The 129,838-nt window shown below is 38.4% G+C and overlaps 1 protein-coding gene across 1 annotated transcript; it reads left to right on the forward strand.

Annotated features, from left to right (window-relative positions):
- Positions 1-728: 728 nt before the first annotated feature.
- LOC128867193 (protein gooseberry-neuro) lies at positions 729-114,901 on the forward strand. The gene is made up of 5 exons (XM_054108295.1): positions 729-1,393; positions 10,053-10,366; positions 53,141-53,252; positions 113,859-114,458; positions 114,546-114,901. The coding sequence occupies exons 1-5, from the start codon at positions 1,330-1,332 to the stop codon at positions 114,899-114,901; spliced, it is 1,446 nt and encodes a 481-aa protein (XP_053964270.1). The 5' UTR covers positions 729-1,329.
- Positions 114,902-129,838: the final 14,937 nt, after the last annotated feature.

Here is a 129,838-nt window from a genome sequence, read left to right on the forward strand (position 1 = left end):
CACTCACACCACAATCGCTGCCGTCAATACATATGTTTGTTAATTTTCTCTCACCATGCTTTGATATCAAACCGGTTACTTGCTACCACCCAGACCCTTTCGCGTATGATTAGTTTACATTGCGCGCAGCAACAAACACATGGGCATATCAGCAATGCCCGCCTCCTGCTATGAACATGAAAACACACACATGCAAACACATATTTTGGAGCAAATGTGTGTTGTTGCTTTCATAGTTGTTGGTAAGTGAGCGCCAGGCGTTTCTCCATAGCCACCACCATTTAGTTTACATGCATAGCTATTATAACAACACAAACAAACACATTTCCAACCACAATTGAATACAATCCAATCGCGACGCGGCAATTCGCTATCGCCACGTTGTTGTTGTTGCACTCAATACTTTTATTTTTGGTATGTTGATTTTCATTTGTTATTTGTTGTTGTTTGCTTACTTTTGTCGTGTTTTATTTGTATTGGTATTGATTTTTTTTATTGTTGTTGTTGTTTTAGCTTGCTGGGAGCAAACCAGTTCCGGAGTGTGGAGTCGATCGCGCGCCTTTTTGCCTTAGCGCGATGCGTCACAACGCGGCTTCGCTAATTTATGCTCGCGCGCTCTTTTAGTTGTGCACCGAATGCCGTGCGGCTTGATCGCCAGATTGCGGCGCGAGTACCTCCATCCCAACGTAAGTACCATTGGCGTATTTTTTTGTGCAACGGCAAGCGAATTAGACCACAAAGCGGGCGACAAACACGAACTCGTCGTTCGAACCAAAGCAAAGAATCGACTTCCGTCGGATGTTGGATGCCCATACGTACAAACGCGCGCGGCTGCACCAACAAAACGACTTTTGTGTGAGGCATCGTCGGTACAGTGAAAAGAATACAAAGAGTAGGTGGCGCGCATTTTGGAACCTTTTGAACTTATTTACCCCACTCATGAACAACCGGTTGCTGGCGCGGCAGGCGCAACTTTCGATTCGTTGGGACTCTAAGCGGTGCAATGTTTACTGATTTCGGATAGAAGACGAAACTATCGCATAAAATCGTTAATTTTTTGAAATGTTTTTCAAATAAGAAAAACTTCGTGTGTTACCAGAGTTTGCGGGATTACTGCGCTGCAATATGAATACTAAACAAAGTGCAATCAAATGAAAAATATTAAGTTTTTCAATAAGCCGAAAGTGTAAATTTTAATAAAAAAGTGAGCTATGAAGTTAATTCATATTTAATATACGAATACACATACAAATACATAAAAAAGTGAACATATATTTTAAAAAAAAGTTCCTGTTAAGACACAACGCAAAGCTTCATAAAATTCACAAAATGGATATGACCAGCGCGAATTCCTTAAATATGCGTCCTTTCTTCTCCGGCTATCCATTTCAAGGTAAAAGAAAAGTTATTTTTTCACTTTATTTAAATCAGACAACTTCCGCCGGCTGCCTTAGCTGCATAGGTTTGCGCGTAATCCTTCTTTCATGTGGCCGCCAAATTTGAGAAAAACTACATGAAAAGTTTTTCTGCTGTATGACCTCCTAGCGCGTAAAGTGTTGCTGCCATGAAAGATGTCTGCTGAATACAAATTATCATTTGGAGGTGCAGTGAAACTGTGGGCCTTTCAATTTTGGGAGGAAAAAGTATGCACCTGACCAGTACACATATCACTTTCAGTCTACTCAGATGTGGCTAGTAACGCTAGAATTCAGAATAGTTAAATATTTTTCGAAAACAGAAATAGCCGCCGCATTTTCACAGTCATAAATTTCCAAAAGTAGCAGGCTAATCACCCACCCTGTCAGAAACCAAAACAGATTAACGAAACCAACGCAAGACTCTTGTCGAGACCCTATGCTCCCGAGGGAGTGAACAAGGAAAAAAAAATTCTAAAGTAACAAATGCTCGAGTCTCATTGTTAGCATTTATTTCCATATCGTAAATTCTCCAACTACTCGGTAGTGATCACTTGCTGGCCTTACTTTATTTGAAAATTTCGGAAATTTGGAATCTTAAACATCCAAATTTTTTTAGTGCACATGGAAATTTTTCCTTCTCGATTTTTATCCATTTAAGAAATAGTTAATTGGACGCTTATACAGGCTATCTGCCTATTAAAAGTGGCATCACTATCTTATATTTCATGTCTAGAGTAGATTTTGAGCCCGGAGCCTATCGAATGACAGTCACAGGGGTACTCCACTTGATTACGGCGGCAGAAAAAAAAATTGCCAAAAATAAGTTTTGTACCTGTGAGGTGATTAAACTTCAAACCACTGAAAAACTTGAAAATTTAATGATTTTTCGGGGTTTTCGAGCTTTCTTTTCAAAATTAAAACTTCCGTTGCTATTGCACAACTGTGACCGCAAAAACTTTCTAACATGGAAATGCAGCATCAAACTGAAGAAAGTGTTTGACAACATCAATGGTTTGAGGTCTTGCGGCTAAACTGTGCAACAAACGTGATCTTTAAACTCATTTTGCTTTGAACATATTTTTGTTTGCCGCCATAGTACCCGAAAAGTAGGGATCAATTCAAATGTTCATCAATTTCAGAAACTATTTTAAGTATTGTTCTAATCATCCTCTAAATAATGCTAGAGGAGGAAGTGCCATTTTGGTAAACAAATCTTGAGAACATTATGAGGAAGAAAAGATTAGTACTGCTGAATGCCAAGCAGCAACAACCAACAAGCCATATATAGACCACCAAGACTTAATATTAAATGTGATCAATACAAAATTTTTTTAAATAAACATAAAGGAAGATTTGTGATTGGAGGAGACTTCAACGCAAAACATGTAAACTGGGGCTCCCGTTTAACAACTAGTAAAGGCTGCGCGTTATTGAATGCCTCCCAACAACTAGACTGTGATATTATCTCTACGGGTAATCCGACATATTGGCCAACACAACCGCCTAAAACACCCGATTTAATCGATTTCTTTGTTGCAAAATATATTCCGAGAAACCTAATGTTTATTGAAGATGGAGTCGAACTAAACTCAGAGCATTCGCCTATTTTTCTCACCATTGGAGGAGAATTACAAAAAATTGCACACAATATCTCCCTTTCAAACTGGGACTACTTCAGAAATATCATCGATGAAAAAATAGACGTAAAAAGCATAATAAAGAGTTCTGAAGACATTGATAATGAACTTGAAGGCTTTTCGACGCAAATTCAAAATGCTTCATGGATGAGCACACCAGTAATTCAAAAGAAATACTGCCGCCAATCGTATCCAGCTGAGATTTTAAAAATCTTACACGAGAAAAGAAAAATAAGGAAAAAGTGGCAAATATTACGGTTTCCCGAATACACAACTAAGCACAAAACTTCTTAATAACAAGGTTATAGAGTTCAAGAATACAAAATTAAATGATAAAATTGAAAGATTATCGGCAGACAAAACAACGGATTACTTCCTATGGAAAATGACAGCTCATATGAAACGACCTATCTGCCACAATCCACCTATAAGGTTGTGTAATGGTATTTGGGCAAAAAATGATTTTGAGAAGCCAGAGGCGTTTGCCTTGCACTTAGAAAAAATGTTTCAGCCAATTGAAGGTACTAACACTTTTAATGATCTTTCTAATGAAATAAAAAAATTAGAGCTTAAGAAATCGCCTGGCTTTGATCTTATCACATCTGAAGTTTTAAAAAACCTCTCACCAAAAGCTTTAAAAAAATAGCTACGTATAATGAACGCTTGCTTAAAACTAAAGTACTTCCCTTCGCAATGGAAAGTATCAGAGATAATAATGATTCCTAAGCCCGGAAAAGATACTAATGAATTAAGCTCGTACAGACCTATTTCATCGTTACCCATAATGGGAAAGCTTTTTGAAAAATTTTTTTTTTACAAGACTAAAACATATTATATTATTAAAGGAACTTATCCCCTCACATCAGTTTGGCCTTCGTGAAAAGCACTCAACCATAGATCAAGTTCATCGGATTGCATCTGTTATAGAAGAAGCGCTAGAGAAGAAGAAAGTCTGCGCAGCCATATTCTTAGATGTCGCACAGGCGTTCGATAAAGTTTGGCACGAGCGATTAATTTACAAATTAAAGACCTGGCTTCCACCACAATTTACCAAGATGATGGAGTCATATATTAATAATCGTTACTACAGAGTTAAAATTGGTCAAGAATATGTTTCAATGGAAAAAATTTGTGCCGGAGTACCCCAAGGGAGTGTACTTGGTCCAACTTTGTCCTTGTTGTATACAGCGGATATACCCATACCAGCAAACTGCACACTAGCTACATTTGCAGATGATACCTGTATTTTAGCAACTGGTGAAGATGAAACAGAATCAACCGCGAAACTGCAATTGTCGGTAAATGCAATTGTTGAGTAGACCAACAAATGGCGAATTAAACTCAATGAAAGTAAATCAACACACATACATTTTACAAATAAAACCGTTAACTATACACCTCTAGAAATTTTCGGCAAATTAGTACCATATGCAAACACTGCAAAATATTTGGGAATGACACTTGACACAAAGCTGAAATGGAAAGAACACATAAAAATAAAAGCAAAAGAGTTAAATATAAAATACCAAAAAATTAAATGGCTTATTGGAAAACATTCCAAATTTTCAACAAGCAACAAACTGCTTATTTATAACCAAATATTAAAGCCGGTTTGAACATATGGCATCCAACTTTGAGGGGGTGCAATCAAAAACCATATCAATGTAGTTCAACTAATACAAAATAAAATTTTAAGAAATATTGTTAATGCATCCTGGTATGTGAAATATCGACCTACACAGGGACCTTAAAATATCAACTATGTCTGACGCAATAACCATCATGGCAGCGAAACATGCAACACGGCTGCTAAATCACCTCAACCCCGCAGCTTCTATTTTAAATGATGAAGAGCTATACACAAGACGTCTAAAAAGGGGGAAAAACCACAGGATTTAGTGGTTAACAACATAAAGTTAAAATTTCTAAATTTATCGTTAAAAAAATATTACTTGTTAGTTTTTAAGACTAGGTGTACTGATATGAAATGTAAATGCATAATTATTAAATACGTTTCAATAAAAAAAAAAAAAAAAAAATGTAGAGATATCGGATTTAAAATTGAAATAAAGCAACGAAATTTCAAATTAATTGCACAATCTCCATAATTTTTGTGTGGAACATTTCATCACTTTTATTTTTTTTAAATAATCCCTTCCAAATATTCGCCGCAACTGCGCTGTAATTCGGTCATCCGTAAACACCAAATTCTGAATGACTCTCTACTACGATCGGTATGTGAATAACTTTAGTGATGTGAGATCGATTGCTCACCGAAACGACGACACAGTAAATGCATTGTTTCACGAGCTGTATGGCAAGTAGCGATATCTTATGGGAACCAAATGTTCTAGAAATCACAGGCTTTAATTTCCCCAAAAAGTCGTTTATCACAGCGTGATAGCGTTCGCCACTCACTGTTACCTTTGAGGTAGCCTCGTATTTGAAGAAATATGGGCCAATAATTGCTCCAGCCCATAGGTCGCAACGCACAGCTGTCTTCAATGCATGTAATGCGCGCTCTTGCATGGCTTCGGGTTGCTCTTCAGCCCAAATATGGCAGTTTTCTTTATTGACCAAAAATGGGCCTCATCCCTGAACATCGCTAAAATGGTCTGTGCGCGCGATGAAGAATTCTCACAGAGCCTTGATTTTCGTAATAAAATTGTACGATTTGTAAACGTTGTTGAGGCGTAAGTCTTTCCATGACGGAATATCAATGAATACTGAAAAAATTTACGTTTTTATTTTGCCAGTAGTTACATGTGATCGGTCAAAAAACCCTATTAGAAAAAGTACCTGCTATCTCATCACCTTTTATTTCTTTACATATTTGTTTAAATTTAATCATTTTGTGGATAACTCACCTAGTAATTTTGCAACTGTAGTGTGTCCAACGACCGACACTTCAGCCTAACAGATCTTTTGTGTTCTACTACATGTTTCCGAAGTAACTAATACCAGTCCTATTGACTGGCACTTCTGCCGTTGAATGTATTTTAACCTAGGCTATTCCCTGTCTCAGGCCGGGAATTGGTTGGAAGCCAAATTTTTACAGTAAATTTTCCGATTTGTGCTGAAATTTCGGAATATATTTGCAACAGGAAAATTATAGATTTCATTCGGACCCATTTTAACTCGATGCAAGTTGTGCGGTCTTGTCTTTGCCAAGGCAATACAATTGCACAAGATATTTATAAATATTGGCTTGCACACCCTTTTTGAGTATTTGACCGAGTTCCTTCTCCTATCTGTGGCGTCTGTCTTGTTGTTGTTCCACAAATGGACAAGCTTTGCTCTCTGGTTTCATCATCTTCCGTCATGTCATGACTCGTTCCCTTTTGCCTTTTTTGGCATTTCACAAAATCGAAACAGTGTTGTTCGACGGTGCCAACTAATGTTTTTTATAATAGTAAATATGCAAATTCTGCCCATTTATTTTCTGACTTTTTATGCTCTAATTTTAAGCCCGACTTGGACTTTGATTCTAGTTTGTCCTCTAATAGTTCGCCATTTCTTAATTTTGGCTTTCTGCGCCTATTTGTTAGTGAGTCCACATCGAAAACTGACTTGGTTGGCTTCTGGGTTATCTTGCTGAAGAACTGCTTGTGCCTTGTTGAGCCGCCTACAATTAAATATATTTAATAAATCGTTGTGCGCTGGTATCTTCATTGATGACTGGAAGTTGACGTTGCCTACCTCTATATTTAAGAGCGGAATAAAAACGATGTTAACAATTAAAGTCCGATTACGAAGCTCTCGTCTATGCCAAAAGCTTTTGAGATAACTGTGAATGATAATTTAGATATTTTGCTGTCAAAGACCGAATATCTACCAACCAGCATAGTTTGATTGCGAGCTGTTCTACGGTCACTAATTTGTCTATTTTCAATGATTACTGCATTTCTGCTTTCCAGTGCAGATCTCAAGTTGATAGAACTTTTTTAAAGACTTGGGTGTTAATTTTGGCTCTAAGTTGAATTTCACTAGCCACATTTTTGTTTTCTTGTTCACTCTTCTCGGGAGCAAAGGACCTCAACAAGACTTGTCTTGCGTTGGTTTCGTTAATCTATGTGATTTCTGGCAGGGTAGGTGATTAGCCTGCCACGTCATAGGAAGGCGATATTCGTTGCTCTGCATTTACTAATCCACACACTCTCAAAACAATGTGCTGTAATTTTGTTAGTTAGAGATTAGGGTATGCCGCAGTTATTTGGAGGCCGGTCCAAATAAATATCTCTAATCGGGCTGATAGAGTTCACACAGTTTTTTTTCGACCCTTAAACTTTTCTGAACCTTTACAACGACCCGCTCTTGATGTTTATGGATTGACTTAAAAACACTTGATAGCAGACGATATATTCTATGGTGCACATCTATTATTCAGACCATCACTGGAACTATTGATTGTTCTTCCCTTTTGAATAAAATTCAATTTAATGTTCCTGATAAGAAACTTCGACAGAACGAAACCTTGAAAATTGGCTTCTCGAGAACCAATTACAGGATGAATGCTTCGATTTCTAGGGCATATTTTGGCATTCCTTATAGCTTGAAGCCTTTTGACTTGACGGAATTCTTGTGAGACTTTCCAATTGGTAATTCTTTAAGTATTTTCTCAACTATTTACACTGAATTTAGTTTAACTCCCTTAGTCTTATAGCTATCCTGTTAAACTTTGCACAGGACTTATTTTATTTATTTTTTTAATATGTTCACATACCCTGATGACTTGGTCCTAATGGTATCGGTACCGTCTCCTTCAGCCGGGCTGTACTCAGTCGCTGGGCTACCACTTGCGGCCTCCGAGTCAACTCTGACAAAACGGAACTGGTGCTATTTACCAGAAAATATAAACCACCACCCTTTCGACTTCCCAAATTAAACAACCACGTTCTCCCGCTTCCATCGGAAGTTAGGTATCTTGGAGTGGTACTTGACTCCAAACTCCATTGGAAGCCACACATTGAAAATCGGGTAAAGAAGGCCATTATAGCTTTCTATCCCTGCAAATCTATGTTCGTTAAAAAATGGGGACTCAAGCCACAAGTCGTGCTGTGGATGAACAACGTAGTGGTTTTGCCAATTTAAACGTATGAATACCTGGTTTGGTGGGAAGCTCTTCAGAAGGAACATCACTAAATTGGGAAGGGTGCAAAGGACTGCGTGCATTGGCATCACCGGAGCATATAAAACTTGAACCAGTGTTGCCCTGAATTTCGTTTTGCACTTACTTCCCATCCACTTTTTCATTATTTCCATCGCAGCTCAGTGCAAACAGATTAAAGGAGGTAGGCCTCAGGGGGCAATCTCTCAAGGGACATGGTAGCCTTTCCGGGCAGTTAACAACGTATTGTTCCGAACTTCGAACATATCCCTCTATCCGCAAACTAGAGTTTTAGGGTCGTGCTGGGCAATCTTTCCAAATAGGCAGGATTGTATCGTGGGCAAAATCTGCACCGAAGCTTGTACCTCTGCCTTCACTGACGGTTCCAATATGGAATCGGGAGTCGGAGCAGGGTTTTCTTCAAATCAGCTAACTTATCTATCTCCCTTAAACTGCATAATACTGCTAGTGTTTTTCCAGCAGAAGTCTTTTCGAACCTGCAAGCATGCAAAATGCTTAGGGAACGCGGGAGCGAAGAAGATATTAACACTTTCTCCGATAGTCAAGCCGCGATTAAGGCTCTGACGACGCCACGGTGCAGAACGAAACTAGTAACCCCTGTAAGGATGAGATTAAATCTCTTGGGTGTGCACATAACATTTCTCTGATCTGGGTTCCAGGACATAGGAACATAGAGGGGAAATGAAATTGCTCATGAGTTTGCCAGGAAGAGACTGAATTTACCTCAGAGACCCCTTACCCGATCATCGGCATCCGCCTGACAGTTGTTAAAGGGCAACTGCACGAATTATTTCTCAGGAAAGCGCAGAAATGATGGAGCTCCATTTCTTCATGTGCTATATCGAAAACCCTTTGGTCCCAGTACAATATACGAAGGACTCAGAAAGTTCTTTGGGCTCCTCACCCTTTAATTTTCAAACCCATAGTTGTTTTACCGGTCACTGGACGATCGGCACACACGCGGGAAAGCTTGGGTTACCAATTAACCCCATTGCAGAAGCTTCCTTCAGAGAAGGAGGCTGTTGAGCACTTTCTCTGTAAATGTTCGTGTGTGGCAGCTAGACGATTAAGGTCACTCGGTGCTCCTTTCGCCGACAGCCTGGGGTGGTGCGCCGACCTAAATCAACAGCTCTGGCTGACTGCAGATATCTGCCTGTGGGATGTCTCAAAATGGTATCAAAGCGGCGCTTTAGTGCTACTTGAGGAGTGCCAGACTGGAACTTCAACCAGTTCACCTACCTACCTACCTATGGCCCCAGTAACTTCTGAAAATGTTTTGTTGTTATTGCAGCATTATAAGCATTCCCCATACATGTACGGGGAGTGCTGTTTTGCTGAAATGTTAGTGCAGGTCGTTTCGGTAATGAAGAACCGTCTGCCGGGTCACTTTAATATATGACACAAGGTTGTTTGAGCCTTCAGCGGCTCAAGGTCTATTTTCCAATGCCATTATCTTTGAGTCTGGAGCCAATGTGACAAAACGGAGGAAGCCACTGATTTAAGGAGACTTGAATGAAATGAATTATTTATATGCAAAAACTTTTACGCAGAAAAAAGTGGAAAATCCGCACACGAAAAATGTAATTTTGCTGTCTTTTGTTCCCCGTTATAAAATTGGTGGTTCTGCTTAAAAGGTTCGCGCTCCACTAAACTCGCACTCGAGCGAACACATGGTATTTATTCTGTATAGAGACTTCGGAAGTAATCGACTTTTTCCATTGTGGAAGTAAGCTCTTTCCCATTCATCTCCCTTCACAAGTTGTACACATTTTAAGTGCCATTTTAGAAATTTACTTTAATAAAATTGCATTCATAGTTTTTACACTTAACCAACCGAACAAATGTAATGAAAAATTCTCCCCCCTACAGGTCAGGGTCGCGTCAATCAACTCGGCGGCGTATTCATTAACGGAAGACCGCTACCGAATCATATTCGCTTGAAAATCGTCGAAATGGCCGCCAACGGCATAAGACCCTGTGTGATCTCTCGTCAGCTACGCGTTTCGCATGGTTGTGTGTCGAAAATATTAAATCGTTACCAGGAAACCGGTTCAATACGGCCGGGTGTAATAGGCGGTTCTAAACCGAAGGTTACATCGCCGGAAATTGAAACGCGCATCGAGGAGTTGCGCAAAGCGAATCCAGGTATATTCAGTTGGGAGATACGCGAGAAACTGATCAAGGTGAGTAAGAAATTATTTTTATATTAATTGAGGTAGTTAAATGTTGGGGTTGGGAGGCTAAATACTTATGTATTTACTTTATTATGGGCGTGAGTTGGATATGAATGTAACTAAACTCGGGTCTCAGAGCTCTACTCAAAAGTCTCCGAGCTCGAAATAAATAAAATAAAATAAATGAAATAAAATAAATAAATAAATATTAATATTGATTGAACGACTGTTAATAACTTATTTTTAATTGTTTTTCCCTTAAAAAATATGAGCTTTGAACTAGAAATCTAAAACAGTGCCTGTATTCCTAAAAATACAACCCAAACCCTATGAGGTATGGCAATTAAGTTCCAGAAATTTAGTTATAACTCGGGAGCAGTTTATATTGAAAGCACTTGTGGGCATTTCCCTGAAAATATAATATCTTCCTTTAGTTCCACTCGAAGCTTGAAGTTGTTAGCAATTTTGGTTTGCGTTCCACGTGTCTTTTTCGGAAGTGCATTTTTTGTGGCGTCATGGAAATGAAGGACTTACATGTAAGAATCGATCTACAAAGGCTGCTTGTCCGGCATTCAGAGCGGCAGCAACGATTGAATGAGTCGGGTAGTCAATGGAGAGGAGACTTGGATATCTAGGAATGACTCTAAGGCACGCAAAAATACTCAACAGTTTTTGGAAAAGGGTGAGAAGCGCCAGGAAAAGCTAGGACGTCTAAGCCGTAGCTAGAAATCAGAGTTGGATATTTAAGAATGATTACGAAACCCTTAAAAAAAGCCAGAAGCCAGCAGTGGGTGGAAAAGCGTGCGAAGCGTTAACAAAACCGAGTACTCCAAGCCGTTGCTGACGGCAGTTTTTATTTATTTATTTATGTCCGCTACGTCATTTATCGTGAATGAGTTCTTACAGGACAGAATGTGATTCGATTGCTCTCTATTGATATTCCGAAGCGATGCACAGTGGAGATTTGCTGACGCATTTTATTCGAAAATGGATAAAGTATTAATTTTTTTTTTAATAATTTTTTTTAATGCTCGTTAATGATTTTGGAAGAGATTGTCTAGGCCCAAAATTTCTTTTTTTATTATATCAAAACATACGCTTGAGTTCGGATATTTTTCTGATATTTCAGTAAAACTTAAAAAAACTGTATGTATAGTATGCTAATTTGGCGATGAGCACGCATTTTTCGTGGGCGGTCTGAACTCGCTGAGGTAGGCTGGATCTTACCCAAGACGATAGGTCGGCCCATCCATCGTTCATTGGGCAAACGTTACCGCGATACCACACCCTAGGACGTTTTGTTATTTCTCAAGACGACATCGCACTTCTAGGATGACATCCTCCTCATGGCATCATTCAGGTGGCCAAGAAAGCTATAACATCAATGCACATCTAAATGTGCACTTCCAAACATAAGACCAACAGTGGAGTCGTTCTGTAAAGCTAGAGGCAGACTACTTTGAACCTCGACAGCGAATTTTTTCTTAATTTAATTTTCATGGGTACTATTGAATTTAATTGCCACATCACACAACGAATAAGGGCTAGCTGCTCCAATGGCTAGGTCATGCCATATCCTACAAATGTACCAGTTTTGAAAGCACTCGATGCTTTCACTCTTTCTCTGAATTACGCCAACAACTATCTAGAAAGGATGATTTCATTTGCAGAAATTCACTTGAGTGAGAAAGGCTCAGCCACTCAGTGAATCTCTAAGCAAAGTTTCTTGAAAAGCTAGCCAAATCTATTTAGAAGAGAGATATGGCACGGACGTTGGTAGGGATTAGTAGTAGCCATTTAAAATATTCCGCTTAGATAAAAAATTCAAAAATTCTAAAATATAAAAACTGGTATTATTATTGTTCAGATGTTCATGAGGGAATGTAAAGGGTTATAGAAATCTGGAGAAGCAGCTATCAGCGTTCTATATCCTCAATTGCTACTCTCACGTCCACGTGGCATAGCCTGGTGACATGAGCAATCATAGCTGAAGACGAGGTATGCAATCCACGAGAGAGTCATGGCCAGAGCTAACCAGAGGGAAAGCTTTGTGGAAGTTATATTGGCATTTACAATTTAAAGGCCTTCCGCAGTTTGTACATCTGTCTCGGAGTGAGCGGATGCAGAAAGCGTCTCTTGTTCAGGCTAGAAGCGGCCTCATGCTATTAAGTACCTGGCCATCTTACCCATGGAGTTCACCTACCTCAAGCTTGTAACTTATGGTGGTATTCCACGATTTTCGAAGAACAGATATAAAATGAAGGGCAACAGCGGAATATGTGGACATTAGGGCGGGCCGATTTAAAAATCGCCCATTGCTCTGTGAAAATCATATTCTAGGGATCAAAATAAGAAACTTTGTCGAAGGAACTATACCTCTAAAACGAATTCTGATGTCCCCCAATTTGGGTCGAACGAAAAATACCACTTTGACCCATTTAGAGTGCTCCAATCGAGTCCAAATGTATGACCGACCCCACCTACTTTGGACGGCCGATCCACCCATGCCAGTGGCACATCTCCTGGAACTCCCCTGGGGGGTTCCCCGTACAATCATTTCAAAATATCACCATTTTTGGTCTTTACATGGAAAAGAAACTAAAAAGTTCGACCCAAATTTGGTGACATCAGAATTCGTTTTAGAGGTATGGTTCCTTCGGCAAAGTTTCTTATTTTGATCCCTAGAATATGATTTTCACAGAGCAATGGGCGATTTTTTTGCCTCCCCACAAATCGACCCGGCCTAGTGGACATCCTTTGCTTTAGAAAGACTAAATGGAGACTTGGTGATGACCATGTAAATGTGCAAAATCCACTTGCTATGGCCACATATCCGTCGGATTTGGTGGTGCAGAATTTATGTTTATATCGAAATAGTTCTACAACTGAAACGTCGAGGTCCTATGTTCGCTTTGGGGCGAAAGGAATCGACGATGATGACATTTACCTTTACAATCCCCAAATAGGCAGTTGCTTGCTAGAGCCAGCACGAATATTTAGAGAATACACCACATATTAAACTAAAACTTCAATGAAGCGGTTCTAGACGCTGTGGCCTTCAGATCTTTATTCAGTTGACAAATTTTATGGCTGAATAGACTAGTGTCGACGATGTTTAGTGAAAGTCCCTTACCCCTCTCTTCCCGAGATGGAAAGAGAGTGGCAAAGTTCCTATTGAATGTTACCGCTGGGACGATGTAATCATAATAGAGAAGTATTGACTAATTATTTATTAATGTTTTAATTTAAATTATTTTTTTATAAAAGTATAGTTCATTCTGTGATAGAGACAATATTAATCCATGTTTCAAACTTTGTACAAAATTTGTAAGAATTTGACAAATTTTCATGGAAATTTAAATTATTTAATCAGAATTCAGACAAAAAAAATTGGGATCGCAGCTTTAAAGTCTATTCAATTCTAGTATAACAAAAAGTATTGTAAGTTTAAGTTGCTTCAAAATTGTTGGTGATTTTTGTTAATTTTTTTTTGTCTGCCGGTGTTGCCTATTTTCGCCATATAAAAAAGTGTGCGGAAAATTTATAAAAATCAACGGGATGCCCTGGCGACTTAAAGTTTGAACTTCATTAAAATTTAAAAAATTTTAATCTGAATTCAGACCAAAAAAAAAATGCGATCGCAGCTTTAAAGTCCATTCAATTCTAGTATAACAAAAAGCAAGTTTGAGTTGGTTCAAAATTGTTGCTGATTTTTGTCAATTTTTTTTGTCTGACAGTGTTGCCTATTTTCTCCATATAAAAAGTTTGTGGACTTATAAAAAATCAAGGGGATGCTCTAGCAACTTGAAGTTTGAACTTTATTTAAATTTAAAATTTTTTAAATGAAGAAAATTTATATAATTAATCGGGATGCTCTAGTCACTTAAAATTTGAACTTTATTAAAACTTAAAAATTTTTAATTAGAATTCAGACAAAAAAAAAATTTGGTATCTCAGCTTTAAAGTTCATTAAATTCTAGTATAACAAAAAGTAAGTTTGAGTTGGTTCAAAATTGTTGCTGATTTTTGTCAATTTTTTTTGTCTGACAGTGTTGCCTATTTTCTCCATATAAAAAGTTTGTGGACTTATAAAAAATCAAGGGGATGCTCAGCAACTTGAAGTTTGAACTTTATTAAAATTTAAAATTTTTTAAATGAAGAAAATTTATATAATTAATCGGGATGCTCTAGTCACTTAAAATTTGAACTTTATTAAAACTTAAACATTTTTAATTAGAATTCAGACAAAAAAAAAAAATTGGTATCTCAGCTTTAAAGTTCATTAAATTCTAGTATAACAAAAAGTAAGTTTGAGTTGGTTCAAAATTGTTGCTGATTTTCATAAATTTAGTTTGTCAGACACTGTTGCCTATTTTCTCCATATAAAAAAATTGTGGATTTGTTATATGGAGAAAATTTATACAATATTTATTTACAACTTAAAGTTTGAAGTTAACTAACTAAAATTTAATGGGGTGTAAAACAGCGTTCTCAAATTTTTTGATTTTTTGTTTTTGTAATTTTGTAATTAGAAATATAAAATTCTGATGAAATGTTTTCCCAATTTTTCCAATTTCTGCATAAAGTGTGAAATTTGCATTCGTATGGTCTTTGCTAGAAAATGAGCTATACTTTTATAATACAAAAATAATAATGAACATTAAAAAGAAGAAAAATAATAAAATCTGTTCCTAATATTAAGGTTCTATTTTGTTTTTACGACCTGTAGTTAAAATGGTTATGTGTCCAACTCACTCCCACGAAGGAATGATGGGAAACTGCAAAGATTTGGGGGAGGCGTAGAGTGCAAAAACAAAAGGAAACTGAAATTGAAATACTCCCATGCAAGAGCATTTGCCCTAAGGGCGTCGCATGCTGTGGTGTTTATTCAAAATCTTGCGAAAAAGTAGACCGGAAGTGCTGGCCATACGCGGCACACAAACACACACATACAAAGTTATAGAAGAACATTTATTCTTATATACATATACAAATGTAAGTATGCGTGTGTGTGTGTGTGCGTGTTTCAATATTAGCGAATGTAGTTTGCACCTTGCCACCACTGTTGCCGACTTTGAGCTCGACGTCAACGTCGTTGTCGTAGGACGCGTTTCGGTGTATAATCGATTTATCAACGCTCTGAATGCCTTGCGGCAGCAGTCTTGCAGCACATACGAATGTATGTATGTATGCGTTTATGTGGTACGTGCGTTTTTAATGTCGATCTCTTTTTTTACATTTGTCGTATTATATTCATTTTTTTTTTTTTTTTTTTTTTGTTTTCGTTTTTTGCCATCGCTGACGCCTTGCCTCGTTTTTCTTCTGCGCTCTTAACAGTTTTGTCGTACAATTTTGTCAATGAGTCTCGTTTCGTTCCATTTCTTTGGATTTCGTTACATTCACCGTCGGCAAGGTGGCCAAGGCACGCAATGTTCAATCGATGCGACTGTTGTGTCACCAGCAACGTGCCAACAAACAAAGGCAGCGGGTGGTAGGCAATGAATGGTAGGCGGCTATCTTCAAGGACACGACGCATGTGCACTCTAGCACACACAGAGGAGCATGTGCACGGACATACTACTTATAAGGAGGACTCATTGACAACACCGATTGCCACGTGACTTTCTGGAATTTCGGAAGTCAGCACTTTCATTTTGCGTCGTCCTTTGCATATTAGTGTATGTGTCTGTGTATAGGTGTGTACCTCAAAGTTGATACTTTATGCGGTTACTTGCCACCGCTGATCTTTTGTGCAATATTTAACTGCTATCATTGTTCTATGGTTATGCCATTTTTGCATGTCCTTGCATATTTTTTTTTGCAGCCGTGCTCCATTGAAGTTTTGCACACATACACATACATACATGCATACAGACTTTTTAACCCCACCACATGCAGTTTCTTTGTATTTGCTTGCAAATTAACTATTTGTCCTTCGTAGCTTCTGTTGGTCATTGGATTTTATGTGCGGATATATTTTCTGAATCAAATTTTATTGCTTCCGGCCCACCTGAGCATTTGCGCTTTAGAAAATGTCCTCATGGTGGCGGTGTATCAAAAGGAATTTTAAAAATGTTTTCTTTATTTTTTTGAAGCGACTGTTTTGCATTTTTAGGCATTTATCTAAATTGAATAACCTCTTGTTGTCACAACTACAGAGCACGAGCTATGTCGAAAATATTAAAATACGAGTACATTGGCTCGAACACGAATGGTGTATATATGTGTGTCAATACAGACATACCCACATATACATTAAGGGTGAATTTCTCCTCAAACTAAAAAAATCTGCATTTTTCCCATTCATTTGTAAAATTTATTATAAAGGGTGGTTAAGTTTCAAGGGCCGGTGTTGTTTTTAAATAAAATACAATTATTTTAAGAAATTATTGTAATTTCTCTTTATTATGATAATATTGGTATGGCTCAATTATGTATGGACTAAAATGTTTACCAAATGGCCGCTGCGGCCTCGGCGGCACTCCTCCATCCGATGGTCCAAATTTTCGATGACGCTGAGGCATAATTGAGGTTCTATGCCGTTAATGTGCCGAATTATCTGATCCTTTAGCTCTTGAATTGTTGCTGGCTTATCGACGTACACCTTTTCTTTCAAATAACCCCAAAGAAAGAAGTGTCGTTGCCGTTTGCCCGTAAGTGTGGTTCACATTCAACATCAGCCCTTGAAATTTAACCACCCTTTATTTTAAGACTTTCACCAAAATATTGCGGAACTGCTCCGATTTGAAAGCAGCTCCCAAAATCTCTTTATAATAATTCTGTTGACAAAATATTTAAATATTTTTATGTAAACCATTAAAACTTCAACCTCTCTATCATCTGAGGTGGTTTTTTGGGAAAAATATTTTGAAAAACCATACACGAGAATCCGCTTTTTATTGCTACTATAGAGCAAATTTTTTCAATAGCGCCTTTGCATCTATACAAGACGACTGTTGCTTTCATTATTCTCATCTCAATGTTGGGCTTCCACGTTCGCTTTCTGTCAAGAATTAGGCCCAAATATTTCACCTTGCCTGAAAGCACCAACGAAGCGCCCCCCATTTAGGGGAGAAGAGCTCTGGGTATTTTATATTTCTCCATAAATAAGACGCCTTTCATCTTGAGAGGATTTGCCGATAGGCCGCAGTCCACTGCCCAACTAACAACTGCGTTTAAATATCCTTGCATGAAATCGTACAAAGTTTCTAGAAACTTTCCGCTATCTATTGGGTAGTCGAAAAAGTCTTTTCGTATTTTGTCCATAGATGTCGTTGGAGTCATCTATCTCCAGTGCTACCAATCACTTTGTGTCACATCATATGGTGTTAGAAAGGTGACATTTTAAGCTTCATTTAACCAAAAAAAACAATTAAATTCGGAGAAGTTGAAAAAAAGTTATGGCCAAAATGAGTGAAAATAATGAAGAAATTCGCTATATTTTGAAATTTTTGTATAAAAAAGGGAAGAATGCCACGGAAGCCACCAATGAAATTTGTGAAGTTTACGGAGACGATGCTGTACGAGTATCAGTTTGTGTAGCACAACAATGATTCGATCGCTTCCGTTCTGGAAATTTCGATGTGAAAGATGCACCTCGCTCCGGTCGACCTATCGTTGAAAAAGTCAATAAAATTATGGAAAAGATTGACCAGGACCATCACATAAGCTGCCATGACATCGCCAAGGCACTAAACATTCATCATCAAACGGTTTTGAACCATTTAAAAAATGCTGGTTACAATTACTGGTGCTCAATGTTTGGGTACCACATGAATTGTCTGTGAACAATTTAATGGACCGAATTAGCATCTGCGATTCTTTGCTGAAACGAAATGAAATCGAACCATTTCTGAAGCGAATGGTAACAGGAGACGAAAAGTGGATCAAATACGACAATAATGTGCGAAAAAGATCATGGTGCAAGGGTGGTGAAGCTCAACAAATGGTCGCAAAGCCAGGATTGACGCCTCGAAAGGTTATGCTGTGTGTTTGGTGAGATTGGAAAGGAATCATCCACTATGAGCTGCTCCAGCCTGCTCGAACGATTGATTCTACACTTTATTGTCAACAACTGATGAGATTGAAGCAAGCAATCGAAAAAACGGCCAGAACTGATCAGCAGAAAGGGCGTCGTCTTCCATCACACATCTTTATTGATTCTAGGCCACACACATCTTTATTGATTCGGCAAATACTGGGAGAGCCTGGCTGAGAAGTTTCGATGCATCCACCATATAGCCCTGGCCTTCCACCATCGGACTACCATTTGGTTCGGTCAATGCAGAACTCCCTTAATGGAGTAAAGTTGGCTTCAAGAGAAGCCTGTGAAAATTACTTGTCGCAGTTTTTCGCCGAGAAACCACAAAAGTTTTACACTGATGGAGTAATGTCTCTAGAAGAAAAATGGCAAAAGGTGGTCGACCAAAATGGTACATATTTGGTTTAATAAAGTTTTTTATAAATATCAAAAAAAAAATGAGTTGAAATCTGATTATAAATACGAAAAGACTTTTTCGACTACCCAATATTAGTGTCACAGCGTCCGCGTAAGCAATCACTCTGCAGGCCCCTCTCACTAGATTCCCTAGCTATTCATTGACAACGATGGCCCAGAAAAATGATGAGAGGCCATCACCTTGCGGAGTACAGCTACCCAATTGCCAGTGAGGTGAGACGGCACCCCACCCTGCCACGATCACTCTGCCGCTAAGCGTTTTGTAGATAAACCTGATAAGGTCGGCTCCATTCCCCAGTTCATCCAAACACTTAATTATTGCCTCCGACAAGACATTATTAAAAGCCCCTCAATGCCGCCGCAGCCGAAAGAGTTCGTGCGTGACTAGCATTCAGAACTCAGTGAGAACGTAGGTTCGAATCTCGGTGAAACACCAAAATTAAGGAAAACATTTTTCTAACAGCGGTCGCCCCTTGGCAGGCAATGGCAAACCTTTGAGTGTATTTCTGCCATAAAAAAGCTCCTCACAAAAATATCTGCCGTTCTGAGTCGGCTTGAAACTGTAGTCCACTCCATTTGTGGAACAACATCAAGACGCACGCCACAAATAGGAGGAGGAGGTCGGCCAAACACCCAAAAAGGGCGTACGCGCCAATTATATATATATATATATAATATATAAGGACTACTCTATAGCTTTAATAATTGTATGCAGGGCAGATTCTACTGATCTGTCTTTGCAGTAATCATAAGGAGTACACGATAAGCGCCTCCGAGGAATTTCGTTCCTTATGTGTAGGTCAATCAGTCCTAAAGGGGTTTTAGCAAGAAAGATGAAAGACTGATTGGCCTGAAATCCTTAAGGGATACATGCGAGCTTTTGCCTCAGTCAACGCTCACGGCCCTCCTCAATCTTGGTATATAGCCCATGGCTATACAGTTCACAAATATAGGGGTTAACCAACGGCTTGAAACCTACGCAGATTTCTACAATTGGGCAGGTATGACCAGCCATGGTTACGAGCAGAGAAACGCCAAATGAAACGAACTTTATTTATTAAAAAACAAAAAAAAAATAGAATTACGTTCTGCTCAGCTCATTTTTTATTTTTTATTTTTAGATTTGGAAAAATTACTCTTTTGTTAATTGTTAATGAAAGTATTCTTCATATTTTACCGAAACGATCAAAGTCATAGTGCAAAAATTTTAAAAAGTTTATTCATTTCATACAAATTTCAAAAAAAAAAAAAATATCACATTTTTTATAATATCTTTAGGTGAGTAGTTTTTGAGCAAAAAAGGCGTTTAGTTTGAAAAGCTACGCATTTGAAGTGGGTACTATGAACAGTTCAAAAATTATACGGGTTTACATTGATATTCTTGCGCATTTTCTTCATCGAAAAAAAATCACATCACGAAATGCACTTCTTTGAATGACATAACTTTTTGTGAAGCATAAGAAAATTGAAAAATAAAGCGTCTTTATAAACTGACGCCTAGATGTCGGTAGAAAATAATTCCTAGACGGTACTTTTTTGTATGTCATCATCTTTCACATTTGTGAAGGAAACAGATGCACAATTTTGCACGATCGAACAAAGGTTTAAAATCATTGAAATTTATTATGGAAATGGTCGATCGTTAAGAACCACATATCACGAAGTTCGTGATTTTTTTGGTGGCATTAATCGTCCAAATGCGTCGACAATGCAAAGGTTGGTGTAAAAATTTTAAGAAACTGGTTCTGTCGAGCATAGAAAAAGGTACATAGACTGGCAGTCCAGAAATTGGACGTCGAGTTGGTGTTGCTGAACATCCTTGATCTTCGATATCGCGACGTTCTCAACAATTAGGCACTCATGAATCGATTGTTTGGCATTTTTTCCTGTAGAAGTGTAGCTCATGGCGGACATTTAAATGATGCAACTTTTTATATATAATTGTTAAGAGCCGTATTTTAAATACAAATAAGCTGAAATAATCTAAATTTGTACATGGCTTATTTTAAAACAACATTCAACATTTAGGCGCATATTTTGAAAGAACCTTTATAATAAACTCGGAAGAGTTACTATTATTTTTTTCTTCAAGACGAGCTCCAAGGTAAAACTTTTAATTAACCCCTGTAGATCCAAGCAAACCTTTGTGTGAAAATATGGACTGTTTTTTATAAATCCTTCAAAAGTAAACTTAGTTAAAAGGGAAACACAAAAGGAAAGTAATTTATTTTATTTTATTGAAAAAAAAAAGATAACATCTCAATCGGGTATACTGAGTTCAAAAAGTATGAAAATTTTCAAAACAAAATGTTTTGATGCAGAAAAAAATTAAATTTTATTTAGTAAAATATTAGTTTGGGGAAAAATAAATCACTCATTTTCTCGGTAGCTGGCTGTAGTGATCGATAGCTGGCAAAGCATCGATCAAAAAATTTAAAGTAGATACCTATGAAATGAGACTTTCAGCTATTAGTCCATAGATATCGATAGGAGTATTTTTAAACCTTCCCAAATATCTTGTTTTTTTCGCCTGTCATCTGTCAACAATATTCAATTCATTGTTTGTTACGTTTCATACAACAATGCATTTTTGTCGCTCTTAAAAATGTCGAATTTCGTGCCTTCAAACTACGATTTGCGGACATCGTTGATTTTCTGTTATCAATTGAAGAAAAACGCTTCTCAAGCTCATAAGATTCAGGTAGTTTGAAAAATTCCGAATTGGTGATTTTAGCGTGGAGAACGACGACCGTGGCCGGCCACCGAAAAAGTTTGAGGACGCCGAATTGCAAGCATTGTGGGATAAGATGATGGTCAAACGCAAGAAATGATGGCAGAGCAGGTGGGAGTGACCCAAAAAACCAGTTTCAAACGTTTGAAAGATATTGGCATGATTTTAAAGGTCGGAAGATGGGTGCCGCATGAACTGTCAATGTGACAATGCACCGCCACATCGAACAAGAGCGACCCGGGAATTGGTGGAGACATACGATTGAACATCGCTGGTGCATGCGGCTTACTCACCACACTTGGCGCCTTCCGATTATCAATTGTTTGCATCGATGGGCTTCGCAATTTCTGAGCAGTGCTTCAATTCTCACGAAGAAGCTAAAAAATGACTCGATGAATGGTTTGCGGCCAATTTTTTTGGCGCGGCATCCACAAATTGCCTGAAAGATGGGAAAAATGTGTCGCTAGCGATGGCTACTATTTTGAAGATTAAATTTGAAACCATTTTTTGTTAATAAACTTTCGAAATTGAAAAAAAGTCCCATTTCATAGGTATCTACCGTCAAGGTGACATTTCACACTAAAAAAATGCTTCTGCTGTTTTTTGTTTGTTTGTTCTCTTCTGTTTTGAGTTACCGGGTGTTAACAATGGAAGTCAACAACGTGAAAATCCGGTACATTGTACAGTTTTTCTTTGATAAAGACGAAAATGCATGCCAAACAGCTGAACTTGTGAATGATGTTTACGGTACCGTTACTGTAACAGCAATTTGCATGCAATTTTAGTTTCATCGATACCGTTCAGGTATTTTTAGTTTTGATTTAGACGTTAAAGCAAATTTCGATAATGTATAAAATGTCGATAAAATCACAGAAATAATCGAAGTTGACCGGCATGTCAGTAGCCGTAGCATCGCTCAGATACAAAGAACAGCGTGTATCTTGACTACAGGAGCGCTTAGCACCAGTCCTCCTGAAGCGCTCAATGTAGTACATACATACTCATCTGTCATAGGAAGCTGGACAACAAGGTAGTACGGTGACAGTAAGATCCTCCTACAGGGACCCTCGCTGCTCAAAAATAGATCAGACTACACAGTCCCCGACCTTAACTTCAAGAAAGGCTTTACGGTACGTTTTCCACCGAGAGCCGAATGGAGCAAAGGGAAGGTGTTTGGAAGATACGATATCGAAATCTATACCGACGGTTCTAAGATGGACTGTGGTGTGGGAGCTGGCTTCCATTCGGAGCCGCTCAACTTATCTCAGTCAATTCGACTTCCTGACTATGCCAGCGTGTTCCAGACAGAACTTTTAGCGATCAGAGAAGCATGCAAATCACTAAAACTCTAGAAGGAAATTGGTGCAAGAGTAGCTATCTTCTCAGACAGTCAAGAAGCGGTCAAGGCCATAGAATCCTTTTCCACCTCATCCAAACTAGTCTTACAGTGTAGAGAGGAGCTGGAAATGCTTAGTCATTGGCTTGAAATCACTCTGATATGGGTTCCCGGTCACAGGAACATACGGGGTAATGAGATAGCGGATGAGCTAGCAAGGAAAGGTTCGATACTAGAAATAGCAGAGGCGGTGGCAGTCTCCACCCCACTCAGCATATTAAAAGCATCTATTCCTTCACACTATCATGCTTTAGCCGAAAGAAGGTGGAAGCACTTAACTATATGCACTACAACAAAAAACACATGGCCGTCATACAAAATCCAAAGGACGAATGATCTGTTAGGATGCTCTCGGCCAAACATCTCACGCATCGCTGCAACCCTTACAGGCCATTGGAAAGTAGGGGATCATGCAGCTAGACTCAATCTACCCTTCAATCCTATCTGCAGAAGTTATCAAGCAGAAGGAGCGAAGGAAAGTCTTCTCCACTACTTATGTGAATGTCCAGGGCTAGCTATGACACGACTCCGCTGCTTTGGTAAGCCTTTCTTGCAGCAAATGAATGAGATCGAGATAAAGAATTTGCTGCTATACTTGGACCTCACTAAATGGATTTGACTTAGAACAAAAAAACAAAGAAACATCATTATACGAGGACGGTGGTAGTAAAACGGTGTCACTAATTGGGATTATTTCAGTGGTACCACTCAACCACTTCAACAACAACAACAACAACAAAAGATCGACCTTAAAGTAGTTTTGAACCATTTGCGTAAAGGTTTTAAGCAAAAATAATGAATTTCTTTTTCTCCAAACAAATATATTCATGCATTTAATACAAGAAGAAGATCACACCATGTGGAAAAGGTTGAAAAAAAAATAAATTTCTGTTTCCACCATGATTCAATTATAAAAGGTTAAGTAAAGTTTGACAACTGATTTCGGATGCTACTTAATCCATTGATGCAATTTGGAAGCAAGGGAAAAAGGGCATAAGTTTATCCCCTTTCTGAAAATGTAGTAAAAAATTGAAAAAGGTCGTTGTAAGCCATAGAATAATTTTATGTTATTTTATAAGTGGTACTTAATTATTTATATTTTTAACTTAACTATTCCCATGGATTTGTGTCATATATATATGTATTTTGACCATGCATCGGATTGGAATCTATAGGTGCCATTTGTAAACCTACACTCAAGTAAATAAAACAACTTGAGAATAGTGGAAACTCTTAACGCGGAAAACCACTTTTATTTCGTCACGTCCGCTAATCATACATTTGATTTTTTAACGAGATTACCTGCAAAGTTACAAGTATAAAATATGTGTTAAAAAAAGATAAATTTATATATACGCAGAAACACAAGTAGACGCCCAAAGCATTGCATACTTTACTTACAATTATCTTATCGAATGCTCATTGTTCTCTTCTTTTGTTTATTGCACCGGTTAAGATGCTTTATTCGAAAGTGCATCCGGCATTAAAAAAAAAAATCGTTTAACATCATCGCGTAAACTCACGTTTTCCCTTAATCTGAACAATTTTTGTAAAAATGATATCCCACCGTAAAGCACCCTGCCGTTGAACTGGTTAAACGCAGATTCCAACATTTTAATTTTGTCCAAGAACTCGGTGCTTCGTTTAACTAATCCGCCTTTAGATAAAGTGTCAACCCAAGTAAATGTAGGCTCATTGCATGAACAATCGGTCAACTTTAATTTGCGTATTATGTAACCGGCAATATATTCAAGGGCATCTTCGTGTAAGCTATCAAAGTCAGCGTACTCATTTAATGAATCGTTGGCGAAGAGAGAGTCGTCTGAAACTATCTCGTCTTCTGTTAGCAAACTTTGTAAAGTTTCTAAAGAAGTATCATTGAGACGGAGCCAGTTAGTTTCGTCGGCCTCAACATTGCCACGATCAACTAATATTGAAGTATTTCGTGCTGTTAATACAATAGAAATCGTTAAGTTATTCAGAAATGAGTAATATATGCATTGATTCACCTAATAAATATCTTCGTAATCTATATTTCAATTCCATATGACTAGGATTGTCATACAACCCGCCTTTGGCACGCATCGCCCCGAAAAAAATGCTCCAGTACATCCTGATTTAATCGATAAGTCAGAATGTACTGAAAGCAGTACTTTTCCTGAACATAACGATATAAGTCCCTGAGGGACTTGTTGCTTAGTTGTATGCAGAATGCAAGGATATAGCCTGTGCCATATTGTCCCAAGCCTGGATGAATTGTTTTGGTCGGGTCTTCTAACCTTTTAATTTGCCCCTCAGAAAGTATTTGACTGACGTTTGATTTGAATTCATCCAATTTCACTAGTCATTCCTTAAGATGGGCCAATTCTTTTTCCAGTTGAGACACACGAGAATCGGTAAATGATCTAAATCAAAATTCGTTTAAATAAAACTACACTTTTCAAATAAAAAAAGAATTTACTCTGTTTGCGTAGAAGCGTCAACTAAATGAGGGGGTGTCTCAGGCTCAATCCAACAATGCAAAATTTCGATAGGCATCGGAAGAGCATCACTTTACAATTTAGCCCTTTTCCGATCTGGTCCGATCTCGAAATCCTTTGCCGAAAAGTTATACATGCAACCTTTTTCGCCTGGCTTAACGAAGTGCTGCATGATTTTACCCAATTTTTTCTTTTCACTTCGTCTTTGGGAACATGAACAAACTTAACTTTCTCTTTTGTCCACGTTTTGTGGAACAAAACACAGCTTGGTTTTGGCATATTTCGTCTGTTAAAAGATTCAATCCAAAAATTAATAGTAAAGAAAACACAGACATTTTTGATAAAATCTTCTCCGATGTAGTGTTTTGAGTGTTTTCCTTCATTGTACTTTAAATATAAACAAAGTATTCTAAAAATCTCAATTTTATTAATTTACTTAAAATGTTATTTCACGAAAAATCTTAAGCTATTAAAAATAAAGCACTTCAAGAAATCTTTTTTTCCGTTTATTTTCTTATTCTTTGGCATTTTTTTCTTATAATTTACTTAAGGGGGTAGTATGGTATTTTTTTTTTTTCACTTTTTTTTTTTTTTTTTTTTAATTATTCTATAACATCTTAAGATTATTGTGTGAAAGTTTGAAGTGCATTCGAGTAAAATTGACAAAGACACAAAGGATTAAGTATCTACCTCTCCAACCGGATTTCACGCTGCCGAAAATCTTAAAACCTTTTCTCACACTTGCCTTTTTTACGGTCGGTGTCCACTGTAGATTCATATCTACTGCACCGATTCTTTTCAAATTTGGTTTTTTTGTTTCTTTACTTTATTCACGAGATAATGACGTCGAGTTTTTTTTTTTTTTAAATTTTGTCATATTTTAAAACAACAAAGTTTTCAAGTTTTTTTTATGAAAAATCGGTGTTTTGACTTCAAAGCGCTTTAAAAACTTAAAAAAAAAAAAAAAAAAAAAAATTCGACGTTGTTACCTGCGAAACTTTATTAGCTGATGAAATCAATTTGGTTTTTTGATTTTAGTTGATCCAGTAATGAGTTCTGAGGGACACCGCAATAAAACTTTTTTATGAGACGTCCGCGAAGATTCGCTGCCACCAACTCATTTCTTCATAAAAATCAATGAAAATTTCACACAATATTCTTTAAATATGACTTTATAATGAAGTAATTATAAAATTTTGAATAAATCAACTGTGTCGACAAAAAAAATTTCGAAAAATATGCTTGTTTTACACCGAATTAACCATACTACCCCCTTAAATGATTACTAAATATATTAAGCCGATAAAGCAATTTTTTTTTTTTGAAATGTCAAACTGCTAAAAACTGTGTAGACTAGAAATTTTAATAGCAACCCTCGTAAGTTTCTGTGGTCAAAAGATGCTAAGTGTCAGTGTTATTTTTTGTCACAGAAATCATGCTTACGTGGATAAATGCCTGTTATTTAACACCGGGTTCTTTTTTTTTGGTGAAACGCAAAGTATTGGTGGCAGCAACGGGCTCTAATCACACCTGTGTATATAAATTTTAAGCAGTTATTAACAAAAAATCAGATTGATAATCTGCAACAAAAGACTTACCTAAATGTGGCTATGTGGCAGCTATTTATCAATGTAATTTTTAGAATAATTTTCACAGAACTTTCAATAGAATTGAAAGATGCGAAAGTTTAACCAAAATGGAATAGGCAAAACAGTATTGCCTGCTAACTTTTTCAGCAAAAGTTTTAATTTCAACGCTTTTGAGTACTTTTTCTTTAGAATTTGCTCTGAAATAAAAAGTAGCTTTTCCAAGAGGACAACACGGATTTATTAAGTAGCTTCAAGATGGCTAACACAGGGTGAAAATTAGGATACTTACATCACCTTTAATTATTGCTTCATGGTTTCCATTACCCATAAAAATGCTGCACAAACGACTCAAATTTAAATTATTTATCAAAATCTTCTTTCTCATATTTCAATTTAAATCAATCACAAGTAAAACATACATTTTTAGTGCAGTTGGGCCACCCTGTATTTACTCTAGGTATATAAGTATTAAAAGCTGTATTTTTTGTTCTTGTAATCCGACAACTGAGCTACCTTTAACTGCACTCAGCCGGCAAAGTTCGAGATGCAAAATCTAATGGCGGCACACCAAAGTACCGACTCAAGAAATATAGATGTTTTTATGTATTTGTATGTGTATTTATGTGCGTGTGCACAATGTCAAATCCTGCATGTTTGCATTCACTAGTTTCTCGTTTCATTATTTTATTGCTATGTGTCTGAGTTGGAGTTAAGAGAGAGTTTGCCTCACTTACAACCGCAATTAGTTACAGTTTATATGTGTCGATAACGTGGTGACGATGCCAATCCATCCATCCAACTAAGCATCCATCCATGCATGCACTACTTCTGCGAGCAGCCGCATCTCTCTGCCGCTGCCCTAACCCGTACGGCATGCATCCCTTAAAGCGTTCATGCATTCAAGCATCGATGCGCGCAATGGTGAGCAGAAAAAAAAAAACAAGAATCAACTGGAAGCAAGCAGGCTGGACAGGGCAAATGTGCAGATATATCTAAGATTACTTTTATACATATATGCATGTGTATGTATGTATATATATGTAGATATGTATGTATGTGTACGTTATATCGATCGTGTGTGATCGCACTGATACTTTTGATCGGCTCTACGAGCATCTACAGATGTGCGCATCGATCGTCATGCGTTTTGTGGTTGCTATTGTTTTTATAGTTACTGTTGTTTTTGTTGTTGTTGTTGTTGTGAGTCAGTTGGGCGCGTAGTGGTGGCACAAAAGCGCCTCCAGGTGCGCTTCACGCTTAATTAGAATATGATGCCGCAATAGCATTGCCACACGCACACACATACACACACTCTCGCACACTGACAGTTGCTTACATCTGATGCTTACAGATTCAAGAAGCGTATGGCGGTAAGCGTTTATCCTTTAGCAGTTGTTGTTACTTCTTCTTTTTTCTGGGTACTTTTATCTATTGGGTTGCCACATGTTCTGTTTCTTTTTGTTGTTGTTATTTGTACTAACTTACTGTATTTGTTTTTTTCTTTCTTTATTTATTATATTTACTCATCCCTGTGTGTGTGTGTTTTTTCTATTTTTTTGCTTTTGTCTTGTTTGGTGGCGCATAAAGTGTCAAGGGTTCACATTTGCTCTTTCGTAGCTTTTTTTTAACACATTTGGTGGCGGCATTGGTGGACAAACAGTTGAACAATTTTGCTTACATACATTTGCCGCCTTGATCGAAAAGTTCCCGGAACATATCCAGAAAATTCAAAATGCAAGTTTATGCCTAAAAAGTGATATTATCGCCGTCAAAGTGCTACCCATCACCTGCAACGCACATAGGCCAGCGTTTGATCCAGAGCCCTAGAAGCATTTGTGGAACTCTATTTTTGGTCAAGCCATCAGAACGCCGCCTTCGATTTTTCCATTACCTCCTTTCGGCTGTTAAAACGCTGAAGTGGTTTCCCGTAGTGGTTTTTTGACTCGATCAAACAGAAAAAACTCGAAGGGAGCAATAACTGAGCAGGAATTCAATGGCTGTTGGATGGTATTGGCTTCGTTCTTGGTAAAAAATTAACGGATCATAATGGAACTGTACGACGGCACGTCGTCGTAGTACAAAACAAACCAGTTTTTTTCTCACAAAAATTCTGTTTTTTAACGAAAGCGTATCTTTTTCTTCACGTTAACGTCTCATAACGCCCAAATAATAGTCCTTATTAACTGTCTGACCTTTTGGCCAAAAATTGTGGTGTACAACATCGTTGCAACCCATGAAAATCGGAGACATCGCTTCTTATTTTTATTTTTATTTTTTACTGAAACCGACGCCGTTTCTTGCTCTTGGTTCATCATCATTCGGAGTTCGCCACTCACTCGCCCGATGTCTGGATTATCTGTCGTACTCATAAGCACACCTCTCGTCTCCAATAATGATGCATTTGGAGAATGTTGGGTCGGTTTGAGCCTTGAGAGTCATGCATTTGGCGATAGCAACGCGATCCATTTTTTGTATGAAATTCAGATGCTTTGGGACAAACGCCGCAAATCCACATCATTAATAACTACTTCCAGTCTCTGCTAGCTCTCCGATGATTAATTTGTGATTATTGATCAACTTTTTTTCAACTTTATTAAGGTTTTCACCAGTATTCGATGTTATCGGCCTGCCACTACTTTCGTCATCCTCCATGGGATCACAATCTCTATTGAAGCGTTCATGTCACTGCTAAATGGCTGTTTTTTTAGGGTATCATTACCAAGACTGTTTCTTAACATTTATAAGGTGTTCATAATTAGAAGCACAAAGGCGTAGGCTACATGAATTCTATAGGTTAGTCAAAGTTGCTGACAATGAGTGCTGTTGGAAGGAATACAAGGATCTACTAAAAGTATACAAGAAGGAGATAAGCAAAGCCAAGAGAGAATCTTGGAAAGACTTCTGTAGCAGTATGGAAGACACTAACGATGTGGCTAGACTAAGGAAACTGTTATCCAAGAATCCGTCTATGCCAAGAATAATACGAAAAATTAACGGGAAGTGGGCTGACAGCTGTGAGGACTCTTTAGAAGACCTAGTCAGCACACATTTTCCAGGGTGTGCGGACACTGCACGACATCCCGACGAATGTAATTACGACCAACAAGATAGAATGGGCTAGACAAAGTTTCGACCCATATAAATCGCCAGGACTGGATGGAATCTTCCCAGTCATGCTCCAAAAGGTAAGCCATTTTGTGGTACCATGGTTAAGAACGATATTCAGGGGATGCTTGAGGTTCAGCTACGTTCCTGTATTGTGGAGAGAAGCGAGAGTTGTGTATATTCCAAAAGCGGGAAAAAGCAACTCTCTCTACTCAAAGGAATACAGGCCCATTAGTCTGACCTCATTTCTCCTGAAAACGTTAGAGAAGATTCTATACACATACATTAGAGACACAATTGCGCTGGATGAATTATCCAAGGTGCAGCATGCTTACACTAAAGGCAGATCTACTGAAACTGCACTTCACTCACTTGTACTAAGCATAGAAAAGGCGTTAGAATATAAGGAGATTGCTCTAGGAGTATTTCTAGATATATCAGGGGCCTTTAACAACGTGACAAGGGATTGCTAACACGGGCAAATGCAGGAAATGCAGAGAGGATGTTGAGGAAACTTTAGAACACCTTCTGTGCGTTTGTCCAGCATTATTAAAAACGCGACTAAGATGCCTGGGAACCCCATTGTTTGAGGGTCTGGAGGACGTCTCAAAAGCGGATCTTCCAGCTCTGCTTAGATTCGCCAAAAGCCCTGACATCCTACATGATGTCTACTTTAGGTAATCATAGAGGTCGGTCTCCATCTGGTATGGCTAGGGACCAAAAGGTCTATGCGTGGCTTATTGCCAACCAGTCTAACCTAACCTAACCTAAGGTCTTCACGCAATTGAATTTATTTTTAACGCAAAATATTTATTCAAATCTATTTTTAAAACTAAAAAAAAAAATTGAAAACACGTGCAGAGGTAGATTTACTCACGACTTTTGCAAATGTCAAGCAATGGCAATGCAATTCTGGTAGGAATGTTAACTCAAATCGGTCGACTCAGTGCGTCACCTGATGGTTGTTCCGTCATATTTCACACACACACTCAAGCGCATAGTTTTACGCTGTCTAGACGTTTTACTGATAGCGTGCGGGAAATCTGCTCTAGAATTTATTTACATTTTTCGACTGAGTTTTCGCGTCTGTCATGACTTTTTATTATAACATTGCGAAGTTCGAAGATGCGATTGCATCATCAAAGATGAAATACTAAGTAAGGCACTTTACTTTTCAACACCCTTGGATTTTCAATCTCAAATCTTACTGCGCTTTTTTTACAATAAAACTATTCCCCATATGCAATTTGAGTTTTGTAATTACACTTCGTTACAAAGACGAACTTTTTTTCTGTCCTATGAACCAAATATACTTTTTCGGAAAGGGGAGAAAAAATAAAAATATACGTGTATCGGCGATTTTCATGTACAGGTCAGAATTTTTTTTTATGTATAAAATATAGAGCTCGTAGTCCGCCTGTGTGAAAAACTTTGGATCAATTTCTAACCCCTTTTCCGTGATCCAATCGCGCTGAATTTCTGCAGGCAGACTCGTGGAAATGTTTTTATTATGTAAAATTAAAAAAAAAAAATTTTTATCAATTCTCAGATTTTCTTAAATTTTTTTTTTCTAAATTTTCGGCATAACTTGAAGGAACTCCAAATTTTTAAACAACTTATTAACCTTTAATTTATTGTTTCATACAACACACTCTGTGCCGTTTGTGTGTTTGTTCCAGTTCCGGACAATTGTTTTAAGTTCTGTTGCGCGAAAACGTCTTTCTGTATATTTCATCTTACGAAAAATGCAGTGCCCGACTCGAAATAACTTTAGTTACGTTTGTGGCTTATTCGCACCAAGTAAAAATTTTAAAAATATTACGAAAACAGTGGTTAATTCGTTTCAGAAAATATTCAAGACTGCTTATGTTCCTTACTTGTGGTATACTCCGGAAGTCGTGTGCGACTATTGCTATGGAAATTTATGCAAGTTTACTGATGGAAGGTCAACAATAAAGTGCTCTGTACCAACAATTTGGCTACCACGTACGGAGCACTGCAGTGAACTGTGCTACTTTTGCGTAACTTTTACTCAAACTAAAGGGTACCAATACTTCCGCCGCAACAAAATTCGCTACGCTAATGTAGAATCGGTTATTCCAGCGGTTCTGTACTCACCAGAAGAACGTATAGCGGCTTCAATGGAGATTTTTGATGATGTTTCCGAATTAAGGGATGGAGAACCAACAGTAGCACCAACAATGCTATCAACATTTCTTGCATCGAATGCGAGATGCGGGGAACCAGAAGTATCGGAATTTGTACCAACATCCAGTGAACTTGGGACTGCAGTGCCGCATTTAGTAACGCAAGCCGACTTCAATGACCTTGTACGAGAAGGAAATTTGTCAAAGAGAACAGCCGAACTCTTTGCATCACGCTTTAAGCAATGGAATATAGTGGCGGCTGATTTTAAAATAACAGCCGCTCGATCTCGTTTCACAGTACTGAGAACCGCCAAATTATTGAAAAAAATATCTGCCTAAAATGGTAAATCTACGCTTGGATAGAGCAGGAAAATCGCACAGCAAGTGCGAGATCGTCTCTTCCCCTTCCTCTGCAGAAGTAATGTTTTTGCACGCCCTAATCGAGCTATATTTTCTTTTAGTGCTGGGTTCAATTCATGGACTTCACTTTTGGGAAACTCCCGCATAAAAAAGCCCATAGTGGTAAGATCGGGCGACCCGTGTGGCCAGGATGTGTCAGAGAAACGGCTCATTAGTTAGTTAGGGAAGAAATCTCGCAGTATCTCCGTGGTCTCTTTGGCCGTGTGCGGCGTGGCGTTGTCTCTCTCATTTTTGGCAGAAAATAATATTTCTATATGCGCCGATAAATGGCATCGTCCACAGAAATTGCTTGGCAATGCACACCAAACCGTGACTTTGGAATTGTGGAGTGGTTGTTGATGTTTTAATAGTGAGTTCTGTCCTTAAGGTGACGAATAACGTCAATTTTGCTTATTTACACTTCCTTTTAAATGAAAATGCGTTACCTCCTTCCAAGATAGTGTTTGCCGTACAGCGAGCTCGCATTGTCTGGCAGACATTTTTATTTTTATCTTGAATTGTAATCATTAAGCTTAAGCGCTTGCACGATTCGAGTTTTGGTAGACTGAAGTCCTTAAATCCTTCCTCAATATGTCATAAGCAATACATTTTTGGACGTCCCAAGGCAGACACTCTCTTATGCACGGACTAACGCGGATCATCATACAAACTTGTAGCAACGAATTCAGTAGCTTCGTTTGTTCGCGACGCTCGTTGGGGCCCGGCCGTGGGCTGTTTGCCACCGCACTTGTTGCACGGAATCTTCGTAGCCATGAACGTATCAAATATTTTCTCGCGACTTCACGTAAGCGTCGAATATTATAATGTGAACAAAGCAGTTCGTGAACACTGCAATACGACGAGCAGTTGCACATTAATCTTTGGCCTTGAAATCCGCTTCGATTGCGAACGCTCGTTGTTTCCCCGTGCCGTGAATTACGAAGCTAACGCGGTTAGGGAGAAACTTTCAATTTGAAACCTTATTTTGCCATCTGATGTCCTGCATTAGTTAGAACCCGAATGAAATGTTTAGGAGCTCTACAATATAAGAGGTTAAAATGTCTCTCGGGGTTAGAGTTTCAGAGCTTACTTAGATTCGCAAAAGACGCAGGCTTGTTACAAGAAGCCTACTACAAGAAAACGTAAGGGTCAAGCTCCATCTGGTACCACCAAGCACCAATAGGTCTACGTGATGGCTTTCAGTCAGCCAGGTCAACCTAACCTAACCTTATTTTGCCATCGGACATCCTGTAAATACATATGCTAGACCGATAGAATACTCCTAAACACATTACCATGTTTCGCGACTGTTTCGCTGGTCGACTCAGCCGCTATCGAGGCCTTAATTTTCATTCCACCGGAACAGATATTCCTTCATTGGTTATTTCTATATTAAAATTGGCTGGTAATAATTTAAATAATATCGCGCCGGAAGAGTATTCATTAGGGCGGGTCGATTTAAAAATCGCTCATTGCTCTGTGAAAATCGTATGCTAGGGATCAAAATAGGAAACCGAAGGAACCACACCTCTAAAACGAACTCTGATGTCCCCCAATTTGGGTCGAACGAAAAATCCCACTTTGACCCATTTAGAGTGATCCAATCGAGTCCAAATGTATGAGCGACCCCCACTAACTTTGGACGGCCGATCCATCCATGCCAGTGGCACACCCCCTGGAACTCCCCTGGAGGGTTCCCCATACAATCGTTTCAAAATATCACCATTTTTGGCCTTTACATGAGAAAATAAACTAAAAAGTTCGACCCAAATTGGGGGACATCAGAATTCGTTTTAGAGGTATGGTTCCTTCGGCAAAGTTTCTTATTTTGATCCCTAGAATATGATTTTCACAGAGCAATGGGCGATTTTTTTGCCTCCCCACAAATCGACCCGGCCTGGTATTCATAGTTATATCCTGTCGATCAGCCTCCATTTTGATAGTTTTTGTTGGAGTTCCTTACTACTGTGCCACCTTATCTTACTTGTCTCCAAAGTCAAGAACCAAGAAATAAATATCAAACCGTATCAATCCTCGTGAATGCGACCTCAGAGCCTATGGTTGAGTTATACAGCTTTAGTAGATGCCGCAATGTTAGTGGAGTTTTGTTCTTGCCCCATTCGCAGTCTTGCCGGGGATTTCAGTCACCTAATCAGTGCCTCGCTATTCTTTGGCATACCCAATATTCAAGACCCCAAGCTTTAAATAACATGCCTTATATCGACTGCCGTATTCTGTCAACAAAACTACTCGTTTTTATGGGGAAAACTTCTTTACTAGACTAACTAGCCGAACTGCGCACAAAGTAAAGACAACACATCACAGCGCGTAAAACTGAATTTCCTAGCAAACATTCTTAGACACACAGAAGTGTGCCCTTTATTCAAAGTACACCATCACAGCCATGGAGCACAGGCTTTTTGTTTCAAAGGCAACCGCAAGTACTAGAATCCTATGCTTTACTGGACACGAGGCAGGCCCAATATGCAGAGGCGAACCCTGCTCGTGTGGCGATATCGTGATTGGCAACGCCTTTAACGCCTCTAAATAAAACAAACCAAAAAGAGGCATGCGAGCGTTGACTAAGCTCCGAGGCAACGAAGCAACACAGAGACAACAGGCAGACGACCAAACACACAGCAGCCACATAAGCTACGGAACATGTCAGCAACATATTAAGTTGAAGTATTTAACCTCAGGTGATTTACTACGAATATTATGAATACTAGCGCCCAGATATTGGCGCGGAGAAGCTGCCACTAAGTGGGGCAGACGGCGTTAAGAGTCTATGGCCAAATGTTGCAGAAGGCGAGAAGAGTAGTAGAGCACTCCAGTAGGTAGTTGTGTTTGCCTGGGGGAGTGAAACAATTGTAAATGACAGAATGAACGATGAGTTCATTGTTTGTGGAAGCAATAAAGCTGTTCAGTTTTTGCCCCAGTTTGGGAGTAGTTAAATTTTGTGGCATTCGTGGCACTTGAATGGCATTGTTGCATTGTGGTGTTGTGGCATTAGGCTTGTTAGGCATCAACTGACATTTTCTTCAAACGCCAACGTAACACATCCATTGATTGATCGTTTACATTGAATGGACAAAGCATTTTATTGAAAATGTTTAATTAAAAAATAAAAATAAAAAAATGAAATAAAATAAAATAAAAAATTGTATGTGTATGTATGTATGTATGTCACACACGCACACACACACATTTTCAAATCAATTTGAAGCTGCACAATCGAGCCACACCTGCTTTGGACAGACATGTACATGATTTGTTCAGAAACAAGGTAACTTCATATTTTTTCGAAAAATATTTTGTTATATATGAACATTTGTTTTGTCCCCTCTAAAGTAATATACAGATATCGAGCACTAAACGCCAAAAGTCAGGACGGGCGATTTTCTTTTTCTTGATAGAAATCGATAACTTGCCACCACAGACACAAACTCTCAAAATGTCAAAACCTTATAAAGTACCAACGTCTACCGTAGCAGAATCGGTTGGTCCGTGACTACCATTCAGAAGTGCACAGATTCGAAACTCCGGGCACGAAACACCAATTAACAGGAAATAGTTTTTTCTAATAGAGGTCGCCCCTCGGCAGGCATTGCTAAACCCATGAGTGTATTTCTGCCATGAAAAGGTTTCTCATAAAAATCATCTACCGTTCGTAGGCGGCATTAAACTGTAGGTCCCTCTATTTTTGGAACAACATCAAGACGCACAACACAAATAGGAGGAGGAGCTCGGCCAAACACCCGCAATTATCTATAGAGTGCGTACGGTATTTGAGGATAACTAATTCGATCTTATTTTGAACAAAATTTAAACAAGCGCCACGGATTTTTTATAAATTATTAACTTATTATGTATCTATAAAATTATTCCATAAAATTTTCGTTAGCTGCAATAACCACTTCAATCCGAGCCCGAAAACGATTGCATGATTCTAAGTCATATTGGCCATAACGGTATAAATGAAACCTTCAGAGAAGAAATGGTGTTATGAGGATGCCTATTGGTTTCACACTCAACTACGTCTTATACTTATTAGTCCAGAGGACTAAGGCCTGGGGAGTTAGGCGCCCATAAGTTCGGCGTTATGTGGCCCTGGAAATTTTCAGGCATCTAATCTTGTGTCGCCATCGTTTTGTGTGAAGGAGCAAAGTCTTGCTGAAAGATGCTGCCACCGCGTACACTATCAATTCATGGTTTGACTACTGCCTCTAGAGCCTCGATATATGAATTCATCCTTGAGTAAAGAAGTGTAGTGACATGGCACGTCTTGTTTCCTCACAACTATAACTGTGGCTGGAAACTTCGTGTGCAACACCATCTGTCATTCTGGTCATTTCTGCGGTGGGTCTTTTGGTCTTAGTCTTTTCGTCAGAAAAATACCATAACATCTGAGGCGTTTCAGAGTATTTAATTTTGTTTAGAAGGCGATTTGATTGGATAACTCCCACATTGATTTGGAAGGATCCTCATCAACGATCGCTTGCACTTGTTGAATAAATTCTGCAGATCGGACAGTGCCAAAACATTCCCCGTGTTTTTTGCGTTTTTCAACAGATTATGCATCACCGCCTAATGCTTCCAATTCACGGCAAATCTTATAAGCGCATATACAGGGGCACTTAAGAAAATTTGAGAATTCTAAATCGAAGACATTTGCACAAATAGCGATAATGACTGTAAGTCTTTTCATTTCTTGAGTTAAGTTTTAGTTCTCCATGTCTTACCTAAAAAAGAGCAAAAATAACAGTTTCGGGAAGTTATGTCGTGAACTACCGCATGCATCCTATATATACATTCTGTCAAAAAAGTACCGGCCGTACAAAAAACCGAAGCGGTCCTTGTAACTGCGCGAAGAAAAAAACACAGTTCATGAAATTGCGGATAGGTGACCATGAAATACTACCACAAGAGGCAATAAAGTATCTAGGCGTAATGATTGACGCACGGCTCTGCTTTAAGCAACATTTAGCAACTGTTAGTTCCAAAGCAATGGCAGTCAACGGTGCTCTTACAAGAATTCTTCCAAACATAGGCGGACCGCAAGGCGCCAGAAGGCACCTGCTGGCAAGCGTGGTGGATTCAGTCATCTTATATGCTGCACCTATATGGTCGCTCCAATGAAGAACGCCGAACGCTTGAGTTAGTCTTGCGTGAACAGCTGAGCCCAAACAGCTCAATCAATAACTTGTGTGCATCGCATGACTGTAGGAACGCAGTTAAAAGTTAGGCAAAGAGGATAATGCTGCACCTGCAACGCGCGGGGCGGCAGCACAAAACGCAGAGAAAAACGATAGGAGGTGGACTGTCTACGAACTGACGACAAATCACAGACGCTCGGGTCATGTGCTCACGACGGCATAAGACGGTATAATATTACCGCAACATCTTCTTTGCTGTAGATGCAAAAGAAACCTCGATAGCGTATAACATCTACTCACCCATGTGAAAGGAACCTAAGAGCATTCCACACATACCACTGGTATGACGGCACAGAGACATTAGAAGTCGAGCCTATAGCATGAAGCTGGCTACAAATATAGTGGACCCAGACGTGGGTGAATAGTATTGGTTCATTTAATGGACACCGTTCTGGGCCTTCCCGAAGTAATGCAAGGTAGTGCCGGGAAGGGAGTCTCCCCAGGAGAGGAGGAAGGATTGTTTTAGTGGCTGCACCATTCGACGCAGTTGACGACGGTCGCTATAAATGCAAAGGCATTTTCAACCCTCCTCACCCACCACACAAAAAAAAACAAAAAAAAAACAGTGCCGGGAATTGTTCAATAAAACGCAAAATAAGGTTTTTCCAGTCAAGGATTAGTCCAGTCACGCGCTTAAAGAGATCTTCTTCAGCTCCTTCAGCGAATTCTCCTTAATGGACTCTATCGACTCAAAGCGGCGTCCGCGGAGTGGCAATTTAAGTTTTGGGAAAAGGAAAAGTCACAGAGGGCTAAATCCGATGAATAAGGGGTTGTACGAAGATATTTGTCGAGTTTTTGGTGAAAAAAGTGTTCACAATATGAGCCTTGTGCGGCGGTGCGTTATCATGGTGCAAGATCCATGAGTTATCTTTCGACAAATCGGGCCGTTTCCTACGCATATTCTCTCTCAATCGTCGCACAACTTCCAAATAATATTCTCTATTTACTGTACAACCATTTGGATTGAATTCCGAGTGCACAACATCAGGATAGTCAAAGAAAACAAGTAGTATGACCTTCACTTTTGACCGACTTTGACGTGGCTTTTGGCATTCGGCTCATGTGGATAGCGCCGTTCAGCCGCCTGTTGACTGGTTTGCATGTCGAACTCATATACCGACGTCTCATCACCTTTTATGATGCGCTGGATAAGCATTGGATCCGAATTTACTTGCTCAAGCATGTCTTCAGCCACATTCTTCCCATGAATTTTTTGAAAGAAACTCAACTCTCTAGGAACGAGGCGGGTAGCCACGCGCCTCATGTCCAATTGATGGTGCAACATGTTGCGAATTGATTCGTGAGACACGCTTAGGTCACGAGATACCTCCCTCAAACTTAAATGATTGTTTTCCAGCATCATTTCCTTGACTTTGTCAACGTTTTCATCCGTTGAAGAAGTTGATGGACGACCAGATCGGGGCAAATCTTCCACGACTTCTCGGTCCTCTGCAAAAGCCTTATACCACTCGTAAAACCGTGTTTTTGATAAAGCACACTAGCCATACGCTTTGTGCACCATTTTCAACGATTCGGCACATGAAATCCCGTTCCAAACATAAAATTTAAGACAAATTCTTTCTCCGATATTTCTAACCATAGTGAAAATCGCAGAGCACACCAGCACCTAGCCCGCGTAATTTGAAAAGCCACCTTTTTTGTCCACAAACCTTCTATGAAGCTTATGCCCCCAGCTGTAAGTGCGGTCCCGTCTTCCCCTCAAAATTCTTAGAAAAATCGCGCTGTGCACAAGTGTCAGTCCAACTGTCAACTAATTAATTAAATTTCAATTGAATTTATTAGCCCAAGTCAAGTCAAGTTGAGCAAACAACGTGTTGTCCAAAAACAACAGCCACGGCTACAAAAACAAACTCAAACAAAAAACCTAAACTTCAGCAAAGAGAATAGCCCAAGTAGCCTAGGCAACAGCTCAGCTCGACAAAACGACAATCTCGCCGGCGGCAAAGCAAATGTTAGAAAAAAAAACAAAACAATGAAGGAACAAAAAAGTTTTGAAACAGGCTTGTCAGTGGCAACAAGATAAGCTGTCACACATTACACCAAAAACAACTAAGAGCGCATAGCGCAATAACACCATCACCGTACCATTAAAAAAAACAACAACAACACGCTGAACGTAAAAAATGCCAACATTAAAAATGCCAACAAAATGCGCTATCAACTACTGTATTTGCCACCGTCAAAATAGATAGCAGCAGCGACAGTGGCAACAACAACAATAGCTGGCAATAAGAGAACATGCACAAAAACTTGGCGTTAGCGACAAGCAACAAGGGATTCAAATCTTTGGCAGCACAGTGTTTTGGAGGTTGAGGAAAAACAGTGAAAATTCTTTTAGTTTTTGGGTACTTTTTAATATGCAATTAAAATATTGGCTCGAAATCAGGTTCAAGGTAATATAGAACTACTGGGATTATTTGTCTTACTGCGGCGAACAATTTTTCTCACAGATTATCAAGTCAGCTGCAAAAGACTGGTTCTAGGCGAACCTAAAGTTTTAATATATGTATCTACAGGTGGTTAGTACAATTTCTTCATCTATATTGAGCGATAGATATCCAGGGCGTGCCATTAGAGTTACTACGCATGGGAATCCCATGCGCTAACATTCCCGCTGCGATAAGAAAAGTGGGATATGATATCACGTCTGCCTCTCAAAGCCACTCTGGCTCGAAATCAATGCTCCTCAGCTGACCTATTCGTCATTCCACTGACTTGATCTTAAAACAGCACTGCCTTGTTGGCCGCGTCGGAGAATATATATAATTTTCTTTAATTCCAGCCGGAAAAAAAGTTCATTGTAATTTCACGTTCATGAAATCATTCCGATTGTGAGCAAATTGTTTTAAAGAATTCCAGGTTTTATTTGTGTTGATAAGTCCGCATTCCCGCTTGCGTCGCTAAGAGGTTTTTGGCCTTCCATGGTTTCTAACTCTTTGCGGATTCCACCATCGAGTAGCCCTGGATACTTCGCCGGCATCTTTGCGCAAAGCATGGACTATCCAGCCAAATCGTCTTCCTTTGATGCTAAGCTCGATTGGGAGTTCGTCGGTCGAATAAGAGGCTCTTGATTTGAAATTACGAGAGACCACCAGATTTCAAAAATTTTGCGCAAGCAGGCATTGATGAATGTGTTTGCAGCCTTCGAATAAGCACACGGGCGTAAGCGACAAAGATGCACAGCCATACAGCAACAGCGATTTTACATTGAAATTAAAAAATCGTTGCTTAGTTTTGATCGACATGGAATTGGAAACCAACATTTTTTACAGTTGCGAAAACTCTGCAGGGCTTAGTTGATACGATTTGCGATATATTCAATAGATCCGCCTGTTGGTGTTCTTTTATTTCCGAGGTAGCAAAATTCTGTTCTACGACTGATCTCTTTTCCTCGTTTTGCACACAATTCTAGATGAGTTCGGTCTTGCTAGCATTTCATTTGCGTCCAACTTCGCTTGCGACTGCACTGAGCTAGTCCAAATTTATTTGCAAATCTGACCTTTTGACGGACATCTGCATAAGTTAACTCTTCTAAGCGTTCGTGGGAGTTCCAGTGCACATTTGCTTGATAGTGCTTTGCTCAACACATCGCCGTGGACTGTGAGAAATAATGATGGCGACATGAAGCAACCTTCCTTTGCACCGCATTTTGGATGTATCGCATTTGAGAGTTGTTTTTTGTGTAAAACTGTATACTCAAAACCCTCATAATGTGCTTATGAATCTGTCTATGTATCTATCTAAACCTAACAAAGATGGTAAACCTAGAAAAGTAAACGACCCAAGGTCGGTAGGTCAAAGTTTCAGGCAACGATTTCCGTACTTATAAGTCGCATAAAAATCGTTTTAATGGGCTCTAAGGCCAACTTCCTTGGCCCTAAGCCCGTTCTGCCACTCCCTTCTGCAGCCATCAAAGCCACGGTTAGCAAACGGGTTACTCTAACCTACAAGTGAGCTTGGCAGGCTGAGAGAGGCTGCAGATGAACAAAATTGATGCTATCTGTCACGTCCGACCGACTGTCGCAGATCTTCCTATCATTAAGCAGAGGGGACTGCAGGCAGCTGGTTAGACTGATGACCGGCCACTTTCTATGGGCGAAGCACAGATTTCTGCGGAGGTCGAGTAGATTTAAAGAAAATTAAAAAGGGAACCCGAGTGCAATACAATAAACTCAATTGTGTTTGAGTTCTTTGCTACCGGCTAGCCTGTCCAGACAAAAAAAAATCGTTAAATGATTCATTTGGTGAAAAATTTCTAAAGATTTTAATATTTTGGCCAAATAGTTACTAACATTTGATTCAATCAATATCTACTATATATAAATATAATAATATATTATTTGCTCAGAGTTTTATAAAACTTTCTTGTCAAAATATTGAAAACTGAGCGAGTCAGAGTGAATCTCCAAAGTGAATCTTTACAAAAAAATTTTTTTGGATTCTTATCAAAACTCGCAACAGAACCATTTGAAAAAGAAAAAATTAAAATGAATTTATTAAAGGAGCTGTTACTCGAGGGATCTCTAACACAATTTTTCCCCCATTTTTTAATTTTTCTTTGCGCTTAGAGCCAGTAATAAGATTAATAATTCTTCAGAACCAAAAAATCTCAATGGTATATCTGGCGAATTGTAAGAAAAATTACGAAGCAAAATTTCAAATTATTCAATTATAGCGCACATGGATTTCAAAAATAAGAAATAAAACGTTTCAGAAAACGGCAGAAAGTCGAGGCGGCATAGAAATCCAACCTGGAGCAACGGCCGCTTAAAAATAAAACGTTTCAGAAAACGGCTGAAATCCGAGGAGGCATAGAAATCCAGCCTGGAGCAACGGGCGCTCAAAAATAAAAAGCTTCAGAAAACGGCTGAAAGTCGAGGAGGCATAGAAATCTAGCCTGGAGCAACGGCCGCTCAAATATGCATAACTTCGTCAATTTTGATCCGATGGACTTGAAAATTTTACAGAATACTCTGAAACATTTTTCATTCCTTTAGAAAAATAAAAAAATAAAACCTTGACTGATATTCTTTATAAAAATCTGAACGGAACTGAAAAGTTTAATTACTATTATTATTATTATTAGGATAGTGCAACCAAAATGTAGGTATATATTGTGCAAAGCCTCATATTTTAAGGTAATTTATATGAATGGACGTCAATACCGCCAAGGCGGTGCAGCCTTTTCCTGACTAGTGCAGGACATTCACAAAGAATGTCTTCTGAATTTTCAGTGTCCAATTCACAAAAGTGATAGGTGATGGTCTTAGAGGGACATTTCAAGAAATTGACAGATGACAGTCTCTGAGACACCAATTTTGTTTAAGTGATATCTCAGACTGCAGTTGCCTGTAAAGTAACCAGTTAAAAGTCGTAAGTCTACTCTGCTTAGCAAAAGTATGGGTTTTCCAAACAGAGGTGTTATTTTGATATTCAAAGACAAAAGTTATTTTTGAATATAAATGATCGGATGTTTATTTCATTATAAAGACGATGATATGTCGTTAATAGTGGAAAAATAACATCAGGCAAATGACCACCACGACCACGCATACAGGACAATATCCTTTTCATGAAATTTTCCATAACCGAATTACAAAGTGGCTCGATATAGCCTCACGAATGTCCTCGATAGCCTCACGAACTCCATTTTTGAGGTCTTGAACCGATCCTGGGCTGTTGGCGTAGGCCGTCTCTTTCACGTGGCCCCAAAGAAAAAAGTCACAAGGTGTTAAATCACAAGATCTCGGTGGCCAATTGTGAGACAGCTCGAAGACATGTCTTGCATCATGTATTGTGCGTTAAAATTTCATAATCTAGCTTAATTTGTAGAAAAAATGAATTTCTGAGTATAAAAGACAGTTCGAAGACATGTCTTGCATCATGTCTTGTACGTTAAAATTGCAAATTTTTGCTAAAGAAACAGAAAAAGGATTCCTTCAAGTATACAAGACAGTTCCACGACATGTCTTGCATCATGTCTTGATCGAGAGATAACACGGTCCGGAAACCTGGCACATAGCGCCGTCTTGTTGAAAATAAACGATGTCCAGATCAATACCATCCAATACCATCTACCGTTCGAACGCTATTTTTATCAACATTTACACCAAAATTGGAACACTATCCCACAGGCGCAGCTCTGAGGCAAAATGGAGCCCCCAACAAATAAACGTGGGTATTTACACACTTAAATCCACATAGCTGATTCGCGTTCAAGTGGAAATAAATAAATCCAAATCATAGCATTTCAATAAATGAAATTCAATAAAACCAAAGCTAAGGCTCCAATTGTGCTCACCTACATACGCACATACAAAGCTACAAGGCAAATAGAACAGAGAAACAATTATGAAATACCAGTGATAATATTCTTGACAGTGGTCAAAATCAGTTGGCACGGCCAGCGTGAACATAAACAGATGAGAATACACATACCTATACACTCACACATATATGTTTTATTTTTTTATATGTGTATGTGTGCATATGTTATTTTCTGTAGAGCAAAGTGCAGTCTCCACCGAGGCGTTGCGCTTGCGCTGTGTTGAGGTGCCAGTTCTGCCACCTAATATTGGCTTGAAGCGAAAAAAGTGTCGGAATTAAAAGGAATCAGCAGCAAACAACATTAATCACTGGGAGGCAATGGCAATGCTAGCAAACATACCGACATTTATTTATATACATATGCCACATGCAACAACAACAACTATCTGTTATGTGTATGTGTATGTGCGTATGATGGCAGCGCATGCGCACACGCCACTCACTTTAGATTAGAAACGATCAGCTGACGTGTGGGGACCCCAACCAGCTGCGCATCCGTCCAGTGCTACTCTTTCCCCTTAACACATTGGGTTCTTGTTTTTGTTTTTGCTCGAAAGCGCAGGCGTTCAAATAATGCAACTGTGGTAGTTAACTCCAAATGATTGACTTTCCGTGTGTCTGTCTGTCTGTTTGTTTGTTTGCTGAACTATTCGCTCGCATTACTTTGTTGTTCTTGTTTTGGTGCAACTCTTAATAAGAACTGACACAGGACGGAATAGACCGAGATTTATAAACAGTATTTTGTTAGTGGAATAGTTGTGTGACACACAGCATTGGGGCAGAGATGTGTGCAATGTGCGGTTAGAAACTTTGACGAGTTAAAAATGACAATTGTCTGGGATCTTCTTAGAAGGCTGGCTGGTGAGCAGGGTGCAACGACTTGAGGTTTTTTTTTTTATAAATTAATTTTGTTTTGGGAAATCAGGTCGAAGACGTGTTTAACCTCTGAAGGAGATGGATTTGGAAATAACTTTTTGGTTATACAAATGTGCAGAAGATAAATTTGAGGTGCCCATTTTGGGCTGAGGTTTTATCTCTGCAATGACTAGCATATTTTTGGGCGGGTTGCATAAAAGGTGTAAGAAGGTTTGTCCTACGCCGGATGTGGGTATTCCGCTGGAATACACTAGTAAATCTAGGACTAATTAGGAGATCAGCCTGGAGATCAAACAGAGAATAACTCTTGCCAACAGGAGTTATATTGGGCTCAGGAAGCAACTGAGAAGTAGAGCGCTCTCTCGAAGGACTAAACTGGCACTCTACAAAACTCTCATTATTACCATCCTAATATATGTAAGGCGCAGAAGCATGGACGATGTCCCAGCGAATGAAACAGTTTTGAGGGCCTCCGAGAGAAAAATTCTACGTAAGATCTTTGGCTTCCTCCGTGAGGAAGTGAGAAGTACCGCATACGATGGAACAGTGAGTTGTATGAACTATGTGTATAGGGACATGGACATAGTTAAGCGTGTAAAAATACAGCGGCTACGCTGGCTTGGCCATGTTACCCGTATGAAAGAAGACGGTACAACAAGGTGACACGGTACCCCAAAAAGGAAGGCGTGTAAGAGGAAGACCACATCTACGTTGGAAAGACCAAGTGCTGGAGGACCTCCAACTGGCATCAACAAGCGTAGGAGAGAAACAGCTGACACGCCATTTTGGATTCGGCCAAAACCGACACACAGTTGTAGCGCCACATTAGTGAGTAAATGACTAATTAGGTAATTGAGTGGCAGATTATTCTTTCTTAGTCACTCTTTCTTAGCGTTTTATCATTCCCATGTACGAAGCAGAAGCTTGGACAATGACAAAACTCGATGATATGATTCTTAGAGTATTTGAGAGAAAGATCCTGCGGACAATTTTAAAATCTTTGTTTGTTGAAGGCGACATAAGTCGCAGATGATGTAACAAGGAGCTGTCTGAGCCGATATAAAAAAGTGCAGCGAATAAAGATCCAGCGGTTTCGCGGATTATAACATGTCGTCCGAATCGACACAAGCTCCAGCTGTGAAAGTATTCGAGGCGGTACCCATTAGAGGTAACAGAGGAAAAAAGGCCCCTATACGTTGGACGAAAAAAAAGAAGTAGGAGAAGGACTTGAACTCATTTCACGAGTCGAAAAGATGCCGGCTACCATGGGAAACAATCGACGGGCCTCCCCAACCGCTTTAAGCGATGCCGTAAGGATGGTCTAAAGAAGCGTAAGAGAGGAGTTATGAAAGTATTTATTTCAGTCTCACAAAGTGAAAGTGGAATTATCGACCGCAAGGGAGCAGAGATCACGGTCGATCAAAAATCACTTGGAGAAGATCGATATTGCGCGAACTAGCAGATGCCGAAATCATGGGACGGTGCAAAAACAACAGCACAAAACCGTGTACGATGTCGAGGCCCTATGCTCTCGAGAGTAGTGAACAAGAAAAAAAAATATTTGAGCAGTCCCATACGGGAGGGTTTCGCCGCCTTTTACTTTGAGTTGTTGGTTTTACTTTATTACTATTTACGTTTTCTTCCCATACTTCCCTACCAAATACCTGTACAAATCTGTTACTCTCCTTTCTCTGGAAGTGTTCGTTATTCAAAAAGGTACATCTCTTATATCAAAGATATTTCAACACAGAGAGTTGCATATAGTCGCAGTTGAAATGCAGTTGGAAACTCTGTGACGAGCTTTCAACCTGCAAATGGTAAGGAGTAAACAAATATTTGCGGTGGCGGAAATAGGAGGAAGTTGAGCTCATAATCGGGATAGGTCACATCGACGGGCTGCACTACCATCGAGTCGTTCCGCTTCATACCGGATGATCAATGATAGCTCAAAAACGTTGTGATCGGAATTTCTGTATGCGAGTTTAACTGCATGCTAGACTTTGTTACTAAGTAAAAACCAAAAAATAAATCCATTAATCTTTATTACCATTTTTTCTCAAATTAGCCAAAGGCATTAATCCAATGAATTTCGCCTTCATTTCAATATTTTATTAATGCTATATATCTGTGGTAATTTATTCTTCAAACATCTCAACTGTTCCACCCGGGTTACACCCAGCTACCCAGCCCACAGCAAACACTGCTAATGAACAAAATAAATACGACGACTATCAAAGTCGTATTTTTTTTTTCATATCGCAATAAAAAAGTACAAGTTAGAGAAAAACCATTTCAGAGTAAGGGTAAGAGGGCGGCAAAATGTATTGCGCAGAATCCACACGATTTCAGCCACAACGGCGCTCTACGGCAGCGGTGCGGACTTAAATCCGAACGTGAGCGTGAGTTGAGCGCACGCGCGCACCTGTGACTCGGCTAGCCGTTGGTCGTTCAGTGTAAACGTCAAAATTAAGCGCGTGTTTGACATGTCTTTGCGGCTGCGCAGTGCGTCCAAGCAAGCGATAAACCGGCTAGTAGACAGGCATGCGCACATATGCATACATATTTATGTATGTATGCGTGTGCAAAGTCAGCCGAAGCGGTTGAGGCACCGGGCGATTATGCATTTCGATTTCTTTTTCAAAGATTTGGTGTGTTTTGTTTTTACTTTTATTTTATTGTGGCATTCGTGGCTTAAGTGTGCTGATGAATGTTTGTGTGTGCGTGCAAATGTACTTTTTAATTGGATTAATCCATCCATCAAAATTGTATGCATTTAAAAGTGACTGCATTAGTGTCATTTTTTTCGCGTTGGATGAGGATTGAAAACAAAAATTAGTAAAGTGGGTGAAGTGAAGTTCATATAACTTGTAGGCAAGAAATAAAACAAAATAAAATGAAATAAAATAAAATGAAATGAATTAAAAAAATATTATTTTTACTAAAATTAATTTTTATTATTATTATTATTATTAATTAAATAATTAATAAGAAAAAATTATGAAATAAAATTGAAACATAAAAATGTAATATAATAAAATAATATAAAATAAAATAAAATAAAATAAAATAAAATAAAGATCAGCTTATTATAGACACTGTAATCATCGGAGTAGCTCTGAGAAGGGAATAAATAAAAGTCTTCGGTATTAAATGTTAGCAATTAAATGGCAATTAATAAAGTGTAACTAAAACAACAACAACAAAAATTATAAACAACTAAAAGATGCACGATTGCAGTAAAATCTCAAAAGCTAGCAATTAAAGCCACTATAAAAACCTCAACCTTTGCAAGTAATCGTCAATATCAAGGACCATAACGAAACTCCCAATTTTCTTCGCAATTTTCTCAAATTGCTACACCTACAGTTATTTAACTACATTGCACACACACACACTTATATGAACTCATACAGAAACTCCTATACTTAAGCAAATGTAATTAGGAAAATATTCATAAGTTCAAAAGCTTTTGGAAATACTGGTGGTGAAATGGCCAGCCAAAAGGTGTTCAAATCGATTTACGCTGCAATTAATGCCGATTATTTGTCGACAAAAAATTTGTAATATGCCATGAAAGTATTAAAAAGCTGCTGAATATTTGACCAATGTTCATGAGAATTTGTAATTTTTGATATTTATAATATACAATTTTATGTTGAAGATGGTAATCAGTAGATGTCTATGGAATCAAAGAGAGAACAAAAATGCTTCACAGCGTCAGCCGCAGCTCGTATGAACTATTTATGCCTTATTTTCTGATGCCTTATTCGCTGTAGAAGTGACCAAATGTATGTATGTAAATTCACGCTAGTACTATCCCATAAATCATTTTGAATTGAATCAAATATTTATTCAGTCTAATTTAAATTTGACTCGTGGCTTCTCTAAAGCCTTTTGTATCCCTCTCTTTGATAATCCTCTAATATTTTATACTAAATAATAGGCTTGTTGATTTGGAATGGCATAAATCATGACATAATAGGTAAATTCTTCTATTTGTGCGTGTTATTGGACTTAAATACACATATATAAATAAACATATTTGTAGAAAATTTCTATTAATATATATTAGTTGAACAGAACTGCGCGCCTTTTCTAAGTAAATTAAGTAAATTTTTTGTTTTTTTATATTATTAGCTTTGACATTCAGGGAAGCTAAGTTCTAATGTTTAATATGCAGAGTTCTATTAATTAATATAAAATTGAAACAAAGAAAAGAAGACTAAAAAAATTAACCAAACGTTTATATATATTTGTATACATATAAAAAAAATAATTCAAATTCAAATACGAAAAACATATAAAGAAAAAAATATTAAAAAAAAATACAAAAAATGAAATATATAAAAAAGAATGAAAAATAGCAAAAAAGAAATAATATATAATAAAAGGAAAAATATTAATAAAAAATAAAATAAAATAAATAAGAAAAAACTTTAAAGAAAATTAAAAAAAAAATTAAAATAAAAAAAGTAAAACAAAATCCAAATAAGAAATTTGAGATATAAAATAAAACGTAAAGGCAAATAAAAAATACTATAAAAGAAAATATATTATATTGAAAAACATCAAATAAAATAAATGAAAGATGAGTACATAAAAATTCATCAACAAATGCCCCCGCATCATCTGCAGAATATTCTGGCCAAACACCATCAGTAACGACGCACTGTGGAGGTTAACGAACGAGGAACCCATTTTTAGGTAAATCAAACGCAGAATGTAGCGATGGATAGTTCACACGTTGAGAAAACCACCAGACAGCATCACGTGCCATCAGTGCCATCCTGGACTGGAACCCGCAAGGGTGCAGAGGTAGCAGATGCCGACATCTCATGGGACGGTGCAAAAACAACAGCACAGAACCGTGCACCATGAATCTTCTCGAGGCCCTATGCTCCCGCGAGGAGTGAACAAGGAAAAAAAACGTACAAAATATAAAATAAAATAAAAAAATTAATAAAAAATAAAATAAATTAAAATAAAGCAAAATAAAGAAAATACAATAATTTAAAAGAAAATCTATAATATAGTATTCAGAAAAATAAAAAGTTAAAAAATAAAAATCACACAAAAAAACAAAAAAAAGAAAAATACGAAAATATATGAGATATGAAATATAAAATAGAATGAAAAAAGGCAGTAGAAAATAAAATGAAGCAATTTCAAATAAAATACAAAAAACTAAGGAAAAATAAAATAAAATAAAACAAAAAAGCAAAAATAAAATAAAGGAAAATATTGAAAAAATTAAAAAACACAAAAAATAAAATAAAATAATATAAAACAATTATATTAAGCAAAAAATGAAAGGAAAACGTAGCACTACAAAGAAATTTAAATAAAAATCTGCAAATTAAATTTTCACTCTATGCAACATTTGCAAATGTTTTTTTTTTCTTTCTCGGTGCGCAGGACCTTAAGGGGAGCCTGCTTTAGAGGCTTGAAAAAATCGATTTTTTCGTGGATTTTTTTGGGAAGGAAAGAAATATTCGATTGAAACGAAACTATCAGGTTTTATTGTTATATATTTCACAGTCTTCTCAAATTTTTTAATTAAAATATATGTCATATTATGTCTGGTACATGCATTTTGCCCGAGGCGTCTCGAGTGTGCATGTTCGTGCGGCGGGAAAGATGTCAAAAAAAAATTATTTTAGTATAGTATAGCTTCTAGTTAAACCAAGAAAATTAAACAAAAAGTGAAAAATTGAAGAATTTTTCGCTAATTAAAAAAGAAATTCATTTTTTTGGAAGAACAAATTCACTTTGATTGTTTAAAAAGTGGGTTAATTATAACTTTCTTAAGGTTTTTTAGGTTCAACTAGAAAAGAATTTAATTCCGAATACAATCAATGTTATCTCGTTTCGATAGGACGTTTAACTTTTTCCCTATCTTTCCAGCCAATTAGGAAAAATCTTAAAAATAAAAAACCGAGAAATCACGCGTCAAAGTTATCCGGCCGCTCGTATCCCTGCTCGACGCTTGCTCACAATTTCTTCTGTAACTCCGGAAATATTTTGAATTTGATTCTGAAATTTTGAGGACGCATTCTTGGATAGCTTGGGAAGACATTTATGTAAAAAAAAAAAAAATCGATTTTTTGAAGCCTCTAACGCAGGCTCCCCCCTCAAAGCACCGTTCTGGTCTGGAGACGGTAAAATTGAAAGTTGAAAATTGAAGAAAAACAATCGGTATCAATTGAAAATCGTTTTTATTCATAAGATCAATTCTTTATAAAAATAACAAAAAATATTTTTTTTTTTTAATGACAATTATAAAAAAAATTGCTCCCTCTGACGTAACACATGCCACTGGCCTAACTGATTGGGCTGCTGAAGTACGTCTGAAAAAAAAAATAGGTCGATTATTCATCAGGAGATAGTACGTCGCTATGGTGGGTAGTAGATTTACAAAAAAAAAAGGTTTCTAGATATTTCATCTATTTATTGGAAAAATAAAGAATAAAGGATTTTTTCACGTTCTTGCTCTTAAAAAAAAAAGAAAAATTTATTATAAAATTATAATACTGCTACCTGTGAGAGCCACAAGACCACTCAAAAACATATTAAAAATTAAAATCAATCGGTTAGTACTTTTCGAGAAATTACCAACGCCAACTCGGAAAAAATAGTTTCGAGAAAAATACGAGTAACGCGCTTATACCTGGGCATCGTACTCCAAACCGGACTCGTTTTAAAAGACTGTAACGTCTAAACTACAACGAATTTCAATATAAAAATTTGCAAGTTTATTTTTGAAAGTATTATAAAGGGTGGTTAAATTTCAAGGGCCGATGTTGAATGTGAACCACACCTAAATGTTAGGCTTTTTTCTGCATTTGATTTGATATTTTTCAATCTCAGACTAACTCAATTTGAATCTTGGAAAGATACACAATCCAGTCAATGGTCAGAATGGTGGCAGGAAATGGCAACAGTGAATGACCAATTTTCGAAGAAAATAATCTTCAGTGATGAGGCACATTTTCACGTCAGTGGATTCGTCAATAAGAAGAATTGCCGCATTTGGGCGAATGATAATCCAAGAGTGATTGCCAAAAAACCAATGCACCCACAAAGAGTGACTGTTTGGTGCGGTTTATGGGCCGGTGGCATCATTGGGCCGTATTTTTTCCAAAATGTGGCCGGTCAGGCAGTCACGTGAATAGTTTGCGCTATCGTGAGATGATAACGAACTTTTTATGGCCCCAATTGGAAGATATGGATGTGGACGATATGTGGTTTCAACAGGACGGTGCCACTTGTCACACAGCTAACAAAACAGTGGCTCTTTTGCGCGAAAAATTTAATGGCCGAATAATCTCACGTCGCGGCGAAGTCAATTGGCCGCCAAGATCATGTGATTTGACACCGTTGGACTTCTTTCTTTGAGGTTATTTGAAAGAAAAGGTGTACGTGGATAAGCCAACAACAGTTCAAGACTTAAAGGATGAGATAATTCGGCTCATTAACGGCATAGAACCTGAATTATGCCTCAGCGTCATCGAAAATTTGGACCATCGGATGAAAGTGTGCCACCGAAGCTGCGGCGGCCATTTGGCCAATATTTTGTTCCATACATAAATGAGCCATCCCAGTATTATCATAATAAAGAGAAATGACAATAATTTCCTAAAAACGTTGTATTTTATTCAAAATCAACACCGGCCCTTGAAACATAACCACCCTTTATAAATAATCATAACACGAAAAAAAATAAAAAATCGATTTTTTCGAAATTCTAGATCAGAAAGGTGCCTACACTGCAAGATAGACAATTAAGCCCCGCTCATGAGAATTAAGTAGTTACCTGCTCAGTTTCAAAAAATGATTCATTATTTACCTTCAGGAATGTCTCGTTTGGATTAGAGCTGTCCAACTACAGAAAACTCATACGCCTTATATTTAGTAGTCCTTATTTTTTCGTATATTTTTAATCCCATTAAATTATTATACTTATGCCTATTTTATGATAATTATAAGCTTTTTTTTACTTTTTCTATTTATTTTTGTTTCTTTTATTTTTCTGTTGCAGGAGGGCTTCACCGATCCACCATCCACATCGTCCATCAGTCGCCTATTGCGCGGTAATGATCGTACCAGTGAAGATGGGCGCACGGATTATAGCATACACGGCATATTACGTGGTAAGTCGTAGCGGAAAGGAATGTGTGGTCAAATTGAAAGCAAGAGAATTGACATAACAAAACTCCAAGTAGCCATATCAAATGAAAACTCACAAAACAAAAAATGCGTGTATCTATTAATTTGGACATCACAAAGAAGAAAGCGCCAAGCGCCGTCTTTCTGTCCATCATACAATTTTGACCCAATTAACGAAAGTTGATGAACAAATTTCACTCTGCATTTAGTGCGACATTAGCGACAAATTAGTTGCTACTAAGTAGTCACAGACCTTTCGACGAGTCTGCATACTTAGAAGCGATGGAAACATATTTGTAAAATCAATCTAAAAGAAATGCCGCCGCCATTAAGGCTATCAAATAAACAGTTGACAGTTAGTCACCCCGCCGGGCACCCAACCATGCACGTAGTCTACTATGCATCTACTACGAGGTCAGTTAGTTAACGCCGAAAAACACTTGCTACTCGCTTATTGCTCCGTCGACTTTTCGTCCACTCATCTACCATACAAACACAAGTAAGATTTGCCGCTGCGAACATCGATCGGCTTTCGATTTTTGCCTTTGGTTGTACAGGTTGAAAAGATTACCGAAAATTACAGATCATTTATTTGATAATTTGAAAATCATCATCAAATCATTTGTCGAACTCAAATCAACAGCCCGATTTTATTTAGCGGCATTTTCCCTTTGATCGTCTTAGTGAGTGAGTGAGCGAGTGAGCGCGCGAGTGCGTGAGTGAGTGAGTGCGTGAACGATCTAACCAACTATGCCAATGACTGCTTGATCGTTCTGTTTGTCGATCGATTGATCGGTGCAGCATTAGAACGTGTAAGAGTTCACAACTCACAGCAAATACTTAATTGTAGATCAAAGTTACTTACAAATACAAATATGTATTACAAAAGATCGTCGCTGTGATAACGATCTGGATATTAAGCTTGTTGGGCGACAGCGAAAGAACAGTGAGAAGAAGCAGAGCTGTTGAAATGTTCAAGTTGCAGGAAATTGTATGCGGGAAAATGTGTTGATGATGACACCTGAAAATAAAAATCATTGCTAGTGATCAGCACAAACGATCTGTGATCTTTTCGGTGGGTTTTTAATTGTAATTTTTTTTTCTATCGAGATTCTGTTTCAGCCTGCACTAAAAGTAATAGCTAATAAGTTGGATTTTTCATTTCTATTACCGGTTTCTATGAGCACAAAGGGTGTTTCGCGGCATTCCTATAGAGTCAAAATGAAAAGTTTTTATTATTCTATTATTTTTTGTTTTATTTTATTATTGTAAGAACGTTAAGTGCTATGTAGCTGATCTAGGGGCGCTATAAGTAAAGGGGTCTCCCATAAAAGGTGTTGTTTTGATAAAAGATCTATGGTTTCGTTGCTTGTGTGACACGTAGCGCCGTCTTGTTAAAAATAAACGTTGTCCAAATCAATACCATCCAATTCCGGCCATAAAAAATCGTTAATCATCTCTCGATAGCGCAATCCATTCACCGTAACTGTTCATTTCACTTCATTTTCGAAAGAGTTAGGTCCAATGACTCCGCCGGACCATAAACCGCACCAAACAGTTACACGATGAGGATAGAGAGGCTTTGCAACAATATCGATTGGATTTTCTGAGCCCCAGATCCGACAATTTTGCTTGTTGACGAAGCCACCGAGGTGCCCATTTCCGTCCATCACTCAAGATGATTTTTCGATGGAATTCCGGATAATTTTCATGCATTTCAACGACCCAATCAGCAAAGACATGACGTTGTTGATGATCGGCCGGCTTGAATTATTGTGTTAACTGGACTTTGTAAGCCTTAAGACCCAAATCTTTATGCAAAATACGATGTTCTGACGTTTGTGGAATGCCGAATTCCAAAGAACGACGAGGAAGGGACAAACCTGGGTTTTCTTCAACACTTTCGCCTACAACAGCAATTGTTTCGGCTGTTCTTGAGCGACATGCATTATTCTTCATATCACTAACTTCTTCCAATAGCTCAAATTCTTTCACCAATTTCTGTATTGCAGTCCGCGAAGGTGCTTTACGAAGGCCCAAAAATATTCGAGTTTTATGAACCGTCTCTGCCAAATTTTCACCATTTTTATAGTGAATTTTAATAGTTTCAATGCGTTGCTTAAGCGTGCCTCGTTACATTTGTATTAATGGCATAGTTTCTGCTTGTCAGATATAAAAAAATGACAGCTTCAAAAATGACATCTACCGAAATAGTGGGCTATTCATAATAACACCTGTTATTGGAAAACCTTGTAGTTATTAAAATAAGGAAAATCATCATACAATTTTAATGAAATTTTGCATATTGTGCTGATGTGCTACATTTATCAAGATGGAAATAAGATGCCACTGTGATCGGGCACCCAAATGAACCTGATATCGAAGTATTCGAATCCAGTCAAGAGCGAAGTCAGCGATTTCACGATTAATTTCGAACACACAAGCAACGAGCCCAAAGTCCTAATTGCCGCTGGAATACATTTTTTCAATTTTTTATTTTTTACTGTGTTATTTTTGCTTGATTTAATTTTAATTTTTTTTGTTTTTGAAATTAGAGAGCAAACATTTTATACCACTTCTGAGTTTTGCGGTTAAAAAACTCAACAAGACTCTACAAGAAAAATCAACAGAAAATACTCGAATGGAGTGTCAGTCAACGCTCTTAAATTAAAATTTATTTTCTGGAGAAGGTAAAGGATTAGACATGCACATTATTATGAAAACTATGTAAATTAAACCAATGCTCTTTTTAAAACACCCTTTATATACTTTTTTATGTAACACGTACACTTAGAAAAGTCTCGTGAGTTGAGCTCCACCACAATGATGAGCATCAGAATACACAGGCTAATCACTAAATATGCAAAGTCATGCGATAAACGATCCAATAAAAGGCATCTATACATGCATACGCACGAGGGCGGTTCAATAAGTACCCGGGTTTGATGATAGAGGGCGTTACTGAGGGAAATTGGTGTCGGCATCGTGTGTTGCCATCTATCAAACGACGGCAATACAAAAAATTTCAGACTGTTTTATGGGTTAGTTTGGATTTGGCAGCAATTCGAGTAAGACCTCTTTCGTGATTTTCGTAAAGATGGAAACAGATCATCATGGATCGGTAATTCGCTTTCTATTTTTGGATGGTAAAAATGTAAGGAGATACATGGAAAATCGGTTGCTGTCTATTGGGATGCTGTGCCATCTACGACCACAGTTAGTTATTGGTTCAACGAATTTAAATGAGGAGCGTCCAACGAACGAAAGTGCGGGAAGTAATGGAGACAATAGGTGTGTCAACCGGAACGGCAATTAATATTTTACATGATAAGTTGGCGTTGAAAAAATTGGCGGCCCGATGGTTACCGCGATTACTCACAAGCAATAACAAGCGGATGCGCCTGTTAATTTTGAAGCAATGTTTCGAGTAATTTAAGCGAGATCGGAAGGAATTTTTGCGTTGAGTTGTTACCGTTGATGAAACTTGGGTTCATCATTCCGCACCAGAAATTAAGCAACAATCAAAACAAGGGATTTCTCTAGCCAAATCGGCTCAAAAAAGGCGTCATCTTCGTGGATTTTTTTAGAAAAAGAAAGAACTAGACAATAGTTTGAAAAATTTAAGAAGACACGCCCGCATTTAGCAAAAAATAAGGTGCTGTTTCACCACGATAACGCACCAGCACATTCATCCCGAGCTGTCGCCGCCAAACTGCGTGAATTGTATTATGAATTGCTGCCACACCCTCTTTATCCACCCGATCTGACTCTCTACGCCTCTTTCTTGTTGCCCAACATGAAGAAATGGCTCGCGGGAAAAAATTTAGTTTAAACGAGGAAGTCATCGCTGAGACAGATGCGTATTTTGGAGAGTTAGAGAAATCCTATTTTTTCGAGCGTTTAAAAAAACAGGCCTGGGCGTTGGGAAAAGTGTATCTTTCTGAAAGGAAACTGTTGAAATGTTGAAAAATAAGAAAGCATTTTTTCGAAAAAAAGGTGTCTTCATTTCTAACAAGGGTACTTATTGAGCAGCCCTTGTACATAGCTGAATCAACCCAACACTGCATGAAAAACATAATGTTTATGTTGTAGCGTAGAGGGCAAGACGGTGATTTGAAGTTGAGTAGAAAATTGTGTTTGAACTGAAAATCAGATCGTTTAAATAATTGTTAAAAATTATACAAATAAGTATTGGCAATAAAATTAATTATTTTACTTGTTTTAGGTAGTTCAAAAAATTCAAAATATTTCCTGTAGTACATTAGAATGTGGTAGCTTTTATTTTGTGAATAATAAAAATAAAGACGATTGTATGGGAAAGTGTTTTTTCTCTATAAAACCAGCACAATCTTTGATCTTATATGAGGCGTTTTTTTTAAAGCTTGGGAACTTAAAATGATAATACCAGAGAGATATATTGTTGGAATGCATTTTTTGTATTTTTCTTCTAATCTGTTAGATGGTTGGTTAGAGTGGTGATTCATCCAGAATCCTACTAGCGCTTCGCACCACATTTTGTTGCCACAACCTCGCTACCAACTTGTTTAACAGTTATTTACGGCATGACTATATCCAGTCTGTGTGGTTTAAGAACCTTATTAGGTTGTTGACATCTAAGCCAGACAGTTGTTCGAGACTCTCGAGCAGCGGTTTGCTCAGGGTTAACATTCTGTCCTTTCATAGGGCAGGGCATTCACAGAGGAAGTGGAAGATTGTTTCCTTTTTCTCCGGTTATTTACAACTGTGACAGTATGTGTTGTGAGAGATGCCCATTTTGGCTGTTTGTTCTCCGACAGACCAAAAGCCAGTTATGACTGCCGTTAGTCTCCAGGCGGCCCTCGTTTCATTCTTATTAATGCCGACGATTGCTTGAGGTTGTAGGTGGGCCATAACGTTCTGTTGATTTTGCATTTCGTCTGGACTCTCCATCTACAATCCGCGATTCGAAGGTATTTTAGGGAAATTGTACTTTGACTGCACCTAATGGTGTGAATACCGATACTGCAAGAGCGTTACTCATGGCGGATCGCCCTCTTGCCAGTTCATCCGCTTTTTCGTTACCTTCAATATTCCGATGTCCCGGCATCCAGATTAAGGTAACTTTATGGTTTACACTTAAGGTGGTGAGGCTATTCCTACTTTGTTCAACCACCATAGAGGTTGTTGGCTATCCGAAAGAATAGCGATATTGCCCTTAAAAGAGAAATCTGCAGGCATTGGGGAGACGCACAGATTTTTCAATTTTAAGTCTATTAGAATGTATACCAGCTCCAACACCACAATCCTGTCTGCATAGACTGTAGTGTCGAAGTTGTTTATTATTATTCCATTCCTCCTTAGATGGAGAGAGAGTGGCAAAATTCCTACGGAATGTTACCATCAGGACGATGTAGTCAGTCCTCACCGAGGTTAACTGAGTTTGTCGCAATAGTAGACTGGCTTGACCATACGTTTTCCAGCGGCCCGCTTCGTTTAACCTAAATGCATTCATGCTTGGCGTTTTCTTGATGTGTAGGTCCATTGGAATAACGTGTGTCAGTGCGTTGAGAGCCTCCCTAGGACATGATCTGATTGCACCGACCGTTCTTGCACAGGCTGATCTTTGTATTCTGCCGAGTAGTTTGGTATTGTACTCTCTCTCTAGAGCCTTCCACCAAACTACCGAACCATACGATAGAATAGGTCGTATAACCGCCTTATACAGCCATAATGTATGCTTAGGTTGAAGACCCCATCTTCTTCCAAGCATACGTTTACAGGCATATAAAGCAATTTCTGTTTTCCTTACCCGTTCTTCGATGTTTAATTTCCAGCTAAGCTTGGAGTCCAGAATAACCCCTAAGTACTTTGCACTGGGTGAAAGTGAAAGAGTTTGTCCGTTGATATTTGGTAGGGTAAAAGTTGGTATCTTGTATCTGGTGGTAAAAAGCATAAGTTCTGTTTTACTGGGGCTTAAACTTAAGCCACATCCTGTGGCCCAAGAGTTAAGCTCGCCTAACGCCCTTTGGATGATCCCACTGATCGTGTTGGGACACAGTCCTGACACCATTAGCACCACATCATCAGCGTATGCCACCACTTTTGACCCACCTCTATTAAGTTTTATCAAGATTTTGCTGATCACACATAGCCAAAGAAGTGGAGATAATACTCCCCCCTGTGGAGTGCCCCTGTGGACCTCCTTAGTTATGCTATTCTGATAGATACTTTGCTGACATTTATTTTTTGAATATGATATCCGGCGTATGTCCGCCGCAGCTACGAGTTACATAGCCTATTCGATCAGTCCAATATTGGAGTATTTTTCCCAATATTCTTCCGCCTTGCGTCAATGGTCGCTTGAATATTGCAAAAAATCGATTGCTAAGCGCACTTTATGACAGCTTGCGCCATCTTATTAGAACCAAATTACGTTAATATTTAGCCCCATAGCTGTTGCCATTCACTTTAACGGCAGCTCCTTCTCATTTTGAAAGAAATAAGGTTCGATGATGCCGTAAGTGCTCTATGAATTTCTCGAACAGATTTATTTATTTCTTTTTCCAAAGCGAATTTCCACAATTTGGAAGCGGTGCTCTGGTGTTGAACGATTCACAACGACTTGCCAAAACTTTCTGGACAGAAATATCAACACAGTTTGCCATTCTCAGGTATCAAACTTTCATTAGCGATATCGATAGTTCTCATGCAGCTAAACAAATGCAATGATACATTCTTGCTTCGCCTGACGGTCTTCCCACCGCTATAAACACAGCTGACCATCATTATTATATTTTCATATGTGTCCAAAATTATATAAAAAAGTTTCAATCGGCATAAGTAGTTTTACTTTTTAATTTATTTTATAAGCACGCACGTACCCACCGCTACTGAACCAGCTGATGGTTGGTTTCGTCATCCATTGGATGGCGTCTGCCTTCAGTATTAAAATCAGTCGGCATGAAATGATGAGGTCAAAATGACCCCTGGCTCCCGACTATATATATACACAAATGAACATGAAAATAGCAGTAGACCTAAAAAATGATTTTGAAATCATTTATTTTTTTTCATATAAATCATACAAAAGAAAATTTCAATACGAAAAATTCAAAATATCTAAGAAGAGTTAAGGTGTTTGTGATGTGTGGAATCAGGATAAGTCTGGCAATTACTTAAATAACGGCTCTTTCTTGGCGGAGTTACTTTGTAATAGCAGTGCCTTCGGTTTTTTAGGGTTATACAAGGAATATTAATCAAATTTTGCAAAGATTAACACCAAAGTACGATTTTTGTTATGTTTTGTATTTGTTTTTTTTTTTTTTTGGTGAGTGTCATGCAGATATTTCTTATGTTTTGGCTATAGTAAATCGAGAGAAACCCTGCCCCCACAGAAAGCAGATTCTGAAATTGAGAGCAGATGGAAGATATTGAATAGAAATATAAAATATTATTTGATGTTCAGTTAAAATGATTTCAAATGCAATCGCATTTGTGGAAAAGTCGGAAGAAAGAGGAGTAAAACGAAGAACTTCCCCGCAAAGCGACCACAGAATTGTAAGGTGCTCAAGAGAGTATCACATGAAGTTAGCCATACAAATTAAAAAAGGGGTGAAGTTTGATGGTTTTGAAATAACCGTACGTAGAAGACCACGGAAAACTGGACTAGCAGCTCATGGCTCAGGAAAAAAGTCACGCTTGACACCAAAACATAGGGCAAAACGATTGGAATTTGCAAAAAACATGCGAGCTGGGCAGCTGACATGTGACGCAATATTTTATGGACAGGCGAGTGTAAAATAGTTGTATATGGGGGTCTGGATTCGCGACAATATGTTGGACATCCACTTGGCACCGAACATCAGCTATAGTACACTCTAAAAACCATTAAGGGGGAGCCTGGTGTATAAGGTCAAAAAAACCATTTTTTTTCGTTTTAAGCGATTCCTAATATATTTCAGAATATTCACACAAAGTTACAGAGCCTAATTCTCAATATTTCCGTAGATACAAAGCCAAAGGCAGGCGAGCGTTAGGTAGTTTCGCTGTGACCGGACAGCTATAGTACAAACTTTATCTTCTTTTCTCGACCTTTCATTTTTATGATTTCTTTGAATTGGCGTACATGAATGAAAAAAACTAATAAACTTTTTGAAATGAATCATAGCTTGTTCCCTTCAGAATTAAATTCTCTTCTATTTGAACTAACAAAATAGATAAAAAAAAATTTTCAAGATTTTTATACCAAGTTGAAGTGAATTTTTTTTTTATAGAAAGGCATTTTTTTCTTTAAAACCGCCAAAAAGAATAAAAAATCATGATAATTAGAAATCCATTTGAATTTTTTGCTTTAGATAATAATTACGAGCTGTATCCTGTACGCCAGTTTTTCAACTTATTTTAACCAGTACAACAAATTTGTATACTTTTTAAATGTTCATTGAAAGATAGAAAAAACTTTGCAGTGCTAAATTAATTTTTTCCTTAAAAAAAAAATCGCAAAGAGATGCAATTTTTAGAAATCATAAACCAGGCTCCCCCTTAAACAAAAGGGCTCAAATATAAGGGTATGGAGATGTTTCTTGTGCTATGGCGGAGGCACCATACGCAAGATTGATGGCATAATGGACACAGCAAGGAAATGCCACTGAAATGGGTATATCAGCAGGATAATGATCCTAAACACAATAGTCAGATGGTCAAGCGTTGCCGTCGTCCTAATAAAATTGAGGTTACGAAAGGTCAGCTCACTCCCCCTACCTCAATCCCATAGAAAATCTGTGTGAGGGACTTAAAAAAAGCTGTGCACAAGACCAAACCGAGTAACAAACAACAACTTTGTGAAATTGTTAATGATACGTGGCTGAAGATTCCGAAACAGCGATGTGAGCAATTGGTGAACTCAATGCCCCGCCGTTGTACTGCCGTAATAAAACAATTGGGAAAATTCAACTAAATATTATTTACAACTTTGTACTTCCAAACTTTTTCAATGCATTTTTCCTTTGATTTTTTTTTTTTTGATCACTGTTATTTTAATGTTAACCCTGAATATCTATCTTTTGTCATAAAAAGTTTTGTTTTTCGTTAAAGAATATAGTAATTTTTCAAAGTAATAATAAAAACTTTGCAATCACATAGTAGATCTAAAATTTGTTTAATAAAAATATAATATTCTTTTGTACTGATATTTTCCTTTTCGCAACTGTACATGCTTGCCTTCGGTTATAATTTAAAGGCTCACATACTAAGGTAGATAAATGCCTTTACTCATTGTCTTTGCAAATCAAACGAACCGCAATGCATATAAACAAATAAACAAGTGAATTTTTTTTTTTTTTTTTGTGCACAAGAAACAACAGAAAATTACAAACCAAAAGTGTCACAAATGGGCAGAAATGGCCACAAATGGCAGCCGAGAACCAGCGCTTGGTTTGAGTGTATGGGTAATGTGGGCATGAACTGAAAATTATGCCGACAAATACTCCTGAAAAAGAAAGTTGATTTCAGAGCCGATGTTGTTTATTCCTTACAGTCTTTGTTTTTGTTTTCCTGTTTTGACACACAAACAGGATAATGCGCAGCCGCTCGCTGACACTTTGTGACAATGAGGCACACAAAGTCAATGAGGGCACAACGTCAAATGAGGGTACTAAAGTGCGCAAAATATAATTGAAATTGCAACCGCTTAAACATCCACACAACACATCGGTCTGTTTATGACTTCGCATCAATGAATTGTACTTTTGTTTAGTTTGGGATTGCGGATTTGTATGGCTTGGCATGACATTTGCGTCAAAATCTGAATGATTTTGATGATTTCTGATGTTGTTGTAGTCAAGTGTATTACTATAAAACCGATGATTGATGACTATTTAGGCCACTCAACTGAGCTGATAATAGATTTGAGGCAAGTATTTTTAGGCAAAAAGTACTTTTCAATTTTGTTAAGCGCAATGTGACAATGTAGCCGGCATCCTTTGATGCATCGATTTTAGTTTCATGTAAGATTAGATACCTCTGGTTGATATTAATTGAATGTAACATAAAAAATATCCTTGCCATGCCTCTGCTTATCACTGAAAAAACCTGATTTTTTTGTACAGTAAAGTACACTCAACGTATGGCGCCGAAGCATGGGCGATGAAGCGAAGCTTGGAGTGTTTGAGAGAAAGATTCTGCGTAAGATTTTTGGACCTTTGCACGTTGACCACAGCGAATATCGCAGGCGATGGAACGATGAGCTGTATGAGCTCTACAACGATATATACATAGCACAGCGAATAAAGATCCAGCGGCTACGTTGGCTGGGTCATGTCGTCCGAATGGATACAAACACTCCGTTATTCAAAGTGGTCGATGCGGTACCAGCTGGTGGTAGCAGAGGAAGTGGAAGGCCTCACATGCGTTGGAATGATCAGGTGATCAAGGACTTAGCTTCACTTAATGTGTCCAACTGAAGCCGGTTAGCACGAGAAAGAAACGACTGGCGTGCTTTGTTAAACTCGGCCGAAATCACGTAAGCGGTTATCGCGCCAATTAAGAAGAAGAAGAAAGTAGACTCAGAGTATGCAGATTCACAGATGCGATAGGCCAGGTAATAGCGATCATAGGTTAGGTTAGGTTAGCCGGGTTACTTGTCTAAGACAAGATACTCGGTGGCCCTAAGGCCCATTGTGATAACTGCATTTGTTTTCCATCCCTTTTTATTTTTTTTTTATTTTTAACTAAGTTGCTTAAACAGTTTAGATCTTCGTAAGCAGGTAACTAGCTAGTCCATCCAGTGAGACATTTTGCAAATTTCTCTGGTATTCAAAGAAATAAGTGCATGGCATTCACAGAAGAGGTGTTGCTCCGACTCAATTTCTTCATCATATCCAGAACTCCTGCAGAAGTCATTGTGAGGTACGAACATTGCACTGCTAATAGTACAGTGACCCATTATAACACCCGTGAGGACGCTGGTAGTTAAATCCAAGCAGTAATTTTGTTCTTTTAAGATTCAGTTTTGGCCAGAGCGTTTTGGATACCCTGCAGTTGGTAGTCAAAGACCACCTTCTATTGGTTTCCGTGATTACGCTCAAGTCGATCGCGTTGTATAACTCATTTAGAGGGTTGCTTGTGTCCTCTACCACTCGCTGAAGGTCAGCTCAGAGCCTTTCCTTGCACACTCATCCACTCTTTCGTTTCCCTACACTTCAGAACAACCCGGGACCCTACAAATTGTGGTGCTGTGTAGTTGGAAAAGCGAAAGCAACCTCCTGCATTCTTTAACACTTCTTGAATTGATGTGCGCTGAGGCCAGTGCTTTTATCGCTGCTTGACTATCAAGAAAATTGGTTTGCCGGAGGTAAATCCATTAGTCTTATCGTTTTTGCTGCTTTATCTACAGCGTAGATCTCAGCTTGGAAGACGCCACACCGGCCTGGAAATCTAAAGGAGCAATATAAGGATAATTGCTCCAAGTAAACTCCCGATCCCGAGCCATCGTACATCTTTCAGCCGTCAGTAAAAATACGGTGGCCACTATCATTTGAGATGACTCTGGTCTGTTAATCCTTTCTGTCGGGTATTCTCATTTTATAGTCTTTGTTTAGGTCTGTCTTGGGAACCAGATAGTCTGTTTTCGATCCGTAGTGCAAGTGTTCAACAGATAGTAGAACTGATGCGTGACCGTGCGTGTTTTCTTTAAGCATGCCAGCTGCTTTAATCCTGGAAGCAGATTTGACCGTTAGCGCTTTAACATATATGTATATGAATGGGTGGAATATGTAGCACTACTTTCATAGCCGCCTAAGGCGTCGATAGAAGCACACCTGTTACTCCTACACAGGCTATTCATTGGACTTTCATAAGATTTTTTAGGTAGGACTGTGTCTGCATCGCCTGGCATTACACGAAAGCTCCATAGGTTCAAATGGGTTTGATGATAGTATTCTCCGCCCGGTAGTTTATATAAGGCCTCGGACCCCATTTTCGACATATTAAGGGGGCATTAGAGCTTTGAGTCAACAACTATGCCAAGATACTTGGCTTCGTTCGATAAGGTTAATGCTACTCCATTTAAGGGCGATAACTGAAAACTCAGTATCTTACATTTTATAGTGAACAGAACTCGCTCGGTCTTGGCTGCGTTAACCATTGACCGTTTGAGGTCGCCCTCTAAGAGACGTCCTTTAACGCTGGGTGCATGAACGGGCTGATAGTCGAGATAAACTTCCCTGATGCTTTCCATTTCAATTCAACCGGGCTATTCGGGTCATGTTCTTCGATTTCGATGTAACTCAAATATGTTGCTCTCTGGTCAAAATAATGAGACACGTATTTTTTTTGTTCGCCCGAAAAAAAATTTTTTCAAGAGTTATCGGCAATTTTGTTTTTCGGCTCAAAATCGGTTTTTCTGATTATATAAGAACATTTTTTTTTAAATGCCCATAACTTAGTCAAAAATGAACCGATTTTAATAATTCTGGGTTCAAAATGATCGTCATTACTTACACGAGCGACTTCATGTAGAAACAATTGCAAAAAAGTAGTTGAAAATTTTTTATTTAGCAAAAAAGAAAAAAAAATTAAATTTTTTCGAAATTTAATATTTCAAAAAGTGTATTTTGTTTTTTTTCATAACTTTTTCCAAATCAACAGGACACCTCGAACTTCAATTGAGCTGAATGCCCAGTAGCTAAAATGAGTTGTTTTTGAGTAATGAATTTTTGAGTAAAAAACCTTTTTCGCACTTTTTGTTTTTTGCAAAATAAAAAATTTTCAACTACTTTTTTGCAATTGTTTCTACATGAAGTCGCTCGTGTAAGTAATGACGATCATTTTGAACACAGAATTATTAAAATCGGTTCATGTTTGACCAAGTTATGGGCATTTAAAAAAAATTGTTTCTTATATAATTAAAAAAAATCGATTTTGAGCCGTAAAACAAAATTGCCGATAACTCTTGAAAAAAAATTTTTTTAGGCGAACAAAAAAATACGTGTCTCATTATTTTGACCAGAGAGCAACATATTTGAGTTACATCGAAATCGAAGAACATGTCCCGAATACGCCGGTTGAATTGAAATGGAAAGCGTCCCCTGTCATCAGGCTACTCTTCACTCTTGTATAGACGCAACTTCTGCGGAATTTGTTAATTGACTTGGTAAACTTTGTATTGCTGACATGCGACGATTGGAGTGGAGTTGATAGGTTGAAAACTGATCGCATCACTTGCCGCGCCTGTATCGGTTCGGTTGAGTCATCAATCGGTTGATATCAAGCTCATCTAACGATACATCCATGTCATGCAGACTATTTTGATGGGATCAAACTAAAGATGAGCCAAATTGCTAGATGAGTTGGGCATGTGAAGAGGTGGTTAGAGCTATGAGAAATTCCTTCACAAATTTCACAAAGGTTTGGTATGCCGATTTAGTTAGATAGATGAATATTTCTGCACATTACCGTAATTTTTCATTTCCTATTAAGAAGCGCTGTTCAAGTTGTCTGATTCTAGTCATTACTATAAACTCTTCGAACTTTTCAAAAATATATTAATTACCTAACAACAACTGTTATCATACTGGGAAATGAGAAACTCGGTTGCCTTCCCGTCAGAAAGAGTGATTCCGCCTGGAAGAGACAAGTATGCCGCTTGCTTCCTGCAAGCGCTTGGCAGAGGAATTTTTTCTCAAATTGGCAGAACTCAAGAGCCAAAATGACAGACGAAAAAATCGTAACATCAACTCAGGCTAAGTATGAAAAAACTCTCCATAGCCAGAAGTCTATTTTAGCGACATTCTTATCAGAAGCAAGGGTGGGGTTTTGGATCCATCACCCAAATTTGGCATATGACGCATTTGTCAGCAGCCACCCCAAATGAAATCGATCTTATGAGCAGCAATAAGGGGGAGTTAAAGGAAAGCACTACCTATTGCCAAGAAAATAAATTAATTACATAGCAAACACATAAACTACTACATTGAGGTTTCCTCAGACCGTAAAATAATATGAAGCTTCTGGTTTTCTCAAGGCCAGTTTCCGTGAACTCACACTCCTTGGTTCCCATGTTTTGAAAGAGACATGAACGAGCTTTCGAGCAGTATTAAAATTTTCACATTCACCAAAAAACGCCCCAAACAGTAGGCACCAAGGAAATATAAAGCCAAAAATTAGCACCAAAAATATATATCCTACAAATTTGCACCAACAAACAAGTGCCAAAAAGGTAGGCATTGTTATTTCTCACTAGAAATTAGCATCCACAAGGAAAAACTCAGGAAAAATAGCCTAAAGTGTATCCAACATATATATAAGGTATAGCTCTCTCTCTCTTCTATTCCTGTACGTTATATTTTTTTTCTCTCCCCCGGAACAAAAATGCCCAAAACGTTGCATGGCCTTGAAACTTTATTCAGCACTCTCGCTCGTCCATTGACACCTAAGAAGTTTCACTTCAAAAAATATATTTAATTAAAATGTCTTAATTTCTGCTGCTACAATGGAGAACATTTCATAACAAACCCAAAACAAAACAAAATAGTGAAACATCCAGTGTCATCAAAATACTTCCTCATCCAGCCTCAACAACCCACTAATTTACATAACTCCCTCAACTACGCCACTTTCAAATTGCACATGCGCCCCATTAATAAATATTTCACTGCCCCACCCCTCCTACAGCGAGGCGAAAATGGCTGCCAAATATTTTTATTGTTTCATTATTTTGGTTGCCAAACAAACTTTTGCCTTGTAACTGATGGCAGCTACTTTGAAACAGCGACCAACATTTATCAACAAGCAAAACTCACTACAATAATAACAACAACAACAACAACAACAACAATAGCAATAATAATAATTACAAAATGACATTGCGAAGAATAATGCAAACGTAGCAAACAAGTGGTCGCCACCGGCGAGCTGACGACAATGGCAGCGGACAACCCACTGCCGAGAGCGAAGCGGCAACCATTAACCAACAATAAGCGGCAGCCAACACTGTCATCTTGCCAAACGTGTTGTGCGGGGTAATGAGCGGCGGTGTAGGCACAGAGCTGATGGGTGAGTGTGGGGGCAAACGTCAGCACGCTGCTGGCTGTGCTTGTGTCAGCGGGAAGTAGTTGGCAGATGGCAGCTGGCCGTGGCAAGAAGCGTCGAATGGAGTCGTGCAGGCCAAGTAAATAGTGCTAAGGTGGCCAGCATACAAGTAATTGTAGCATACTAAAATACGACCGCCGTAGCCGAATGGGCTGGTGCGTGACTACCATTCGGAATTCACAGAGAGAACGTAGGTTCGAATCTCGGTGAAATACCAAAATGAGGAAAAACATTTTTCTAATAGCGGTCGACCCTCGGTAGACAATGGCAAACCTCCGAATGTATTTCTGCCATGAAAAAGCTCCTCATAAAAATATCTGTCGTTTGGAGTCGGCTTGAAACTGTAGGTCACTCCATTTGTGGAACAACATCAAGACGCACACCACAAATAGGAGGAGGAGCTTGCTTGGCCAAACACCCAAAAAGGTTTTACTCGCCAATTATATATATATACAGGGTTGCCCATATTCGACGAACACGACGGATTTCGATGACTCTTGAGCCCATTCCAATCGACGAGACTTGACCGCAGGCAACAATCTTTGCGTCAATTTAATCTTATACGGGAATAAATGCAAATCAATGCGGATAATTCTTTGTAAAGTGGTCCGAGCAATGCTCAATCGCTGAGAACGCCGATTTTGGGATGCCCTTGGCGACGCCTTGGTCGGTTTTGATTTGGCCTCTTTGGATTAGAAAGAGCATCACCAGTCGAAAACCTTTCGTACAAACGTTTAATGGTGTTCTTAGAAGGCGCACTTTTCACATTATTTAATTTTTTATACGCACGTTGAGTTTTCACAATTGACTTCTTTTGTTGAATGTAAATTTCAACAATTTGGGGGCGCTCCCGTGGCGTGTACTGTTCCATGGTAAAAATTTGCTTGGACTGACTCTTCCAACGCGGTATGTCATTAAACGATCTGACGTCTCTGTCAAAAGATACAGGGTTGCCAGATGGGTCCGTCGAATATTGACAACCCTGTATATATATATGAATCATCAGAAGGAAAGTTAGTGGTTGAAACGCCAAGTACTAAAAATTCTCTTCTGTGGCCACTTAAATTCCTTTTGTCACTGAATCTACCAATAAACAGAGTTCAGCAAGTTATAACTTTTAGGTTGCCGGTTTCTTTCGCGGAACCAACTCGCGATAAAGGAAGTTGTAAAATAAAGATTATTTATCTTTTCACCTAATCTAATTTACGATAAGAAATACTCAGTTATTACAGACATAAATGGTGGCATTGTAGAATTTCCCAATTTCATATTATTCCGGTTACTCGGATCAGTTTCGGAAATCGGTCACTACACCATAACACCTGACTATTGCACCCTTACGCTGCGCTATCTTTGACTTGGAAATATCGCACTTCTTCATTCAAGATTACAAGTACTTCAATTGTTTTTGTAGAATACAGAGCAATTAAGCTTTCTACTCAAACTTTATCCTCGGGGAAATTCCAAGCATAGTTTCTGAATAATTTAAGAATATGCACTTTTTTGAGGGCGCCATCTGCTTTACGTTCATTGTCAAATATCAACAGGCATCTTTCAATGAATGTAAAGCAGATGGCGGGCTCAAAAAATGCATAGGGCTGCCACTGTAGCAAGAGAATACTGAAAGTATCTTCTGACACGGTATTCTAATCAAAATAGCGGAGAATGATTTTAAAGCCATTTTAAAGCCATAATTAAGCTTAAAATTACAAAAAACGGATTAGAAATGTTTTACCAAATGAATTTTTGAGCTTAAGGCGCAAAAATCATTCAACATTTTGGGTGGGACTTTACTGATCCATACACTTTAAAGTTACTATTACGCCGCTTGGCCTTCATATGGATACCTATCACTTTTTCTATCACATTAATAGACATGAAGCGCCCTATGCTCCGGATAGATGCGATAATTTTTGTGTGCAGCGAGATTTTTTTTATAGTAGTTCTTTAGTTCTTATTAAAAATGTTATATAAAAACATGTATTATCAAGGGAGACCAAACAAAAAAAAAAATTAAATGAACTTAAACGCATTCAAACAAATTTTCTTTGCTTTATTCCCTGATCGTTTAATTTCGCTGATCAAATTGCTTCATATGATTCATGATCTGCATTAATAAGTTTAAAATCTTTACAAATTAGACGACACATGCTCCCATTCTGCATTATTTTTTATATTACAACTGGCACTATCGACTTTCTACACAATCTCGCTCATGCGCAACACCGTCAAAGAAAAAAATTATCAAAAATCAACGGACAATTTGAGCCACTTCAAACTTGCACTTTATTGAACTAGAATTAAATGGGCTATAAAACTGCATACACAAAATATTTTTTAAAATTCCGAATGCGAAAGCTTGCTGGAGCTTAGATAAATGTTTAAAAATTTTGCACTGAAGTTTTTTTCTTAATATATCAAATTTATTTATTTAGTCAAATATAAAGCCAAACGTTATTTTGACAATATTTACACTTGGATTTATGTGGTTTTTGTTTTAGAAAGCAATATAAAAAGAAATTAATTAATTAAAAAACAAAAAATTCTGTACTTATATGTCAAAATCCATAAATCAAAAATAAAAGGTTGTGTCAAGTTTTCGAATGCTAATTAATCCATTGATGCAATTTGGAAATAAAGAAAAAAGGGGCATACGTTTATCTCCTTTCTGAAAAGATAGTAAAAAATTGAAAAAAGTTCGACATAACGAATAGTACTTAATTATTTATATTTTGAACTTAACCATTTCCCAGTATGGTGGAAAGCCACAATGGTTAATTCCTGAGTAAAACCCCTAAAAAGGCTACATAAAAGTGTGTGCTTGGGTATCACAGGTGCCAAGAGTACGACATCTGGCGATGCCCTTAATGCCATTCTGAACTTGCAACCTCTAGATCTTCAAATTCGAAAGGAAGCAATGAAGGTGGCGTACAGACAGAGGAAATGAAGTCAGCAGGGGAAAATGAAGTAAGCACTGGCCACTGTCAGATACACCACCAGTTGTCAGAGCGGTACACACTGTTCTCGATGCCGGTGGACAATCGGGTGCCTGTAGTTAGCTTCGGTTTGAAGTATGACGTTTTGATCCCAGATAGAGATCAATGGTTAAGTGCAGAGAACCTATTAACGGGACACCAGCACACTTTCTACACCAACGGATCCAAAACCAGTGATGGAAGCGGATCTGGATGGTACTTAGACGAAGACACTAAGTACTCCCATGCCACAGGACAGATGGCCACAGTATTCCTTACGGAAGTCTATGCTATCTTGAATGTGACGTACTGGCTAATTGAGAAAAAGTGACGGGGTAAAAATATTGGGATTTGTAGTGACAGTCAAGCTGCACTGAAAGCCCTTGCTAACCCACGCTGCATTTCGAAGTTAGTCGGTGAATGTAAAACAAAACTGAACAGTGTTGCAAAACACAACAAAGTTAGTATTATTTGGGTGCCTGGACATTGTGGTATTACAGGGAACGAGTTAGCTGATCAATTGGCAAATCAAGGCTCTGCAAGTATGCCACTAAGACCTGAACCCTTTCTAGGTGTCAATTCCGCATCGATTCAACTATGGATTGACGACTTCATGAGGTCTACCCAAAGAGAACGTTAGTCTGGGTTGAACTCGTGCAGATTAGCCAAGTGCTTTGTGAAAGAACCAAACAAGAAAATAACGACCTCGCTACTAAAACTCAGAAGAAAGGACCTGAGGGTGTAATCACAGGGCACAACGTTTGTGGTCAGCATATGGCTACCATGGGGGTCGTAGACAGCCCGATATGCCTATCCTGCCTTGAGAATGACGACACTAAGTCATCTATAATTGGTGAACATTGTTTTTATTTCCACTTTTGAATACTGGATTAATGGTTGTTACTTTCCAGGCATCTATGAATTTTCCTCGTTCTAGAGATTTGTTAAACATTAATAAAAGTGGATAGGCGATTGCAGAGCAGTTTCTAAGAAGATACGAAGATATCATATCAGATTTTTTTGATGTTTTGAGTTGCCGAATTCCAACTTCAACATGAGAAAGCATTAAGGTTAACGAATCAAAATTGTTTGAGGAATTCGTGTTCGTGTGTGACACTCTTGAATTAAATCAGAGTCTAGATTTGATTGGCATCTACAGTTGTTTAACAATTTCTGCAACTTTCGGTACATTTCACAAAAGCTTTGATAGCCAACATACGAGTATATCTGCGTTTTCCACAAGAAAGAAATTTTTCTCATTCTCAGAAGACCAACATATGATAATCCATGCACAAACTTTGGATATTGCTTGTGCCATAGGGTCCCAAGCCCAATGAATTGTTTCGGTTGAGCCTTCCAACTTTTTAATCTGCCACTCACAAAGCATTCGACTGAAGTGGTATTTGAATTCATCCAGTTTCACAATCCATTCCTTAAGATGAACCAAATCTTTTTCCTGGCGAAACACAATAGAATCAGGATGTAGTCTAAATGGAAATTCGACTAAATAAAACTACATTTAAAATATAAAAAAAAAAAAATTGTCTCTACTTGCGTGAAAGCGTCAACCAAAGAATGGCCCGTCTCGCGCTCATTCCAGCAATACAAAATGTCGCATTGCATCAGAAGAGCATCACCAGACTACTTTGCTATCTTCCGATCTGCCCGATCTTGAAATCCGTAGCCAAAAAGGGATACACGCAAACTTTTTCGCCTGCTTTCAATCAAGCACCGCATGATTTTACTCAATAAATATATTTTTTCATTTTGTCTTTTGGGACATGAACAAACTTAACGTCTTGTTTAGCCCACGTTTTGTGTAGCACAACAAAAAACTAGTAACTTTTTTAGCAAACATTTTCAGTTCTATTTCAAATTCTAAAAAAAGTACTCAAAAGCTTTTTTTTTAGAATTCGCGCTAAAATAAGAAAAGTAGCTTTTGCAAGAGGACATCACAGATTTATTAAAAGATCAAGTTAGAAGACGTAGAATGAAAATTAGCCACCTTATATCACTTTTTATGGCCAGCTTCATGATCAAAACCGATGTCATCTAGTTTGTTTCTCTTGCCTTAAAAACAGGATATTACAAAAACCGGCTTTTTTGCGCTCCGAGAGTAAATCTCATAAATTCCCCTTACAAGTTAAAGAAAACTAGTCCGCATTTCGTTTAGAAATGCTACGCTACAAATTCTGTGTAAATATGTAAGATATTATATAAAGGGTTTTCCAATAAGAGTTGTTATTTTGATATTCAAAGAATGGGTTCATTGCTTGTGTGGCACATAGCGCCGTCTTGTTGAAATTAAACGTTGTCCAGATCAATACCATACAATTCCGGCCACAAAAAATCGTTAGTCATCTCTCGATAGCGCAATCCATTCACCTGTAACACCTTTTATTGGAAAATCCTTTACATATATAATTGGCGCGTCCACCCTTTCTGGGTATTTGCCCGAGCTCCTCCTCCTATTTGTGGTGTGCGTCTGAATGTTGTTCCACAGACGGAGGGACCTACAGTTTCAAGCCGACTCCAAACGGCAAATATTTTTTATAAGCAGCTTTTTCATGGCAGAAATACACTCGGAGGTTTGCCATTGCCTGTCGGGGGGCGACCGCTGTGAGAAAAATGTTTTTCTTAATTTTGGTGTTTTGCCGAGATTCGAACCTACGTTTTCTCTGAATTCCGAATGGTAGTCACGCACCAATCCATTCGGCTGCGGTGACCGCTAAGAGATTAAAGAGCCCTTAAAAAACTATTTTTTCTTCCCATCTGGTCACCTTATTCCCCAAGTGGCGTACGGGTAGTGTTAATAATTTTTTGGACACCGCGGACAACAGACAAAATGCGCTCAAGATCAAAGTGTGCCGCCACATGAATTCAAAGTCTAAATCACAATCAAAATCAAAATCAAAAAATCAAATGAAATTATATGAGAAATAAAATGAAGTAAAAAATAAAAGAAAAAAAAACAAATAAAAATATTAATGAAGTACAATGGTTAGGGAAAGCTCAAAAACGACTGATGCGCCAACACAGACAGGCGACACACAGCAATGGGAAGAAGGCAAAGGTGGGCGAGGAGGTTTGAAAGAAAGGATAGCGGCTAGTGGAGGGAGAAAAGAGTGCAGAGACTGCGACTGCGAGGAGGCGGTGGCAAGGCAGGCTTATTTTCAATATACTCGCGTTTTGTGGAAGCCAAACGATAAAATAGGGAATGGTTTGAAACGTAATAAACGTTGATTATGATGCTGATGACGCTTATTATTCGCTTTGGCACCATAATGACACCAAACCTGCCGTGTGGTGTGGTGACCAGCAACCAGCAACCAACAACCGCCAAGCAACAGTAACTGCCACAAACCGCAGCACACAATTGAATGTGAAGTGGACGCTCCAGTGAAATGAAATGACAGACTGACAGGCGCATTGCCGCAATGATGCTCCTATGCAACAGCGAACAGCAGCGCTGGTGGTGATGCGGTGCGCCGCACAGATGTTTGGCTGGTTGTGCGCTGCGAAATCACTCATATCGGCAGTGTTGGCTATGATTAGGGGCATAATGTGCAATTTGATTTGGAAAAATGATGCATTTAATGCCGCAGCAGACGTGTACAAACGTACTTACAAGTGTAGGGCATTGGAAAATAAAGTTTCATTATTCAATGTTTAATTCTGGATTTATATTATTGTTTTTCGCCATTTTCGTTTTGGTTGTACACTTAGTTTTTTTATAATTTTTTTTGTTTTGTGTTCTGCTGCAATCCATTTGCAAATATCCCAATATTGTTTTAGTTTCAACATACAGAGGCGGCGCCTCACTTTTTTCTTTATTTTCTTTTTCAAATGCGTCCATAAAAATAAAAATATTGACCATAAGAAGCTTTAAGTGTCGTTGAACTAAATTATCGCAGGAAGGCATAAACTGTTGGCCGTAAAAAAATTGGTAATTTAAGAATAAGCTTTTCTAATTTCACTGCAGCAAATATAATTTTCTGTGGATCCCTTTAATTGCAAACGACAAAGTTCTCATATTAGATACTCATAAGCAATTCTATTAAAATATTAGCAATCTTTAATTTAGTTAACGTAATTAGTTGCACCCGCAAAGGGTGTACGCACCAATTATGGATATATATATTAGGGCGGGTCGATTTAAAAATCGCTCATTGCTCTGTGAAAATCTTACTCTAGGGATCAAAATAAGAAACTTTGCCGAAGGAACCATACCTCTAAAACGAATTCTGATGTCCCCCAATTTGGGTCGAACGAAAAATCCCACTTTGACCCATTTAGAGTGCTCCAATCGAGTCCAAATGTATGATCGACCCCCACTAACTTTGGACGGCCGATCCACCCATGCCAGTGGCACACCCCCTGGAACTCCCCTGGGGGGTTCCCCATACAATCATTTCAAAATATCACCATTTTTGGCCTTTACATGAGAAAAGAAACTAAAAAGTTCGACCCAATTTGGGGAACATCAGAATTCGTTTTAGAGGTATGATTCCTTCGGCAAAGTTTCTTATTTTGATCCCTAGAATATGATTTTTACAGAGCAATGGGCGATTTTTTTTCCTCCCCACAAAAGACACTAAAAGCTCGACCCAAATTGGGGGACATCAGAATTCGTTTTAGAGGTATGGTTCCTTCGGCAAAGTTTCTTATTTTGATCCCTAGAATATGATTTTCACAGAGCAATGGGCGATTTTTTTGCCTCCCCAAACATACACTAAAAGTTCGACCCAAATTGGGGGACATCAGAATTCGTTTTAGAGGTACGGTTCCTTCGTCAAAGTTTCTTATTTTGATCCCTAGAATATGATTTTTACAGAGCAATGGGCGATTTTTTTTCCTCCCCATAAAAGACACTAAAAGCTCGACCCAAATTGGGGACATCAGAACTCGTTTTAGAGGTATGGTTCCTTCGGCAAAGTTTCTTATTTTGATCCCTAGAATATGATTTTCACAGAGCAATCGGCGATTTTTTTGCCTCCCACAAAAGACACTAAAAGTTCGACCCAAATTGGGGTAAAATCAGAATTCGTTTTAGAGGTACGGTTCCTTCGGCAAAGTTTCTTATTTTGATCCCTAGAATATGATTTTCACAGAGCAATGGGCGATTTTTTTGCCTCCCCACAAAAGACACTAAAAGTTCGACCCAAATTGGGGTAAAATCAGAATTCGTTTTAGAGGTATGATTCCTTCGGCAAAGTTTCTTATTTTGATCCCTAGAATATGATTTTCACAGAGCAATGGGCGATTTTTTTGCCTCCCCACAAATCGACCCGGCCTAATATATATATATTAGTTGCACCCAAATTTGCTGCCGAAAAGTTTGTTGGTTGGTTTTTTGCTGTTGTATTTTACAGTAGAAATCTCTTCATTGCGCAACGTGACTTGCGCTCTCAAAACTTACACTGTTAAGTGTTTGTGGGAAACTGAAATTTATCATCTTTTGGCTCTACAGCTCTTTGTGAGCTTTGGCCTGCTGCACGTGGGACCTCCATACGTTTCGAATGCTTGCGACTTTTTTCCAGTTCGTTATCCTAAGTTTCTTGATGTCGAACTAGAGGTTCGTCGGTCCATCTTGTTCTCGGCCTTCCTCTTGCTCTAGTGTTGAACGCTCTGGCTTCTACGATTTTCTTCTGCGTCCTCGTACCGTCCATTCTTGTAATGTGACCCAGCCATCTTAACCGCTGCGCTTTGATGAAACGTATAACATTTTCGCGCTTTATCAGTTGATCTAGCTCGTCGTTCCATCGTATTTGCCACTCGCCGTGATCTTTGATTGCTCCGAAAATTCTTCTGAGTACTTTTCGTTCGAAGGCTTGCAGTTTTGTTTTATCTGCTGAAATTTAGGAGGTGGTCCTGGGACGGACCACCCTTAGAGTGTATGGACTACGAACGATGACTGTGCTGTGTTTGCATCAACCGCTTTGTGCTACTGATGAAGTTCATCAGATTTCTAATGTCAACGCCTGCTATATCAGCAGGCGCAGCAAAGAAGTAAGAGCCAAGATGCCTGGATCTTAGCCCCGCCAGAACAGGGCAGCTAAGCAGTAGGTGCTGAGATGATTCCACCTCATCCTCCATACATTCATCGCAAAAGGGACTTGAGGTAATTCCAAGCCTCACAGCATGCATTCCTCGCGCATAGTGACCTGTGAGAAAACCCAGGAGATGCGATAGCTGATATTTTGTCAACCAGCTCGCCCGAGCGCCTCCGGTCCACACGTGGCCAGAAGGATTTCACGACCTTACAAGTTTGTGTACTTGCCCAACGCTCGCTGAGTTGACGCAATGCCCATCTTTCCAGGAGCAGACCACAGGTAGTCAGGGGGATCCCCATTCTCTCCTTTCGCGGGGAGATCACCTCACATGTCCCTTGTCTGGCCAGCTCATCCGCCTCGCAGTTTCCTTCAATGACGCTGTGACCAGTAATCCAGTTGAGGCTAATGTCAAAGAATTTGAACGCAGTCGAAAGTGAGGTCAGACATTCCCTGACCAGTTTCGAGTGCACCGTCACTGACCCGAGGGCCCTTATTGCTGCTTGGCTGTCGGAGTAAATATTTACTCTCCTGACTGTTAGTACGCATGTGAGCAGCAAATCAGCTACCTCTGCCTGAAACACACTACAGTGGTCCCGTAACCTGAATTTCAATCTGATGGGGCAGAGCACCCATACTGACACATCTTTTTGTTCTCACTCCGCTTACTAAAATGAACCAAATTTAAAAGCGCATCCAATTCGCGTCTATTGAATTTTAAAGCCATTGTATCGAAGAAATGAAGTGTGGGTCATTGGTTTTTAACCATTCTAGGTTCGCACTTGAGAGTGTAACGTGTCTTGTTGAAACAGCCACGACCGAAATGTTTGCGTACCCACTGCTCCAAAGCAGCTTTCTGAATATATTCCTGATAATAAGCCGCATGGACTCTGAATCCACACTCGATGAGAATGATTGGAAATGATCTATCGGCAGTAACTGCTGCCCAAACCACTACTTGTGAAGGCAAGTTACCTCGTTTCCACGACAGTCGGTTCTATGCAGCCGGAACGACACGGATTTGTATTCGACCAACGACTGTCACTTCAACAGTAATCCCCATTTATTATTATATAGGTTTTTGCTTATGTTTAAGTGCTGATACACATTTTTTTTGGTTCTCTTATCATTCTTGTTTACATTTTCCTAACCTAACTTTTCATTTTTGTTTGCAAAAACTGACTATATTCTTTACTCTCTCCTTAGTTCTCTCGCACATCTCATCTGCATTTATGTCACGCCAAAAGTGCGCTCATCTTATAACTGCAATCTGCGCAAACTCGTATAGATTCGCCTTGGTAATATCTATGCAATGTAAGAGTGTTTCAGATTTTTTTCTTTTTATTCCATATTCTTTTCTAGCAATCGTTTACTCCGCCCAGCTCTCAGCTTATTCGCCGCTGCTCTGAAACCAAAATATATCCATATTTTACGGTGCTGTATCCCAAGTAGGTTCTGCTCTGCGACTAGAAACAAAAGAGTAGCAAATATCAGCTAACAACTTTTTTCAAAGTAATTAATTTTTATAGCTTGTAAATATAAACATCTTCGCTAAATTAAAACACTCACTTATTTGATTTTTTTTTTCTTTTTACTTGATTTCATTTTACAATAATCCCTTGCTACGCCACGCAGTCTGTCTGCTCGCTGCTGTCTTGTCACTTACGTACCCGCATGAATGTATTTAAATTGCCTCATAGTTCGTCGCCGTGTATCAGCTGTAGGCTGTGCTCTGTGAAAAAATGGATCTTAGAAATTATACACAATAAATAATTAATAAAGTTAAAATAAAAACGAAAACGAAATTACGAAAATGCTGAGACCAAAAGCCGAGAAATTGACTGACAGCTCAACATGCTTTACCCTTTTTATTGTTGTTTTAGTTATTTCTAAATGTATTGTCAGTAGCCAGCAAGATCAATTACCTCTTTCAATTTCAATTTCAATTTCAGTAGAATCGAAGCAATCGAAGCAATGTGGGGGCAACTTGAATTGTCATCAATCAACGTAATCTCACCTTCATGTAGGTATGTTTGCTGTCTATCTGTGGTCAGGAATGTGTTTTCATGCATTACACAAAAGGAGCGTAATTTAAACTGGTTCGCTTAAGATTTTGGTGCCTTGTGGTTTGATTTCATTTTCACTATTTTTTTTTTTTTTTTTTTTCAACGAATTGTTTTTGACATATCACACATTTTACGGGGTATAACATGAAATTTCACTGCTTAGTCGAAACTTGTAGTCAATTAAATATTTCGAAAATTTTTTGTAAAGAAAAAAAATTGTATACAGTTCCAGGTGATAGTAAATATTTAAAAAATAAGTAGTAGGGAAAATATATCTGCATACTTTTGATAAAATAACTTTAAGTTGCTTTAACATTTTTTTTCAGTCGGGCACTAAATGTATTTATGTAATTTATTTAACTAAGTAATAAAATTATATACTTATTAGCTAAACACTTAGAAATAGGATCTATGAGTTCGAATTTGACTTAGTACCATGTTTTTCAATGCCGCTCCAGTAAATGGCAAGCGGATATCTTTGACTCAGTTCATTTAAGGTTCGCGCAAAGGGTGCATTCATATCATAATTGAATTTGTTTAGTATCACATGAAACATGTCAAAATTTCGCAAGTTCCTAACAGGTATATTGAGAGGTAATCTTCGCAAGATGTCAGCGCAATCAATTTCATATGTTAGCACATTTATTAAAGGGTGATCAATTTAGAGGTATTGGACTTTGAATTGAAATAAAACAACGAAAATTCAAATTTATTCTGCAATCTTTATTATTTTTGTGTTTAACATTTCATGACATTTATTTTTTAAAGATAATCCCTTCCAAATATTCGCCGCAACTGCGCCGTAACTCGGCCAACCGTAAACACCAATTCAGAATGACTCGCTGAAGGACTTCGGTCGCTATGTCGTGAATAACTTCAGTAATGTTGGCTTCCAATGCCTCAGTTGAAGCTGGTTTATGCACAAAACACTTAGTCTTTTTATATATATATATGTATATAATTGGCGCGTACACCCTTTTTGGGTGTTTGGCCGAGCTCCTCCTCCTATTTGTGGTGTGCGTCTTGATGTTGTTTCACAAATGGAGGGGCCTACAGTTTCAAGTCGACTCCGTTTTCATGGCAGAAATACACTTGGAGGTTTGCCATTGCCTGTCGAGGGGCGACCGCTATTAGAAAAATGTTCTTCTTAATTTTGATGTTTCACCGAGATTCGAACCTACGTTCTCTCTGTGAATTCCGAATGGCAGTCATGCACCAACCCATTCGGCTACGGCGAACGAGCGAGAATGGAGAGTAAAATGTTAAGGCCATGCAACGTTTTGGGCATTTTCATTCCGCGAGAGAGAAAAAAGATATAACGTAGAGGAAAAGGAGAGAGAGAGAGGTATATACCTTATATATATTTAGATATATAATATATATATATATATATATATATATATATTCGTGTGTAATATCACACGATCTTGGTGGCCAATCCACTAGTCCGAGATGAGCGTTAGCGTTCGAACTTCCCTGTTACCTTTGCGGTAGCCTCTTCTTGGAAGAAATATGTGGTGCGATGATTCGTCCAGCCCTTACGGATGTAATGGCTTTGAGTCCCTCTGCAGCCCAAAAAAGTAGAATTTGTAAAAAAAAAAACATTTAATTTTCAAAACGGTGTGCTTACGAGCAACAACTCGATCAAGAGTTTGTGTCGACATGTCCAGCACTAGTATGACTGGAATAAATCCTGACAGACCATTTAAGTCTGGACAAAATAGAGTAATTGAGGCAATTCGATATCGACACATTAAGGAGATTATAAAAAGCTTTATTCCTTATGATGTGGTGATTTTGAAAGAACTCATTTTTTGCTAAAAGCCATTATTTCCCAAAAAGTTACAACAAGGAGCATAATTGGATAGTCCTGACGCGAACTATAACATTGGAGGCTTCATTATACGAAAGTTGGGATTGACGGAACTTGATTCCAATGAGCCTATCTTCAGACGGGTGGATGAAGTGTCCAGAAGAGGCTTAGCAAAGCGCAGTAGCAGCTTTCTGAGTATTGCTAAAAAATTGGTTTTAGTATTCAACCTTTTCAAATATGTAAAAAAATAAACAATAGGATTAAGAACAAAAATCGATCGAATTTGCCTAAAGATTCCCTAGCACCTAGTTGCTCTGTCTGAATCCTCTCAGCCAAATTTGTATAACACCCTCAATTTTTGTCTGATTTGCTAAAAATTTTACACAAATCTATGGAAGCGTCAACCTTTTCTGGTAGGTAGGTTAGATGGCAAGGGTGCCACAGGTACACTTCAAGTAGCACTTACGTGCCGTTTTGATACCATAATGCGAAACAAATTTAGGGAAGAGAAAACCATCTACAGCTATCCATCTTGCAGAGAAAATGCTCAACAGTCTCTTTCTCTGCAGGATCCCCACAGCTTCTACAATAGGGGGTTCCAAGCTTCTTCGCATGAGTGCCGATCATCCAGTGACCAGTGAACACTGCAATGAGTTCGGAAATTGAATATTTACCAGGAAATACAGCTTTTAAGCTTCCAAGACTAAACAACCAGTGTCTTACACTCTCATCGGAAGTCAAGTATCTTGGTGTAATATTTGACCGCAAGCTCCACTGGAAGCTGCACATAGAAAATCGAGTTAAGAAGGCCAGTATAGCCTTCTACGCCTGTAAATCTATGTTCGGCAAAAAATGTGGTCTCAAGCCACGTGTCGTACTTTGGATGTACAACTTAATGGTTCTGCCAATTTTGACACATGGTTGCCCAGTTTGGTGGGTAGCTCTTCAGAAGGGCTACAACTCCAGTAAACTAGAGAGAGTGCAGAGAACTGCATGTGTGGGCATCACTGGTGCATGTTACAGCTACTGGGAAAATCGTTTTGCCGTGAATGCGAGCGCCGACGACAAGGAGCCTTTTTCAAAACATGAATGTGGGAATGTAGTATTAATCGTGACTTGGAGGTCGAAACTCCAAACTTTCGTGGGTAAAGCGCAGTGAAATAAGGTGTAAATGTGTTCAGAGTTTGATTTTAGTCAATTAAATGTATGATGAATTCATTTCTTCTATGAAAGAATTCATTATGACCCTTTTTTACTTAGGTATCATAGCGAAACTTCGCGACTCGCGATCGGTTTTGAATTAAATTTAAATTAAACTAATATTTTTTTCCCAATTTATTACATCTGTCAAATTTCGACTCTTAGTAATTTTTATGACAATCATGGAAATATAGGCGTAACATTAAATCATTAGTTTATTTAGTACATTAGTACATTTCTTTTTACAGCTTAAGAGTGATAATACATAATCTGGCGTTGTCGTGAAGAAGTATGGTTTGATCGTGACGATCAGGTCTGTTGAGTCGAATAGCCTCATTCACGGGGTGTGGCTGGGCAATGTAGAGCTTCTTGTTGATCGTGGCATTATTTTCGAGCATTTCCCAGTGCACCATGCCCTCCCAGTCCCACGAAACACATATCATGATCTTCTTTGGATGAAGATTCGGCTTGACTCTCGGCTTTGCCGTGCCTCCTGGTGCCATCCACTCCTTTCTTTGCCTCATATTGATGTATAGGCACTATTTCTCAACTCCCATGACGATTCGGTATAAAAAGCGTTGTTTACGACCGCCTGTTGCTGGATGACGGGCGAGTTGCTGGGAAGCAATTTGAAGGCGACTTTCTTTGTTTTTTTTTCGTTGAGCTCGTGTGGCACCCAGGCTCCAAATGTTTCAGTAAATCCCATAGAATGAAGGTGCTTGAGAATAGTTTTATGATCGGAGCGCATTTTTTTCACCAATTCATGGTTGGTTTGCCGACTTTTTTCCTTCGAAAGTAATTTGAGATGTTCTTCATCGAGTTCAGAGAGCCTTCTGCTGCGGGACGTCTCATCAACGTCAAAGTTGCCATTTTTGAATTGTGCAAACCATATATTCCATTCTCCATACACATTGCAAATGTCCTAGGCTGCTTCAGCAGCTTTTTGACCTCAATGAAGATCAAAGAAGAGCAGGTGTCGAACATGTTGATTTTTGCCTCCTGGGTATTCCATTTCTAAGCCTTAAAACTAGTAAACAATTAAATAACTCAAAAATGCAATTAACATAGTTTTGTAGAGCAGAAAGAGTTCTTCCCCTTTGCCAAACAGCAAATAAATCATTGTAAAATAAAAGAAAATATGAAAATGCTATGAACTTATTCCTCAGCTCAATATATGAAATATCTGAAGATAATACACACACACGAGCTTTATGAGACGGTGCCGAGTCCTGTTGGAACGTCCATGGTCTACGACCGAAATGTTTGCGTATCCACGGCTCTAAAGCAGGGATGGGAAATTGCTTCGAGTGGCCATACGTAGGCTCAAATTCTCGTATGAGCGTTCGGGTGTTTATGATCGTTTTGAGTGTTTATGAGCTGCTCAATTGGGAAATTTTTTTCATCAGAAAACACAATGTTAGGAAATTCCCCACGTTCGTGCAAGCGCAACAACTCCTTTGCTCTTTCGCACCGAACCTTTTTTTGCTGGGGTGAAAGATCGTGTCCTTTTTGGAACTTGTAAGCCTTGACCTTGAGCTCATTTTTCAATATGCGGCGATATTTTCTGTTCTTTGGCCATTTTTCTTCCACTTCGACGTGGATTTCGTTCAAGTCGAGCCTTCACTTTCCGAACTATTTCTGGCGTTGTTGCGGTTTTTTTAGGTCCACCTCCATAGCGTTTTGCAATGCTACCAGTATCATTGTAACGTTTTATAGTGCGATACACAAACATTTTATTTACTTTGAGGTGACTGAGCTCAGGAACAATGGCGATTTGATTTTCCAGCCAAATATAACGCAATCAAACTTTTTCGTGTCCGCCGTAGCCGAATGGGTTGGTGCGTGATTACCATTCGGAATTCACAGAGAGGTCGTTGGTTCGAATCTCGGTGAAGGCAAAATTAATAAAAACATTTTTCTAATAGCGGTCGCCCCTCGGCAGGCAATGGCAAACCTCCGAGTGTATTTCTGCCATGAAAAGGTCCTCATAAAAATATTTGCCGTTCGGAGTCGGCTTGAAACTGTAGGTCCCTCCATTTGTGGAACAACATCGAGACGCACACCACAAATAGGAGGAGGAGCTCGGCCAAACACCTAACAGAAGTGTACGCGCCAATTATTTATTTATTATAAACTTTTTCGTGTGAATTCCATCACAAAAAAAAAAAAAATTCAACAAAACTGAGACGTAAATGCTTTTGATGGCTTATAAACAATATATTGAACTGTCATTAGAACAATTTTGACGTTGATGTCATGAACACTTCATATCGTTCAACCTGTAAATATACTTCAACGACTCCAGAATAAAACCCTTCGAGATATTCTCAACTCACCTTGTTCCGTGCGCAGTAAAGATACTCATCGTGATCTCAAGATTCCTACAGTAGCTGAAGAAATTAAAAAACAAGTAGAAGCCCACTCCGTCAGGCTTCAAAGGCACGTGAATGAGGAAGCTAACAAACTCCTCAACACCTCAGGCCTAACCCGACGACTCCATCGAATCAAACCACATGATCTGGCATGATGGCTGATGAAAATCTCTTCACAAAATTCTCTTTAACTTTAACTAACTAGTTCAGTGTCAACAAACTGTGTTATGTATTGTTTTTTATATCTTTGTTTAAAAAAAAAAAATTATATATTTATTTTGTTCACAAAATGTCATGTCCATCAAATGTTAAGATCCATGTAATTCATTTAAATTCAAATATTTATTAAAATTTATTTTGTAAGTCTTTCGCAATACTTTTTTGCTACCATTTTTACCAAAGAGGATTTAATTTGTTCCACTTTCTTTACCTTCTTAAATTCAATCTTTTGTAAAGGAGTGCCAAAAATCGAATGTCACAAGTAAGTAATTGAATCATGCATTAGGATGATATATTTTTTTTAATATTTTGAAATATATAAGAGCTTTTTTTAATTACTTTTCTTTTTTATGTTCGGTTTTTAATTTTTTTATTTTACTTTTGTTGGAGAAAAGTAAAGTTTATTCATAAAGGCGTAAAAATATAAAAACGAAATTCATATTTCATTGGTTCCAAAGAGCTTCCAATAAATTTGCATAAATATGACAAATCACAGTCAATTAATTTAATATTAATTGGCCACAACCAGGTAAGTGATGAATGAACAAATGAACAAATTTTCTTCTACCCATACTTTTTCTACTAAAGGTATGATTAGTGGTGCGATTAGTAGTAAAAGAAATTTAAATACGCTAATGAGCACTTTTTCAGTAGCTGCGCGCTACCTACCAAAGCATTTGTGCCAACTACTACCACTACTACTACGACTACTACTGGGATTACTTCTACTGCCAGCCTCTTCACATATTTCAAATATCACTTAAGCAGTCATTTGATAAATAATGCATTTAAAATTCCACATCAAAACTTTTACAATCCATTTTCAACACCTTCGAAACGATCGACCTGCGGCGGTTAGGCAGCAATCCAAGCGTGTAGCGATTAATCTCGCTAAGCGCTAACCGCAATACGCAACAATAACTCTTAATTAAAAGAGCGAAAGAGCGCGGTTAGCCAGCGAACGTCGGACGTCAGCCGTCTGCAAAGAACATCCAAGCAAGGCAATCAGCCAATTGTCCAAACGTGTAATCTTCCACCAATCTGACCGATTGACCATTCAACCTCAGAAAACTAATAAAAAAATAGAAATTCAATTAGTTTTTAAATGTTAAACAATATATTAATTTGTTATTACCGCAAGCATTAATAATTCAGCCTGCTTGAATGATACTCTACTAAAATATCGAGGAGTTGCTTTTTCTATCATAGATCGCATGCTTGCGCGTGTGCGTGTGGGTACATAAACCGTACGTGGAATCGTGGTTGTGCGCATGTGTGGCGTAGTCATGCGTATGCATATCTCTTTTGGCTTGCCATGACCCTGCCGCGGGATAGGGGGCACCTAACGACGGGGGCAGTGGCGATTACACTGCCAATAATATGCGGCTACTGTGGAGAGTTGGAGTTATTTTGTTGGTAATGACTATTTCGGGTTTAAAAGTTTTTTATTTGTTTTTTCTTCATTTTTTTCGTTGGCTCTACGCTGTGCTGTTTGTGATTGCGGCGGCATCTTTTCACACTTCTGACTCACTCCACACGCCGCCATGTGAGATATTTTTGAGTTTTTGTTTTTTTTTGCTTTTTGATAAATTGCCTCAGAAAGTTGTCCGTTTTTCCTCAGTCCTCTACCCATTCGAATGGTGTGTTGTAAATTTTTCATAACAAATTAAAGAATTACATTAAGCAAAAAAATAAAAAAACAAAAACAGCGAGCAAATTTGGTGAGCGTTTTGTAAGCGTGTGATTTGTTGAGAGCAAAAGTTCAAATCGTAGCGGAAAATAGACAACTTGTCTTTGCACGAAAGCTGTGCGCGGCGGAGCTCAATACGTCTACAGCATAACTGTCCAATTAGCCGCATATTTACGAAATCGTTCAAATACAGCAGTGGAGCGTCGTTACTGAGAAAAAGACAAAGAGAGAGGAAGAGAGCGGCACAGGGGGAGAGAGAGCGAGAGGGTGAGCGGTGAAAAATTTCGTAACTATAGCATTTTTCATTGCTTCATAAAACCAATTTGGTATTTTGTAACTAACGGTTTCGATAATTGGCGCTTTTTAAAGTGGAAATCATCACAAACCGAGCGTGTGAACTTTGATTTGCCACAATTGATGGGCCAATTCTCATATTTACCTCAATAGTTAATTATTTTATATACTTAATTATCGCATAAAACGGTTTAATTCGGTTAACTGGTCGGTTAACAGCGCTAATCGTAGTCATTGCCCAATGGGTATTGGTAAGCGGAAATATCGTGTGGCGATAACTGACCGGAAGATTTAGATTTGTGTTGGTTATTAGATTCTAATTAAGTGGCGCAAAATCTCACTTCCTTTATTTGATTAAAGTCCGGTGCTCTAAAGCGGCTATGAGCTATTGGTAATTGCACAATTGCCCACTTACGTACTTAGCTGCGCTTACACGCCGATTTACTCTCGAAGGAAAACGCGCCAGTGCTATGGCTAAAGAAGTTCTTAAGTTTGACAGCAATTAATATTTCCCAAAGTTGAGCATCAAATTAACCATTTTTCAAATTAGAACTTTCTTTTCACTAAAATTCGGTTCCGAGTTTATTTCCTTCCTTTTCAGATTTCTTTGTTACCCATTTCTTCAAGATTTAACAACTTGACCATTACGAAAGCTGACATTTAAAGAGTTAATGACACTTCGGCTAACATAAACTCTTGAAGAAATGTTTCGTATTCTTATGTGGAAAATTTATTTTTAAATTGCACGTTTCCTCAGGGTTAAGACAAGTTAGTCAGTTTAATCAATTCACATCATTACATAGTCAAGTCAATTTACATCATTTGAATTTCCGCTGGGGGTTCTTGTGCTGGTAAATATCCAATAAGTTGAATTTCTGTCAAATTTGAGCAATGGTCACACCTTAAGTTCGAGTATCGGTCGATTACGGCTCATTGGCAAATATATTTGCGGCATGATGAAATTCCTTAAGAAAAGTTAAAAACTCTAGCGGAGATGAATCAGACGATCCTGGCGATAAATTCATATCCGCGGAAGTTCGTAGCCTCAATCGTTCATCGCAGATTGTCTGAAGTTGTTGTTGTAAGATCATAAAAGCATTATCATCAATTTCTTTTTTCCCGGACGAAACATAGGACCTGCACAAAACGTTTCCATTGCGTACAATCCTTCGCAATAACCTTCTTCTTCTTCTTCTTCTTCTTGATTGGCGCGCTTACCGCTTAACCGATTTTGACTGAGTTTAACAAAGCGCGCCGGTCGTTTCTTTCTCGTGCTAACCAGCGCCAATTGGACACACCAAGTGAAGCCAAGTCCTTCATCACCTAATATTTCCAACGAAGAAGAGGCCTTCCTCTTCCTCTACCACCACCAGCTGGTACCGTATCAAATACTTTCAGAACCGGAGCGTTTCTATCCATTCGGACGACATGGCCCGGCCAACGTAGCCGCTGGATCTTTATTCGTTGTGCTATGTCTATGTTGTCGTAAAGCTCATACAGCTCATTGTTCCATCGCCTGTGCAAAGGCCGTCACCGTCACCGTCACCAACGTGCAAAAGTCTAAAAATCTTCCGCAAAATCTTTCTCACAAACACTCCAAGGGGTTTCCTCATCGGATATTATCACCGTACAATCTTCTGCGCTAAACGATAGGACTGTCATGATGTCCAATAACTTTGATTCCCTTAAATGACTTTCTGGTAGCACTGATCTACTTTTCCAACGTTCTCTTCCATGTGCGCCTAGGCCACCCTTGTCATCTGCTACCTTCTGGGTTTCATTCTACAGACCTCATTTGGGTGCCTTCGTAAGACATGACCGATCCATTTTCACTTCCTAAGTTTTATCTCAGACTGGATAGGTAGCTGCTTGGTCTGATCCCAAATACCTGCGTTGTTGATTTGAGTGCGCAAATCTTAGCGAGCAAACCGATTTGACGTTGGAGTTTAAGTTGCGCAACTTATCGATAGATTTTAGTTTACAAGTCCGAATAGTTCGATGGCATTAGACATACATCGTCAGCACAATCAAGTTCGGCCAGTTGGCTGTTGAAGTTCCAATGTATACCTATACGATAACTATGCATCAATTTTGCACGAACGTCGTCTAGGACAACAACTAAGAAACAACAACAACAAGACTATAAAATATTCACCCAAAATTGTTAAGGCTTGGCTGTTGCCGCTGAATTGACTGTCTTTAGTCAGATGTAAATCCGAGTTGTTCTCGTAGCGTAAACCAACTTCAAAGGCTTTTTAGATTAAAAAAAAAAGTTTAAATGTTAAGGAGAGTTAAGTGAAGAAGATCAAGGTTTTTCGTAAATGGTGGTTAAATTTCAAGGGCCGATATTGAATGTAAACCACACCTAAACGTCAAGTTTCCTTTTGCATTTTATTTGAAATTTTTCAATCCCACACTAACTCAATTTGAATCATGGAAAGACACACAATCGAGAAATGCGTTAAAGTTATTCAGGCTTATTATGAAAACGGGCGTTCAAATCAAAATGCATATCGCGCACTTCGAAGAAAATCATCTTCAGTGATGAGGCACATTTTCTCCTCGGTGGGTTCGTCAATAAGCAGAATTGCCGCATTTGGGCGAGTGATAATCCAAGAGAGAGATTGCAGAAAAACCAATGCACCCACAAAGAGTGACTGTTTGGTGCGGTTTATGGGCCGGCGGCATCATTGGGCCGTATTTTTTCCAAAATGAGGCCGATCAGGCAGTTACTGTAAATAGTGCTCGCTATCGTGAGATGATAACGAACTTTTTATGGCCCGAATTGGAAGATATGGATGTAGACGATATGTGGTTTCAACAGAACGGTGCCACTTGTCACACAACTAACGAAACAATGGCTCTTTTGCACGAAAAATTTGATGGCCGAATAATCTCACGTCGCGGCGATATCAATTGGTCGTCAAGATCATGTGATTGGACACAGTTGGACTTCTTTCTTTGGTGTTATTTGAAAGAAAAGGTGTACGTCGATAAGCCACCAACAATTCAAGAGCTAAAGGATGAGATAATTCGGCACATTAACGGCATAGAATCGCAATTATCCCTCATCGTCATCGAAAATTTGGACCATCGGAGGGAGGTGTGCCGCCAAGGCCGCGGAGGTCATTTTGCCGATATTTTGTTCCATACGTAATTGAACTACAACAGTATTATCATAGTAAAGAGAAATGAAAATAATTTCTAAAAAAAATTGTAGTTTATTTAAAGTTAACACTGGCCCTTGAAACTTAACCACCTTTTATAACCTCAAAAGAAGCAAAAAATTAGATTTGTACTTTGAAAACGTCAATCCACAAATTCTCAACAGTATTGAAATTTTAACTGCATAAACTTTAAATACCGTCTTTTTTTAACTATCATTTTTTTTAATTTACAGCTTTGGTAACTTTAAATTAAAAAAAAAATAAAAAAATACAAACTTTTTTCATTTTTTTTATAAAAAAGCACTAAATTTATTGCGAAGAGCAAAGGGTTGGCAACGCTACACAACTACACCCATGTGACATTGCGCACTCTCTGAACGGCGCATTCTTGTTTCTATCACTCTTGGGTGCGTTTAAAATCAGGTTGGCGCGATTCTCCAATTCAAATTGAATATATTATTATTATTATTTATTATTATTTATTTATTAAATTATAATTAAAATTATAAAGTAATATGTTTACTGCACTAGCTACCAGGGCTATCGGCTAAGTCATTAAAATTGAATATAATTTTTCTGCATTTTGAGCGCATTTTATCTGAGATTTCATATAAATTTTAAATTTTTTTTTTTTTTTTCTCATGTTTTTTTGTTTGTTTGATTTCTTATCTTCACAGAACTAAGAACTTGAAATTATGATTAGAAAATTCTCAAGATCTTATCGAATACTGTTTTTAACCCAAAATGAAAAAAATCGAAAAAAAAAACACTTCCACGCCCTCCACTGCACAATAGACAAAGTGTCTAAATGCGGTTAAATATTGCAGTAATTTGTATTACATCTGGTAAGTCCCTAAAACCAACAGCCAAAATGAAAGAAAAGAAAGGCGCTACAACCGCACAATCAAACACAAAAGCGGTTTTGCCGCAGTCAAGAAGTCAAAAATCACTTGAGCCAATTAATAATTATTAACAAAGCAACAAAAAACGGGAGTGTAAAAAAATGTTTAGTAGTGTAAAATATCATAGATAGAGCAGACACGCACAGGCTGACACATTGAGAATCGAACTATTTACAAAACATTCACCAAACCAGACAGAATGGCTGCTATTGTTACATAAAAAGTCGGACAACTTGCTTGCTATTGTTTTTGCAAAGATCAAAGGTGATCAGACATTTTGCCGACACTCACTCACAAGCGTTGGCTTTCTATTTCTATTTACACTTTGTTGTTTTGCTTAACTCAAATGACGCAAAATTGTCTAGTATCCTTAATGTGAGCCTTGCATGAAAACAGGTACAAACAACAATGCGATTTCTAATGCCTTCAAAGGGAAAATCACCAAAGTGTAAAGGAACAAACGAAAAATCGCACACATCCTTTGACATTGAAGACCGGCTGACGCCGCGCAGTGGTATTTTGGTGGCGAAAAATACATTTTTCGACTATTGAATTTCAAAAATCTAATGATGCGGTTTTACAGAGAATTGTGTGACTAAGCAAAATGCACAGTTTATCTTTACCAAAAGTAATATTTTGTTTTGGAAAAATTTTAGCAAATTTATTAAAAGATTTTACTGCAAAAGCAAACTAAATTTTTTAAGCATTTCATGGCATTTTTAGCATCAATAGCGTATATGTGCTAGCGTTTGTTTTTACTAAAATTTTAACGATATTTTTATTAATGGATATTCCTTTTTTTAACAATTTCAAGAAAAAAGTTGTTTCTTTGTGTAAGTGACTCGAAAGTTATGAGCAAAAGAAAATGGCATTACAAAATGCAGCGCTTGCAATTTTCCTTGGAAAAGAAAAATAAGTTTGAAAATATTGTTGTGGTAGAACCTATATATTCCACTTCCACTCTTATCCATATTTTTCAGTTATTTGTAGGAAGAAGAACGCGCAAGTTGGGCCTCAGATAAGAGTGGAAGTGAAATATATAGGTTCTACAACAACAATATTGAGTAGTCGAAAAAGTCTTTTCGTATTTTGTCAATAGATGTCGTTGGAGTCATCTATCTCCAGTGCTACCAATCACATTGTGTCATACGAGTATCGTATGGAGTTAGAAAGGTGACATTTTAAGCTTCATATAACCAAAAAAAATTAAATTCGGAGAATTTGAAAAACAGTTATAGCTGTTCAAAAATGAGTGAAAATAATGAAGACATTCGCTATATTTTGAAATTTTTATATAAAAAAGGGAAGAATGCCACGCAAGCAACCAATGAAATTTGTGAAGTTTACGGAGACGATGCTGTATCAGTTCGTGTAGCACAACAAATTTCGATGTGAAAGATGCACCTCGCTCCGGTAGACCTATCGTTGAAAAAGTCGATAAAATTATGGAAAAGATTGACTAGGACCGTCACATAAGCTGCCATGACATCGTCAAGGTGCTAAACATTCATCATCAAACGCTTTTGAACCATTTAAAAAAGGCTGGCTACAAAAAGAAGCTCGATGTTTGGGTACCACATGAATTGTCTGTGAAAAATTTAATGGACGAATTAACACCTGCGACTCTTTGCTGAAACGAAATGAAATCGAACCATTTCTGAAGCGAATGGTAACAAGAGACGAAAAGTTGATCAAATACGACAATAATGTGCGAAAAAGATCATGGTGAAGCTCAACAAATGGTCGCAAAGCCAGGATTGACGCCTCGAAAGGTTATGCTGTGTGTTTGGTGAGATTGGAAAGGACTCATCCACTATGAGCTGCTCCAGCCTGCTCGAACGATTGATTGTACGCTTTACTGTCAACAACTGATGAGATTGAAGCAAGCAATCGAAAAAAAACGGCCAGAACTGATCAGCAGAAAGGGTATCGTCTTCCATCAGGACAACGCTAGGCCACATACATCTTTATTGACTCGGCAAAAACTGGGAGAGCCTGGCTGAGAAGTTTTGATGCATCCACCATATAGCCCTGACCTTGCACCATCGGACTACCATTTGTTTCGGTCAATGCAGAACTCCCTTAATGGAGTAAAGTTGGCTTCAAGAGAAGCCTGTGAAAATTACTTGTCGCAGTTTTTCGCCGAGAAACCACAAAAGTTTTACACTGAGGGAGTAATGTCTCTAGAAGAAAAATGGCAAATGGTGGTCGACCAAAATGGTACATATTTGGTTTAATAAAGTTCATTATAAATAATATAAAAAAAAACGAGTTGAAGTTTGATTAGAAATATTGTACGAAAAGACTTTTTAGACTACCCAATATTTTCATATACTCCAGCAGGAACGATAGGCAAAGCCGCGACGCTTGCGTTGGTTTCCGCAGGTCTTGTTATACCTATAAGAGCATGAATTCCCTGGAGCTAAGCTCTGAAAAGCTAATTACGGGGAACAGATTACAAGAAAAAGGTAACCTATGTCTCACTGGGTTGAGAACCGGAAGAAGAAGAAGGTTTTAAAGAAAACACAGTGAACTTCAGCAAATATTGATATTTTAAATCATCTATTTGCATCATCTGATCCTTTCCTAAATAATATAGACTCCTATATTAATTCCTCGTAAACAGATTTTGGAACGGATGATGTAGTCCAAGAAATGATAGTTCATGCATAAAATTATTCAATATTTTCTGCTACTTTTGTTTAATCGTAAATAAAAATACTTAGAAATCCTTACTAAAGGCCCAAAGGAGGTTGAATAGCTCATTGAGAGTAGGAGAGCTGCGGATAGCGGAAATAAGAGCTGAGTTTCTTGGTGAGCTCGTTTAGTTATTTGAACTTTATAGCTCGTAAGCTTTCTTGTGATTGGCATACTAGCCTCCGAAAGGAAGAAGTCGTGGGCATTAAAGATCGAGGGGATGAAAGAAAGAGATAGCAAACCTGCAGAGTACGAAATAAAAGATAAGACGATAAGACTAAGGCAAGACCGCTGAAGAACCGACACACGCGGCAGATTGACGGCGGGGCTAATAAAAGATATCGGTATGTACACCAGATGTCGGCTGTACCAGAAACTTCTGTGTGAAGTAAATTTTTATGCACCCAAGTGCTTTAGAGACAGGGGTATTTCCAGAAACACCTGTTCAAAATAGGGAAAAGCAGCCGAAGATGACGTTGAACACAATTTGTTCCAGTGCACGCCTTGGGAACAAGAACGTCGTACGTTGGAGAATGCAGTCGGTAATACAATAACCGAAAATGTAGTCGACAAGATGCTACGCAGCGAGGAATCGTGAAAAATCATCAATGAAATCGCGAAAAATATACTCCGAATGAAAAAGCGGGACCTGGACGCAGGCACGCAAGCATAGATCTTGTAATGAGAAAGATGAAACACCACTCTGAAGTAATGCGAAAGTTCCTCCAGAGTAGGCGCGGGTTCCAAATTAGGAGGAGTTTTTTAGTCCCATCCCAACGCTTTGTTGCTGCCTTAGGCAATTTGAACCTCCTCAAAAATGGCGGAGTCTCTTCTACCACAAGGATTTTCTTGTCCTGCTCCACCTATAGCATTTAGATTGTAGTTTCGGTGAGATAAGCCTTCGTTTATATGAGCAACGGCATAACGATGAAATGATTGAAAAGTTCAGGTGACCTTGTCAAAGAAGGCTTTCCTGTTTCTTTCACTGAGAGGTTTTAGTTAAAAAAGTTTCATAGTTTTCTATGCTGCGACGGCAGCTTCAATGATGCATTAGGCATTTTAAACCTCCATATCAGCGAAAAAGAAAAAAGCGATAGTTGGTGCACATCAGTGTGGGACGGCTTGCACCTTTGGATAAATTTATTGAGCCTTGTAGCTCGGTGACTTGTGGATGCGCTTTGAATCGAAGAGTATGATGTGACGTGTTGGTGCATGTGGCATGTTTGTACATGGTATGAAGGTACGCTTTAAATTTAAGTCCTTTGAGAAATGCACCGATCTGCTCGGCAAATGAGATGATGAATAGAAACGTAACTTGCGGAAGTGAATTTAAGTGGAAGTTGCTTAAACAGAGATAATTATATTATAGAGACTGACCTATACATATTAACAAGTTTCATTTACTACCATAAACTAACCATTCATTGGAAATTTAAAAATTTATGAAGCCAAGATGTAAGAACTCAAAACTTCGATACAATCGTATGGGGGTCTCGGAAGTTAATTCAAATATCGAATTTGATTTATTTCACATTTCTTGTTAATGAAAGACCAATTTTTTTGTGTTTTTTGAAAAATTACGCTATATAAGAAGTAGTGTGGCTGCTGCCTAATTTCATCAATTTTTAATACCGCAGATACCTTGCGTAAGAGTAATAAGTATCACTATGCTATGCGGGAAATGGCAACTGTTTTCCAAACAGAAGTTTTTGCCATCCTGAAAGTAGCCGAATGGATAATCGAGAAGAGATGGAGCGGGAAATTGATTGGAGTTTTCAGTGACAGTCAGGCTGCACTGAAGGCCCTAGAGAACGCGAAGCAAACCTCAAAGATTATTCAAGAATGTAAGAAGAAGCTTAATTCTGTCGCAAGACAAAACAGGCTTGTACTTATATGGGTTCCGGGACACTCCGGTGTTCAAGGAAACGAAATTACTGACGAACTGGCCAACCGTGGATCAGCGGTGCCCCCACAAGGGTCAGAACCAATAATCGGAATCAGTTCCGCAGGAATCATGAATTGGATCAGCGTTTTTGTGGGCAATCTACATAAAGAGCGATGGTACCGGTCTAGAGCGCTGCAGAACTGCAAAGTGTTTTGTGACAAATCCGAACAGAAAAGTGTCAAACTTTCTACTAAAACTTGGAAGGAAAGACCGGTTTATGGTCGGTATCATTACAGGACACAACCCATAGGGTCAGCATATGACCACCTTTGGAATCATTGAGAACCCAGTGTGCCTGTCATGCTTGGATTAGGCGGATAGCACTGAGCACTTTCTCTGTGAGTGTCCTGCCTTCGCTCAGGCACGGCTACGAGTTTCGTTCTCTAAAACTGAAGGATATTTACAGATTTGCCAAAGAATCTGGAAAATTGTCCCAGTACTAACTATCTCTATATCTGTCTCTATTCTTTCCTATCTCTTTCTCTGATACTTTACTCCTTTTCTCCTTGACTATCTACCCCCTTTCCAGAGCTTTAAATACAATGGGTTTTTTAGCTTGAGTGTTTTAGGAACACCCAAATCTTCTGGTGCTCCTTGGCTCGACATTTTCAAATTTCAATTTATGTGCCACGATTCCTTAAGATATCTTGTTTTTTTGCTTAAATTAAAATATGTATTCATATGGCATAGAAATGTTTAGTACGGGTATAAGGGATTCATAGTTCCAAGCGGCTGATTTTAAGAATTTTTCAAAATTTCCTTAACAAAATTTCGTTTTCTTAGGCGCATCTGCCTATTTTTTTTATTCATATTCATATGGCATAGAAATGTTTACTATAAGTCCAAGACTTTCCTGCGACTTTTTTTTAACCATTTTTGAAATATTGAAATATAATTTACTTAGAGGCAGTCTTTCTATTTTTTTTTTTTTTCAAAAAAATATACGACATCATACCACTGTGCGCCTTTCTGCTGCTGCATGCTGCTGTAGTTACCTCTCCTACAATAACTTTTTCTGCTCACTTTCGCATTGCTTGTGTGCCACCTTCTCGTACCCATCTGCACTTATCCTTTTGTCTGCTCATTAAGCGTGTGTAAATTATTTCACACCTCCTCCTAATGATTCACACGAACGCTCAGCTCACCTCTGGCTCGATTCATTAATCTACACTATCTCGCTCTTTTCCTCTCTCTCTGTACCGCACAGATAGCCAGCGACCGCAACTAGTGCTTGCTCATGCATTGACATCCTCTGTCACAAGACAAATGACCGCTCAGTGACCAAAATGATTGCGCAAATTCGCTCACGCACAACAGATCCGCTTGGCTCTCATAGGTCCGCATGCCGTACTTTACACTCTCTCTGAAGGAATTAATCTAGCATTACACTTGCTTCGTGCTCGATTGCCTGTGTGCGGTCCTTCCTGCACAATTAGCCTTTTGTGCCTCCGTTTTTTCTTTCTTGTTTTTTTTCTGCATTCGTCACGACAGGCTCATATGTCACTTGGTGGTCGTGGTTATGCTCGGCCGAGCCGAAGGCGCATCCCACAACGCCTGGCCTCGCAATTGATACTATACAATGGCGTATTTGTATGTGTGTGTGGGGAAGTGGAATATTTAACACCGAAATCTTGTGTTGCTCGCTGCCAACCAACTTTGGCGGCATTGACAGCAAATTCGTTCATGCCCGAAAAAAAGTGTCAACCAAACAAAAGCAAAGGCCCAACTTCAATGGCACCGCACATGTGCGGCATCTTTAATACGCGACGGGGTGTCCTGTGCGGCGGTTTTCATCTTATTGTTGTTTTTAAGGCATCGCCGCCGCCAACTCACTGTGGTCGGTGATGAGTTACAAAATATTCTTTATTAATGTATTATCACACTTTAGTTGTGTGTTGTCTGTTGTTGTTGTCTTGTCTTTTCTATGCTGTTTGTTTGTGTAGCTCTGTTTTAGTCTGGTTTGTTTGGTCCGTTGGGAAAATTGGTTTTGTGATTTGAGTTTAATTTTACTTAGCGGCGTTTGTAGGTGTCCCTTGGGGAATTTTGTTGTGATCAAGTACCTCAGCGTGTTGACTGGTTTTTGTTATTTAAATTTTTCTTCGTCGAAAATCTTGTATAATAAAGTCGAATTGACAGTAATTAATATGCTGAGGTATTTAGATGATGAGAAAATTGGATGATTTTTGAATCTTTTGGAGGCGAAGCTTATTAGTACTGAATAGATTAAAATGTAAATATAAGTTATGTTTACCACGCACCCCGAAAATCAGAAAAAAATTCAACCAAGCTGGGTAAATGCCTTCTCAAAAGGTTTACAGAAAAATATAAATACATAAATTAAAAAAAAATACTCTGATTAAGTTAGAAACCCTGACTGTACTTGCGCAGAGTCTTTGAAAAAGCCAAACTGTTTAGTGGCCTTAAATATTTAAAGCAAAAATTTATTGCTGAAGTGAAATAAATGGAAGATGGTGGCGTTTTTTCTTTGAATTAATGAACTACCAGGAAATTAGAAAAATGCACAAAATTTAGGGACAGACCACACGCAGCTATAAAACTGCATATTTAGAAAAATTTAAAAAATATTGTTTAAAAAGTTGAAAGTTTTCATTAAATTTTTAAAAATGTTATGCAAAGCTTGACACTTTCCGTTATATAGATAGTTTTTGTGTAGGCATAAAAAAAATTAAAAAATCTGGTGTGCTAACAATCTTGAAGCAGAATATATAGAAGGTGGCGCAAAATTAGTCATCCATCTTCGTTTTCGAACACCTTTTTTCCTTATTAAAAAAAATATCTTGACCTAAACGTGCTCAAGTGTTTGCCTGTTCGTAAACTTCAGCGGTGTAGTTCACATGGGTCAAGTATTATTATAAATCATCGGATAGGGTGATTCATTTTGCGCCACCTGTATTTGTGTTTTTCGTGCTTTTATCATCTCTTTAATTAAAATATGATTGACGTCCGACGCCATTTGCAAAAATTATAAATCTTCCAATAGGGCGGTTAATTTTGTGCCACCTTGTATGAGAAATCGCAAAGGTAGGAATCAATAGCGGCTTGGGTAAATACATTTAACAATAAATAGGATGAATCTGTCCTTCCCGTTTGATGCCAAACGCGGTTTCAGACAGAGCCACTCGCTTTCGCGTGGATTCTTTAACCTGATGTCGGAGAGGATGGTGCGAGCCGCAGAGCTTAATTTGATGATACTGACATCACTGGCCTGAACAACCACGCTGTTAGTTCCGCCTTTGCCGAACTGGATAAAAAGGCAAAACGAATGGTCCTGGTGGCAAACGAGAACACAACGAAGTATCTCCTAATATCCAATCTTAAACAAACAATCGGCGCACTCGCATATCGGCCCCACGTCACGGTTGAAAGTTATAATTTCGGGCACTTAAGAGACTTTACTTAGAACCCAACATTAACACCGATAACAATGTTAGACTGGAAATCCAACGTAGAATTTCTTTTACCAATAAGTGCTTATTTTGACTAAGTAGGCAACTGAGTAGTAAAGTCCTCTCTCGACGAACAAATCTAACACTCTACAAGGCTCTCAACATGCACCGGTTAGCACGGAAAGAAACCACTGGCGCGCTTTGTTAGCCTCGATGGTTCGCCACAAGTGATCATCCTAAAAACCTCTTTCTGGACAATTATGAAGCGCAATTGGATCGACATTTGTTGTGGCACATGACGTATTTAGTAAATTGAATGTTACCTTGGCAACTCATCTCCAAAAACGATGATTTCGACTGACCCTCCCGCTCGCAGGATGAAACCATGTAGCGCTATTTAAGGGGAGAGGTATACAGTCGAAAAGTAGATTTTCTGAAGGCTCGGTAGCGGAAATGGTATAAAATATTATGAAAAAGGAAAAAAAAAGAGTTTGAACGTGTGTCATTAGTCACCATTCTTCTCGATATTTTGTACGCCCATTGACGCACTGGTTTGTAAATTGAAATTTTACAATTTTGGCCCATGTACCAAGTAAAGATGAACTCTCTGTATATAGGTTATATTAAATAAGACTTAATTTAGAAGACCGATCTAGTCTCCAGTGGCAACAACCTAAGTTCATATATTGCGTTGAGCCTGTATTTAGTTGCAGACCTTCATTGGCCCACGGAACATAAGGTCAGTTGTCAGTAAGTTAGTGGACCTCCAGGTACGTTGATCGTCGGAATGAGTTCAACGAAGCCTTGGCTTGGAAGGACCTCCCAGTGAAGCAAACCCAACCTTAAATGTTTTCGAAAGAAGGTCCGCTGCCTTATCGTGCTTATCAATTTCAATTTATTTCGACATTTTATGGGCTAACTTGGTCTGAATTCATGAATTCAGAGTTGAACTTGTATACCTCGAATCCTTATAGAAGATCGTCCAGAATTTGGTTGTTAAGTCACAGGGAATAGAGGACCAGCCATGCATTAGGATATCGCACATTTTCGCACCATACGCATGATTTCCTATGCGTGGCGCATCTTGGAAAATACTAAATGATCGCAAGTACGGCCTCTACGACTTTAAGAAGTTGCATGACGACAGACCTGATTTATGATATTGATTAACTCTTTGGGTTACTATTTCAATATTTTACCTAGATGGTTGGGCAGAAATAACACCCACAGAAGTCACCGAGTCCTCGGTGTGCACGGGCGCTCCCAAATCATCTCGCTCTCGACGTAAGCCGGGGAATACGGTGGCTGAAAGCAGCATACCTCCCTGCCCTGACGCTGATGCTGATGTCCGCGACCCCCCTAAGGTACGAACGTGATCTCGGCGCCAGTCAATGTGGCGGCCGATGGTTCTGCTAAGCCACGGTCCGACCGCCGCCTCGAAAACAACTTCAACTCAATTGTCTGCCCGACGAAAATTTCGTCAGTGAAGGATGGCAAGCTGGACCTTCGCAAGAGCACATCATCCTATAGCGAGAAAGCTGCAGACCCACGACCTGTGGCTGTAAACGGAAAACTGGGGCCTGACCAGCAGCTGACTGATGCAGAAATCAAATACTGCAAAAGCCGACTGACGCGTCAGGTTGTTGCCTCCGGTCCTGAAGGCAACGCGAAGGGCTATGAGACAAAGGACGGCACCATAAGGCCAACATTAAGTGGATCATGACCGCTGTCAATAACGTGCGCCCATGGGCACCACTCACTTTGCGCTCTACAGCGAGGAGAGCATATACCTCAGGAAGGTCATATGCTGTATTTGGAAACTCGGAAATTTTGGGTACACTAATGGATCCCTAAAGAACACGACCTAGCAGATCTGAAAGTTCATTCCTATCGCATCGCCAATGCGTTCATAACGCCGGTATATTTCAAATGACAACCGTCTCTGCTTCTGTTGCGTCTTTGAGTAACATGGAGGTCGACTAACTCTTCGAGTAGCAGAGTGGATCTGAACACGAACTCAAAAATAGTTTATCTCATGGAATGGCAACACTAATTAAGGTGTGCCTTAACTGATTTTCGCTCAGTGCGGAAGCCAGTACTAGCAAGGATCTTTTCCCCCTTGCATTCCTCATGTACTCCAGAGATTTCGAAGTTGTGCTTTCAAGAAGTCAAAATGGCACTTCGTTTCGCCCAGAAGTGGCCATTAAAACCTTTGCTGCTGAAAACGCATCTAAAACGCTATGGTTTTATAGACATTTCTGCTTCTCTCTTTTATTCTTAAAGTACTTAGATGTATTGTAGGTTCTTGCATTGCACCAACGCAACTTGGCACTACAGCTCAAATTTAGTTTACAAATAATTTTAGTCGCAGTTCTGCTGCTTGACAATTGTTTACGCAATTCCTTATCCTTAGCCCTATAGATTTCCGAAACACATCTGCGTTCAACTTTATTTCGAAGTAGAGACTCAATTCTCAATGCTGAAGAATTTTTGAAGAAAAGGCCAGCGTCTTTCGTTTTCCAGTTCCTCTTGTCTAGTGTGGCTGTACAATTTTTTAGTGAATTCATTACCTATGGCAGTACAAATGTGTTTTCAAGCTTATTTCGTGATAGAATTTCAATTTTCAATCGCTTTCCTGTGCATGGCTATACTTTTAGTCGCTCGTATGATAGCCCAGCCTTTTTCGCATATTTAAGCATTCTTAAAAAATGTCATAAAAGGACTTGGAATTTATCCTCCAGTTGTCAGACAGCATGCGAACTATTTCTTATTATGTCAGTGAGGACATTTTTAAACAAGCATACCAAAATATTCCTTAAACCCAATTTTTTAGTAGCGAGCTTTTGAGCATATTTGTCCTTGTTTATTTTTTAGTAAAAAGTTGATCAGAGAAAGTAAATTTTTTCTCTATATCCGAAGTGTGCCTACTAAAATTTTCTTCTCTCTTCATTTTTCTCCTGAAGCAATTCTTTTTCGGCCGGCTACCATGAATTCTCTTCAGTCTCTTTTATTCTTTCAATTGCAAGAGTGATTAAAATCCGGAAACATTAACACTTAATCCTCCCCACACTAGAAAATCACCGCACAATTGTGGCAAGTGCAAAATTTCGGAAGCATCAAACGATATCCGGCTTAATCAAAGAAATCAAGAACAAAACCTTACATAAGACAAGTCAGAAAAGGATATTCGCGCACAATGGAAGGTTTACGAGTGCCAAACAATTAAACGTGTTTACGTCGATTTTCGATGATAAATCTCGAATTTCAAAAGACCACACACTGGAGTGCAGGACACGCGCAAAGACATTTTCTATGTGAGGTATACGCTGGCAACGGGCTGCCTGCCGACGGCGTTGTGATATAAGTGTGTGGGTGGGTATGTGTGTGTGCATGAGTACAAATATGTACGAAAGTGATGCAAACCACCAATGCGTCCATGACAAATGGCACAAATGGCAAAACCACGAAAATACACGCTATTTAACCACATTTACGAAGTGCCGTGACCATCGACCATTGAGGAATGAGCCTGTAATCGCGTTGAATAATTTTCCTTAATATCTATTTATTTTGCCGGCGGTCTCTTCACTTTTAACTCTCTGGCTAACGCGAGAAGGAGTTGTTCACACCAACTAACACCCACAAGCGAACAAGCAAGAATAGACAATCGGCAATTGCCGTGTGTGTGTGCCTGTATGGGTGTGTGGGTTTTTATGACACTATTTTGTAATGAGCTCTCTAAATAATTTGCCATGATCTTCGGCGCATAACCGAATTGACAACCACGCCCACAAATCGCAACAGTACACACACACACACCCATGCACAAATGAGCACCATCACAAATCTTCTAGTAGTCTGGAGCTGCATAGCTCTGGCTCTGACTCTGGCGGTGATAAGGGCCAACACATGGGAACACCCGCACGCTTCATGCGCGATTTGATCGCGGCACTTTTGAGAGTCAACCAACCAGTTACTCGTTTGCTGTTTGCTTGCGCGCTTATTACGCTGGCTGTCGCACTGTCACAGACAAGTGGACGGACAAATGGGAGATCGTGTTTTCAAAAAACACAACAAAAAAAAATGTGGGAAATACTACTAAGCTTCGTTTTCCAGTATGCGCATGATTGTTTATGGCTGTTTATTTGAGAACCTGGTTCGCGTGTGATATTTTGTTTTTGTTACGTTGTAGCCACTTCAGACGCGACACACTGTAAGTCGATACTCGTTTAAATTTTGCGTCTGGGTTAGTTGATATTCATATATAAAAGTACTCGTATTTAGCATTCGTTTATTTCCTCGTTTTGCTATTTTGCTTTTTGCATCTGACATGTGACAGCTCTTTGACATTTGTCGTTATTATGTAATGAAATCCGTTATAACAGCTGTCAACTACCGTGCGTAGATTGGTTTTTATGACATGGTGATTTGAAGTGTAATGGAACTGTCACAATGAATTTAAATGATAAAATGGTACAAGTTTGCGGTGGCGGCTGGTTGTGGATGCACTGCGCGAAAAAACTTTGTATAAATTTAGTTGATTAAATAAAAATATGATAAAATATTTAACTCAATGAAGCATATGGCTGCAGTTTTATGTGTATCCCGAAGCGCAGGCGACTTTTATATGAAGCCCTTTCCATGACAGAAATACACTTAAAGTGTTGAAATTGTCGATCTACTGGCGGCTACTATTAGAAAAAACCGAGTGGTAATTCCCATAAGACAATTCAATAAAAGACACGGAATTCATACGATACTCAATGAAAAGTACAGGACAGAGGCAGTTTACACAATGCATACTTTATTCTAGAAAGGCGTCAAGTTGGCTTCTAAAGCTGGATAGAGAAGACTTACGAGCTCTTAATAAACTTCACCCGAGACATTATAGAAATGACATGAATGAAAAGGACAGGACAGAGATAGGCGAAAGAAAAGACATCAAGTTGACTCCTAAGCACGAATAGAGACGACTTACGAGCTCTCAATAAACTGCACCCGAGACATTATAGTCTTCCTTATTATTTCAGTAAACTAAGACTAATTCTCTATGAACGAATCAACGAATATGCTGAAAGAATAATTGATGACTACCAATGCGGATTTCGTATAGGCAAGTCTACAGTCGACCAATGTTTCGTTCTTAGCCAAATGTTTGAATACGGGCTAGATGTTCACTGCCTCTTCATTGATTTCAAACAAGCCTTCGACAGTGTTAAAAGAGATAGGATCCAGCACATATTGCTTATTTTTGGAATACCTGCCAAACTAATAAGGCTCGTTAGCGCAACGCTCACAAATACACAAGCAAAAGTGATCATTCAAGGGAAGCTCACAGAGTCGTTCCCTATTGAAACAGGTGTAAAACAAGGTGATTGATGCCTTATTAACAGTCATATTCAATTTGATGCTGCACTTTGTCGTAAGGGAAGTCAACAAAGGTAGTACGTTGATGACTAAACAACCCAAATATGTGCTTATGCAGATGGCATCGCTATTCTCTCAAGAAATAGGAATGACTTAAAAGAAATTTCCTTAAAAATTAACAAAATTGCGAACGATATTGACCTTTTCGTAAACGAGGGCAAAAACAAATATCTGTTGAAATCGAGGCGGCCTGCACAGATGGCAAATTTCCATGGGAGTCTATACTTTTAAAGCAGAGCAGCATTTTAAGTACCTAGGAGTTATGTTCGCATGCAGCGGTGATTCAACTTCCGCCGTCAGGGGTCGCATTAACGCCGCCAACAAAGCGTATTACGCCCACCTTAACTTGTTCAAGTCCCGACTTTTGTCTAAAGCTATAAAGTTAACTATGTAAAAGACTCTTATTCGACCAATCCTAATGTATAAATGTGAGTTATGGACTCTTAAGGTTGATGACCGCGCGCAAATTGCCAGCATGGAAAGTAAAATGTAAAGAAAAATCTTTATTCGAATAAGAATGGATGATGGTACCTACAGAATTCGATTGAACTCTGAACTGAACGATCTAACTCAGAACGAGATAGCTGTGCGTGTCGTTATGCGCAGCGCATAAGATGGCTAGGTCATGTGATCCGTATGCCTGTTGACTGTACCGTGAAGAAAGCCGTGACAGGAAAGCTAATGGGCGTGAAGGCCAAAGGCAGATTGAGGAACCGTTGGATAGACGCAGTGGAACACGATCTTAAGAAGCTGGGAATACGTAACTACGAAGCAACAGCTCAAGATAGACCGCTTTGGAGGAGCGTTTTGAAGGAAGCTCTGACGCACCCCACGCTGTAACGTTGAAAGAAGAAGAAGAAGAAACAAAGACTAGTAGAAACATGCGTCCGCATTTTTGCGAGCTGGGAGGTAAAAAGACAGTGAACATCCTCTGCGAATGTTCAACTCTCGCCAGACGACGACTCACTCACCTAGGTGGGGTGACTCTAAATCCATTAACGACATATAACAAAAAGCTTGCGAAAATGCCCACATTGATTGTAAGTCTCCAACTTGAGGTGCGCGGTCAAGTGTGATGGATTTCGCACGACATTCTTCTTCTTCTTGATTGGCACGATAGCCGCTCACACGAACTTGGCCACGTGTCGTTCCCTCTCACCCTAAACAGCGCCAATTGGGCACACCAAGTGGGGCCAAGTCATTCTCCACATGATCTTCCCAACGTAGATGAGGTCTTCCTCTTCCTCTGCTACAACTAGCTGGTACTACTTTCAGAGTTGGAGCATTTGTATCCAAGGGGACGACATGACCAAGCCAACGTAGCAGCTGGATCTTTATTCGACAACTTAGACCGTCGAAACGCTTATACAGCTCATTGTTCCATCGCCTGCGATATTCGCCGTCAGCAACGTGCAAGGGTCTAAACATCGTCCACAGAATATTTCTCCCGAGCGCTCTAATGGAAAGGAAAACGAAGCCTCGGTTCACACTGCACTATGGGCCAATAAAAAAATAACTAACCACGCATAAACACACCTGGCTACGGCGACCGCCTAGTTAAGTAACCATTTAAGATAGAATGAATAAGGTTAGTAATCGTATAGCGCAGTTGGTGCGAACATTAGAGTAGATTGGAGTAAAGCGCGAGATGGGTAGGTAGGTAGGAGTGGCAGATGTTCTTCAAACCTACTTACTTAGACCGTTGAAGATCCATTCTGATACCACATTAGCAGTTTATCTGCTGCTCCTCGTTAAACCACTTTGTTTTCAGTGCAAACCCATTGATATGGCTGACACTTATATCCCAAAGGTCATCAGTATCATTCAAGAAAGATGAGCCAAAGTATCTAAACCTAGTGGCATGTCACGCAGCACAGTAACAGAGAAGATATCTGGTAGTGTTATCTTTTTGTTAGTTTCATAGGCGTTGTGATACCTCGCTAACCCTCAAGCGGCCTTCTGAAACCAGGCTAAGCCTGTTTATTTCCATCATCTCTCGCCGCGAGACTACCGTCAAGTATTACATAGGGGAGAGTGAAGCCGATTAACCATCGCTGCTGCGTCTCAGTCTTTCCAGACGACTCATCCCTTTCCTAGTATCGGCCACTAAGTCGCATGCCGTATTCCACGTTTATTTCGAGAGCAGCATATGTTGCACAAATGTTTCCGGCTAAGGAGGTTCCCCAAAAGCTCTATGGGGTTTATATTTGCAGAACGGAAACGCAAGCACGTGGGGAACATGTGATGAACATCTTCTACAACGTTTTCGTCGCAGTAATCGCAGTAGGGTGGTTGAATCTGTATAAGTATGCTTTGAAGCAGCTATGTCCACTCAAGAACTGGGTCAGATAAAAGTCTACTTCTCAAACAGGGTACCTATTATTGTTCGGCAGCGATTTTTTCAGTTGTCAGTGGACGTGTGAGATGGAGAGAGATGGAAGAAAAGAGGAAAATATCGAGGCGAATAAAACAACTTAGACCAATAATGACAGCTTACAAGATTGCGGCTTCCGTGAGAGTATTTCTGTATGTGGCGTAACAAATGGCCAACAAGAAAGAGAATAGCGTAGTGGGACAGATTTGGTCCTTAATAACAGTAAAGCTGAAAACCAATACAGTAATAAAATGAAAACAAATGTTCACTTGTTATGTCAACTGAATAGCAGAATCTGTCAAATGCACTGAAAGCGGCTCGCGCATGCCACCACCTTATGTGCTCTCTCCACCGTGACACCTGGGCAGGGGTCTACTAATTGTGAGAACTTGATCGCAGAGGCAGAGCTTGAGCTCATATGAACAAATGTTGGAAAGAGAGTTAAGCGCTTTTTCTGGAATTTCGCTTAGAAAATTGAGACTAAGCTAAAGTTATCTATGTGATTTGTGACTTATTTGAGCACTAAGACACAAAATTTGAATAGCTTCGTAGGCTTCCTACCAGATAATCTTTGATACTAAGCCACCGTGCATAAACTTTAAGCTTCTTAATTACAAATTTTATAACCACGAATAGCTTCGCTAATTTATTTACAATTTGTGGCAATTGCCAAACAACAAATATGTGCATATACAGCGAAAGTTCTAATGGATCGACGTTGAACCAAGAAAAAAACAACAGCAAACTAAAATTTGTAATGAACTCTTTAAGCAAAATGATCGAACAAATCGCTCATGTAACTCGTGGTTACACATCTTACTCGCCTCCTTTTGTCATGGACGCCAAGTTAACAAGCACTAATTAGTTGAACGATATGCCCCGAACTGCTGAGGTTAAGCATTAGACAATTGGCGGCGAGTTCTTTTGACAGATTTGTGACGCTTTTTGACGTTCGAATTAAAATGCAATGGAGCATTAATTGTCTGCACACCCAACCAGGCGGTGACTGCTCCGCCGTGGCTAGTTGAGCAGCGTTGGTTTTCGTTCTTTTTTTGTTTTAGTTTGCTTTCGCGGCAATCGGCTTGCCGGCGTGCTAAGTGAGCTAAGCAAACTGTGGAGCTGAATAGCTGAGGATCACTGCTGTTGCTTGGTGGCACTGCATATGGTTAGATGTAAGAGTGTGAGTGTGCCTGTGTGTGTATTGATTTGCCCCTGCATTATAAGTTTAGGTGGATGTGTGCATACTTAGGAGGAACATACATATATGTTTAGGATGTGAATCCCGTTATTTCGGTATTTTTAAGTGACGCAAAAATTTGCCAACAATCCCGGAATTTTAGCAAATATAGACATTTTTGAACAATTTAGTTTTTGTTTCCTTATTAATATTATATAAAGGGTGGTTAAATTTCAAGGGCCGATGTTGAATGTGAACCACACCTAAACGTCAAGTTTTTTTCAGCATTTCATTTGACATTTTTGAATTTGAGACTAATTCAATTTGAACCATGGAAAGATACACAATCGAGCAACGCGTTAAACTTATACAGGCTTATTATGAGAACGGGCGTTCAAATCAAAATGCATATCGCGCACTTTCGAAGAAAATCGTCTTCAGTGGATTCGTCAATAAGAAGAATTGCCGCATTTGGGCGAATGATAATTCAAGAGTGATTGCCGAAAAACCAATGCACCCACAAAGAGTGACTGTTTGGTGCGGTTTATGGGCCGGCGGCATCATTGGGCCGTATTTTTTCCAAAAATGAGACCGGTCAGGCAATTACTGTGAATAGTATTCGCTATAGTGAGATGATAACGAACTTTTTATGGCCCGAATTGGAAGATATGGATGAGGACGATATGTGGTTTCAACAGGACGGTGCCACTTGTCACACAGCTAACGAAACAATGGCTCTTTTGCGCGCAAAATTTGATGGTCACGTCGCGGCGATGTCAATTGGCCGCCAAGATCAAGTGATTTGATACCGTTGGACTTCTTTCTTTGGGGTTATTTGAAAGAAAAGGTGTACGTCGATAAGCCAGCAACAATTTAAGAGCTAAAGGATGAGATAGTTCGGCACATTAACGGCATAGAACCTCAATTACGCCTCATCGTCATCAAAAATTCGGACCATCGGATGGAGGTGTGCCGCCGAGGCTGCGGTAGCTATTTGGGCGATGTTTTGTTCCATACCTAATTGAGCCATTCCAGTTTTATCATATTAAAGAGAAATGATAATAATTTCATAAAAAAATTGTATTTTATTCAAAATCAACACCGGCCCTTGAAGTCTAACCACCCTTTATATAAAGCAATGCATACCTTGCCTCTTTTGTTACGCTGACTTAATTGATTTTTTGTTTTTTCGCTTATCCTGCTTAAATTATACGAGGTTAATAAATAAGTTAGCTTCCTTCGACCCCAAAAATCTGTCAGTTTTTTTCAGTTTGTCCATCGATCTTTTTCCGACATACGATACGCTACTTTATCGCTGTCTCAACTCACGTTTCTTTAGAAGTCTAACCGACGTCGAATTTGCAATCCTCTAAAATTTTTCATTTTTATTTATCAAAGAGACAATTTATCAGAGAGACAAAATGATTTCTTAATGGGTATTCAGCCCCAGCTGGGCTCCTCTAACTATTGTCCTTTGTTTTTTACGAATAAAATAATTATAACTTTAAATAAAAAAGTATGTTTTTATGTAATTAATTAACTTGATTCTTGCAACATTTTCTATTTTCTCTTTCTCTTCTGCTCTTTTTACGTCGTATTTTTGGGAATAAAGTTCGGGGAAGTGTAGTCTAACTCCTTTGCTGACGAAATTACAGTTTTGCGCAAACTTCTATTAAAAAATGAACAATCCATAAAGAAGTCTCTTAAGCGATATGAGTCCAGGTAAAAGGAAAACTCTGAAGATTTCGGGGTTTCCAAAAATGGCGTTTTTCAATTGGTTTGCCGATCAAAGGGCCAAAAACTTACAAATTACAAGTGATATACTACAAGAGAAATCAGAGCTATTACATGCGAAGATTTAGGTAAAGCCTGGAGGTGTCCACGCTAGCAATGGTTGGGTTGCAAACTTTAAAAAGAGGCCTGCAATACGATGGCTAAAAGTTGAAAGGAAAATGATCAGATAAGAGTAGCTTCATCAACCCATTTTTGTACAAATTTCACAAAACAATTATGGATTGAAGTTTGACAAAAAAGAGCAGCTATACAATGCAGATGAGTCTGGCTTATTTTGGAAGCTCTTACCCGATAAAACCCTTGTGGGGTCAAATGAAACCTCGGCTCCGGAGCATAAGATCAGTAAGCAGAGAATAACGTTCCTTGTTTGTACAAATGCTGCTGAAAACCATAAAGTAAAGTAAAGTTGTTGGAAAATGGGCGAATTCGCGTTGATTAAACCTTTTTACTGATATGCCTGCTGTTTACAAAGGAAATCCAAGTGCTTGGATGGCCTTAGCTTTATTTGAAGAATGGTTTCACAGATATTTATTCCAGAGGTATATTCATTTTTTTTTTTTTTTGTTTTCAAAATAAAGAATCCTGTTTTAATCGAAAATTGCTTAAATAAGCAGGTAAAAGAGTTCCTTCGTGCGCAAAGTCTTCGGGAAAAAGCACTTCTTCTTATTGTTAATGATCCAAGTCATCCCAAAGAAGGCGAGTTAAAGAGCTGAAATGGCCAAATACTTTAAACTTTAATGCGCTAAGTTAAAATGTTATAAGTCTTACTAAATTGAACTAAAAAGAATCCCTCTTAAGTCAGATTTTTGCACGGCGAATCGGTGAATCACTGCGAAATACTGGCCTCAAAAATACATTTTTAGCTCTTACTGCAGATTCAATTCAGTAATCGTTTCCAAAACTGCTTGAAAAAGCGTCTGACTGGGGTTGTGACGATATCATTTCTCTTTCGCAGTTACGATTACAGATAGCTGAAGATGCATCCAATATTCAATTCATTGCAACTTTGCTTAGGAAAGTAGAACCATTGCAGTAAGTCTCCCAACCGAAAATCGAGCAATGGGTTGTTGAATCTCATACGAAACCCACAGCTTTAAATTAATAATAAATACTGCAATGAAGAAGACAAAACATTCGGTGAAGGAACTAACGAGACGTCTGCTAAAAATGAAGAAAAATTACGCCGGAGGAGGCAACATCAGCATTCAATATAAAATGGTGACGTCCAAAATATAGAAGACTGAGCTAAAATAGAAACGACAGGAGCTTTCTTCTAATATCTTCAAGTTTATTTATTCAAAATAGTCCCCTCTGTGTCGAGACAGTCGATACACTGTTTTGCGCGCTCTAAAAGCTTTTCGAAAGAATGTTTCAGGTCATTGACCGAAATGTCCTTCAGGATGGCGGTACAAGCCTTTTGGATGGCCTATGCCGGCGCAAAACGTTTTCCTTTCATGGTCACAGGGGAGCCATATCAGGCGACTACGGTGAGTGATTGATGGTAAAAATGCGATTTCTAGTCAAAAAATCAGTCACAGGAGTGGATCGATGAGATGGTGCATTAACATGCAATAAGCGCCAGTTTTCTCCTTCGCGGTATTCAGGGCGAATTCAACGAATGCGATGCAACAAATGTTTCAAAACGCCAAGATAGAAAATTGCATTCATGGCTTTGCCCGTTGTCACGAACTCCTTGTGGGCAATTCCCTTAGAATCGTAAAAACAAATGAGCATCGACTTGATTTTTGACTTCTCCAAACGCGATTTTTTTTGTGGTGGCTCGTCTGAGCACTTTTACGCTTAGTCTCAGATTCATGTTGGAAACACCACGTTTCATCACCAGTTACAATGTTGTAAAGGAAGTTCTCGTCTTTTCTCGCCTCTTTAATGAGGTCTTTCGAATGCTGAAGTCAGAGCAATGTTTGGTCCTCAGTTAACTTGTACGGAAAGAAACGTGCACAGACCTTTCGTAAGCCCAAGTGATCAGTTAAAATGCGATAAATCGATGTTTTGGAGATAATCAACTCCGATTCCATGAACTTCAACGATGATTCTGGTTCATTTTTGATAAGTTTACGAACGATATCGATGGAGTTTTCGGTGATTACTGATTTTGGGCGGCCCGTGTGTTCTTTGTTCGTCATTTATGTCCTCACAACCATCTCTGAAACGTGTAAACCACTCATCAACTCTGGCACGAGATAGAAACGAAATCATCGCCATAAACTTTTTTCATCAATTCAAATGTTTCGGTAAACATTTTACCGATTTTAAAACAAAATTTGATATTAGCTCTTTGTTCGAAACTCATTTTTGTACCTATGACACAAACTTACTGACACTTTAGACGCAATAACTTCGCTTCCACTGAACCGAATGTTACCAAACCTCAATGCTTACGATGACCTCGAAGCTTGTACCGAGTCCGGTTTTCATTGCAGGCAAAAATCGAGTTTCTTCTGCATGTATTTGGAGAGCTGCTTTTGAAACAACATTGATGGCATTTTTACAAGCTAAGTTGTTGCAAAATAATGAATATCTAAATCCCGAAACTAGTATCGGGATCCCTGGACTGTAATAACGAAATCCTGAAAATCCCGGGATCGTAAAAACTTAAAAAATGTACATCGCTAATACATCTCGGGATTGTAATAACGAGTATTGTAACAATGCCGAATTCATAAAAATTTAACAAATGTGTGTCCCTAATTCATCCCGGGACTAGAATAATCAGATCCTGAAAACCCCGGCTTCAGAAAAATTTTTAAAATTTGCATCCCTAAATCCTTGATATCCCGAAAATCCTTGATCGTGAAAACTTAAAAAATGTGCATCCCCAATACATCTCGGGCCTATAATAACGAGATTCCGAAAATCCCGGTTTCATAAAAATTTAAAAAATGTGCATCCCTAATATTTACATCCCGGATTGTAATACCGAAGTCCTGAAATTCTCGGGTTCATAAAAATTTTAAAGATTTGCATCCTTCATATATCCCGGGATTGTAATATCGAGATCCCGGAAATACCGGATTTATATAACAAATGTGTATCCCTAATTCATTCCGGGATTGCAATAATAGGATCCTGAAAATCCCGATATCAGAAAAATTAAAAAAATTTGCATCCCTCATACATCCCGGGATTGTAAAACGAGATCCCGGCATCATAAATCTTTTAAAAATGTGCATCCCTAATGCATACTCACACCCATGCACGCATATGTATTAATGCTTGTGAAAATTATAATTTATTTTCATCGAGTAGATTATTATTAAAATTCTTTTTGACTTAGTGTTGATATATTTTCCTTTTGTTCGCCGGCTGCATCTGCTCAAAATCTTTGGTAGCCACATTTTTGTTTTACTTGATTTGTCGCAATTTGATTTACCCAAATTAAATGACTTTCTTATGTGCTTACACAGATATTTTTCTTTCTTGCATTCACAACATTATTTGAATCTGCCCACACATGCGCTTGTGTATGTGTCCGCATAGGGACGTGCTTGTTCTTATTTGGGTGTGAAACTCTATTAGTTTTTACGAGCCGTTGCTAATTTTGGGTTACATTTCAATAATTCCGCTTTTGCGAGCCCCGCGCTTGGACGCGGGAGCGCTGAATGAAATTGCTTCCCAGGCGCAGAAGGGAATAGGGGCATATGGAAAGTCAATGGGAATGTGATTGGAACAATCTCTGGCGTCCTGCTGCAATCATAAAAAAAAATCTGTAAAGGGCGTCACCTGTATTTAGGCAAAACATATTTTTACATCTGCTTATTCCTCGACTAACTATGACCGGGCAAAACTAAGTAGCGCGGCAAGGAAGGGAAAATGGAAAAGGTTAAAAAAAGAGTTGTGTGGTATCCACAATTGTGATGAGATAAAATTGCGATACCACCTTGAAATACTTTAAAGCAAATATGAGCATAAGAACACTTCCTTTTAATATTTTCAGGACGCGACTCGGACATCAGCGATACCGAATCGGAGCCTGGCATACCGCTGAAACGTAAGCAGCGTCGTTCGCGCACCACTTTCACCGCCGAACAATTGGAGGCGCTCGAACGCGCCTTCACCCGCACTCAATACCCAGATGTGTATACACGCGAAGAACTCGCACAGACTACCGGTCTCACTGAGGCGCGCATACAAGTGTGGTTCAGCAATCGACGCGCCCGCTTACGCAAACATTCCGGCGGCTCTGGCACGCATGGCCTCGCGCCCATGAATGGTGGCGGTAGCGGCGCTGTGGGAGTGCCTGGTGGTGCGGTAGGGGTACCCGGCAGTGCTGCGACAGCACCGCTCGGCTTTGGTTCACTTGCCGCAGTCGGTTCAATGTCTGGCTATAGTCCAGCCGCTGCGAGCACGGCCAGCGCCGGCATGAATGACAATCACGCCGCGCATGCAGCTGCAGCCGCGGCAGCAGCGGTAGCACATCATCCGCATCATCATACGCAAATGGGCAGCTACGATTTGGTGGCGCAGTCGGCGCAACATGGATTCGCTAGCAGTTTCCAGCACGGGCACTTTGGCGGGCAAAATTACTATCATCAGGGTGAGTGTGAGGATGATGGCAAGTGGATTTTATATGCAAAAATATTCATTTGTATGCATTTGTTTTATTTCCTTTTACTTGTCTTAGATTATTCCAAGCTCACAATCGATGACTTCTCCAAATTGACAGCTGAGAGCGTATCGAAAATTTCGCCTTCCCTTTCGCATCTCACCGGTGAAAACTATTCGAAACTGGAGCCCTCCACGAATTGGTCGCAGGCCGCCTATCATCTCAACCAGTCGGCAGCAGCTGCGGCTAACTATAATGCTGCCGCCGCGCATCACGCTCACGCCGCTGTTGCACAGCATACGCTCAACGATTATGCGGCGGCTGGCGTGGCTGCGGCGGCTCACAACAATCAACTGAATAGTGCAGCAGCAGTGGCCGCGGCGGCTTACAATCATCCGCTGCCCGCGCAGGGGCAAGCGAAGTATTGGCAATGAAGTTTTTGCGACGGTGCGGGGTAGTTAAAGAAGAAATTAGATATTTAAGAGAATAGTTTAGAATTCTAGAAGCAGTTGAGGTTGTGGCGCGAAACATTGAAATGTGGCACGCAGGCGCAATTTTGTGAGAGAATTCACGGTGTCCTTATTTTTGCTGCGTTCAAATTTTAACTATGCAAATTTTTATATAAAAAAGAGAATATTTGGAATATTTCAGTGGCATTAACTTATAAAACATACAGCAGCCTTAATATCGAATAGTTAAAAATATATTCCACTTATTAAAAATCTGGGCAACAGTCGAGCTAGAGAGAGAGCTGAACCACATAAAAACCACACACGTACACTCGAACATGGTTTATTTTGTTTGTTTCAGTTCTTACTTTCAGTTACTTTCTTTCTTTTCCGTTTTTTCTTTCTTAAGCCTCCTAAATGCGGCATACCACCAGCGGAAAGAGCGGTTTGCGCAATACAAATTTTCATTAAAAATTTCAAACATCTTAAATTTTTTTTTGTATATATAAAAACTTGTAAATCGAAGGGGCAGTTTTCTTCTCTATTTAAAAGCCTGCTTCTTCGGCTGTATAGTAGATATAATCTTTTGTATACTGGCTATATGTTGCCACTAGAATATTTGCTCAATCCTTCAAGTCAGATATATCAGCAAGAAATATCCGACTTTATCAAGAATAGATTTTTGAATTTTCGCAAGTCTTTGAACAAAAACACAAATAATTATTTCAGCATTATCTGTAATCCTTTAAACATAAAGAACAGAAAAGTCTGGAGCAAAAGCAGGGTTGTAGTTCGACCAAAAGATCTTTTTTGCGCTCTACTCACAATTCCTCACCCAAATTCAGTTCCCCTAAAAAACCAATAAACCTAAGATGGGGCTGGGCTGGCCTTTCTTCTGGTCATATCAGGCCGAAATGCTTACTAGTTTTTTTCACGCTAAGTTATGAAATTCGAGAAGCCCATGTAGTTAGTGGTCGTAAAAATGACAAGAGTCGTTGGAGCTTATCCCGAGTCTGTGCATATGACTTCACAGTCTGCAGTGAACTGTGTGTAAACCAATCAACATTCTAGTATGTCTCTAGGCAGGTTTATGGGATGCTTAATTCTCTATAGATTTTATGCTCGCAATAAGCTCTAAGCCTGGTGTTGCCACACAAACAAAAAGAAGCTATTCATCATAGAAAAATAAATAATAAAAATAAAGCAATAGCAATAAGTTTTAGTTTAACGAGTTATATTGTACAGTAGGCGCATAAAGTAAGTTACACTATGGACCCTTAATGTATATGAATGTATTTGAAAAATGTGCTTGTGCGCACACTATTATAAACCACTGTGGTATTTATGAAGTTTTGATGACTTTCAAATTGATTACTTTATGTAAATCCGTAAGCAATGCCAACCAACTGGATATGGAAAAGATTTTGTGTACTATCAGCGTCACAAGAAAGCGAATATTGGCACGTTTTTAAGATTTATTTTTATTATTTTTTTTTATTATTTTTTTTAATTTTATTATTTTATAAAAATGTTGTTAAAGCACAATAAAAACCGCATATCGCAATGTTTCAGAATTTGTACAAAATTTATATAAAAAAAATCGCCAAATTTTCATTAAAGTTTCTAACTTTTTCACTTCATTTCATTTAGTTTATTTCAAGTCAAAAACATACTAATAGTTTTTACAGATCACTTAGAGCTGATATGAGCTTACTTTTCCCTCCAGTCTGGCCAGCCCATTTCGACTTTAGACGTGAATTTAACATATTTCCATTAGAGCTAACGACTTGAGCTTCCAGGTAGCTTGCCAAAATTTAACCTTTAATTTAATTTAACCTTTTGAAGAGAACCCTCGAACAGAACGAAAAAAAGGATTTAAAAAGTTACATCTTCGTTTGGGCACCTCGAGTCTGGCTGGATTGCTATGTATTTGCATGCATCTGTATGGGAATATGTAGCAAATGCGTCACATTTATATTTCATTTTGAAGTAACGCAGGATATACTTTTAATTTCTTAACCTGTTCATAGGTTTTGGCATGCATCGAGCTATCTGCAGAAGCAAAATAATCGCTGAAAATATTTTGGTTAATGAAAAAAAGAACTTTTTTTGTTTTTCTCTTTATTTTGACTCATTTCGAAGAAGGTTGAAGAAAAAAAGTTGATTAGAATGAAATTTATGGTAAAATACGAAATGATATTTATTTATGGATTCGGTGGAAGGCAAGCAAAATATGCTTAAGAAAATTTTGAGTGCTGTTGGCATACTGGATTCTTGCTTACTTACTTACTTAGCTGGCCATAACAATCCGTTACCGAGTTACGGTCAACCTCACTAGCTCTCTCCTGGCGCCTCTGCTCCCTGCATAGGGTTTCCTCCACCTGGTCTTTCCACCGGAGCAATGGTCTTCCTCTGCGGCGGCTCCGTTGGACTTCGCCCTCGAACACCTTCTTTACTGGAGCTTCTTCATCCATATGCACGACATGCTCTAGCCAACGCAGGCGTTGGATGGCGATGCGTTGAACTATGCCAATATCGGCGTAGAGGTCATACAGCTCGTGGTTCATTCTTGAACGGTAGTCTTTGCCAACGCGCACAGGACCGAAGATCTTACGAAGAACTTTTTTCTCGAACACCCCAAGAGCGGCTGCATCGCTTTGTGACACTACCCATGCCCCTGCGCCATAAAGCAACACGGGTGATGAGCGTCTTGTAAAGTGTCAGTTAGGTCATGCGGGAGAGGGCTCGACCACTCAATTGCTTACTTAGCCCCATAGTAACTGGATTCTCGCATGCAATACAATTTTTTTTTTTGTTTTTGCCGGTAAGGTTGGGTTAAAAATGTCTCCGCACCATATAGTAAAATACAACTAAAAATATCGCTCCTCTTCTCCGCATTGTATCGAGGTAAAGGTCCAAGACTGCGTCCTAAGAAGGACAAGGTCGCCTGTTTTGAAAAACCTATTCTCAATACTCTTCAGCATAGGTTTCCATTTCACGCCTCTTTTTTCGGATAATATCCTCCACAAAATTTGCGACGGCATTCCATTTTTCTTTCTCTATCATCATTTTCTCGATAATTTCTTCAGGTGTAAATGCACTAATAGCTCGTTGCAGACCTCGTCTCTCTGTTTTCCTCTCGCATTTAAGGAAGGTGTGCTCCGCATCATCATACTCAGTATCTTCATATATGCAGTTTGGTTGGCTCACTTTTCCCATTCGCCACAGATACTTGCGAAAGGACTCATGTCCGGTCAAAAACTGGGTGAGGTAATAGTTAACCTCACCGTGCTTTCTTTCTGCCCACTTTTGTAGATCGGGTATTAGTCACACTGCCCATCTACCGTACCGTACCGTTCAGAGTTCCATTTTGCCTGCCAAAGTCTGAGCGTTTGAGTTCTAATGTGGGAGAAGCATGATCCTGGGATTCCTTATAATTGAAACCTCTGCTTCTGCTAATCTTCTATATGAAGAAGTCATTTTGAGCGCGTAGGTACATTGCACCAATTGTAAAGTTTTTCGCCCGCATTGCACCTTTAGCGTATCAGGCCATATTACGCATCCGTATAGAAGAATCTGCATGCAATAGAATAGAAACGCGTTTTTCGACAAAGCTTTGCCCCTCCTTGAAGACAAAGACGGCAACCACTCTGCGCTGTGAGTGTATCGGCTCCGGTTGGGTGGTTGTCTGCAATATTCCCAGGGATGAAATTGAAATTTGAATAGATTTGGTGGCTCCTAAAACACTCAGGCTAAAAAGCCCATTGTATTTAGAGCTCTGGAAAGTGAAAGGGTAGCTAGTCGAGAAGTAACAGAGAAAGAGATAGAAAAGAATAGAGGCAGAGAGATAAAAGTAGTCAGTCCTGTGAGAATTTTCCAGATTCTTTGGGAAATCTGTAAATATTTTCTACTTTTAGAGAACGAATATTACTTATTCTCTCGACATCGGAACCCAAAATTCGTAGAATTGCTCTAGCAAAGGCACACACAGAGAAAGTGATCAGTGCTATCCGCCTCCTCCAAGCAAGACAGGCACATTGGACCCTCAATGATTCCAATGGTGTTCATATGCTGACTCCATGGGTTGTGTCCTGTAATGATGCCGACCATCAACCGAACGTCTTTCCTTCCAAGTTTAGTAGTAGTAGTTTGACAGTTTTCTGCTCGGACTTGTCGTAAAACACTTTGCAGTTCTGCCAGGGGTAGTAGAAATTCGTTTGTTGAAAATTGTTCAAATGATTGCACAGCCAAACGAGTAGTGAATTAAGAAATACAGCTGGATTGTTCATACGATTTTCGATGCAAGGAGCAGACGATATGTGCGATAAAGTCATCAAAAAATTTCGTCTCGCATCACTTTTTCTGAGCCCACCAACTTCTAAACCACAATAAAATTGCATGCGCTATAAAGCCACATATCCAGAATTTTTCTAGAAAAGTTTGAAAATTTGCTGAAATTTTTTCGACTTTTTATAAATTTTGTAATATAGAAAGTTTGAAATTTTGAGTTATATGGGTTTTGTTGTAGTATGAGCTATATTTTTACAAAAATAAAAATAATAAAAATATATTAAAAAACATAAATAAAAAATCAGAGCTTCTGAATAGCAGGTGCGACGCTCTTTTGACGCTGACTATATATAAGTATGTATATATGTATGTGTATGTGCCCATGCATGTCATGCATGCATGCATCTGTATTTACATACATTACGAGATGGTTGCTTTAAGTATGCGGAGTATGCCTTTAATTTACAAATCAGCTGTAATTAAATTTCAATTAACATTTTATTGTTTAAGTCAAGTATTTTATTGCCAAGGCCAAAAGCAGGCAAATAAAACCAGCAGCCAACCAATGTTGCTGATGATACATATGCACGTATGTAGTGGTTGCGGCACCGATAGCGGTGATGTTGGTATGGCCTTGCGCCTGGCTGTGCCTAATTATTTGCCACCTGAGCCTGCTAATTGCATTAGAAATACGAACACACACACACACACATAGATGTATACTGAAAAACACTACAAATCATTCGACATACAAAAACACATATAATATATTTTTAAGCAAATAGGTAGCTATAAACATCTTCACATGTACACACACACACACACACACCAATGCACTTACTTGTAAGAAAGTTAATAAAGTAGTAAAGTTTTTGCAAATGCTGTAAAATATGCTGATTTCATTTCGCCATTAAGTGTGTAAGCATGTAAGTATATAAGCATGTAAGTACGTAAGTACGTAAGTATATATGTGTTGGTAAATGTGTGTAATTTATGCCCTTTTGCATTCATAAATATTTAAATAATTCGAGGACGTGAAGGTGCTTACATTTTTTATTTTTTTATTGTAATGTCTAAACTTGGTTGACTGTGCGCGTTTCCATGGATGTATGTATGTATGTATGTATGGGTATTTGCATAAATGTGCAGCTGTTCGTTTTTATCGCCATTTTTAGATTCATAGATTCTTGGCATTGAATTGAGTGCCAAGTAGTGTTTGAGAATTTATGGCAGACAAGCGTGAAATAAGACAGAAATATGACTAAAATTGAATAAAAAAGAAAAGTTAAAAAATAAGAGCAAAAATAAAAGTAATAAAAAATAAAATAATAAAAAACAAAAAACAAAAATAGAAAAAAAAAACTACAAGCAAATGCTAGACGAAGGGAAGAGTTCTTCAAAAGGCCTCAACAACTAACGAATATCACAAACGCACGAATGCAGACACTCACGCCAGGCAAGCCCCCGCAGTGGCAGCGCATTTCTCTCAAAAAATATGAACACTTCGGACACGGCTTAATAGTGTACTAAGCCTCTATTTGTGCAAAACATCAAGGTGCGAACTCCAGATTCGAGGCGAAGCTTAAGCTTTTGCATGCAACTGACTCGGCTAATCTCTGGACACATGTCGTCAACTCAATTTTCCCAGCCCTTTTTCTGACATTTCATGGATGTATCTCATAAAAGGCATTACCAATATTCAACTTAAAAATATTCATTGTTTCTGCCTTGCCCGCTCAAACTTTTCTACGGTGCGTTGGTTTGTTTGCGCACTGAAGCCATGAGTGTTTAGAACTGTACCGGATCGAAATGGCGAACCTTAGAAGCTCGTCCAATGGGTTCGTTGCGGTTACAAATTTGATTGACAGCCAAATAAATTGTGTGGTTTTGAGTAGAAAGCGCCACATACGTGTCGTACGTCGTGCAGGAATGCATAAAAGTCGAATGCAGTGAAATACTCGTATAATTTTGCTTTCACGACAAGAACATTTGTATTTTTTTCTTGTTTATATGCGGCAATACTTTAATTGTTGGCCCCGATGCATTTTACACATCTCGTCAGTTGTTGTTGTTGTTGTAGCAGTACCTTTGCTCTGTCAGTGTAGCGTAGTCATCATCTCATCTAACGGTAGGCCCAGGAAACTAGCTGTTTCGACGGGTTGGGTCCAGAGGGAGAGGGGTGTTAGATGAGATAATAGATAAGTAGGAGTTTAACCTGCTACAATATCCATAACGTAGTTGTGCCAAGGTTACGCGAGACTCTCGGGGAAGTTGGAGCTCTTCGTCTGCGATTGGTGGTGGTTGGACTCCGATAACGGCCTACGGGGGTCAGGAGCTTAAGAAGGTGGTGAGAGTCGCCCGATAAATGTCGTTTATGGCCTGTCTGTACACTGTCCGATCCAGTAGCTGTCTGTTGGTTTTGTCTAAGATCTCGTCCGCGTAGTTGAGGAAATGCCTCCTGATGTGCCTGGGAGGTGACTCAGGCTCGAGCAGGTGTCTGCATGGGTGAGACCTGCGGTAACACCCTAGCAGAAACTGCTTACTGAGGCAGCATAAGGGCCTCATCATGTAGGTGTTGTATTGGTGACATCAAAAGACATCCTGTCGCGGTCCTTAATGCAGTGTTTTGACAGGTCTGAAGCTTCGTCCACTGCGAATCACTGGTTCCAGGCGACCAGACAGGCGCAGCATAGTTTAGAACCGGTCGGCCTATTGCTTTAAAAGTCAACAACAACATTTCCTTGTCTTTGCCCCAAGTGCTGCCGGCACGCGACATGAGAACCTTGTTGCGATTCTGTACTTTAGTTGCAATAGCGGTAGTATGCGCTGAGAAGGAGAACAAGCTGTCAAAGGTAACTCCCAATATTTTGGGGTTGTTAACCGTCGGAGTTTGTGTATCATCGACTTTCGCCCCAGTAAACTAGCCCTGTCTAGTGTACCGTATCCCACATCTCGTCAGTCCAAGGCGACGCCGCAACAGACTCATTGTGACAGGTGTATAACTGTATACCTTAGCAACTGGTTGTCTTCAGAAACTTTGGTAGCTGATGGAACATAACAAATGCAAAATGTATCCTTCTGTCTGTTGTATCCTGGCTATCTTATTATTTCATTAGTATTCCATAAAGGTATAAGGGAAAAGGGTCAAATTGTGGCTACGAGGAGGTTAATCCGCATCGCCGAAACATTTAATAACCGAAATGTAAAAAGAATATACGAGCAATTCTAAAGATTAACTTTATATGAAAATTTGTAGATATATCATCTTAGAGTTGATTGATCTGAACACAACTCGGAATGTTATGAAAGTCCCATTATGAAACTTTCAGGGCCTACTGAGCATAGTCTCTGCTATTAATAAAAAAAAAGAAAAAATCTTAGAGGGCTGGGTATGTTTTTCAGAATAAACAGAAAACAACTGTTAAACAAACTTTTAAGGAAAAAGAATTTATACAAAAAAAAGCAAAACAAAAAAATCAAAAAATCAAAAACAAAGCATAAAAATTGTTAACAAAAAATAATTTTTAACAAAACAAAAAGGTCAACAAAACCCTATTTAATAGGATTTTTTTTTAAAGCATATTTTAAAAACATATGGAAGATATTTGTTAACGAAAAAAAATTAACAAAAAAAAACTATTAACAAAAAGTGTTTAATAAAAGAAATTTTTTACAAAAAAAAATGTTTACAAAAAACAACTGAAACCAACTGAAGAAAATATCGCAGCTGTATCGGCCAGTGTTAATGAAGACCATCAATTATCGATTCGTCGCCATTCGCAGCAATCGGGCCTCTGTTACTCAACAACATGGAAAATTTTGCGAAAAGATTTAGGTGTGAAGCCTTTCAAAATACAGCTGGTGCGAGAATTGAAGCCGAACGACCTACCGCAACGCAGAATTTTTGGTGAATGGGCTCTTGGAAAGTTGGCCGAAGATCCACTTTTTTATCGAAAAATTGTGTTCAGCGACGAAGCTCACATTTGGATCAATGGGTACGTAAATAAGCAGAATTGTCGATTTTGGAGTGAAGATAAGCCAGAAGAATTGCAAGAGCTACCAACGTAGCCAGAAAAGGTCACAGTTTGGGGCGGTTTATGGGTTGCAGGTATCATTGGACCGTACTTCTACAAAGATGCTGCAAATCGCAACGTAACTGTGAATGGTGAGCGCTACCGTGGAATTATATCCAACTTTTTTTTGCCCAAAATGCAAGAGCTTGACTTGCATGACAGGTGGTTTCAGCAAGACGGTGCCACATGCCACACAGCACGCGTAACAATGGACTTGTTGAGAGGCGAGTTCGCTGAACATTTTATTTCACGTTCGGGACCTGTCAATTGGCCACCCAGATCGTGCGATATAACGCCTTTATATTATTTTTTGTGGGGCTATGTTAAAGCTCGTGTCTATTCAGACAATCCTAACGCATTGGAAGACAACATTAAAGCATTTATATGTGAGATACCGGCCGAAACATTGGAAAGAGTATGCCAAAATTGGACTAAGCGGATGGACCATTTGAAGCGCAGTCGCGGTCAACATTTGCATGAAATAATCTTCAAACATTAAACTATATGGACTGTACTATCGATTTAAATAAAAATTGCATGCATTTTTCTGAACTTTACGTGTTTTTTTTTTAACTTTCTTATAGCTCTTGAAAAATGGTTTACACACAGTTCATTGCAGCCTGTGAAGTCTGATAAGATCCAACGACTCTCGTCATTTTTGCAACCACCAACTTGGCCCGCCACATTGGCTTTTCGAATTTCATAACTTAGCTTGAAAAAATTGGTAAGCAATTCGGTCTGATATAGCCAGAATAAAGGCCAGCCCAGCTCCATCCACGATTTATTGGTTCATTGAGGGAACTGGATTTGGGTGAGGAATTGTGAGTAGAGCGCAAAAAAGATCTTATGGTCGAACTACAAACCTGCTTTTTTTCTAGTCTTTTCTGTTCTTTGTGTTTTTGTTCAAAGACTTACGAAAATTAAAAAAATCTATTCTTGATAAAGTCGGATATTTGTTGCTGATATATCTGACTTGAAGGATGGAGCAAATATTCTAGTGGCAACATTTAGCCAGTATACAAAAGAGTATATCTACTATACAGCCCAAGAAGCAGGCTTTTAAATAGAGAAGAAAACTGTCTCTTCGATTTACAAGTTTTTATAAATAAAAAAATTTTATTACAAAACAAAATTTTCAACAAAAATATGTTTAACGAAAAAGAAAAAAAATGTTTACAAAAAAATGTTTAACAAAAAAGAAAAAAAATTACAAAAACAAATTGTTTACAATTAAAAGTTTAGCAAAAAATAAATTGTTTACAAAAAATAATTTTTTAACCAAAAACTACAATAAGTTTTTTGAAAGTATATCTTTAAAAAGTATCGAAGATATTTGTTAACGAAAAAAAAAACAAATTAACAAAAGAAACCTATTTAACCAAAAAAAATTAAAAACAAAATATTTAACCAAAACAATTGTTAACAAAAATCTCATATTTAAAAAAAGGTCACAAAAATGTCAAAAAGAATCCACGATATTTGTTAACGGGGAAAAAAATACAAAAAAACAAAAGATTCAGCGGCTTCGCTGGCCGGGTCATGTCGTCCGAATGGATACAAACGCCCCGGCTCTGAAGACTAAGTTGGAAAGATCAGGTGGCGAAGGACTTGGCTTCAATTGGTGTGTCCAACTGGTGTCGGTTAACACCACGATAAAGAAACGACTGGCGAGTTTTGCGGTGATCGCGCCAAACAAGAAGAAGACGAAGTATGGTGCATGACTACCATACGAAGGTGCACAGGTTCGAATCTCCGTGCATGAAATACAAATGATAGCAAACGTTTTTTCAAATAGCCGTCGCCTCTCGGCATATGAATGCATATATGGCCAAAATTATTAAAAACAAACGCTAAAAAAAAATCGATGACAATTTGTAATAGTTTTTTGACCCAACTTTTTAAAATAATTTCAGTCAAACCACGAAAAGATAGCATTGACTTCAAGAAATATTAACTTAATTGATTTAATTTTTTTTTCTGCTCCAGTAGCCTTCAAACTCTCAATGGAAACTCATTTAACCAAGATCTGAAGCATGCGCCTAAAAGCGTGCAACTAAATTTGGTTGCATGAAAAAATTCCGCTGCATAAAGAAGTTAACTTACAAAATCCACAAAAGATAAGAATTTGATCTAAAAATGGCGATTTGAGCCGTTGGACCACAGCTAATCACAAATTTGAATTGACGGGGACGTTAAACGCATGGTTTTCAGTTAATATTTTGTGGCTGAAAAAAAAAAAAAATTAATTTTGTAGTGAAGTCTTTTCGAGCTGCCAAGTCTTTGCAATTGCGAAGAATTCGTGAGATTTATCAAGTCGTAACGTATAAGATGGGCAGGCCACATCATACGCATGGGTGGCGGTAGTTCACAAAAACTTCTGCTGGACTACAATCTTTTATGCTCTAGACCCCGTGTCAGACCAAAAACCAAAAAGTTAAAATACAAAACGATATTCAGTGCGTTCAAACTTCACAGTCCTACAATGGCGAGATATGAAATTTGATTGCTCTCCGGCATAACTCGAAAAGTTATGATAGGCCCATTATGAAACTTTCAGGGCCTACTGAACATAGCCTCTGTTATTAATAAAAAATAAGGCAATAATCTGAGGGCTGGGTGTGTTTTTCAGAAAGAACAGAAAAAAAATGTTTAGCAAATTTTTAACGAAAAAACAAAAAGAAATTAATTACAAAAAACCCAAAACAAAATGGCCAACAACAAAAAATAATTTTTAACAAAAAAAAATTTTATTAACAAAAACCAATTTTTTTTTAGAGTATATTTTCAAAAGGTATCGTAACAAAACAAAACTGTAACAAAAAACTAGTTTGCAAAACAAAATTGGAACGAAAAAAATTAAAAAGTAAATTATTACAAAAAAGAGTTTTACAAATTTTTATCGAAAAAAAAAATAACAAAAAGAAAAATACGTAACAACGAAAACAAATAGTCTCTGCTATTAATAAAAAAATAAAAATCAAAAATCTGAGAGGGCTGGTGGTTTTCAGGAAAAACAGACCAAAAATTTGTAAGGAAAAAAAAAACTTAAAAAAAATGAATAACAAAAAAACCCAAAACCAAATGGCTAATAACAAAAAATAATTTTTAACAAAAAAAAATAATTTCGTTAACAAAAACCAATGTTTTTAGAGTATATTTTCGAAAAGTATCGAAGATATTTGTTAACAAAAAACAAACAATGTAAGAAACAAACTTGCTTGCAAAAAAATATTTTACAAAAGAAAAGAAATGTTAACAAAAAACATTTTTAAAATTTTATAAAAAAAATTTTTTTACAAAAAAAAAAACATTTTTACAAAAAACCTTTGTTTTTAATAAAAAATATACCATATTAACCAACAGTTTAATTAATTTTCGAATTCAAAAATTTTAAAATTTATATTATTTCTAAATTTATCATCATTAGGTGGACTTCCACCATTTTCATTTATTCATTTTTACCAAAAAGGTTAGTCATTCAACTATTAGTCTCCAATAACCAATATACTCTTATAACATATATAACTGTAGGTTAGGTAGTGATGGTTGCCCAGAGAGTGGGCCCACTTGGATGAAGAAGTTTGGTTCATCCTTTGTGATACCATTGCAAGAGGGGAAAAAGAGGTGAAAGAAAAAAGAGGACGAAAGGGAAGGGGATGTGGAAGGTTGAGTCTTTGTGGACTACGAACGGTGACTAGTCTGCGGTTGTGTTAACCTCTTTATGCTGCTGATGAAGTTCATCAGATTTTTGTTATCAAGTCCTGCTATGTCAGCAGGCGGAGAAAAGAAGTGAGAACCAAGATGCTTAAATCTTAGTCCAGCGAGAGCTGGGCAGCTGAGGAGCAGGTGCTAAGATGATTCCACCTCATCCTCCATACAGCTGACGCAAAAAGGACGCGAAGTGGTTCCGAGTCTCACGGCATGTGTACCCCGCGGACAGTGCCCCGTGAGGATGCCAACGAAATTTGAGAGATGAGATTTTGTTATTCTCAGAGTACCCCTCAAACGCCTCCTATCCAAACGTGGCCAGAAGGACTTCGCGACCTTACACGTTCGTGTACTTACCCAGCCCATCCTTCCAGGAGTAGAGCGCAGGTTGTCAAGGGGATCCCGATCCTCTCCTTTCGCGGGCACACCACCTCACAGGTCCCTTGTCTGGCGAGCTCGTTAGCTTCGCAGTTTCCAGTAATGTCACTGTGACCAGGTACCCAAATTATCCCTGACCAGTTGCGAATGCACCACCTTAGAGCCTAGGGCCTTAATTGCCGCTTGGCTATTGGAGTAAATATTTACCTTCTTAACAGTTATTACGCAAGTAAGTAGCCAGTCAGCTGCTTCTTTAATTGCGGCCCCCTCTTCTTGGAACACACTGCAGTGATCCGGTGGCCTGAATTTGAGTTTGTTGGGGAGCTCTTTGCAGAATACTTCTCCTCCAACCCTACCGTCTAGCTTCGAGCCATAATTATAACTGTAATAACTTTAATATTTTTTTGTTAAAAAAAATTAACAAAAACAAAACAAAAACCTTTTGTAAAATATTTCACAACAAAAAAACTTTTGACAAAAAAAAATTTTTACACAAAAATTAAAAAAAAAAAAGTTTTTCTAAAATTTTAACAAAACAAATTTTGACAAAAAAAACATTTCTAAAAAAAAATTTTACCAAAACAAAAAGTAATAATTTTTGTAAAATGCAAATTAAACAAAAACAAAATAATTATTTCTTTGCAAAATTTTTTTTTTGTTAAAAAAATTTAATAAAAACAAAAACGAATAATTTTTGTAAAAATGCAAATTTAATAAAAACAAAATAATTATTTTTTTATTAAAAAACTTTTTTGTTAAAAAAATCTAATAAAAAAAATACAAAAAATAATAATTTTTGTAAAAATGCAAATTTAACAAAAACAAAGTCATTATTGTTTAGTAAACAAATTTTTTTTCTTTAATATTTTTTTCTTAATAAAATTTAACAAAAACAAAAAATAATAATGTTTTAAAAATGCAAATTTAACAAAAACAAAATAATTATTTTTTTGTAAAATTTTTTTTTCCAATATTTTTTTGTTGAAAAAATTTAACAAAAACAAAAAATAATATTGTAATTTTTGTAAAAGTGCAAATTTAACAAAAAGAAAATAATTACTTTTTATTAAAAAAAATGTTTCTTCTGATATTTTTTTGTTAAAAAAATTAAAAATAACATAAAATAATAATTAAAAAAAAAATGCAAATTTAACAAAAAGAAAATAAGTATTTTTTTGTAAAAAGTGTTTTTTTTTTTGGTAATATTTTTTTGTTATACAAATTTTTTGTTTAGATCGATCAAAAAATCGATTTTTTTTCTTGCATAAATCGTTAGTGTAACTACTCAAGAAAATGCGATAAAAATTGTAAAGCGAAATTTGCATTATTCCCGATTCTATGTTCACTTAAATGACCGCCCGTCGGTGCGATGCTTTGTTTCAAACGCTTTTTTCTCGAAACGCCTTTTTTCAACTGGTGGGCACTCTAGCTCAAAAAGTTATCGACCAATCATTATGAAATTTTTTCGGAGTATTCTTTATTCAATTTTCATTCATATGAACCTAATTGTATCCTAAATGAACCCTAACTGGGATTGTACTATCATTAAAAATATTTTTTTTAAGCAGAATAGATGAAAAAATATGGTATGAAAAAATGACATTGTGTTCAAGCGCTACAAAAGCATGCAATTTTCAATATTATTTTATCACAATTAGGTTCATATTCTTAGGAAACATGGTGTTAAAAAAAAATAACAATTGTTGTTGATTACAGAGAAAAATTGCAACTTCAGAAATGCCCACCAGCAAGATACTCGCATGGCGATCGTCCATGGACAGCAAGCACTTTCGTCACTATTCCCGGCGGAAATGGCTTGAAAAAATTTAAAAGTCCACTTAAAAATATGAATGAAATACCCTCCAAGTTTAAGCAATTTCTGATTATTCCTTCCTTGTTGAAAAAATTCACGAAAAACACCAAAATTTCAGCCGGTTTCCCCCCTTAAGTACATTATAGGGCATAATACTCACCAGCTTAGTCTTCGATAATCTGTTTTTTCTTTCATTTTTTGGTTGTGTTTTTGCAATAAAACGGCAGTTATCTCTGTAGTATAGGAGCAAACCATTTAGATATAGTGGGTACTTTTATTCACTTAAATATACATATTTTTGGTAGGACATAGTTAATTATCATATATTTTCATAATTAATTATTGTCATACATTTTGAGCTTCAACTGTTGATTCATTATACATATATATTTATGTATATATTTCAGTGGTCGATAGGTCTTCAACTCGACCACAACTTTTAAACGATTAAGGGAGATATTCGTTTCTTTACATATAAATGTGCATACATTTTTTTTTATATGTATTTGTATTTGTATTTTTTTTTAAGTAATAATTATTATTATTTTAACGAATTAAGGGAGATATTCGTTTTTAACATATAATATAAATGTTTTTTATATGTATGTGCAATGTTCAATATAATTATTATTGTTCATATATTTTATTTATATAATTATA

Source organism: Anastrepha ludens, chromosome 6 (genome assembly GCF_028408465.1).
Source record: "Anastrepha ludens isolate Willacy chromosome 6, idAnaLude1.1, whole genome shotgun sequence".
Lineage (NCBI taxonomy): Eukaryota > Metazoa > Arthropoda > Insecta > Diptera > Tephritidae > Anastrepha > Anastrepha ludens.

Excerpts from the sequence above, each read along its gene's own strand:
- LOC128867193 (XM_054108295.1), top strand. The coding sequence starts at position 1,330 with ATGGATATGACCAGCGCGAATTCCTTAAATATGCGTCCTTTCTTCTCC. Across the intron at positions 1,394-10,052 it reads CTCCGGCTATCCATTTCAAG|GTCAGGGTCGCGTCAATCAA; the intron begins GTAAAAGAAAAG and ends TCCCCCCTACAG. Across the intron at positions 114,459-114,545 it reads GCAAAATTACTATCATCAGG|ATTATTCCAAGCTCACAATC; the intron begins GTGAGTGTGAGG and ends TACTTGTCTTAG.